The 144,179-nt window shown below is 37.8% G+C and overlaps 1 protein-coding gene and 2 long non-coding RNA genes across 4 annotated transcripts; 1 reads left to right on the top strand and 2 right to left on the bottom strand.

Annotated features, from left to right (window-relative positions):
- Nucleotides 1-40,224: 40,224 nt before the first annotated feature.
- Nucleotides 40,225-101,139, top strand: LOC136264247 (uncharacterized). Of its 2 annotated transcripts, XR_010705019.1 has the most exons (10): nucleotides 40,225-40,637; nucleotides 42,364-42,517; nucleotides 42,564-42,656; nucleotides 71,136-71,431; nucleotides 84,100-84,236; nucleotides 91,112-91,244; nucleotides 99,696-99,859; nucleotides 100,228-100,433; nucleotides 100,557-100,699; nucleotides 100,959-101,139. It is a non-coding gene; the product is annotated as an uncharacterized lncRNA (long non-coding RNA). The 2 variants fall into 2 exon arrangements; XR_010705020.1 differs by lacking the exons at nucleotides 84,100-84,236; nucleotides 91,112-91,244.
- A 9,925-nt stretch (nucleotides 101,140-111,064) lies between these two features.
- LOC136264003 (nucleotide-binding oligomerization domain-containing protein 2-like) lies at nucleotides 111,065-114,194 on the bottom strand. The gene is made up of 4 exons (XM_066058672.1): nucleotides 113,950-114,194; nucleotides 113,646-113,894; nucleotides 113,479-113,523; nucleotides 111,065-113,428 (listed from the first exon to the last, which is right to left on the bottom strand). Exons 1-4 carry the CDS (start codon nucleotides 114,017-114,019, stop codon nucleotides 111,105-111,107), a joined length of 2,688 nt encoding a protein of 895 aa, XP_065914744.1. The 5' UTR covers nucleotides 114,020-114,194; the 3' UTR covers nucleotides 111,065-111,104.
- A 19,104-nt stretch (nucleotides 114,195-133,298) lies between these two features.
- On the bottom strand, nucleotides 133,299-136,081 carry LOC136264040 (uncharacterized). The gene is made up of 3 exons (XR_010704942.1): nucleotides 135,990-136,081; nucleotides 134,001-134,055; nucleotides 133,299-133,531 (listed from the first exon to the last, which is right to left on the bottom strand). It is a non-coding gene; the product is annotated as an uncharacterized lncRNA (long non-coding RNA).
- Between the last annotated feature and the right edge of the window lie 8,098 nt (nucleotides 136,082-144,179).

The raw sequence follows: 144,179 nt of genomic DNA, 5'->3' as shown, positions 1-144,179 counted from the left end.
GCCAGCTGTGCTGTTTTTCGACTATTTGACATTTGTAGAGCCTATTGGGAAAGGTCTTCACTGTGTCCTTATAAACTTGCTTCATCTGTATTTCAAACCGGCATGTATTAGCCGCCTTAAACCATAGCTTAGCTGCCTGGAAGTTTAATACAGGCTCTATATATAGAATTTATTTTTCACATAAATGCTGTTTTTAGTGAACACAGTTTTGCTCACGTGAGTGTGGACAGACAAACATACATGCATACATACATACATACATCAGTGTTGGGAAAGTTACTTTTTAAAAGTAACTAGTTACATATTACATATTACTTGCAACTGAACTATTTAGTTGCAGTTACATATTACCCATAAAATAAAGTAACTGTAATAATATTACATATTATATTACTTTTTTAGTAGCCCAAAAACAATGAAAAGTTCATTAAGTTCATTATTGAGATGACGACGTTCAATGATTTACAAATACCTGTTTGGAAATAAATCACTTACACATCAGAGTTGCATATTCCTAGTCACTGCTAAGTCACTATGACTAGTTACTCAAGTCAATAAAGTCTTTGTTGAATCTCATGAGCAGAAGTCTCTCAAACCGTGCATCCGTTAACCAATTTCGTTTTAGTGTTAATACAAGTGCTCCCATGCTGAAGAGTCGCTCCACTGGAGCACTCGAGTGAAGTATTGTGTTGTATTGTATTTTTAAAAAACTTCCTGTACAATTGGATACTTTCTTAAGCATTCAAGTTTTTCTGCATCAGTAAGGTATCCATTAGCTTCAGTATCTACAGTGTTGGTGGAACTTTCATCGTCACTGTCAGAATCATAAAAGTCTGCTTTCTTTTTCCTTTTTTCTTGGGATTCTGAGCTGACCTCTACCACCTGAATTTCCTCATTTCTAAAAAGACGCATTTCATCAAGCAGCATTTGTTTGTACCGATCCTTTCTCTCCTGGGCTTCTACCCATCTCAGTTTAAACTTTGGTGAAGCTACAGCTACAACGATTGCATCATGGCTGTCAAATAGCGCACTAAAACATTGCCTGATTGCACTATCTATGGAATCAACAAGTCCAACTATTGTTGGTGAAAGCTCAGATTTCTTTGTCTTCATTTTCTTAATTATGGTTTCCAGTGTTGGCAGCAAAGTGTCATAGTAACAGTTATCTTCACCTTGGAGTATATCCAATCCTCGTGACAGTGGCTTCAGTACAGTGCAGTATTCTTTCATAAACATGATCTCTCTCTCATTAAAGTCACGTAAAAGAAGTTTAGTACATAAATCATTCAGATCTGCAAGGGAATTCTCAACCACTTTTTCTATGGCATATAATAAGAGTTCCAACGAGTCAGACAAGGAACTAAAAGCTTTCTTTTCAGATTTTCTTGCAGTTGATCTCAAGCAATAGTTGACCGGCTGGCCTTGTTCCAAAGAGCCATGCATTTACTAAAAGCGCTTCTGTATAAGCTCCTAGATGCTGGAGATGACGAAAGGAATTTGTCTACATCAGTGCTGGCAACTAAGTTGAGAGTGTGTGCTGCACATCTCTGGTAAGGTGGTAATTCATAATCAATTTGTGTTGAATCATCTTGTGCATCTACTTGATCAAGTACCATCAACTCTGCTACATCTACAAAAGTCACTTCTTCTTCAAGCTCAATGTTGTCTTCAGTATCTGATGATTCTGGAACATCTAGAACTGGTAGCGCATAAGTGGTAAAGGCTTTGACAAAATTAGTCCCGTTGTCAGTAACTGTGGAACATACTTTACCAGAAAGCCCGAAGGACTCATGGACACTTTCAATTTTAGCTACAAGAACATCGTATGTGTGACAACCCATGACTCGTGCACAAGCAACAGCAGCTTTGTGGCGTTTTAATGTACGGGGATCTATCCAGTGCACGGTCATCCCTAGGTAACTTCTTCTGTTAGCTGACCACACATCTGCAGTTGTGCATACTCTTCCCACCGTTTCCAATGTACCCTTCACTTTCGCTATCATAGAGTCATAAGTCTTGTCCAAGAACGTAGTGATAGACTTTCTGCTGGGCAATTGCCCATTGTTTGAAGATACACCACACACCAATTTACTAAAAGCTGGAGACTCAATTGTTGATATTGCCAACATATCTTCAATAATATATTCAGCAACCAAACCTTGCAGCCTTGAAGGATCAATCGAAGAGCTCGTAGAGAGTTCAGCTAGAAACAAGTCACCCTGTAGAGGTATCAGCTGCAAACAAATCACCCTGTAGAAAGATCAGCTGGAAACAAGTCATTCAGTAGAGAGTTCAGCTAGAAACAAGTCACCCTGTAGAGATCAGTTAGAAACAAAATTCTCCTGTAGAGAGATCAGCTTGATCAAGTCACCTTGTAGAGAGTACCTATTAATTACATGTGTGTTTGTGTTCACATATTAAAGATATCAAGTTAGTGTGTTTGAGTATGTGAAAGTAAGTTCTTAGAATTAAGGCATTAATTCATTCATACCATGTCAAGGTGGCGCTGAACCAATTAAGTCAAGCTGCACAAAACAAATTTGTTCTAAATGTGCTATTTTAAGGTGCCTCCAAAACTTACAACTTAATCTACGCCTAGACAGCTGTTGTGATAACCTGTGATGCTTTAGTTTAGCATGAAAAGTTTTGTGACTTAATTTCATGCCTATATATCTCAAAACAATTTTTAAACACAGTTTGACCAATGAACATCAACCAACCTGTTACCGGCTTTAATGGAGTATTTTTAAGAATTCCCAGTGTGTTCACTTCACTGTTACTAACAAATCTGTTGTAAATTTTCTGTAGATAGTGTTTGTATGTTTCACTTTCTTCTTGTACCTTATTCTTCCAATAGGGTGGACAGTAGTACTGCCAGCAAAGAGCTCACCAAACTGCTCAAGACCCCGGTAGAGAATTATGAGAACACATTGTGTGTCTTACAACTGGAGTACTTTAACCTGCTGTCACCTCTCATACAAGACCAGTCTGATCAACCCAAGGAACCTGTATGTTATATCATGTGACCTCATGATGTGACCTTTTTCCTTATCAGCTGACTGATCCTGAGGACTTGTGTGAAGAATAATGGTTGATGGTTAAGTTGGTAGACTTGTTGAAGGCTGATGTGGCTGACCAACAATATGTGGTGGGTATTGTTAGTGTATGTGTATACTGTACAGTGGACCCTCACAACTCATGATCAATGGGACCAAGGGGTAGGGTCTGCAATCCAAAAAATTAAATTTTAAAAATCAATCCCTAACCATTGTGGAATGTCCATGGTCATATCCCATTGGTAGATCTAACATGAAACCGGAGGCACGATTGTTGTCTTTACAGAAATATCGATTTTAGTATCTCGTGAGATGCAAAATTTATTTTAAAAATTTGTACTCCACACAAAGGACCAGATAAAGCTTGCCACTTAGCTAGATATTATCTGGAGTTATTGTAGTTAGAATTAGAAAGTACAAACAGTAATCAGTAATAAGCAAATTATTCACTGGGTTCCCGGCACAGGGTTGCCTTCTTTTTAAAATCAGAAAACAAAACACAAATTTTTGAACTCAAGCTACCCTACCAGCCAAGAAAAGAAAAGCCATCTCTTCCTCGTAGTGATGTGATGAGGTTGCATGCATAGTCTATCTATGCTGTTAGTCTGGAAAGGATCTGAAACTTCTCACCATCTAGGTGAAGAGCGTCAAAATTTTTGTGCAACATTTCACAGGATTCTGTCAATGGTGCCAAAGTCCTTTCCAGTACTTCTGATCCCAAACTGGTCACCTAATTTTGATGGTTGGTAGTAGTAGCAGTTGGTGTTTCTGTGATTTCATATGATACAGTATACCAGGAGCTCCACCCAGCTCGAGTTGAAAATGAAAGATTTTGTGTTTTTTGGGTTTGTTTTGGGATATTATAGTGATGTAGGGTAATCCAGTAAAGATTTGAAGCTGCGGAGCATGAGAGGTGAAGTCATATTTGCTGCCTCTCATGGTATGGAGCTTAGAATGCTGCATGGAAGCTGTTAACCAATTAATATTGACAACCGCTGGTACCAACTTTTGCCATAGTACTAGATTACTGTTGTGACTACATGCTGAAGAACCAGAATGGCTAGAAAGGGCAATATAATTCTTTAATGCTGCAGAAAAAAAATTGACATTCGGTGACACTTTTCAAGATTAACAGCATCAGTGTTGGGACAATTACTATTTACAAGTAACTAGTTACATATTACATATTACTTGCAACTGAACTATTTAGTTACAGTTACATATTACCCATAAAATAAAGTAACTATATTAATATTACATATTATATTACTTTGTGTCCACAGCCTTAAGCTGTCATGTGTGAAACTACCGCCTTATCACGTGACATGATTGCGTTGTTGGACAATGTATAAATCTTGGTTATAGGTAAGAAGCTGGCAAATAAACTTCATTCAGTAGACTTCATTACTTCGTTGTGGCTAGGCGTTACTCAGTGGATCGAAATTAGTAACTTCATTACTTGTAGTAATAATATTACGTAATATTAGATTCGTTACAGTAACTATATTACTTAGGTAATGCGTTACATTTGTAAGTAAAGTAACTTGAGTTATATTACCTGTTTTTATAGCATATTTTGTTATATTACTTGGTTACCACAAAAGTAATAATTATTACGTACCGCGTTACCCCAAACACTGAACAACATAGACAGACTATGCATCCAAATGTATTGAAACACTATAAAGAAGAGTTGGCTTTCTTGCCGTGGGTGGAAGGGTAGTTAAAAAAAAGGGATTTTATTTGTATCTTTTTTTTGGGGGGGGGGGGGAACCCAGCAAATCATTTGCTTATTATTGTACATGCTTTTAACTACAACCACTCTGGATATGATCTGGCTAAGCAGCAAGTTTCATCTGGTCCTTTGTTTGGAACAAAAACAAATTTTGCATCTCGTGAAATACTAAGATTGATATTTCTGTGAAGACAACAATCGTACCTCCGGTTTCATGGCAAAACTAGCAATGGAAACATTTCACAATCGATTTGTAGAGATTCCTTTTTTGGATGTGGACCCTACTAAGGGTTGTTAATTGTTTGGATTTGCAAATCAATTTAATTATGTTTAATTAACAAATTAAAGGATGTGCAGACATCAAGTTAGAGTATGTGCAAGTTTGAGTGAAAGTGTTAAGAGAAAGTTGCTTTGCATTACTGAAGTGTTTTTGTATAAATACATAGGTCCATATCATACTTTAACGCTATTAGTGTTGGGTCTGTGTATTTGTCTTGACATTCATACCATGTTAAACACTTGTCCATAAGCCTGGTCACTACTTCATGTGTATGTAGCCACTTGTTGATAAGAGTCATCAACTACCATTTCTTCCGGAAAAGTGGTGACTTGCTCAATAATTTCTATATCAGAAAGATGCATCCTTGGTCCTGAGTCATCAAAATCTTGTTATAACCATTTAGAAATCTCATCGTACAGTGTACAGTCCACACTGCATGGCTAAATTGTAGTTACATGGTTCATACAAGCGTAAGTTGCTACAAATTGCAGTATGTGTAATTAATGCACTATACATGTAATCAGTCATGGGGAACTCCCAGGGCAAGTCCCAGGGTTGGGACAAGGGAAACAAATAGTAGTGAGGACAGCTTGTACCCAACACAACACAACACAGTGATGTTACCAGGGAACTATTACGGGTAAGCTATAGTTCTTGTATAAACTGAGGCAAACGCTTTTGTAATAACAAACAATTCGTGACGTTTAGAAAATATAGACATTTATAGCTAGTTAGCTTTATAGCTAATGTTCTCAGGCTGTAACTGACTTTTATCACACAGTTAACGCCCCAACGTTTTCACTGACCAATCTGAAATGTAAAAGGTTTGCAATACTGTATTAAAACATTGAACACTAACTGTCAACACAGCAGAGGCGTCCTGAGCTGAAGCCATGAGGGTTGCCTCAACAGATATAGAGTCCTATTGCTGTGTCGGTTATGTATACCTGCAGATAGTCAACTTCTCAGTCATTGTACAAGGTAATAAAATGTTATCTCAGTACACAATTATCATACAGTATGATAATACTAAGAGTTAATAATAGCCACTATTATTAACTCTTGCAATTGATAGTGCTGTGTATCGTACTGCATAGTAGGGACCACAATAATTTGGGCATGGCCCATGAAGAACATCACCCAAAAACCAGCCTCACTTTTCCCCCATGACGATGAAGCATTACCGGTTTGGTAAAACTAAGCCCACAAACAAGCCTTCAGATAGACTGGAACTGCTTTCACAAGCTGCTTTGAATTTTAAAAAAAAGTTATTAAACAGAATTTTCTACTGACTGACTGACTGACTGACTGACTGACTGACTGACTGACTGACTGACTGACTGACTGACTGACTGACTGACTGACTGACTGACTGACTGACTGACTGACTGACTGACTGACTGACTGACTGACTGACTGACTGACTGACTGACTGACTGACTGATTGACTGACTGACTGATGCCTTCAGACAAGCATAACGTGATAATGGCTAATGCTAGGGATTGATTTTTTTCACTGTTCAACGTTGCTTCAGCCTTTTGGCATACCGCAGTATGTACAATGCAATCTTCATAGACTACCAGTGTCCTCCTTTGTGTTCCATTCATCTTTGCTGACAGCAAAAGGTGTCGATTTGGCAGTAGCACATGATGACTTCCCTCCATAACAAAAATCGTCCATATTTTTCATAGTGGCTACTTTGATTGCAGGGGTATTTTTCGAACAGTTCTCTATCCGAAACGCTGTGTAATGGGTTGAACATAGGTGACAACAAAGTGTAATGGATATTTCATTTTTCAGATGTGATGATTGCATGCATGGTAGCTGGGGCGCGTGGTGTGATTTCTTTCTTTTAATGCAGTATGCATGTGTTCACCATTCATAATAATTTTATTTTACAAAAAAAGATAACAAACAGGTACACAAAAAATTTAACAGTAGGGACCATAGCACATCGATAAAAAGTACTGAAACAAGCTGGAGTAGTGTATGATATTAAATCACAGTACTGAAACAAGCTGGAGTAGTGCATGATATTAAATCACAGTAAAACAATAAGAAGCACTATACCATAATGGAAATGCACAGTAGGAATTTAACACTTCTTATTGTTTTACTGTGATTTAAGGAGGTGATAAAGCAATAACGTGCAAAGAAGCCATAATAAATGCACATGCCATTTTACTATGCAATTTGTGGTAAATCATGTTAGGCACCACACCATATATGGAGTAACCAAAGGTAAAAGCTTCCACCAGTAGCAGGTGAGTTATTAGCAAAATTAACAAACAGTTGCTGTTACACAAGTTTTTAACTCAACTTGACCAGAGAATTATATTACGTGAAAACAAGCACTACTAATAATTATTATTTGCTTGTGACTAACCTTACAGCCTGTTGTAAGCATGGCCTTTTCTTTATAAATACAGATTGAGCAGCCACAAAACTTTGTAGTAATGGTGAGCAATAGTGTCTGAATAATTCTATCTAATCCAAAACAGCCAAGTTGTAAAAAAAGTGTGCGGCCCTCAAAAAGGCTATGGTGAAAAAAGATGTGATATCTAAGGTGGCGGCCAAGAAATGGCTGTGATGGTAGGTTAATGGTAAAAATTTTAATAATGAAAATTCAGGTGAATTTGGTGCCGCTTGGTCTTGGCACAAAATTCACCTGAATTGCATTATTAAAATTTTTACCATTAACCTACCATCACAGCCATTTCTTGGCTGCCACCTTGGATTTCACATCTTTTTTCACCATAGCCTTTTTGAGGGCCGCACTCTTTTTTTACAGCTTGGCTGTTTTGGATTAGATTTCATTTCTTTTTGTATTTGTATACCCCAAAGCCGGCCATAGGCCGGCTTTTGAGACTTTATAACCTATCTTTTTTTCTTTATCACAGGAAGAAGAAAAGATGAAGAAGATGTACTTTAAATATTTTATCAGTAAATGTACAAATTATATATATAATACATATATTGATTATAGAAATCTCCATGGTGGTTTCTTTGTAACTGAACACTCTATAAGGTGACTTCTTCTAGATGCTCTCTCTACAGGGTGAATTGTTTGTAGCTGAACGATCTACAAGGTAACTTCTTCTAGCTGATCTCTCTACAGGGTGATTTGTTTGTAGCTGAATTCTGTACAGGTGATTTGTTTGTAGCTGAATTCTCTACAGGGCGATTTGTTTGTAGCTAAACTGCTGAACTCTCTACAATGTAACTTCTTCTTGCTGAACTCTCTACATGTGGCTTGTTTCTAGCTGATCTCTCTACAGGGTGACTTGTTTCTAGCTGAACTCTCTACAGGGTGATTTCTTTGTAGCTGACCTCTCTGCAAGGTGATCTTTCTAGCTGATCTCTCTACCGGATGACTTCTTTGTAGCTGAACTCTCTACAGGGTGATTTGTTTGTAGCTGAACTCTCTACAATGTAACTTCTTCTAGCTGAACTCTCTACGGGTGGCTTGTTTCTAGCTGATCTCTCTACAGGGTGCCTTGTTTCTAGCTGAACTCTCTACAGGGTGATTTATTTGTAGCTGAATTCTCTACAAGGTAACTTCTTCTGGCTGATCTTTCTACAGGGTAATTTGTTTGTAGCTGAATTCTCTACAGGGCGATTTGTTTGCAGCTGAACTCTCTACATGGTAGTTTCTTTGTAGCTGAACTCTCTACAATGAAACTTCTTCTAGCTGGACTCTCTACGGGTGGCTTGTTTCTAGCTGATCTCTCTACAGGGTGACTTATTTCTAGCTAAACTCTCTACAAGGTAACTTCTTCTAGCTGATCTTTCTACAGAGTGATTTGTGTGTAGCTAAATTCTCTACAGGGCGATTTGTTTGCAGCTGAACTCTCTTGCCTGCCTGCCTGCCTGTCTGCCTGCCTGCCTGCCTTCCTGCCTGCCTGCCTGCCTTCCTGCCTGCCTTCCTGCCTGCCTGCCTGCCTGCCTGCCTGCCTGCCTGCCTGCCCGCCCGCCCACCTGCCTGCCTGCCTGCCTGCCCGCCTGCCTGCCTGCCTGCCTGCCTGACTGATGCCTTCAGGTAAGCGTAACTCAATAATGGCTAAGGCTATGGGCTTGATTTTTTCACTGTTCGATGTTGCTTCATCCAGAGACGTGCCTTTTGGCATGTACTGCGGTACATACAATGCACACATCTTGGACTTACCTTTGTCCTCCTTTTTGTCCCATTTCTTTTTGCTGATAGTCCAAGGTGTCAATTCGCAGTATCACAATGCATGGCTTCCCTACAGTAGGTTTGTAAACGGGAATCGTCTGTATTTTCCATGGTGACTGGATTGATTGCAGAGGCGATTCTAACACTGTTTTTTGTTTGTAACATTGTGTAACGTACTGAACATAGCTGAAAGCGAAACGTAATGGCCACTGCACTTTCGAAACTGGGGCACATGTTCAGACGAAATCATTAATTCTGGCGCTATCCCTTCTTTTGATGCAGTATGCATGGGTTCACCAGTCATAGTAATATTACAAAAAAAGTAAACAAATAAGTGTAAGGAAAACTTAGGAATGTTTAGTTCAATTAGGAAAAAAAGTAGGGAAACAAGGGAGGTCACCTACACCTGCAAATATACTAGTGAACATTTAATCCATAATTCAGTACTTTTTGCACAGTAGGGATATAATATATAGTTATACAACGGCCACAAGTGCTCTGCCTGATATAAATGCACCCGAAGGCAAGTGCGTTTATACAGGCAGAGCACGAGTGCATGTTGTATAACTGTTATGTACCACTCACCTAATAGGTGGGGAGAGTCTCACAAGACAGCTGTAATACTTATAAAGGCCAGGTTTCTAACATCGATTGTGGGTAACCAAGCCGGACGTTGCGATGACGTTCCCCCTGCAGTACTGCAGCCACCTGAGATATTGAAAGCTTTTACGCTATGGGTTATATCACTAACCTGCATTCACTGTTCGACTCTCATCATGTAGTGCTCAGCATGCCAGCGTGATCACTCAATCGCCATATAGACTAAGTGCCAGACTAATCGCCATATTGATTCTCTCGAGCGAAAAAAAGTAGCTAAATAGACGTTTTAAGTAAACAAAACCTAACTACTAAACGATGCTAGTCTAATTCTTACTATTCACACTGGCTAAACTCGAATCTGGTGGCATGACAAAACTGGTTACCACAATCGAACGTAAAGGTTAGTATTATTTAGAATATATTTGTTTTATTGAGTCATTGTCGAAGTGGACTACAGTTTAATCTGGGCTAAGATGGCACCAGACTAGTAAGGTGTATAAGTATGTTTATATATATGTAGACTAGAGTTGTGGCCACCCGTGTTGGCTTTTTCGATTGTCATTGGCTGCTTGTAAACATTATACATATTGGTGACGTCATGGCCCACAATCGACCTTTACATGTCAGGCTATAAAAGAATTCGAGTGATCTGTGAAGTGTCTTTTCACCTATTAGGTGAGGTGTCGTAGTGGTCTTCGCCACCGGCACTTGTGCTATGCTGCACAAAACTGCAGCCAGTGCAATATCTGTATATTGCACTGCGGTAGGTGCATTATAACTTATAATGCACTTGTTGTGGCCTAAAAAACCGCAACCAGTGCGTTATAAGTTATAATGCACTCGCTGCGGTCTGCAGCAGTACAATATACAAATTATGGCACTGGCGGTGTCTTTGAACTGCCCACACAGAGTGGTACATCACTTCTTATCACTGTGATTTAATATCGTGCACTGCTCCAGCTTACTTTTTATCGATGTGTTACAGTCCCTACTGTAGATGAAAATTCCAATTTTTGTGTACTTGTACTACAATATAAATTAGTATAGCTATAGAGACAAAATGTATTTACATTGTATTACTTTCATAGTTAGGTGTAGAACCAAGCCGTAGTACGAAGCGTATTACTGAGTAGTACGGCTACTTCTGTACTGTAGTAATATCATTAAAATTTTGTACTTTGACCGTAGTACGGCTACCTTTATTTTGACGCGCACTGTACTAGCCACCATAATTCTAACCACATCTTTTAAATTAATGGATTTGACATACAGATTAACTGTCCATCTTTATCTTCTAACATAAATTTTGTAGTAAATATCTTCTGTACCTTCACTTTAGAGCCTCAAGGACACACACCAGAACTTTAATATAGTGATCATCACTTATCAGACTTCCTGCTTCTTGATGAGCTGGAGCATTATCAGGCAACAGTAATGTTTTGATTGGTAAGTTGAAAATGTTTTGACATCTGGAACATGGAACAAAATGGTAAAAGTCAATTTGGCTAAACATTAATTCTGTGGTAGTATAATAAACTGTTATTTTTGTTGATATGTTAATGGTATCTTCCATATTGTCATTGGCTTGGAAAATGGCTGAAGCAGATTTAGACAAGAGGTGGGCCAAAACAAGTTCATATCCATACCATTTAAAAGGGCTTCTCTTTTCTTTACACATTTGTACCTATAACCCCATACTAGGTGACTCACTTATCCATACTAGGTGACTCACTTGATGTTACAAAGGATAATACGACTGGCCTTGAGTCTAACACTGTGTAGTTTAGTGTTTCTATGTGTGTATGTGGCAATAGTGGAATTTGTGACATTAAATTAAAACCCACAATTGATCACTGTAAGTAGTCTTATAAAAGAGAAGACAGAGTTTAACAAAGTATCTTGAGGAGTGGAAGTTAAAAGCTTCATGAATTTTTGTGAAGGTCTTTTGAGAATATCACAAGACTTTGATCATAAAGGTACACACTTCAACTAGTAACGGTTGTAACATGAACAATGCCAGGACACATGTTATACCTCAAGACCACACTAGGTACAATAAGTACACATTGGTGTCCATAATACAATGTTCTATTAGACTTTACTTGACTGATCTATAGTATACCTGACTGTTCCATTAGAATATCTCCATCTTTTAAAAGAAGCTCATGTGCCCTCTGTAATTCCATAAGAGATGACTTTAAGTTTTATACTTACAAAGTGATAAAGTGTACTACATGTTGTTTTTGTGCTGCCACATTAATGATGTGTTAGAGTCCTCGTGTAAGTGGTTTTGGAGTTATAGCAATAGACAACAAGAATAGCAAAATAATCGATTTGTACAGTGCTTATACAGAAAAGCTTTACAGGTGCTTGTTTAATTGTTCATAACTCTCGAGTGCAATTGGCTACAAAGTTGGTGCTTGTGCCATTCTATTTACCATGAACTGGGGCATTTTATCAAGGTATAGTTTTTGGTTTAAAAACTCTCATGCTATCAAGATAGAAGGCTGTTCAAGCTTAAAAACGGTGATGATAAAGTTATGTTTCATTGCAACGTAAACAAACACATGTAACTCACGTTTGCTCCATTGTACAGAAATGAAACAAAGATATTCCACTGTCCATGAAGAGGCAAATCCACTGCTATATTAGACAATTTGATTTGAGTCTTCTTTCACAGCAATTAAATGTTATTTATGTAGCACGTGTTTTTACCCAATGTATTTCAATGGGATTTACTTCAGGTGGTGATCCCAGTGGCGGATCCAGGGGGGTTTCATTGGTTTCCACGGAAACCCCCTTTGAAAAATGATTGCGTAACAATTAAATGTTTTAATTATCGCGGCGTGCGTCTCGATCGAGATACTGTAATTAGAGCAGTCACAGTAGCTACTAAAGTAGTGTGTAGGAAGTTTTTAATATATTTTATGTACTATTACTAGGCTGTGACCTTTTTTTTTTTTTTTTTTTTTTTTTTTTTTTTTTTTTTTGGTCTCACCTTACCAAACCAGACGATGTAGTGCAAACGTTTGCGTATCTCATGTCAATATATATCTCCACCTTCTAAACTGGAAACCCCCTTTATAAATTCCTAGATCCGCCACTGGATCCTTCTTGTTTAAGTACTTTATTGTAATGGTCAAATTTAATCCCTGTGCTTGTGCTGGTATATTGCTTATTATTACTGTATCATATTCCAAATATGTTAGTACCAAACTATTCTTATTACTGTTACTGTTTTTATTGGAGAGTATTTTTAAGAGTTCCCAGTGTGTTCACTTCACTGTTACTAACAAATCTGTTGTAGTAAATTTTCTGTAGATAGTGTGTGTATGTTTCACTTTCTTCCTGTACCTTATTCTTCCAATAGGGTGGACAACAGCAGTACTGCCAGCAAAGAGCTTACCAAATTGCTTGGATCAAGCAAATTAATTAGTTGGACGGTACTGAAGTGTATCTATGCGTCATAGTTTAGTCTTGATGCAACCTAGCTTCTTTGGTGAGTCACACCCACTTATCGGATGACTGCTTGTAATCATACGTGCAACCACGTCCATTTATTGGTGATACTAAAGTCTACAGGTATGCACGGACTCATGCTCATAGTTCTCTGCTGGCTTATGTAGAACCACACCCACTAATCAATTGTTGTACGAGATAGAGTCAAGGCCAGCTTCTTTTGTGAACCACGCCCACTTTATATTGAAATGACTCATGATTTTTAAATATTAATATGTATGTGCAAAACCACACCCACTTGCAGGAAACGTATCTCTCTCCTGCAAACTTACATGGATTCATGCCCACTGACTAACATAGTTAAGTATAGACCCCCTTGTGCTTAACGTGTTAGTCGGCACTCAAAACGTATTTCCTCGTGCACGCCTCACTTTTAATTTATCTAGGTCAAATCCGGGTCTGACCTGGATAGCTATCTGGGTCATCCGGGTCAGCAGTTGTGACCCTTTTTCAATGCTGACATGCTCAATAATTTCTATATCATAGAGATACTGATATCCTGGGTCATCAAAATCTTGATCCAACCATTCAGAAATCTCTTGATCAGATATATCATTGACTAGAGAATACAACATCTCAACATACAACATGATCATTCTCAGAGGTAACATCCACTTCCCCAGACATATTTTGTGTTGTTTGACTCAATCAGTGACTCCTTGATCTTTATCTTGCTCCACAAACTCAACAGTTTATTCCTTGAAAGTGATGTAGGAATATCATCCCATGTACAAGCTACTAGTGTTGCACCGATATGGAATTTTAACTGATAACCGATATATAAGAATGCATTGATGCTGATATCACTAGCCAATCCGATATGATACATAAATAATAAAAGAATACTTTAATAACTTTTGATAAATATTACAAACCCGCAAACAATGTGTTGTTACTGTTACTCAGGTAGAAAAGTATTAGACTGAATCACTGATAGTTTTTTACACAATGTAAACTACAAGGTAAGTTGCTTGTAAGCAGTACCAACTAGAACAAAGTTTTTTTTTTTGTTGTATAGACAACAGCTCCTTTGATAATTCTGGAATGACCGTGTTTTGTTTTATGTCATGTAGGTCTCCTGCAGTGGAGAACAGTCACTCAGACGGCACTGAAGTGGCACTACTTTTTAGTGGGCAAACTCTCTTAGGCCTTGTCTCCATTTCCATTTCAGTGTGACCTTACAAACCAGTGTTAAGCTTGGACACTTCTTCCAGTAAATTTCTTTAATTGTTGCTTTAACAATATTGCTTTAAAAGAATTTGTCCTTAAACCTAGGGTCAAGGAAAGTAGCAAGAGATAACTGCTTGTTTTCTTCAATTCTGGTAAAATGTAGTTTAAGCAAATGAAGCAGTTCACTTTTCATAGTGTGAACACCACTGTCATCAGTGTTTTTCTCAAGTGCTCTGGTAAGTATACATATGTACGGTATGATGATGGAATAGCTGTAAAGTCTGCAGATATAGACCTAATGATCTCTTGTAAAATTTTAATAACTCTTTTCATGATATCCAACTGGTGAGATGAAAGCTGTTGAACACTACTATTTTCAGCAGCACATGCTGCTAATGCCATCTTTTGTTCTTGGGCTGACCTCAACATTTAAAATGTTGAATTCCATCTTGTTTGGACATCCTGCTTCAATTTATGCTGTGGAATATTAAGGCTTTCTTGGATTCTTTTCAAATTGTGAGAAGCAACAGACGAGCAGTGAAAATTCCCAACTATATACTCTTGCATATTGCAATAATATCTTTCACTACTCTCTGACATAGTAAGGTATCATTGATTGCTAACTGAAGAGAATGGGAAAAACACCCAAAATGTTGTAGAGGAGCATCACGCAAGGCCTTAGCCATGTTACTAGTGTTGTCTCAGTGATCACTAAATGCACCCTCTGCAATTCCATCTCCCATTTTTCCAGCATGCTGAGTACCTGAGCAGCAATGTACTCTCCAGTGTGGGCTTCACGGGCATTTAAAACAGCAGAAACTCACTTGAACTGGCTATCAATCCAATGGGCTGTAAGGTTAATCAACGCTGTATCATTCACACTTGAACTCCACGCATCCATCGTAAAGCTCACAGATCTACATTACTAAATTCATCATAGATCTACATACAGTGAAAAAAATCAAGCCCGTAGCCTTAGCCGTTATCGAGTTATGCTTGTCTGAAGGCATCAGTCAGTCAGTTAGTCACTAGAAAATTCTGTTAAATAAAAAATTCCATAGCAACTTGTTGAAAGCATTTCGGGTTATCTGAAAGCTTGTTTGGGCTTAGTTTTACCTAACCAATACTGCCTCATCGTTGTCTGACTCAGGGGAAATTGAGGCTGCTTTTTGGGTGATATTATTTTGTGGGCCACGCCTACTCCTTTGTGTTCCCTACTATACAGTTACTATCGTACTGTATGATAACAATAAGGGATATTGGTATGGCGTCAGCAATGGTGAGTATTGATGCTTCTGTTTAATCACCTTATGATACTTCTATACTATGCCTCCAACTGTATGTGTATTACTACTCGACCACATTCTGATGAGATTCTATACTATAATGTAATTGTAAAGTTTATATTGTTATAGTAATGTTCATACTTATGTTCCCGGTAGCATGTATAATTACGTATGTAGCCACAACTCATGATCTACTTGCCATCCCAACTTCAAACTTACTATCATGAAAAGAGGGTATTAGAAGAATATTTGAACAAACAATGAAAGTAATTGAAATATTCTTTTTTGAAAAAAGTGAGATCAAAGGAAAAAGTCACATTTTTGTGGTTTGACCTTTTCCTTTGAGTAATTGTAATGAATTATATATCACTTGAAAGAGAATTTAATAAGCATTCCAAAAATCTAAACAGAAAGATTTTGTGACAATCACCGACAAAGTTATGGCCATTTTATTAAACTAGTGTAGTATTTAGTAATAAACTTGGAGCGGTCATATCTTATAGGGAGATCAATAGAATGGGCCAAATTTTTGTGTGAGAAAGTTTCTTAGTAGAGTCCATGTCTATGCCAAATTTCATGAAAATCCAAAGGGGTCAGGATTTTTTTTGTTGATTTGGCATGGAATGACTCTTACTGAGAAAAAGATTGATATACTCTAATAGAACAGTCAATAACTCTAATTAGAGCAATCAGGTAGAAGTGACTGTTTCAGTATTAGAATATTTTGTGTTTTTGTAAGCACCATTATGATATTATCTACACTTCTCCAGAAGAATACTAGAATATCCACTAGTTTGCATTTCAGTGACTTCCTTCTTTGTGAATCTTGATTGGCTACTTCATTATAAACGGGAATCATACTGAAAACGTATACAAGAATACCATGAAATGCACTATATAATAAATGTGTGCACTATGAAGTAGCTACTTTAAGGTACTTGGTATCGTTACTTGTACTTGCAGATACTTCCCAGCTGAGTACTTGATATTTGAAATATCAGTAAAGTGGAATCAGTGCAGCCCTAGTAATTTGTATTTTGTAATTAATGTAATTCTGTAATTACATTGCTAAGCACTGCTAAGGAGGCGTACCTCAAACACCACTTTTACCCACTAATAATGCACAGAACTATCTTCTGTAGTTTGTCTATAACATTTTTTTATGCAAGTTCTCCAGGCAAAGCCTCAAAGCTGCTCTTCATTTTTGTTCGCGTATGTAAGGCACGCCCCCTTTTTAACTCAAAGGAATTCGTTATACCCGATAGCCTAGGAGGCCAGCTATGTTGTTTTTTGGCTATTTGACGTCCGTAGAGCCCATTGGGAAAGGCCTTCACTACATCCTTATAAAACTCGCTTCACTCGTATTTCAAACTGGCATGTATTAACCACCTTAAACCATAGCTTACCTGCCCGGAAGTTTAATACAGGCCCTATATAGCATTTATTTCTCACATGAAGGCTGTTTTTAGCAAACACAGATTTGCTCACGTGGTTGCAGAAAGACAAACAAACATGTAAACAAACATACGTACATACAAATACATACAAATACACACACACTTTTGTGAAACAATTTCAGTAAACCAGGTGTGCGCCCACAGCCAGCCTTTGGCCGGCAGTGAGCGTGCACCTGGTTTAACAAGTTACCCTATAGAGAGATCAGCTACAGACAAATCACCCTGTAGGAATATTTGCTGGAAACAAATCACCATGTAGAGGGATCAGCTAGGAACAAGTCACCCAGTAGAGAGTTCAGCTAGAAGCAAGTCACCCAGTAGAGAGTTCAACTAGAAACAAGTCACCCTGTTGAACCCTGTTGAGAGATCAGCTTGATGAAGTCACCCTGTAGAGAGTTCAACTACATTTCAAGTGACCCTGTAGAGATTTTAGTTACAAACAAGTCACCCTATAGAGATTTTAGTCACAAACAAGTCACCCTGTAGAGATTAGCTAGAAACAAAATTCCCCTGTAGAGAGATCAGCTTGATCATGTCACCTTGTAGAGAATGAGAGTTTCAGCTATAGTTCAGTTATTTAAGAAGTCACCTTATTACCTATGTATGTGATAATCATTCATTTTATTTATTTAGTATTAATATACAAATATTTAATCAGACAAAAAGCTATTGCTTCTTTTGTTCAACAATTCCTGCAGTAAGAAAAAAACGAGTTAAAAGGAAGCATCAAAGCTATTTTTATGGCCAACTTTGTGGCTTGCAATACAAAAAGAAGTGAGATCTAAACCAAAACAGCCAAGCTGTAAAAAAGTGCGGCCCCCAAAAAGGCCAGTGTGAAAAAAGATATGAAATCAAAGGTGGCGGCCAAGAAATGGCTGTGATGGTAGGTCAATGGCAAAAATAGGAGGAGGCAATGCAAATTCACCTAAATTGTCATTATTAACATTTTTGCCATTAACCTACTGTAGTGTACTGATGCATGCAATATAATTGTACCCTGCGCATGTGTGTATATGCTCGTTAATAAGAATAATCTGTGAGTACCGCGTGGCGAACTGTTAAGAGCTACCTGGCAAACTCCTGCAACTAAGACACAATAAACTGGCGACGAGGTGTATTTTTCTAATGACAGAGTGAATTGTGAAGTTGAGGACTTATGGCAAGTAACTCAACGCTTGAAACCTTCGACCCAGCGGTGGAGTCCGTGGACGACTACAAGGAAAGGTTCGACTTTTATTGTACCGCAGTGGGAGTGCATCAGGATAGATTAAAGGCATTGTTCTTAGCCAGAGTTGGACGGGAAGTGTTCTCGAAAGTGAAAATATTGGCCAGCCCATGGCCGCTAACTGAATTAGACCTGCCGGAGATCGTGGATTTAATGAAGGAACATTATAAGAAGGATACTATTGAGATCGCGGAGCGTTTTAAATTCTTCAAAAGAGCACAACAAGAGCAGGAGACACTTGCCAACTACCTGGCAGAGTTGAGGAAGCTCACAAAGAATTGCAACTTTGGTAACTATTTAGACACCGCCTTGCGAGACTAATTAGTGTGTGGGTTGAGTGACCGCAAAACCCAACGGGAGCTATTGTGTATCCCCAATTTGACACTTGCTATGGCTTCAGAACGAGCCAGAGCGGCTGAGGCTGCCAGCCGAGAAACCCAGCAGCTGAACCCAGCTGTTGCAACTCACCAACTTTCCCAACATGGAAGTCATTGCCACAGATGTGGGAGACATGGTAACACAGGTGCTACCTGTATACATAAAGACAAACGTTGTCATTATTGTAAGAAGGTGGGGCATCTCAGCTCAGTGTGGGGTAAAAAGAAGAGTGAGACAACCAAGACAACTCCCCCGCGTAAGGACAAGAAGTCTAGTAAACAGCGAAAAACCCACTTGGTGGATGTACAAGTTGACAGTGACAGTTTCAGTGATGAGGCTTTTGATACGAGCCACAATCACGTCCACCACAGTGGCTGTCATGGACGCATGAAGAAGTTAACTACCAAACTGCTGCTGAATGGTACAGAAATTCGAATGGAGATCGATACTGGAGCAGAGTTGTTGACCATACCCTTTTCAGTGTATCAAGACAAGCTGAGTAAAGTGAAGTTAGAACCATCAGCAGTCAGCCTGCGCCAGTATGATGGCACCCCCTTGTCTGTGCGGGGAGAGATAATGCTCAATGTCCAAAAGGGAGAACAGAATCTAGTTGGAAGATTTGTTGTGGTAGACAATGTAAATAACCAACTGCCATTATTAGGAAGGGATTGGCTTGGCAGAGTACGATTGAACTGGACAAAGATTTTCAGTGACATGCAGTTGGGATCAATCAATGCGTTGAACATTGACTCAATTAAAGAGGAATTTCCAGATGTTTTCAAGGAAGAACTAGGAATGTTGAAGGGAATAGAGGCAGAAATAGAGCTCCAACAAGGAGTCTCACCCAAGTTTTGCAAGTCGCGTCCCATTCCATTTAGCCTGCGTAGCCAGGTGGAACAGACACTGCAACAGCAAGTGGCTGACGGTGAACTCGTACCGGTAGACCAAAGTGATTGGGCGACACCCATTGTGGTGGTTACTAAAAAGGATGGGAAGTTACGCATTTGTGCTGATTTCAAGGTAACAATCAATCCACACTTGAAGATACCAACTTACCCACTACCGACTACTGATGAAGTTTTTGCAGCACTGGCTAATGGTGAGTCATTTACGAAATTAGATTTGTCACGTGCGTATAAGCAAATGAAGGTAGCGGCTGAAAGCCAGGGGTACTTGACAATAACCACCCACATGGGTTTGTTTCGATACCAACGATTGCCATTTGGTATTGCATCAGCCCCTGCCATCTGGCAGAAGGCAATGTCCATAATGTTACAGGGCTGTAAGGGGGTTGTCTGCTACCTAGATGACATTCTGGTCACGGCGCCTACTAGGGAAGAACATGTACTGAATTTGCAATCAGTGTTGTCCTGACTTGAGAAATTTGGTTTGAGATTGAATGGAGCAAAGTGTAGGTTTTTCCAAACCTCCGTTGAATATTTGGGACACTTGGTAACTCCTAGTGGAATAAGCCCTACCCAGGAAAGAGTCAAGGGTATTGTAGAAGCCCCATCACCCAAGAACAAATCAGAGCTTAAGTCCTTCCTGGGCATGATCACTTTCAATGCCAGATTTATGCCGTCTTTGTCTACTATGTTGCATCCCCTATACAAGCTTCTGCACGATGACACACCTTGGAAGTGGACTAAAACCTGTCAGCAAGCTTTTAACAAGGCTAAACTGTCTGTTAGCCAAGCCCCAGTCCTGGTTCGTTACGATGTGTCTAAGCCAATTAAGCTATATTGTGATGCCTCGCTTTACGGCGTAGGAGCTTGTATGATGCATGTTATTAATGGCAAAGAACAGCCTGTGCCTTATGCCTCTAGAACCTTAACCCCAGCAGAAAAAAATTATGCCCAAATAGAGCGGGAGGCTCTCGCCATTGTCTTTGGCGTTAAGAAGTTCAATCAGTACCTCTATGGTCGGCAGTTCATTCTGGTGACTGACCATCAACCACTATGTAAACTGTTTGGCCATAAAGAAGGAGTACGCCCACTGGCTGCGGCTCGTATGCAAAGGTGGAGCCTGATTCTAAGCACATACTCTTATAAGATTGAATACATTCCTGGGTCCAGTAACAAATGTGCAGACTGCCTTTCATGACTCCCACACCCCACAACTTCTGCTCACCCTGCAGAGAAGGGTAATGAGGTACATGCCATGTCAATTGACAATCTACCAGTTACAGCTAAGATGATCGCAGCTAAGACCCGCAGGGATCCTGTGTTATCCAAGCTTTTAAGTTATATTCAATATGGTTCATGGCCATCACCAGTACCAGATGACATACTACCATTCCACCGAAGGAAACTTGAATTGTCAATCAGTGATAATTGCATCCTTTGGGGCAAACGTGTCATCGTTCCCGAGCAGTTAAGAGCCAAGTTACTGAAGGAACTGCATGTAGGACATGTTGGAATGTGTCGAATGAAAGCTTTGGCACGTAGTCACGTTTGGTGGCCACACCTTGATGACGACATTGAAGCTCTCTGCACTGACTGTGAGGCTTGTAAAACAACAACAGCTATGCCAGCCCCAGCACCCATTCATCCATGGCAGTATCCCAGTTCACAGTGGGAGAGGATACACATTGAATTCGATGAGTGGAACAAGACTGTTTTCCTGGTCCTTGTTGATTCCTTCAGTAAGTGGCCAGAGGTCAGATTAGTTTTGTCTGCCACTTCACAGAAAACCATAGAAGTTTTGAGTGACATTTTTGCAACACATGGGTTTCCGAGCATCTTAGTCTCAGATAACGGCCCCCAGTTTACATCAACAGAGTTCGCAGAATTTTTACAAGAGAATAATATAACCCATTACAAATCCCCACCTTACCATCCAGCATCTAACGGGTTAGCCGAGAACATGGTTAAGAATGTCAAACAGTTTTTGAAGAAAGAATCACCAGATTCCAGGGCCAAGATTAAGGACACTGTAACCACGTTCCTCAGAACCTATCGTAATATTCCTCATACTACTACCAGCAAGACTCCTGCAGAACTAATTCTAAAGCAAGTACCACATACCAGGCTATCTTTAACATCACCAAACATTAACACTCGAGTTAAATTACAGTTGCAATCTAACATCAAATCACCTCAAGCAGAGCCAAGGAAATTCAGTGTTGATGATCCTGTCCTTGTACGAGACCTTAGACCTGGGCAACATCCCAAGTGGCAGAAGGGGATAGTCACAGCCATTCTAGATATGAAGTTAATGTTGATGGGAAACACACTCGGGAGGCACATGTGGACCACCTATAACCTGGGATTCACAAAGAAGTCCAAGCTGAACTGGTATCAAACCCAGTTGTAGGCCCTGAAGATGAACTAGCTATGCCTCATACCTTATCCCCTAGAAAATCATCTCGCCACATTATACCAACTAAGAGACTGTTGGAAGAAGTATGAAAACTAACTGTAGTACTACCATGATTGTAGTTTTATTTCTGTTTCATTGTTGTAGACACTTATAATTATTGTAGTTTTACATTATTGTAGTTTTCATTTTAGTTTTCTCCTAAGTAGGGAGGAGTGTAGTGTACTGATGCATGCAATATAATTGTACCCTGCGCATGCGTGTATATGCTCGTTAATAAGAATAATCTGTGAGTACCGCGTGGTGAACTGTTAAGAGCTACCTGGCAAACTCCTGCCACTAAGACACAACACCTACAGTACCATCACAGCCATTTCTTGGCCGCCACATAATAGTGTTTGTAACATATGCTTCAAGTTCTTATTCTTCCAATAGGGTGGACAACAGCAGTACTGCCAGCGATGAGCTCACCAAACTGCTCAAGATCCCGGTGGAGAATTATGAAGACACATTGTGTGTCTAACAACTTAATTGGAATACTTCAACCTGCTGTCACCTCTCATACAAGACCAGTCTGATCAACCCAAGGAACCTGTATGTTATATCATGTGACCTCATGATGTGACCTTTTCCCTTACCAGCTGCCTGACCCTGAGGACTTGTGTGAAGAACAATGGTTGATGGTTAAATTGGTAGACTTGTTGAAGGCTGATATGGCTGACCAACAATATGTGGTGGGTATTGTTAGTGTATGTGTGTACTGTACAGTGGACCCTCACAACTCAATGGGACCAAGGACTGTTGCATCAAATTTTAAGTAAAAGGTTATAGTTACACACATCAAATTTGTGTTATAACATAGCTATGTGTGGTTGTTCTATTAGAACACATAGCTTTGACTGCTTTATTGAAGTATCTCAATCTTGCTGCTTATCTTGAGCTAAACAATAGATCACAAGAAGTGTAGTTGCCATGTCTTGTTCTCTACAGCAAAACTGCAGCTGAATTGCTATAAGGGACATGGCCAATGTGATCTAAATGTAGTCACTGCACCATGATCATTTCTACTTTCAGTCAATCACTTTACAAGTACAGCTACACTATCTACTCTCATATAGTAGAACACTTCATGTGAAAATACACTCCTGTAAGAAAAATGTTGATATGGAAATCATTGCCTTTGTATGGTGTTCTTACATGAACCATGTAAGGCCATCATTATTATATTGTTTGTTTCCCGTCACCCAATGGAACAAAAACTGATGCGGGCGGGAGGTGATTATTGATTATTAATTATACACTTGACTCTCGTTATTTCAGTCTCTGACTGCTCTATTAGAGTATTTCGATCTTGAAGGCTGCCAGGAATGTACTACCACACACCCTGCTGAACAAGAGTGTTGTAGGACTTCCATCCTTTATATGCAGAGCTAATGGATTTACCTTACAATTTGGTCACTTAGTGTCTGCTTATATCATGAAATAGTGCATTCACGTGATCCATAATCAAATAATTAAAAAGTGGTGCGGATATCTAAAAATTGATGCGGTCAGTGATGGGAAACAAGGAATTTAATAATGATGGCTTAATTTAAGATAAAAGGAAAGAAATAGAGCAGAAGGCAGACACTCGTTGGAATCAGAAAAGGCATAATGAGTCTGTTTACATTCACCTGATCCCTAATGTTTTGTATGGTCCAGTTGTTTAAACATTTAGTAATATTGTGAAGCCCTTCAAATAGCAGAATTGTTTATCAAAAAAGTGCTTAGATGTGGGCAAGAAAAAGTGATTAAAGATATCCCATATTTAGGATCTATCCAATGCTTATTGTGACCTAATCTGGGAAAACCGCACACTGGTCACTTTTCTGTTTTATAGCTTAAATGAGGTATGGGTGCTTAGCTGTCTTGTGTTAAAATTTCAGCTTAATATCTTTAATCATTCCTGAGATATGGCCAATTTTCTGTCCTGTACATTACAAACTAACTTCAATTGTGGGAATGTATTGATCATGAGTTGTGTGAGTGACAAATGGTGACAAATGGTGACAAATCACTTTGGTTACCAATAATTCTTTTCTTACCACCTAAAATACTTTAAAAGACATTTCTGATAGTTTAATAAAGTATTCTTGGCACTTTTGTGCAATTAAATGCCATGTATCATTGTCTTAGAGTGAGTTTTAGCCATTCCAGCACCTGAACAAATCACCCAATTTGTAAGTTAATTGTTGTCCCATGCATGTGAAATTACTACATGGTCTGATAAAATCATCCACATCTCCTAGGAAAAAGAAGTTATGGGTGTGAAACTTCACAGCAAGAAGGTTTAATAGTTGCTTTATCCAAATGTGCAAAAAAAAAATTTATTAAAAAAAAATTGTTGAAATTTTCATTTGAGTTTCCCCAAGAAGTTTTCTTGTGCCCAATTTTTCAAGATCCGGTCATTTTATTATTATGTAATGCAAGTATCGTTGAATGAAATACTGACACACACATTCAACAAGTGACTTGGTTGAATCATAACAGCTGGTCTGGTTCCTTAGCCACTAGCTTTGTGGTTATGGTACAGACAGGTAAGCAGGCGAACAGGCCGACCAAAATATTTTGTTGGATTTGATGCTAGATGTCTATGACTCCTCTGTTTTAGGTACATTCTATGATTGTTTTTGATGGCAGAATTTTTTTAGGCGCCATATATTGTAAGGGGAATCCTAGTAAACAGTGCATCCTTACTGTTTGATAGAGGCCCTATCCACCTAGTAATACACTTATATTAGGTACATGTATCTATTGTAGGTATTGTGTGTATAGAAGTAGTGGAATTTGTAATGTGAAATTAAAACCCACAATTAATCTCTGTAAGGAGTGGTATAAAAGAAAATGAAATGTTTAATCAGGATGGTTTTAAATTGGATTTCCACTGCTGAAGAATTTTTGTGAAGGTCTTTTGATAATATCGCTAGACCTTGATCATCATACAACATGGCTAAAGTAGGGATTAAATTTACACTTCAGGTGGTGATCCTTCTTGTTTAAGCACTTTTATTGTAACCTGAATGCAAATTTAATTTCCATGATGGTATATTGCTAATTTTACTTTATCATATTCCAAATTCATCTCTATCTTAATACCAAATTAACTATTCTTATTACTGTTATTGATTTCATTGGAGAGTGTTCTTAAGAGTTCCCAGTGTGTTCACTTTAGTGATGGGCGATATTGATATTTTGCTATATGATTATTGTCATGAACAATTATCACGATTATTGTCCACTTAACTCTTGTAACAAAAAACACTTAACACATCATGAATTGTTAATTAAATGGTGGAATTACATTGAAAATTTACAAATATTTCTCTGACTATCACGATTATTGCACAATCTAGTCAATGAAAAATACACATTGTTGATTATTGCCAATAAAATAATCATGATTATCATGATAATTGAATAATTAACAATCCCTAATTCACATCACTGTTACTAACAAATCTGTTGTAATTTTTCTGTAGATAGTGTGTGTATGTTTCATCTTCCTCTTGTACCTTATTCTTCCAATAGGGTGGACAACAGCAGTACTGCCAGCAATGAGCTCACCAAACTGCTCAAGATCCCGGTGGAGAATTATGAGAACACATTGTGTGTCTTACAACTGGAGTACGTCAACCTGCTGTCACCTCTCATACAAGACCAGTCTGATCAACCCAAGGAACCTGTATGTTATATCATGTGACCTCATGATGTGACCTTTTCCCTTACCAGCTGCCTGACCCTGAGGACTTGTGTGAAGAACAATGGTTGATAGTTAAGCTGGTAGACTTGTTAAAGGCTGATGTGGCTGATCAACAATATGTGGTGGGTATTGTTAGTGTATGTGTGTACTGTATAGTGGACCCTCTCAACTCAATGGGACCAAGGACTAAAATATTTGGATTTGTAATATTTCGAAAGTTTAACAACACTATGGACTTAGGATGTTTGTTCCCTAGTACATAGCTCTTAAAAGCATTGGTATAGGAACGATTATGGTTCGCTACAGATTTGTGACTTGGCGGAATTGTCATAGAACAAGTTCAACAATGTTTCAATACACCACCAGGACATTACCAGTACAATTTTCATCTTAGTCTGTTCTGGAACGATTATTACATCATCCTTGGCGCAACGCAATTGACTCGTTATATTGAGCGACATAGAGTTTTGCATTGTGGGACTTGACTTTGTAATGGTTGCTAAGCTGTGTATATTCGCTAAGATGGACTAGTTGGTTGTTAGTAAAGGATAATGAAGGCACAAAAATAATTGTTTGGGCGATCATGGATGCATATTTCTACCCACCGCATGTCAGCCTTTGAACAGACCACAGAACGGAAAAACTACTACTGCTACGCTGAAATAGGTTAGTAACTTACAGTCCTAAGTACTTAACTTAATATAATAACTTATTTACTGTCCCAATAGCGAAGTTAGTTGGTTTAACTTAGTACAAAAATGATAACAATATAAACTCAATCCCACAATTGCAAGTTTTCTAACAGCATGTTGAAGTATAGTAACGTATTAATGATGTTTTAACGTATGGACAACGTTTTGATGGCTATTAGCCCACGCTTTTAAAACCACAATCGATTTTCAGATGCTACTGAATAAAACAAATGGGATGAGTTCTCGTTAGTTCTTTCACCTATTAGGTGAGTGTGCCCCAAGTGATATATATCACTTATACCACGGCTGCTTGGGATTTTGCTGACATATACACCCACAGCCCAGGCTTTGGGTGTATATATCAGCAAAATCCCCTGCAGCCGTGGTATAACTATTAAATGAAATGTTTATTGAGGATGTGAAGAAGAATAAGAATTATGCCATTGTTCAAGAATTTTTGTGAAGGTCTTTTGATAATATCACTAGACCTTGATCATAAATGGATACAAATACATGAAAATAGTAAGAAGAAAATATCCTGACCGCCTGGCAGACTCCTGTAAGCGTTCGAGCGTTAATCGGATGGCTGCAGGTTCGAGGCTGCCCAGGTCCAGTCATGGATTTTTTCTTTCTTTCTACTTTTCAAACATACTTAGTGAAGTTAATATAAACACCTTTAGTGGGACCATGTGTCCCACAGGCCTGTATAAGGCCTTCTGATATACAGGCTCTGCCTTTACCAAGTACTTTAATTACATAACCAAGTTATAATAATAATAAAAAGTGACGTCATAAATAAATGAATAATTAATTAATGTACAGCGAAAGTACTTAACACACACACAAATGCTCACCGGGATTGTGTTAGATGATATTTAAACAGGAAAAATAAAAGGGATTTTTTCTTCCATGCCTTTGTTATTGAATAGAGTTTCCATATAACCCCTTTTCAGTTCCTGACAACCAATAACTCCTTAGTTACCACTCGTAAAACTTGTTTGCGTGCCCAGTAACTAGTAAGGCCGGCCTGTAGCCCATAGCAACCAATTCAAATGTGCTGCGCTGCCTGCTCGTTAAACCAGGCACCTGCTATGAGGGAAAGAACCATTATTGGTGGAAACAACGATGTTTTCTTACTTGGAGGTTAGTTCTATGTAATGTACTCCAACTATTACTGTAATGCAGATAGTATTTAGGGTATTCCATTTGAGCACTAAAATACGTAAAAACATTGGAATACACTTACGAGATTTTAGCCTATAGTCAGTAGAGGAAAAGTCTTATTATTGGGCCAAATTTACAAGTTTGTGCTTCTGTCAAATCACTAATACTACGCTGTGTGGTCTGTTATTTAGTGACTAGTCCATAAGTGGCGACTTACTATTTATGGCTACTGTACAAGCATTGTTTAGCTAAAAGATAGCAAAACAAAATTTTATGGTAAAAGACTCTGTTTACTGTGCTCAGGATTGAGTAAAGGGCACCAAGAAATAGTTTGTTATAGAGCAGTCAATCTTATAAGACTTGTTTGTGTTTCATGTGTATGCAGCTTCTGTAGACATATCAGTACTGTGCATGTTGTACACTAATGATGCAGTCACATGTGTCATAAGATAAATAATATGCTTTGGACATTTGCTTTTACCATACTTTTGCAGCACTGGATGTGCGACTGCTAGTCAAGACAAATTTATTGTAGATAACATGGCTTATAGCTACTATAGCAATCAAACCAAGCACTGTAATACTGTTAACACTAAGTAATGATGACTACAATAGCAGTGCAAATGTAGATGTAATGAGCTATTCAATTTGTGGATGGTAGCAGTGTTAGTGGAGTATGTACTAAGATTCTGTCTTATAACAGTGCTGCCTGTTTACGTCTCAAAACAAACCCGAAGATTCACTCGCAAATAACTATAAACTTGTTGCTAACTACTCACGTAACACTAGTCTATATATTACATACATACATACAGTATGCTATAGGATACTAATATAGTTATGTTCTGGTTAAATATCTGTTGTTACATAGAGCTTGTAATGTATGACTGTGTACAGTACGTATGTATGATAACTTACAATATGTGACCGTCTCAGCAAAAACCCGTCTAATTCACACAAACATGAGTATTGAGAAAATCAAAATTTTAAAATAATTCATAAAATTACGCATGCTACAAGAAAAAATATGCAAGTTTTTATCAGGCCAGTACTCAAAGAAGGAAGATTCAAATCGATTAAACTATACACCATCTTACTCATGGGGAGTTCGAAAATCTTTGTTTCATTTCTGTAGCCCCAATGGTTTGCATATCACATGAGTTTGTTTACGAAACAGTAGACATAATAAACAAAGTTATTGCTGTTTTTTTTTTAAAAACAAAACTGCCTTCATACGCCTATGCACAAGTGAATGCAAGGCTAAAACTATACCTCAGTTGGTCTGCCAACCATGGTGAACATTGTAAGCCAAATTCCAACTTTGTAGACTAATCCAAACGGAAGTTATGGGTGCGAATGCAAGTGCCTGTAGTTTATTTTTAGTATAGTCACTGTACAAATTGATTTCCTTGTTCTTCCTACTTTCTAGCGCTGTAATTCCAAAACTACTCACCACAGACGGCTGAAACTTTGGTGAACCATTCCTTGGACTATGCAGATAATGCTGAGATATAAAAATATATTTGCAGGTTGTGCGAACTAGACAGATTTTCACTGAGATGGTCACATACGTGACCATTGCACGTACATTCAGTGAAATTAAGTAATGGATAACTCTCAATCTTCTTTAATGTTGTTGCTCTGTTTGTGTTGGCTGGTCCATCTGTAATTCTATAATTTTTATAGCATACTGCAGTATTGTTACTAGTTTGTACTGAGAATAAAGCAGATGGGGTTGATAATGGTCCTATTCAGTGTCATACATGGTACTGGGGACATAAGCTTTATATAAGTTGACCATATAATATTATTATGTATGTACACTGAGCACAGGGTTGACGCTTGCTATCTGTATAGTAGTGTTGTGAACCGGTATGGAAAAACTGGTTATTAACTGGTATTGTCTTTTACCCACTCACTTAGTAGACTTAGTGATAACGTCATAGCATAACCTCAAAGCATGTGTAAATGCTGTGTAACAACAAAATGATATTTAGGCAATTTGTAGTTGTTAATTTGGCAAAATACACACTATTTAATGTTTTATTATTAAATTTACCGATAAATTGGCACTACACTGTTGCACATGTTGTAGGCTGACAGAAGGATAAATTTGTATCCTGAACATTTCTTGTGCTGAAATGTCTGCCTTGTAGATTTAGTGCTCAGTCACAGTGAGCTGTCCACTGATCCCTTTCACAGGGTTAGATCATCTGACGTGTAATCAAATATCTGAGTCTGACCTGGATTGGATAATGTGTGCAATGGATCAATTAATTCACGTTGAAGTGTTTTAACCTAGTCCTAGTTTTTTTTTGTGAGCCACATCCACTTATCATGATCATGTACAGGGTGTGTATCTCGAAGTAAAACAGTAGACCTTTGAGATTTCTTTAGGATGTCATATCAAGTTACACATACAGTGTTAAGGAGTGTTGACAATGTCATCAGTGGACTGCTTATTGAAGCCAAACTACAAGGGTTATTGAAACTTAATGCTGAGTAGAGACCTGACCAACCAACACATTGAAAGTGACTATAGGTATTGCATCATCACTTCGAGATATGCATTTGTACGACTATACTGAAGTAGGATACTCTCCTCTCTTTATATATTATGAACTCTTGCTAGTGGCCATGGGCTTGGCTCCATGTAAACTTACAGACAGCATCAAACATAACATTCATGCAGACTGTAATACTCTAATTGATAAATGAATACAAACAGAGTCTTATAATTAGAGCAAATTTGCTAGTTTGTGCGTAAAATCACTGATATGAGCAGTTGTTCTTATAAATAATACTTGTTCGTGTTTCATGTATACAGCTTACTTAGACATATCAGTACTGTCCATTTGGTGCATATAGGCACACATATTAGAGAATAATAGTATAGCTTTGAGCATCGTATTTAAAGATCACTTTCACCATACCTTGCAGCAGTTTGGATGTGTGACTACTGGTTAAGACCAATCTATTGTAGATACACTTTTCTGTAAACTTCGTAGAATAAAATTAATTTTATGTATAAACATGGCTTATAGTTACCATAGCAATTAAACCTATCACTTTACATTTATATTGGAGTACTGATGGCTACAATAGCAGTGCTAATGTAAATGTAATGAGCTAGTCATTTTGGGAGTGGGTAGCCATATTTGTGGTGTGCATACTAAGATTCTATGATATAAACTATTGGCATATAGCTTATAATGTATGTGGACAGTATAGACCCTCGCTAATTCAAACTCCTGTAATCTGAACACTTACTAATCCCAACAGTAAAAATGACTGTTCTATTAGGGTATTTTGAGAACAAGTGTTTGTTCTATTAGAGTATTTGAATAGGGTTCTGTATATAGTTAATAATCTGAACAATTTCACTACTTTTATCAACTTGAGAACAGTGCCGTTCAGATTATTGAGGATCCACTGTTTAATAAACTACTATAATATCCATTTTGTTGTATTATTAGCTTTACAAAGTGTGACTGTTGTGTGGACATACAATGAAATTAAGTGACGGATAACTCCCAATCTTTCTATGATAGTTCTGCTCTGTGTTGGCTGGTCTATCTGTTGCCCTATAATTTTGATAGCATACTTTAACATTGTTACGAAGTTGTACTGAGCTTTCAGTGTCTTTGTATTGGTACTGGTGACATCAACTTTATAATATGACCATGTATTTTGTGTATGTACACTGTGCACATAGCTTGCCTCTTGGTGTCTGTACAGTGGTCCTTCTATTATTTAAATTCATTAAATAATGGAAAGTTAAAACTGATTGATTTATATACAGAATTCCATTCAAATACTCTAATAGAACATACACACTTACACAAAATACTCCACACATGCCCCCGGTCCCTTTAATATTCAGCCATCGATACCTAAATGTTTTGTTATTCAAACAGAAGTGATTGTTCTATTAGCCTATTAGAGTATTTCGTCATTACGTGAACATTCTATTAGAGTAAGTGTATGTTTTATTAGAGTAGTTGAATGTAACTCTATATAAACAAATGGGCTTCATTTATTTGAACAAATCACTTAACTGGATGCTTTTAACATTAAACTGAAACAGATGTTCAGATAATGGAGGTCCTACAATACTTATTATACATCACAGTTTAACAAAGCAAATACAAATTGTTGTATACGTTAACAAATTTACTTGGTTATGTGTGACCCGATCCTAGTCGTAATCATAATAATCATAAAGGTACACACTTTAACTAGTAACCGTTGTAACATGGACAGCACCAGGACACATGTTATACCTGAGGAACAAGGACTAGGTCCCCACCTAACTGAACAAAATGGATAGTCTACACAATAAGCTCTTGTGCTGTTAGTTAATTTCTGTCATACTCTAATGTGAATTATCTTGTGCTTCTAATTCTAGTTAGAAAATGGTATGCATAAAATTCTTTGATCTTTTGGAGATAATGAGTATTTAAAAATCCATAAAAGACTCTGGAGAAGTTCTCTAAAATGAGACCTCCTATCCCCAGAACAATAAAAATAGTGAAACAAGAGATGATGATGGTATTTCAATAGACTAGTTTGTTTTGCTTTTTTGCTATAGCATACAGCTATAGACACATAACTATTCTATTAGAGTGACTGCTGTATTAGAGTGTCTCTAGTCAGGAGTTGTGGCATATTTTCATTATGCTAGCAGCAAGTTATACAACCAAGTACTAAAGATAATACGAAATGCGGTTAAAATTATGTCATAAATGAATAATTAATGTTCTCGAAAACTACGAGGTCTAAAGACATGAACTAACTGGGGATAGATTTGCCTGTGAACAAAGGCACAATTGTGTAATCGTTGTGCCTGTTCGTGCTGATGACATATGTGCAATTCTATATAATGCCCAGTACCACACCCTTGCTTAATTACAGATTGCATGAAGGAGAAGATTAGTGAATGTCGGTGGAGTGACTGCAGGAGAGCCAGAGGCCACTTTACACATAAACAAGAAGAGTATAAGTAAGTTTTTATGTTTGTAGCATCTAAAGTCTCCATGCCAGCTGCCAGTGGATTCATTCGCATAAAATATGTAATTAAACAATACAAGAAAACATTAAAACACATGCCATGCTCTTTACAATACAGTTACATATAAAATACAAATAACCAATCTTGTCTTGTGCAGCTGGCATGGTGAACTTCCTTTGTGTTGGTGTCAGGCAATTCAATACGTGCTTAATCTTTTTTGCCTTCACCTGGCTTAGCTACTATAGGTTCTGGCTGGCTTGACTGTCTTCCTTTATCTGGTTCATCTGGCTTGCATACTCCTACAGTATATTGTAGCTATCTCCTGTAAGTTGTATATGCATAATATAGTGTGTCACCCATCACTGTGCCATTGCTACACGACCACTGATGAACCTTATTTAGCTCTAGTTGATGTTGATACTGTGCTGTATATTGGCTAATAATTTTTTATCTGGTAATGTTGCCTATAATGTATTGCTGCATACAATACTGCAATAATGTATAGTTCTCTGCTGTATGTTTTGTATACATATACTGTGTATGCTGTGTACACATCACTGTGCCATTACCACACCAATGATGTACTGGCACTTAGTAACTATAAGTATATGGAATATAATTGTTTTACTAAGTTTTAAACTATCAGTACAACATCAGTGAATGCGGGTTTACTGAAAAACTACTAAAATAATCAACAATTGACTCTTCCATATACTGGGGATATACCACTCTAGTAAACTAAGAAACTTCAAGCAGTGGTGGTCTCAGGTGGTGTTTGATCATTATAAATCAACTGAGATCACGTTAGTAGACATGGTATCGAACCTATCGTGAAGTTACTGGTATCTTCCGAGCATAAGCGTTTAAATAACTTTGCGGCATGTAAATATGCTGTTCAAGGATAGTGTTGATAGGGAAAATTAATACCTCAATAATAATGGTTTCATTGCATAAAGAAGATTGAGGACAGCCTGATTGAAGATAAAAGAAAAGACAAGACGAAGAGGCCATACACTCATCAGAACCCTAAAAGACATATCCCACTGGTAAGTTTTTATTGTGGTGGAAGATGGTGGCTATGCGCTGCTTTGTTTGGCCTCCACTCTTGTGACAGTGATCAGGCAGGAGGCAGGCAAGCAAGCTGGCAGGCAGGCAGGCAGGCAGATGAAAATTCGAGTTTGGTGATTTTTTAAAATTCCATATCCAGCTGCCTGAAAATGTTTTCTTGTTTTTAATGCTGTATGTGCGTATTAGTTAAAGCATTGCCTTGCTCATGCTATATGAAAAATATAACATGAAAATAGTGGGTGGGAGATAAATATAGCACGAGGTGAAGCACAAGCAAAGCAATGCTTTAACTGAGTTAACTCTAAAACCCTTAACTGTTTTATAAAATGCAAGCACTGAAAATGCACAATCCACTAAACTGGGTCACATACATCCCTTGTAAATTTAGCACAGAGACTGTTACAGATATATCTAAAAATGACAAACACCATCTTACTCACCAATAAATTCTGGTTTAATTGGTCTCATAGTTTGTCGCATTCATTCAACCCAGAGTTTCCTCCTTCACTTTGAAAGAGTAAAAGAACAATCCCCCCATCTTCCTTTTTTCACACAACCATGTACTAATGGCCATAACTCGGCCGTACCTCATCATATTGACATTTTCTTGGTGTCATGTTGCTCCTCACATGATGGTAATTCAGTTGATATATAGATATTACGTGATCAAGTCATTGTTGGACAAGCACAATGATGATATGAAGATGAAAGGATGCAAAATGATTCAGCGTGTCATAGTGGGTGAGTTCCTTGTTGTACATTGAGTTTATACACAGTTACATGACTTTCTCTTTGCCAATTGTGACTGGATCTGCAAGAATCCCATACATTAGCGCAAGCCTAATTTTACAGTAGAATGCAATAAACGCAATTGGTGACGTACTTACAAAATCGAAAAAAATTCTGTAAAGTTTTTGAATGCTCGTTTCATGATGAAGGAAGGTGATAACAGCAAAAACTATAATAGCATTGTGATCCTCAACGCAAGAGGAGATTGCAAATCTTTGTTTCGTGTCAGTACTCCTAAGTGGAGAGAAGATATGAGCATTTTGATTGTAATGGTCATCACCTGAGTTCAAATGTCATTGCTAGTTATACTCTATCACTAAAAGTGTTAATTTAAAATGAAGTAGGGATCCATGCAATAAAAAGTAGTGAAACAAGAGATGAATGATGGTGTTACAGCATAGCTCAGTGGGAAATCTCTACTTTGGCACAGAACAAAATAATAATAGCTAATGTGCCAAAGTAGGGACTTTCCAACTGAACTATGCTGTAACACCATCATTCATCTCTTGTTTCACTAAATTTTATTGTATGGATCCCTACTTCGTTTTTAAATTGACAATTTTTTTAAAATACTGGTTTGTTTAGTAGTTTTTTTTTGTTGTAGCACAGCTAGCTACAATGTAACTTCCACTTGTATTTCCACATCTGTAGGTATGGGAAAGGCAGGTACCATCACTTATAAACATCTTGCCCGTTTGTTCAGTGAGAAGTGGAGTTTCCCATATTCTGTGGTTATTGGCAGGCTTCGCTGTAGTTTGGGGTTCTCCTTGCTGCGCTCTTCAGTAATGTGTATCAGGGGATCGTGTTCCTTGCTGTTGCTGAGGGGCACCTGTCTGCTTTAGAACAATAATATAATATACTAATTTTATATTGTGCTTGTTTCTTTTTCGTATAAAAGTAGCTATGTTTACCAGAACAATGTAACTTGTAACTCTTCTATCATACATGACTGTTGTATTAGAGTGACTGTTGTATTAGAGTGACTGTTGTATTAGAGTGACTGTTGTATTAGAGTATATCTCGAGTCTGCCAAGGGGTGTGCAGCTAGCTAGACCAAGGAGTGAGTTTATCGTTGAGAAGTGGGGTCTCCATACTTGTTTATCGTTAAGAAGTGGGGTCTCCATACTCTTTCGCTATTAGTCCACCTAGATCTTTATTTGGTGGGCATGTTCGCAAACGTATCGCAAACCGGATCCCAATCTTGAAGTTGCAGATATATAGCAAGTGTACCTCTTATATATAGCGCCAGGACTGATGCACTTCTGAAATCCAGCTCTGACATAATTCTGTAACATATAAATATGCTGCTGAAAGAAAGTGTTGATACGGAAAAGAAGACAAGCAGCCTGATTGAAGATAAAAGGCTGAAGAAGAAGGCCCTCGATATGGTTTTGTTGGATGAAGAAGAAGGCCCTCGATATTGTAGGCCCTTGATATGGTTTCATTGGATGATGAAGAAGACAAGCAACCTCATTAAAAACTAAAGAAAAGACAAGGCTCAGAGGGCCTACACTTGTCGGAACCCCAAAAAGCACATCGCACTGGTGAGTTTGTTATTGTGGCATAAAATAGTGACTGTGCGCTGCTTCGTTTGCCTTCTAGCCTTGCAACTGTGGTCAGTGAGGCAAGCAGTGAGGCAAGCAGTGAGGCAGTCAGTAAGACTAAAATTCGAGTTTTGGCGATTTTTTAAAATTTTATATCCAGCCACCTGTAAGTGTTTTATTATATTTAATGCTGTATTATGTATTATATGGACTAGTACTATTTCATAAAGGTGATTTTCGTCGTGTAAAATGTCTCTAGGGTGATTTTTGAAGATAGAATTTTGGGCGGCATGCAAAAATTTCACCACGATCCCTATTTAAACAGCTCTATCGTACCATTTGATATCCCAAATACATTTCTATCTTTAATAGTTTCCAGTGTGTTCACTTCACTGTTATTAATAAATTTGGTATAAATTTTCTGTAGATAGTGTTTGTATGTTTCACCTTCTTCTTGTACCTTATTCTTCCAATAGGGTGGATAAAGGCAGTACTGCCAGCAAAGAGCTCACCAAACTGCTCAAGATTCCGGTGGAGAATTATGAGGACACGTCGTGTGTCTTACAACTGGAGTAGTTAAATCTGCTGTCACTTCTCATACAAAATCAGTCTGATCAACCCAAGGAACCTGCAACGAAGCCTTCCCATAATCATAGAATATGGGAACTCCACTGCTCACTGAGCAAATGGGCAAGATGTGTATAGTGATGGTATCTGCCTTTCCCGTACCTACAGAAGTGAAAAATATAATACAAGTTACATTGTGCCACAACAAAAAAAACTAAACAAACTAGTAATTGTTAATTTAAAATGAAGTAGGGATCTATGCAATAAAAGTAGTGAAATAAGAGATGAATGATGGTGTTACAGCGTAGATCAGTGGGAAGTCCCTACTTTGGCACTGAACAAAATAATAATAGTGCCAATGGTAGGGAATTCCCACTGATCTATGCTGTAACACCATCATTCATCTCTTATTTCACTACTTTTATTTCATAGATCCCTACTTCATTTTTAAATTAACAATTTTTTCAAATACTAGTTCATGCATACTATTGCTAACTATGTCAATTGGTTAATTTGTTTGTAAAGAAGTTATGTTTATAAACTAATTCTCAGTGAAAAAAATGGCAATCTAATGGACTTTTTAACTATGTGGCTGTGTTTCAATTTTCACATGCAATATTGCAATAATTGCATTCAATGGCTCATGCAATAATCGCCTGTCACAAAATCAATATCGTCCAACCCCAGTCCCTATGACACTTGACAAACACAGAGTGCTACACACAAAAGAAAATTCTTACAGAAATACATTTGTGCGCTTGTGTGGAACAGTCATAATGAATTCTAACTTGGTCATCAGTTAAGGTATGTAACTGTACTAATCACATAAAATGATTTACATTTCATAGTCCACAACCTTCCAACTAGACATACTACACTGTTTGATAAAGGCCCTAGCCACCTAGTAATACACTTGTATTAGGTAGATGTATCTATTGTAGGTATGTGTGTGATTTTGTGTGTAGAATTAGTGGAATTTGTAATGTGAAATTAAAACCCACAATTGATCACTGTAAGGAGTGGTATAAAAGAAACTGAATAGTTTAATCAGCATTTAATTACGGAGTCAATATTATATTAGCGCAAGAATTTTTGTGAAGGTCTTTTGATAATATCACTAGACCTTGATCATCATACAGCATGGCTAAAGTAGTGATTAAATTTACAATTCAGGTGGTGATCCTTCTTGTACAAGAGTGAGGAAAAATTAGGAATTTCATGTTCGATTAGGAATCATAGAAAAAAAAGGGTAGGGAAACAAGGGAGGTCGCTTACACCTGCAGATACACTAGTGAACATTTAATCCCTAATTCAGTTTTAAGCTTGTATAGACTGAATTAGGGATTAAATGTTCACTAGCATATCCACAGGTGTAGGCGACCTCCCTTGTTTCCCTACTTTTTTTCTATGATCCCTTTAAATTCTTAATTTTTCCTTACACTTGTTTGTTTACTTTTTTTTGTAACATTATTATGATTGGTGAATTCATGCATAATGCATCAAAAGAAAGGATGGTGCCAGAATTAATATTTTCATCTGAACACATACCCCAGCTATTAATTCCTGTTTCGAAAGTGCAGTAGCCATTACGCTTTGCTTTCAGCTATGTTCAGCCCGTTACACAGCGCTACAAACAAAAAACAGTAAAAGGAGTGCCTCTGCAATCAATCCAGTCACCACGAAAATATTATGACGTTTCGCGCACCCCAGCTATCAATCACTTCCTCAAAAGTGCAGCAGCCATTATGCTTCACTTTCAGCTATGTTCAGTCGGTTATACAGTGTTACAAATGAAGAACAGTGTTAGAATCATCTGCAATCAATCCATTCACCACGGAAAATACAGACGATTCCCATTTTTACAAACACACTATAGGGAAGCCATGCATTGCGTTACTGTGAATTGACACCTTGGGTTGTCAGCAAAAAAATGGGACACAAAGGTAGGTCCATGATTTCTGCATTGTACGTATTGCTGTATCCCAAAAGGCACGTCTCCGGATGAAGTGACATCGAACAGTGAAAACATCAAGCCCATAGCCTTAGCCATTATCAAGTTACGCTTGCCTGAAAGCATCAGGCAGGCAGGCAGTTAGTAGAAAATTCTACTGAATAATTTTTTAAAATTTTTGTAACAATTTATTGGAAGCCTTTAGGATCAATCATACTGAAGGTACCTTTGGGCTTGGTTATACCTAACCAATACTGTCAAGGTGCCAGGATGGTATTGTGAAGCTGGTTTTTGAGTTCACGATATTTTTCGCTAGAAAATCTCACTCCATGATCCCTAATATTACTGTACTGTATGATAAGCACTTTTATTGTAATTGTCATCACCTGAGTGTAAATTTAATTTCCACAAGTACACAAAAAAAATTGGAATTTTCAACTAGAGTAGGGACCATAGCACAATGATAAAAAGTACTGAAACAAGTTGGAGTAGACCATGATATTAAATCACAGTAAAACACTAAGAAGTGTTGTATCCCTACTGAAGGTACCGTAATGGAAATGCACAGTAGGGATATAACACTTCTTATTGTTTTACTGTGATTTAATATCATGGACTACTCCAACTTGTTTCAGTACTTTTTATTGATGTGTAATGGTCCCTAATCTAGTTGAAAATTCCAATTTTTGTGTACTTGTTTGTTGACTTTTTTATAAATAATTATTATGACTGGTGAACCCACGCATACCGCATCTGAAATAATGCCGCATGCCCCAGCTATATCGAGTATCATTTGAAAAGTGAACTATCTGTTACACTTCATTGTCAGCTATGTTCAACCCGTTACACAGTATTTTGAATAAGAAACTGTTCGAAAAGCACCTCTGCAATCCCTGCATATTGAAAGAAAGAAATGGTACCATGCGCCCCAGTTATATCAATTATCTTCTGAAAAATGAAGTATCCATTACGCTTCGTTGTTGACTATGTTCAACCTATTACACAGCAGTACAAATCAAGAACTGTTTGAAAAGCACCTCTGCTAACAAAATATCCACTATAAAATATATGAACGATTTCTGTTATGAAAGGAAGCCATCACGTGCTACCACCAAATCGACACTTCGCTGTCAGCAAAGTTGAATGGGACACAAAGGAGGACACTGGTAAGTCCATGAAGAATGCATTGTACGTACTGCAGTATGCCAAAAGGCACCTCTCGGGCCGAAGCATCATCAAATAGTGAAAAAATCAAGCCCGTAGCTTTAGCCGTTATTGAGTTACACTTGTCTGAAGGCATCATCAGTCAGTTACTTACTCAGTCAGTAGAAAATTCTGTTAAATAAATATATATTTTTTAATTCCATAGCAACTTGTTGAAAGCATTTTGGATCAATCTGAAAACTTGTTTGGGCTTAGTTTTACCTAACCAATACTGCCTCCTCCTCGTCAGGAAAAATTATTTTTTACATGATGTTATTTTGTGGGCCACCTGGGCCATCCCCACTCCTTTGTGGTCCCTACTATATAGTAACTATCATACTGTATGATGCTGGTATATACTCTATCGTATTCCAAATCCATTGCTATCTTGGTACCAAACTATTTTGTCCTTTAATTCTGTTACTGCTTTTATTGGTGAGTGTTTTTAATAGTTCCCAGTGTGTTCACTTCACTGTTACTAACAAATCTGTTGTAATTTTTCTGTAGATAGTGTTTGAATGTTTCACCTTCTTCTTGTACCTTATTCTTCCAATAGGGTGGACAACAGCAGTACTGCCAGCAAAGAGCTAACCAAACTGCTCAAGATCCCGGTGGAGGATTATGAGGACACATTGTGTGTCTTACAACTGGAGTACATCAACCTGCTGTCACCTCTCTTACAAGACCAGTCTGATCAACCCAAGGAACCTGTATGTTATATCATGTGACCTTTTCCCTTACCAGCTGCCTGACCCTGCGTGAAGAACAATGGTCGATGGTTAAGTTGGTAGACTTGTAAAAATTTTAATAACGACAATTCAGGTGAATTTTGTGCCAAGACCAAGTGGCACCAAAATTCACCTGAATTGTTGTTATTAAAATTTTTACCATTAACCTACCATCACAGCCATTTCTTGGCTGCCACCTTGGATTTCACATCTTTTTTCACCATAGCCTTTTTGAGGGCCGCACTCTTTTTTTACAGCTTAGCTGTTTTGGATTAGATATTATTTACACCCATGTATCTTGTTGCTGAGCTTCTCTTATTTCTGGGCACACAAAGCTGAATGGCACTGCCAAATGAAAATTTGCACTTGTATACTTCTTTGAGATGTTACTTAATACTTTCATAAGTTGCTTTCTGTTTGAGACTTGTATTTCCATCAGAAGTAAGCACACCAGTGGGTTTCCAAATGCCAGCACCTACATTTCTCTTCTGAACAAATGTCTCAATAGTTTCTCCTATAGTTGGACAGTTTTTCAAAATTTTACTAAATCTCTGATATTTTGCAATTGTGTGAAAGAAACACCTTTCAGCTATTGCCTTATTTTTATGTTTACTAACTTTTCTTCTTATAGCAGCACATTTCTTTGCAATTAGGAGCTTTGTCACTCAGAGGGTTGCTTATCGCAACGTCGCATTCTGGATTGTCTGACTCAGAATCACTGACGATTTCTCCATTCAATGACCGAGCTGTGCGATCTTGCTCATAACTATATACTTGTATCATTGTGCACACATTTATATGCCATATGAGAGTAACACAACCCAGGGGCCCCTTTTAGCTTCCCCTTTCCCAACCTGTGGCTGGCCCTGTTAATACAGTACTATTGTACTGTATGGTACAGCTCATAATAGTAATTCCTTTGAGTATATATAAAGTCTGATGTGATGACACTGTATTTAACTGAATAGCTACTGTCCTTAAAATGCAATGAGTGTGTTATTGGAAAAATTATTATTTCACGGGTGGACCCTGGACATTTACATAATTGGAGGGTCAATTTGGAGAACTTTTTAGTTGTAAACTGAAACCCACAATTACTAGTGATGAGCACTACTATAAATTGAGAAATTATGAAATTTAGCAAGCCTTTTAAGTAACATATTGTCATGAGATAGTTAACAATTTTTGTGAAGGTCTTGATAATAATAATTATCACAAGACCTTGTTCAATGGTTACACTAGAAGTTTTTTAGTTGTTTTGATATGATGACCAACTATATTTGGTATGATATTGATGTGTTTCAATACTGATATTGATCACTTGTGATTGGCAGTGAGTCAGTTAGTGAACTGGTGGGTTGGTGACTTGTCGTGTAGTAATCACTGTACTAACATTCCACTATTATATATGAATGTAGCCAAAACAGATACAAGTTGAGCAGTTCACTTTTTGGCAAAATATCGCCAAAAATTGAACTTTTTGATTCTTTGTAAATAGCACTGGATACCAAAGTATTGAATCAGTATCAATATTTAATCACTTGTATCATTCACCCCAGTTGTAACATGAACAACACCAGGACACATGTTATACCTGAAGACTAAGAACTAGGTCCTAACCTAAGTGAACAAGGTGGATAGTCTACACATGTCTGTAAAATAGTATTAGTATGTTTCACCTTCTTCTTGTACCTTATTCTTCCAATAGGGTGGACAACAGCAGTACTGCCAGCGATGAGCTCACCAAACTGCTCAAGATCTCGGTGGAGAATTATGAGGACACTTTGAAAGTCTTATAACTGGAGTACTTAAACCTGCTGTCACCTCTCATACAATACCAATCTGATCAATCCAAGGAACCTGTATGTTATATCATGTGACCTCATGATGTGACCTTTCCCTTACCAGCTGCCTGACCCTAAGGACTTGTGTGAAGAACAATGGTTGATGGTTAAGTTGGTAGACTTGTTGAAGGCTGATGTGGTTGACCAACAATATGTGGTGGGTATTGTTAGTGTATGTGTGTACTGTACAGTGGACCCTCGCAACTCAATGGACTAAGGGCTGAAATATTTAGATTTGTAAATCACATTAATTATTTAGTTCACAAATTAAAGATTGTGCAGACATCAAATTTGTGTGTTAGAACATGTGAAAGTAAGTTTCTGGGATTAAGTTTAGTGAAAGTTTCAAGGGAAAGTTGCTTTGCATTACTGAAGTGTTTTTGTACAGCTACGTAAGTCCCTAACATACTTCAACACTATTAGTGTTGGAGTTGTGTGTTTGTCTTGACATTCATACCATGTTAAACATTTGTCTATAAGTTTGGTCACTTTTTCACATGTGGCAACTTGTTGAAAAGAGTCATCAATTACCATTTCTTCTGGAGTGGTGGTGACTTACTCAACAATTTCTATATCAGAAAGATACTGATATCCTGGGTCATCAAAATCTTGATCCAACCATTCAGAAATCTCTTGATCAGATATATCATTGACAGTCTCGCGTGCCAGACAGTTTGTGGGGGAGCAGCAAATAAACCGTCTGGTCACTGTTGCACGCATTTTGTGACCACTGCCAGAATTTTGGTAGAACCAATCAGATTGCTTCGCGGACTCTGTGACGAAACAAACGCCAATTATTCAAATTCTTAGTGTTATAAAGAACTGAATCTAGAATGCAGATTGCTTTTTCGAAAGTTTAACAATGCCATGGACTTATATATTTGTTCCCAAATCAGAACTCTTAAAAGTGTTGGTATAGGAACGATTATGGTTCTCTACGGATTTGTGACTTGGCAGAATTGTCAAGGAACAAGTTCAACAATGTTTCAAATATGTCACCAGGACATTACCAGTACAATTTTCATCTTAGTCTGTTCTCAGAGGTGATCGGAACGATTATTACATCATCCTTGGTGCAAAACAATACCGTGATGTAATTTAATTGCATTCCAGTGAGTTCATGGAAAGTGTGCAACAGTGACCAGATGGTTTATTACCACCCCACATAAACCGTCTTGTACACGAGACTATACCATTGAGTAGAGAATACAACATCTTTCAACATGCAACATGATCATTCTCAGAAGTAACATCCACTTCCCCAGACATGTTTTGTGTTGTTGATGTTGTATCAGTGACCCCTTGATCTTTATCTTGCTCCACAAACTTCAACAGTTTATTCCACAATTTTTTGAAAGTTGATGTAGGAATATCATCCCATGTTCTAGCCACCATATAAACCACATCTTTCAGGTTGATGGATTTGACATTAACTGTCCATATTTATCTTCTAACAGTAAGTTGTGTAGTAAACATCTTCTGTACCTTCTCTTTAGAGCCTCACTACACCTTGGTACATCAGTGCTTATGGCCATTGAATTCTGGAGGTGGAATATGTTTCATTCACTTCTCTTGTGTTTACAGTTACCAGGGGTCTGGCTCATGAAGCCACCATTTCTATTAATGTTTAGCTTCCCTTTTGTTCATGGGACAGTTGTCCGTTATTGTGGACTGGCATTATTGTTATTGGTCAGTGTTCTGCTCTGTCATTGTTCTGCTCTGCCATTGCCTGCACTCGTAGTGTTTAGTCATCATCAGGTCACTTTGACAGAGTTCCATCTTGGATGGATCTGATAAGGGTGGGATCTCGTTTGACAGATTAATATATTTTTAATTATTGGTATATGTAATACAGAAAAATGAATGAATATATTGTTAAGCAGTTTATATCCTCATTGTGAGGAGTATTATGGCTTAACTGCAGCGTAGAACAAATTACACATTTGGTCTAAAACTTCTTGGTGACTAGTATTCAATAACCATTACTGAGTTGTGTTTAAGATATTTCTTGTGCCCAGGATAAAGGGAGTATAATATTTTCGCTCATTTTCAGATACTACTTGTGGCTGATCACATGGCATAACATCATCCCATAAATTTACACATCAGATTCCTCTATATTCATCGTAGTGTGAAGTAGATTAACTATTCATTCTTTCTGTCAAAACACTCATATTATGACTACATTTTTTGGGGTAGTATATAGGCTTGCATCAATTATGCCAGCATAATTTTTGGTATAATAGGGGATGAAAAACATAAAGTATAATGCTGGCATAATGGAGCATAATTAAGAGCATGACGGGAAATTTCCTACACACTAATTATAACAGTCACAAAGTCAATGGCTGGCCTGTTTTGGATGGTGAAATGATCCTTGACAACGATGCACTACAGTCTTAGCTAATACAAGTTTACACTCTACTGATTAATGCTTTTCATTGTGGGTTTGAGTTTTATAGGACACACGTAGTCATGTGCCAACTAGTACCAAGGCATGGCAAAGCAGTTTAGGTGAGCTTCAATCATTGTACTTGGTATTTCATAAAGCGTCTCATCGTCCGATTTTGATTAAAATGTGATATGATCATTGGAAGCTCGATTGGAAGACATTGCATAGCTATAATAGAAGCTCTGATGATAGTAAAGTAAGTGGTGAGTCAGTATGGCTAGTGAATGTCTGGATATTGAAAATAGTGAAGTCTCTGCAGGTCTGCAGTGAGACTGGACTATCAAACCATCGAGATTCTCTAATAGAACAGTCAGTTAAACACTCTAATAGAACAGTCATTGCATGCAACAGAGAGAATGAGAACCATTTAAGTGTGTTTGTTCCGAGGAGACTAATATGTTATTGAAATGAATGCAAGTCACATATACTGAGAAGTTGCTGTCCTTTGAATACCAATTACTACATCTCAGATCTCAGATCAATCAGAAGCCATGCATAGTATTTTATACATAATTATTTGCATACAAAGCTACAAAGATATTAGACAATAAAATTCTTATAGCTTTTAAGGGACTATAGATATGCACTGTTGCTCTAATATGCCTAGTAAACTCTGTAGCGCATCCAAATTTCAAGTTATTTCTATTATTTGTATGTTGCAGTTGAATTGACACTTATCCATTTACATTATATCATACATATGAAGAATTTCTCTGCACACACACACACACAAAATAAAAGCATAATTCATTTCTGAAAAGCACAAAAACAAACATAATAGGCAAAAAAAAATTGGGGAAATGCCAAAAAGCATAGTAGGCAAATTTTGGAGCATAATAGACTCAAGCCTAGTAGTATATAGTCTACCAGTTTGACCATGCAATGTTAGTCACTTATATACCAGCTGGCTATGGAATATTGTCTGTGCTAACTTGGTAAAGAAAGTACAAACATCAGTAAATGTAACCCGTAGAGTGAAAACCTGACTAGTTTGAATAATTCAGATAAATTGCATTGAAACACATTAGGTAAAAAAGTGCTACAAAATCATTATCATTAAAGAACACTTTTACGCTCATTTTAATCACTGCAGTAAACAGTAAAGCAAAACTCTGATATGCTATCAGATTTAGCTCTAGATTAACAGTATTTTTGTGTTGTTTCTGTACCATGAACAAACACAAGTTATCTGTTTTTGCTTATGTTGCAGTAAAATATAACATTACCGTCACCCCATACATGTGACTTTTGATCTGGAACAGCAGTGAGCATGCTGGTGCTATTTCCAAGACCTACAAGTTTAATAAGTTGAATCTTTTAAATGTTTGAGGTTTTAAAAGAGTAGTTAACTTTCAGCATTGATGACTTAGCTAGTCTACATTTAATAGTTATACCATGGCCATGAGGGATTTGCCTGATATTTTATAGTTATAACACACTTACAAGGGATATGACAAAAATATACGTACTTGCACCTGCGGCACTCGTGTGTATGTTTTTGTCATATCCCGAGTAATTGTGTTATAACTGTTATATTCTACACCCCAGTAGATGAAATGATTATAGATAGCAAGGTATAGTGAAACAGCACCTGTTGAGTAGGCATCCTTGATGGATCAGATGTTTCAGATTCTTTCGTGGTGCCACACCCACCTACTCACGATTAGTGAAGGAGACAAGAGTTATAAAGAGATAAGAGTTCGTCGAAATCCTCCTTGCTCAGGTAAATGATTCTAGGCTCTTGTCAGTATTAGAGACTTGAAATCCTTGATGGATCAGGTGTTTTAGACTCTATAGTGGTGCCACGCCCATCTTCTCGTGATTATTGAAGTTAGTGAAGGAGACAAGAGTTAGTGAAGGAGACAAGAGTTCATCGAAAATTGCTCAGGTGAATAATTGTTGGTTGATTTAGGCGTTTGTTATTAGAGACTTGTTTACCGTTTAGATAAGGATTTCATGGAATGTGTGAAGTTACACCATATATGGTAAGCGTAGCCACAAAGCGTGGTATATCAGTTATATACCACAGTGTGGCGCTTTTGATCTCAACCACAGGTGTGGTGCTATTATTATTACAAGTAAATAAAAAAATTGGAATTTTCAACTAGAGTAGGGACCATAGCACATCAATAAAAAGTACTGAAACAAGTTGGAGTAGTCCATGATATTAAATCACAGTAAAGCAATAAGAAGTGTTATATCCCTACTGTGCTCAAGATACCACAACGGAAATGCACAGTAGGGATATGACACTTCTAATTGTTTTACTGTGATTTAATATCACGGACTACTCCAACTTGTTTCAGTATTTTTTATCGATGTGCTATGGTCCCTACTCTAGTTGAAAATTCCAAATTTTTTTTGTACTTGTTTGTTAACTTTTTTTGTAAATAATTTGATTGGCCAGACCGTGGGCTCTAGCCCTGACCCATTGTACAGCATTTCAAATCAAGAGCTGTTTGTAAAGCACCTCTGCAAACCACACATACCAATAGAAAGAGATTGTGCCGCATGCCCCAATTACAGTGGAACCTGTCTATAATGGTCACCTTGGGACCAGATATATCTGGCCTTTATATACAGGTGGCTGTTATAGAGAAAACCTGTATAAGGTGGTCAGCAGCATTTTAGTGGCTATGGCCGTTATAAATGAGTGATTATTATTAAGAGGCTCGCGCCAACCGCAATGCAGTAATATTTTAGTACAGAAAGGACAAGATGAGCTTGTTATGAATGTTGGTTATAGCAATTGAATACGTTTAAGCAATGAAGCCTGATAGATTATATAGTATTCATTGAAAGGAAGGAAGTGTGATAATTGTGCATTAATTGAAACGGTGCTGTAGTGCCAGACAGTTGGCTTAACAAGCCACCATAAAAGGTAGCGACCGCTATATGAAAGAGAAAGTTATGTATACAGTGATTCATAGGCGAATTCTTGGTTGGCCGTTATACGCGTTAGACAGGTGACCGCTTAATGCAGACAACAATGCATACATTTGTATGGGAAAATATTTGGGACCTCGTGTCCATGGCCGTTATGCAGAGGTGACCGCTTAATCCAGGTGACCGTAACACAGGTTCCACTGTATATTAATTATTGTCTGAAAAGTGAAGTATCCGGGTGGGGTCTATTCTACGGAACGGAACGGAACAGAATGATGGACTAAACTACGGAACGGAATGCTTTTTCAAATTGAAGCTTGCAGCTTACCATTGCTGTACAAGTTATCGGTGGCACTTCCAGCAAGTAATCAAACGCACCCTAAGAAAGTTAGAACGAATTTAAGGATCGATTGTGGGTTCTTGTTGGTTGTCATTAGTAATGAAGTACTAATTATGGGAATGGCTGACTCAGTGTGTTCATCTTCGGATGTATCAAGTAGGGAACTTAATGTATGTGTATTTTATGTCGGTTGAGCTTGCGAATTAGACGGAAAATAACCTCTTTCCGGAATACGTAATGAGGGTGCACGTGCATGAGGTGGAGTGTGTATATACTGAGTATGTGTGAACACATGTTTAATTCTATGCTGTCGTTTTAAGTGTAGGCTACCTCCCATCCACCCACCCCCATGGTGATTTTCCTAAGCTGATTGGCAGATCCTGGAGAAAGGAGAGTTTTGAACTGAACTGTTATGCACACATTTTTTTTTTCTTTCCATGCAGTTTTCATTGGGGGGTGGACGCACATGGTTTTTTCCGGACAGGCAAAAAAAAAAGAGCAAATTAGCCTGTTCAGTTTTTTCCCTCGGTCTCTCTCGGGCACAGTGATTCCTAAATTAATTGCACTGTGCAGGCCCCCACCCTCCTAGGTCACGTACTAGTTGGATTTGTTTTTGTCACTGTGGTTTGTAAGCTTTGGTATCTAGTGTGTTACATGATATGAGCTGGTAGCCACACTTGGCAGCTACACATCTCCAGTTGTTGTGTGGGTATGGTGGTTTTATGACATGTATGAGGAAAGAGCACTTGTTTTTACTAGTATGTGAGTTGTTTTTGCTTACTTTGACTTTAGAATGTATAGTCTGGGGCCCAGCCTTTCTAATCAGCATACATCAATAGTATAGCTATAGCTACACTACAAAGAAAACAAGTATGGTGACAAGCTGAATCAACTCAGTCTAAGCACAGGAATTTTGTGCATTGTTTGAGAAGCAAAGGAATTTTGTGCAGTGTGTGAGGAGCGAACATTCAGATACCTCAAGGAGGCTCTATTGTATGAAGAATGGTTCATTAACCGAGTAGTGGACTAATGCCAGATATCTCAGCCTGAGAAGTAAGTTGAATCCAGGATGGGGTCTATTTTACAGAATGGAATGCTTTCTGAATCAAAACTTGCAGCTTGGCTAGCTGCTATCATTGCTGAAATTGCTTTTTATCAGTGGAACCTCTAGGAAAATGGAATAGGATAATAATAAAATATTAATAGCTGTCTCATGCAGTGATTGTTCTACTACCTGATATATCAAGCAGGTCTCTTCAATTCATTTATTGCATGACCAAGGCAAGTTTTATTACTACAATACAGTAGCTGATTGGATGTCAGTTGTTTCTGTTGATCTTGACAAGATAAATAGTTCAGAAGACCACTCAATTTCTTCAGTTTCAGAGCATAATATCCATAGAGAAATTAACTAGAAAGGTACTGGTGACAAGAAAAGGCTAGGTGATCATGACTTTATTCAGTCTAATAAACAGATCAAATAGTATATATGGTCGATTGAGTGAGGTATCACTTTCATAATGTTCAGACGACCAGTGATGAGATGCATGGATTCATCAAATTTTTGTTGTGGTTGGAGACATTAAATATCCAAAAGCAAACTGACTGTATAACATTAATTCACTTTTTTTATATTTTGAGCCTGTATACAAATAATTAAAATTTTCTTAGTCAATAGAAATCCTAGAATAAGATGGGAGAGAAAACACATCTTTGTTTATCTATACTGTAAAACTTCAAAGGAAAATGAAGAAAACATACAAACAAATCAATTAAATTAGTACAACTACAATAAGGTGAATTACAGATTTAAATACTTAATATGAATTAGAGCCTTTAGACAATTATTGTTCCAAAGCAAAATTTTAGATGGAAAAAACAAAGACTGGTGAGATCTTGGTTAATTAACAACAGTGGTTGGAGTTTAAAAGGGTGGTAACTTCTTGTTCTTGGATGTGTTGCAAAGTGGAGGTACAAATCAAAATGGGATATCAATTTCATTATGAAAAACTTGTATACATAAATAATCTAGCAATACTGTATCCAGTTGTCCTCCACTTGAATATGCTACAACATTGTCGGTACATTAGCAGTCTACCTTGAAATCTCAACTCTAGAGTAGATCCAACACAGAGCAGCCCGCACTGTAACAAATACATGTGATCCCACTGTAATTTTATGGACCAGCTGGATTGGGTATCACTTGAAAATAGACGAACAAATTTAACCTGTTGTGTTTAAAGTGAAGCATGTGAAGAAATCCTAGGATTCTTAGGTGGTATGTAATTAATGTGAGTGTTCCATTTCAGGTCTGACTAGATACATTGAAATTACACACGCATCTTGGTCCAAATCAAGTATGCCTCGTGGCTATGGCATGGTTTCACATGAGAAGGCTTATAATTGAGATCTGGTTGATCTTGGAGTTTTGGCATTTAGCCTGATTCAAGGCTAGCAGTCAGACACATCCTTGAATTTGTGCAAAAGAAAAAATCAGTTCATTATTGAATACAGCGCTAGTCCACTGCACCGGCTCTTAATAACTCCATGCATACACTTCAGTGATGTTTGCAGAATATAGCCTCCTTGTGGTCTGCCAAAATATTTGCTCCTCACATACTGCACAAAATTCTTCAAGTTTTAATTCAGCTGGCTCTTTCCTGTTACCAGTATCTTCCTGCTTGCTTTATTTGTACACTGACTTATGACTTGAAAAGCTGGCCCAGACTGTTTTCTAAAGTCAAAATAAACAAAACAGCTCACATAAAATGCCCTTCTTGATATATCCGTAGATGAACCATGGATGAACATCACTGATACAGCTCATCCCACAATTAATACTTCATTACTAATGACAACCAACAAGAACCCACAATCGATCGTTTAATTCTTTTTATCTTATGTTTAATCACCCACTGGAGGTGCCACTGATAACTTGTAAGGGCAGTTTCAGCAATGGTAAGCTGCAAGCTTCAATTTGAGAAAGCGTTCCATTCCGTGGATTCCGTTCCATGGATTCCGTTCCGTAGAATAGACCCCACCAAGTATCCATTATGCTTCACTGTTGGCTATGTTCAACCCATTACACAGCAGTACGAATCAAGAACTGTTTGAAAAGCACATCTACTTTTAAAATAGCCACTATGAAAAATATGGACGATTTCCATTACGAAGGGAAGTCATCATGTGCTATCACCAAATCGACACTTTTCGCTGTCAGCAAAGATGAATGGGACACAAAGGAGGACACTGGTAAGTCCATGAAGAATGCATTGTATGTACTGCGGTATGCCAAAAGGCACCTGTCAGGCTGAAGCAATTCGAACAGTGAAAAAATCAAGCCTGTAGCCTTAGCTGTTATTGAGTTATGCTTGTCTGAAGGCATCAGTCAGTTACTCAGTCAGTCAGTAGAAAATTCCGTTGAATAAAAAAAATTTTAAATTCCGTAGCAACTTGTTGAAGGTGTTTTGGGTTGATCTGAAAGCTTTTTTGGTTAGTTTACCTAACCAATACTGCTTCATCGTCGTCTGGGAAAATTGAGGTTGGTTTTCGGGTGATATTATTTTGTGGGCCACGTCTACTCCTTTGTGGTCCCTACTATACAGTACTATAGTACTGTGTGATTATTATTATTATACAGTGGCCTGCACTAAAGGTGTATATCATACAGTACAATAGTACTGTATAGTAGGGACGATGAAGGTGTGGGCGTGGTCCACAAAGAAAAATCTATCGAAAATTATCTCCAGAAATCCTTCATGGCCACTTCACAGTATTGGTCAGGTATAAACAAGCCCAAAATAATGTGTCTTCAGAACGACCTGAAATGTTTCTGATTAGGTGCTACGAAATTAAAAAAAAAATTTATTTTAGTGAATTTTCTACTGCCTCACTGCCTGCCTGATGCGTTCAGTAAGGCGTAGTGGAAAACTGGCTACAGCTTCAGCCTTGCTTCTTTGGCAACTTTGAATTTTGTGGCAAAAAAACCTTTCACAATATTAAATACCTACAATGTATGCACTACTGTCTGACTGTTTTATCTTTGATCCTTCTTTATTGTGGCCATCGCTCATTGGTATGGCTTCCATCAAAGCACACACACCACAGTGCCCCAACATATTGGAATAAACGTGTAGCATAAATGTAGCGAGCATGTGATTTTAATGTTGGGATACACCTTGGGATATGCTGTTGCCTGTTCAACATTGCCGGTTGAGAAACTACACGCATGAGGGATAGGGTGTTTGCTTTGGCTCGAAGGTGGTTTCTTTTCAGAGTTTAAAAATCGGGTGTATATAGCGCCTCTCTACAGACTTTATGGGTAGCTTTCCCAGAGCACTTTTCAGGTGTACTACAACTGAAAAACACTGTAGTAAGCTTCATAGGTTTGAGTATCTCGTCGTCTAGAAAGTGGGCGTGACCCGTACTTACGCAAACTAAAAGTAAGAGCAGCCCTGAGGCTTTGTTGAGAGAATTAGTGGAAAATAATACTGTAACACACTATCTAATCCAAAACAGCCAAGCTGTAAAAAAAGTGTGCGGCCCTCAGAAAGGCTATGGTGAAAAAAGATGTGAAATCCAAGGTGGCGGCCAAGAAATGGCTGTGATGGTAGGTTAATGGTAAAAATTTTAATAATGACAATTTAGGTAAATTTTGTGAAGCGGCACAAAAATTCACCTGAATTGTCGTTATTAAAATTTTTACCATTAACCTACCATCACAGCCATTTCTTGGCCGCCACCTTGGATTTCACATCTTTTTTCACCATAGCCTTTCTGAGGGCCGCACACTTTTTTTACAGCTTGGCTGTTTTGGATTAGATTTCATTTCTTTTTGTATTTGTATACCCCAAAGCCGGCCTATGGCCAGCTTTGGGACTTCTTTAACCTATGTTTTTTTTCTTTACTACAGGAAGAAGAAAAATGTACTTTAAATATTTTATCAGTAAATGTACAAATTATATATATATAATACATATGTGACCGGATTTGCGAAAAGGGGCCTTCCACACATATCCAATTTGCCAACTTTGACAATTGATAACTTCAGATTGGAAAGAGCTATTGCCTTGAAATTTGGGCAGTGGTGATTTCTTTGCAGCTGAACTCTCCACATGATGGTTTCTTTGTAGCTGAACTCTCTACAAGGTAATTTCTTCTAGCTGATCTCTCTACAGGGAGATTTGTTTGTAGCTGAACTATCTACAAGGTAACTTCTTCTAGCTGATCTCTCTACAGGGTGATTTGTTCATAGCTGAATTCTGTACAGGTGATTTGTTTGCAGCTGAGCTCTTTACAAAATGGTTTCTTTGTAGCTGAACTCTCTACAAAGTAACTTCTTCTAACTGATCTTTCTACAGGGTGATTTGTTTGTAGCTGAACTATCTACAAGGTAATTTCTTCTAGCTGATCTCTCTACAGGGTGATTTGTTTGTAGCTGAATTCTGTACTGGTGATTTGTTTGCAGCTGAGCTCTCTACAGAATGGTTTCTTTGTAGCTGAACTCTCTAAAAGGTAACTTCTTCTAACTGATCTTTCTACAGGGTGATTTGTTTGTAGCTGAACTATCTACAAGGTAATATCTTCTAGCTGATCTCTCTACAGGGTGATTTGTTTGTAGCTGAATTCTGTACAGGTGATTTGTTTGCAGCTGAGCTCTTTACAGAATGGTTTCTTTGTAGCTGAACTCTCTACAAGGTAACTTCTTCTAACTGATCTTTCTACAGGGTGATTTGTTTGTAGCTGAACTATCTACAAGGTAATTTCTTCTAGCTGATCTCTCTACAGGGTGATTTGTTTGTAGCTGAATTCTGTACAGGTGATTTGTTTGCAGCTGAGCTCTTTACAGAATGGTTTCTTTGTAGCTGAACTCTCTACAAGGTAACTTTTCTAGCTGATGTCTCTACAAGGTGGCTAGTTTGTAGCTGATCTCTCTACATGGTGGTTTCTTTGTAACTGAACTTTCTACAAGGTGACTTCTTCTAGCTGATCTTTCAATAGGGTGATTTGTTTGTAGCTTCACTCTCTACAAGGTAACTTCTTCTAGCTGATCTCTCTACAGGGAGATTTGTTTATAGCTGAACTCTCTACAGATGATTTGTTTGAAGCTGAACTTTCTAAATGATGGTTTCTTTGTAGCTGAACTCTCTACAAGTTAACTTCTTCTAGCTGATCTCTCTACAGGGTGATTTGTTTGTAGCTGAATTCTGTACAGGTGATTTGTTTGCAGCTGAGCTCTTTACAGAATGGTTTCTTTGTAGCTGAACTCTCTAAAAGGTAAATTCTTCTAACTGATCTTTCTACAGGGCAATTTGTTTCTGGCAGAATTTTATACAGGGTGATTTCTTTGCAGCTGAACTCTCTACATGGTGGTTTCTTTGTAGCTGAACTCTCTACAAGGTAATTTCTTCTAGCTGATCTCTCTACAGGGAGATTTGTTTGTAGTCAAACTATCTACAAGGTAACTTCTTCTAGCTGATCTCTACAGGGTGATTTTTTCGTAGCTGAATTCTGTACAGGTGATTTGTTTGCAGCTGAGCTCTTTACAAAATGGTTTCTTTGTAGCTGAACTCTCTACAAGGTAACTTCTTCTAACTGATCTTTCTACAGGGCAATTTGTTTGTGGCAGAATTTTATACAGGGTGATTTCTTTGCAGCTGAACTCTCTACATGGTGGTTTCTTTGTAGCTGAACTCTCTACAAGGTAACTTCTTCTAGCTGATCTCTCTACAGGGTGATTTGTTTGTAGCTGAACGATCTACAAGGTAACTTCTTCTAGCTGATCTCTCTACAGGGTAGTTTCTTTGTTGCTGAACTCTCTAAAAGGTAACTTCTTCTAACTGATCTTTCTACAGGGCAATTTGTTTGTGGCTGTATTTTCTACAGGGTGATTTCTTTGCAGCTGAACTCTCTACATGGTGGTTTCTTTGTAGCCGAACTCTCTACGAAGTAATTTCTTCTAGCTGATCTCTCTACAGGGTGATTTGTTTGTAGCTGAATTCTGTACAGGTGATTTGTTTGCAGCTGAGCTCTTTACAGAATGGTTTCTTTGTAGCTGAACTCTCTACAAGGTAACTTCTTCTAACTGATCTTTCTACAGGGTGATTTGTTTGTAGCTGAACTATCTACAAGGTAATTTCTTCTAGCTGATCTCTCTACAGGGTGATTTGTTTGTAGCTGAATTCTGTACAGGTGATTTGTTTGCAGCTGAGCTCTTTACAGAATGGTTTCTTTGTAGCTGAACTCTCTACAAGGTAACTTTTCTAGCTGATGTCTCTACAAGGTGGCTAGTTTGTAGCTGATCTCTCTACATGGTGGTTTCTTTGTAACTGAACTTTCTACAAGGTGACTTCTTCTAGCTGATCTTTCAATAGGGTGATTTGTTTGTAGCTTCACTCTCTACAAGGTAACTTCTTCTAGCTGATCTCTCTACAGGGAGATTTGTTTATAGCTGAACTCTCTACAGATGATTTGTTTGAAGCTGAACTTTCTAAATGATGGTTTCTTTGTAGCTGAACTCTCTACAAGTTAACTTCTTCTAGCTGATCTCTCTACAGGGTGATTTGTTTGTAGCTGAATTCTGTACAGGTGATTTGTTTGCAGCTGAGCTCTTTACAGAATGGTTTCTTTGTAGCTGAACTCTCTAAAAGGTAAATTCTTCTAACTGATCTTTCTACAGGGCAATTTGTTTCTGGCAGAATTTTATACAGGGTGATTTCTTTGCAGCTGAACTCTCTACATGGTGGTTTCTTTGTAGCTGAACTCTCTACAAGGTAATTTCTTCTAGCTGATCTCTCTACAGGGAGATTTGTTTGTAGTCAAACTATCTACAAGGTAACTTCTTCTAGCTGATCTCTACAGGGTGATTTTTTCGTAGCTGAATTCTGTACAGGTGATTTGTTTGCAGCTGAGCTCTTTACAAAATGGTTTTTTTGTAGCTGAACTCTCTACAAGGTAACTTCTTCTAACTGATCTTTCTACAGGGCAATTTGTTTGTGGCAGAATTTTATACAGGGTGATTTCTTTGCAGCTGAACTCTCTACATGGTGGTTTCTTTGTAGCTGAACTCTCTACAAGGTAACTTCTTCTAGCTGATCTCTCTACAGGGTGATTTGTTTGTAGCTGAACGATCTACAAGGTAACTTCTTCTAGCTGATCTCTCTACAGGGTAGTTTCTTTGTTGCTGAACTCTCTAAAAGGTAACTTCTTCTAACTGATCTTTCTACAGGGCAATTTGTTTGTGGCTGTATTTTCTACAGGGTGATTTCTTTGCAGCTGAACTCTCTACATGGTGGTTTCTTTGTAGCCGAACTCTCTACGAAGTAATTTCTTCTAGCTGATCTCTCTACAGGGTGATTTGTTTGTAGCTGAATTCTGTACAGGTGATTTGTTCGCAGCTGAGCTCTTTACAGAATGGTTTCTTTGTAGCTGAACTCTCTACAAGGTAACTTCTTCTAACTGATCTTTCTACAGGACAATTTGTTCGTGGCAGAATTTTATACAGGGTGATTTCTTTGCAGCTGAACTCTCTACATGGTGGTTTCTTTGTAGCCGAACTCTCTACAAAGTAACTTCTTCTAGCTGATCTCTCTACAGGGTGATTTGTTTGTAGCTGAACGATCTACAAGGTAACTTCTTCTAGCTGATCTCTCTACAGGGAGATTTGTTTGTAGCAGAACTCTCTACAGGTGATTTGTTTGAAGCTGAACTCTCTAAATGATGGTTTCTTTGTAGCTGAACTCTCTACAAGTTAACTTCTTCTAGCTGATCTCTCTACATGGTGATTTGTTTGTAGCTGAATTCTGTATAGGTGATTTGTTTGCAGCTGAGCTCTTTAAATAATGGTTTCTTTGTAGCTGAACTCTCTCAAGGTAACTTCTTCTAGCTGATGTCTTTACAGGGTCACTAGTTTGTAGCTGAATTCTCTACATGGTGGTTTCTTTGTAACTGAACTCTCTACAAAGTAACTTTTTCTAGCTCATCTTTCTACAGGGTGATTTATTTGTAGCTGAATTCTATACAGGTGATTTGTTTGCAGCTGAGCTCTTTAAAGAATGGTTTCTTTGTAGCTGAACTCTCTACAAGGTAACTTCTTCTAGCTGATGTCTCTACAAGGTCAATAGTTTGTAGCTGAGCTCTCTACATGGTGCTTTTTTTGTAACTGAACTCTCTACAAGGTGACCTCTTCTAGCTGATCTATCTAAAGGGTGATCTGTTTGAAGCTGAACTCTCTACAAGGTAACTTCTTCTAGCTAATCTCTCTAAAGGGAGATTTGTTTGTAGCTGAACTCTCTACATGATGGTTTCTTTGTAGCTGAACTCTCTGCAAGGTAACTTCTTCTATTGATCTCTCCACAGGGCGATTTGTTTGTAGCTGAACTCTCTACATGGTGGTTTCTTTGTAGCTGAACTCTACAAGGTGATTTTTTCTAGCTGAACTATCTCTTTCCATAGTTGCATGAATTCCCTACAAGGTAACTTCTTCTAGCTGATCTCTCTACAGGGTGACTTGTGTGTAGCTGATCTCTATACAGGTTTCTTATTTCTAGCTGATCTTTTAAATTCTCTTCAGGGTGACTGCTCTATTAGGATGACTGCTCTATTAGAGTATCTCGATCTCGCACTTGCCGCACCAAGTTGGATTTCGTGTTATAACTCCGTGGCTTTAAGTCTGATTCTTCTACACCATTGATGAGCCTTTCTAAGATGATTACTCCATCTGTACAACGATTTTCAAAGCGTTACCCCAAGCGGTTTATCTGGTAGGCGTGGCAAGCAGTCGTTTTTTTATTAGCTGATCTCGATTGCGTAATTGTTACACACTGTTGGTTTTTTCGTTGTATCTTCCTGGTTTTTAGCTCGATTTCTTTCAAACCACAAAAGGTTTGAGGTTCAATAGTTAACCTATTCACCCACCGATTTTCAGCTTCTTCCCATACGCGGTTTATCCTGTAGGCGTGACAACATATTGGTGTTATTTTTCGTGAATAATCGCTCATAACTCTTTGCCTGTTTATCGTATTCCAGCCAAAGTTGGTACCGAGATGCGCCTTTATATCCCCCTTCTGTGTGCCAAATTTCAAGGCAATCGGATATGGCGTTCGAGTTTTATAGCAGTTTTTGTAAGTGTGCGACAAGAAAAAGAAAAATAAGAAGAATAAGAAGAAAAAAAAAACGAAGAAACTGAGCCAATTTTTGAAGTCGCATATCTCGGGAACGCGCGAAGCAATTTCGCTCACATTTGGAATGTGGAGTGCTGCAGTTGGAGGGCATGTCCACAGCAAAAATCGTCTTGTTTCATCAAGGAAGCACAGAGCTACGGAGGTGCGAAAATTGCGTTTTCTTTCTTCCTGTCAATATACTCACGGGTGTTACGCGCCGGCTTCTTGGGCCGCACGACACACTACCGTGTGTCTTGATAAAACAGTTGAAAAGATACTTCTGTGGGTAATGTGTTGTTTAAAGCGGTTTGTTAAAAATACGCATCCTTAGGAACATTTAGCTACGTATTTCGGGAATTGCAGGTTATTCATGAATTACTAAATACAGTTATTCAACAATAAAGTTTACAAAAAAAGTACACAAACAAGTGTAAGAAAAATTAGGAATTTTCCTTATGAGTAGGGACTGCAGCAATAAAAAGCACTGAAACAAGCCGCTGAGACAAAACACAACTGAATGATTGAATTTTAATCCCTACTTTAGCCTGCTATGTATGGTTAAAGTAGGGATTAAAATGCAATCATTCAGTTATGTTTTGTCTCAGCAGCTTGTTTCAGTGCTTTTTATTGCTGCAGTCCCTATTCATATGGAAAATTCCTGATTTTTACTTAAACTTGTATGTATATATCAGGCAAATCCCGAGTGGCCATGGTATAAGTAATATATACTACTCTGGCATGCTCACCTAATAGGTGAAGGAAGACAAACCTGTATTCACCACATTACTTTTATACAGAGGTTTGCAAACATTGATTGTGGGTTTAAATTGTGGACACAAAAAAGAAATGATTGTGGGCTTCACTGATTGTAGTGATACCATTTTAACAAATAACCACTTTGTGGATGAATAAAGTAACCTAAGGTGCTAAAATAAACACTTGGATATTAGGTTGGGAATGTTTGAGGCATCTTTTCATGCAGTTGAAATTTACTCTGTAGAAAAACAATCCCCACACTGCAAAAATGATCATTTAGTGATGCTTAGTAACTAACTTATGCAATGATGACTCACTCAATTCTTTTTGCTTCACAACAATGCCCATAACTAAACCAACATGTTTAACTCAAACCCACAATGCTAAACTTTAAGCAGCTCTAATTCAAACTCACAAGGAAAACTTTAAGCATCTCTATAAATAATTAAAGGGAACTGATGCTTTGTACTGCCTCAGCATCAAAGGTAGTTGTGGTCAGGGTAATATGTGATATATAACTCTTTGGTTTCCTTTGATCTGAGGTGTCAAAGTAGTATACATCTAGATAATCTACGCCATCTAGATAATCTACGCCAGCTATATAGTCCATCAATTCACAGGCTTTCAATTTAGGACCCTTTATTAGGTACACGTATGATCTATTGTACAGGGCTTTTAGCACTTGTAATTTCATACAAAAGATGTAGTGTGAATGTGTATAAGCATGCATGTTTATATAAGCTATTTGTTACTGTGGTAGGATACTCATATCATGTCTCAAGACTGCTGTACGCGCAACAAATTTCTTTAACAGAGGTGGTTACATAGCCTTTGAGAATAATCGAATATAGCAGCAAACACGCATGTAGCCACACTACACATTTGCGCAAAATTGTAAGAAGTGCTGAAGCTCTGTAGGTATGTGTGTTATTGTGTGTGATTGTGTGTAGAATTAATGGAATTTGTAATGTGAAATTAAAACCACAATTAATCTCTGTAAGGAGTGGTATAAAAGAAAATAGAATTTTTAATCAGTAATTTAATCCCCTGTACAATTCTGTCAAGAATTTTTGTGAAGGTCTTTCGATAACATCACTAGACCTTGATAATCATACAGAATGGCTAATGTAGGGATTAAATGTGACTTGATTTTGGAAAATCTGATGTATTGTCACAATTGAAATACAGAGAAATCTCTCCTTATATGCTCACCACTAAAGTGCTTATGCACGTAGTAAGACATTTCACAGAATTTCTGGTGATTCAGGGTACTGACTACTGATCTAATTTCCGTAAAGCTGAGAAATACCTTCTTTTAATCATAAATATTCCAGTTGTAAAATGTGACTGATTTTCCAAAATTTGGTCACAAATTTACACTTTGTTTAAGCACTTTTATTGTAATAGTCATCACCTGAGTGCCCATGCTGGTATATTGCTAATTATACTGTATCATATTTCAAATATGTCTTTATGGTACCATTCAAACGCAATGTTGCTGAGTTAAAAATCTAGCAAATTAAAGGGCATGGCACTTGTTTCATTCATGAGTCTACAGCGGTATGATGTATCAATGAAGACTCGTGAACAAAATGGGTGCCACGCCCTTTGATTACCAAGATTTTTAATAACTCACACCCGTGCATAGTGATGTTGCATTTGAGTGGTACAATATCTCAAGACACATGGTAGTGTGTCATGCCATAGGCGGTGGAGATGGGGGGCCATGGCACCCCACTTTTATGGGACACTGTTTGTAAGAAAAGATCGAGATACTCTAATAGAGCAGTCAGGATCTGGATACTCTAATAGAGCAGTCACAGTATTCCGAGAAGCAGTGTAGCAAGTTACTTAGCTACGTATGTGTAGTTATAATTAAGAAGAATAATTGGTGGAGAGCAGCTATTGTCAGCAGGCTGTGACTTTTTTTTTGGTCTTCAACTTACAGCTGGCCTGGCCCCCTCACTCTTTGGCCTGCTCCACCGCCCTTGTGTCATGCGGCCCAAGAAACCAGCATGCAACACCATGAGTATATGACAGGAAGAAAGAAAACGCGATTTTCACACATTCATAGCTCCGTGCTGCCTTTACGAAACAAGATGATTTTTTGCTGTGGACATACCCGCCAATGTCATACTAGTAGAGCGGTTAAGTGAAAAAATTGTTCACTTTTTGATAAAAGCACCAAACTTGGTACAATATTCATACTATTTCATAGTAGATACGGTGTCATTAAAGTTACTAATCATATCACGCTCAAAGAACTTGAAAAGTAAAATCAATAAAAGTATTTTGGTGAAGCCACAAAAGTGTACTGGGCTAGCTCAATAGTGAATATACTGAAGCTTTGCATCAGGTAGACAAGCAAACAATGGTAATATCTAAAAGCTGATCAAGCAAGGTGTCCATCCAGGTCATTAGCTTGCCATGTTAAGAAGCACTGAGGGTAATGGTATATAAAGCCATAGATGCAATGCATTATTTATATTGGATCATACCTGTACTTTTAACAGTGAAATATTTGCTTTATTAGAAGTGTTTAAACACAGGTTATTTTATCACATTTTGAAAGATTTTCTGAAAATTTGAGATACATTCATGCTATTTAAGCAAAACACACCAAATTTTTTTTAATGCACTTGTATGGTTTCCCAACCAGCTAGAAATGGGCTTATAACCTAGTTTAAAGTTTCAAAACATGCCCTAACGCTATGATTCTGACGTGGCACCATATCTCAAATATAGTATACCTTTCTCAACTTCCACAGAAAATCAGGCGCTTTTATCACAAAGTGAACAATTTCATCATAATTTGTTGATTAGCCACTCTTCTATACCAAATTTCAGCAAAATTGCTTTAGCATTCCCGAGATATGAGACTTCACAAATTAACTTAGTTTCTTTCGTTTTTTTCTTTATCTTCGTATTTTTCACACTTACAAAAATTGCCATAAAACACGAATGCAATATCTGATTGCTTTGAAATTTGGCACACAGAAGGGGGATATAGGTAAAGGCGCATCTTGGTACCACGTTTGGTTGGAATACGATGCAATCAGCAATTATTCACAGAAAATAACACCAATATGTTGTCACACCTACAGGGTAAACTGCTTATGGGAAGAAACTGAAAATTGGTACATGGATAGGTTACCTATTGAACCTCAAACCTTTTGTAGTTTGAAAGAAATCGAGCTAAAGACCATGAAGATATAGCAAAGCAACCAACAGTGTGTAACAATTACGCAATTGAGATTAGGTAATAAAAAAAAACTAATACTTGCCACACCTACCAGACAAACTGCTCAGTAGAATGATTTAAAAATCAGTGTATGGATGGATTAATCACCTTAGAAAAGCTCTTCAATAGTTTTTGGTTTGTTGCTACACACAAAATTGAATCATCACAGTAATTTAGTAATTTTTATTTTGTAACTAATGAAATATTTTGTAATTACACTGCTAAGGAGGTGTACCTCGAACAAACCACTTTAACTTACTAATAATGCACAGAACTAGTGTTTTATAGTTTGTCTATAGTATTTTCTTACGCAAATTCTCCTGGCAAAGCCTCAAAGCTGCTCTTCATTTTTGTTCACGTATGTATGGGTACGCCCTCTTTTCAACTCGAAGAAATTGTTATATCCAATAGCGTAGGGGGCCAGCTGTGTTGTTTTTCAGCTATTTGATGTCCGTAGAGCCTAGCCTTCACTGTGTCCTTATAAACTCGCTTCATCCGTATTTCAAACCGGCACGTATTACCTGGCTCAAACCATAGCTTAGCTGCCTGGAAGATTAATACAGGTTCTATGTATATATAGAATTTATTTCTCACATAAGGGCTGTTTTTAGCGAATACAGTTTTGCTGACTGGGTGTGGAAAGACAAACATACATACGTACATACAACAGAATAGGGCCAAAGAAAGGGGAAAAATCCCTCCAACCCCAGGATTTGAACTGCAGGCCACCCAATGTCTAGTCGAGTGCCACACTCAGTCTCCTCCAGGAGGAATGGATTTTCTTTCTTTAAACCTAAGTATTTATTATTATTAGTACTTTACAGTGACCAGCACTGAAGGTCGACACATACATCATACATACATACATACAAACACACACACACTTTTTGGAAAACAATTTCAGTAAACCAGGTGTGCGCCTAGTTTAACAAAGTTACCCTATAGAATCATCAGCTACGGACATATCACCCTGTAAGAATATTTGCTGGAAATAAATCACCCAGTAGAGAGTTCAGCTAGAAACAAGTCACCCTGTAGAGATCAGTTAGAAACAAAATTCTCCTGTAGAGAGATCAGCTTGATCAAGTCACCTTGTAGAGAGTGCCTATTAATTACATGTGTGTTTGTGTTCACATATTAAAGATATCAAGTTAGTGTGTTTGAGTATGTGAAAGTAAGTTCTTATAATTAAGGCATTAATTCAATCATACCATGTTAAGGTGGCGCTGAACCAATTAAGTCGAGCTGCACAAAACAAATTTGTTCTTAATGAGCTATTTTAAGGTGCCCCCAAAACTTTGCTAGTATACAACTTAAACTACACCTAGACAGCTGTTGTGATAACCTGTGGTGCTTTAGTTCAGCATGAAAAGTTTTGTGACTTAATTTCATGCCTATATAACTCAAAACAATTTTTAAAAATATTTTGATTAATAAACATTAACCAGAGTTGGGGGTAACGTGTAACACGTTACCCCCAACGTGTCAACGAGATACACCTTATTCAAAGGTGTATTACAGGCACTACTATGGGTTGTATCAGCAAAGCTACAATCAACAGCCTTGTGTGGAATAATGATTTCATCATGCTTACTGACAATACTAGTAAGTAACACATCTTTCAAAGGATATGGTCTGGTTGTCTCCATTGTACACTGCCCTGAGGTGTCCCATCTGTAAACAATTAAAGCAAGGGCCTGGCATATGGGGTGGGGGTCCTCTTGGCCCAAATGCTCTGGCAGGCATTAACAGCTGGGGAGGTAGTAGGGGACAAACATTGGTGGTGTGGGTGGTGGCATTGGCCATGTGTGTTGGGAGTCTCTGTCATCATAGTCTCTATCATCCACGGTCCTCTTTCGACGCACTTTGACCTCCATTGACTTTTCTGCATCCGCAAATTTCTTGGACTCCTTTTCATCTTTTGTTATATCCTCCTGTAAATACTCCTCTACCACCCCCCAACCGTATTGTGAGCGGTCCGCGAAGCAGATTAGTTTCTGTCTCTCCATTATAGCCTTCATACTTTCCTCCAGCTGCTCTTTAGCTGTCTTCAGGATGGCCGCAGCTTGTGGCTGCTCAGGCTTAAGCTTGTCCAGTAGCCCGACTGCTGTTTGGACAGAGTCGTTTAGCTGGGCATTGAAGGTGAACTGCCTTTCATTCCCTTTTTGCTTAAACTGCAGCTGTGCTGACTCCCTTTTTATCCGTTTTACTACAAGTTGCGCTGTCTCCTCCTGTCCAGCTGTGACATCTCTCTCCAGGTGGTCTAGCTTTGTGGACATCTTGTGGCGGCTCTGATCATGGGTGCCCTTGAGTGCATCCAAGTTTCTCAGGATGGCCTCCATTTGCTGTTTCATCTCATCCATTCTGACTGGCGTGGTAAACTAATATAATGGGGAAGTCAGTAAGTTAACGGCATGCTGCAACAACGAGATAGTAGTAATAGTATCCTAGTTAACTAAGCGAAAAAGTAGTCTAGTAGTAGCTTTCACACTGTTGCACCTAGCAACCTAGAATGATATGTATATATTCACACCTTAGGTCTTATATATACATACACACTCACATGACCCACCACAACACATACGCAATGTACTATGGTGGGAGATTATTTTCTGTCTAATTCACAAGTTCAAACAACATAAAGTACATTTCCTGCAAGGAAAGAAACAACATGCATGGATTAGCATAAGATCTACAGTTGCATACGAGCCTTAGTATGGTGTAAGCTATTAAAAATTTGTTAATAAAAGGGTGTGACACCTGTTTTGCTCACGAATATTCATCCCTAACGAACACTCTTGAGCAAAATGGGTGCCACGCCCTTAAATTAGATAGTTTTTATTGCTTAAATTCGCTTGAGGCGACATTGCATTGAAGCAGTATGGTATAATATTATGCAGTGTACGTGTAATAGCTTGTGACATGATTCGTAATTAATAGCAATTTGACTTCCGTAGTATAATACGATAGTAATACGGTCCAAAACATAAAGTTTTTTATGAAGCCTACTGTATGTGTGCACTGTACAGTGGACCCTCACAACTCAATGGGACCAAGGGCTATTCAGATTGTTGTAATAGGGATTTGTAAATCAAATATTGCACAAATTAAAGACATCAAGTTAGCTGTTGAGTATGTGAAAGTAAGTTCATAGAGTGAAAGCATTAAGGGAAAGTTACTCTGTACGTATTACTGAAGTATGCTACGTAGGTCCTTAACATCTTCAACAGTATTAGTGTTGGAGCTGTGTATTTGTCTTGACATTCATACCATGTTAAGGTGGTGCTGAACCGATTAAGTTGAGATGCACAAAACAAATTTGTTACAACCCATATACTTAATGAGCTATTTTAAAACTTTGCTAGTGTGCTAACTCTGTGGTGCTTTAGTATGAAAAGTTTTGTGACTTAATTTCACACCTACATAACTCTAAACAATTGACCAAGAGCATCAACATAGCGCTAAGTCGCTTCAATTCCACTTTGTAGAACAATACTATGCTTTCCTTTTTACTGATAACAATAGTAACACACCTGTTGACTACAACATTGGCTAAATCATGAAAATTCAATTTGACACATACATACTAATGCTTACCCAATGCCTATACCAAATTTTGATGGTCTGTCGACTATGGTGCATAATTTTAAAATTATTTAATGACAAAGGAGATTGTATGGCTAGTCAGGGTGTGCTCCATATAACAGTAATTACACGATGGCTGTTACAGTGAATTAACCAGAATTGTGACAGGCTAATGCTTTCATAGCGTGAATAACACTGATCAAGGCCAAAAAAGTCAGCTCACCACACCGTGCGTATATTTACAGGAAGGAAGAAAACAGCCTTTTCATGTATGCATAGCTCTATGGCCCCTTCTCTAAAGCGTACCATTTTTGCATTATAGCTGTCCGCCAGGTGAGGTACACCACACAGCAAATTTGATTAAATTCACAATAGCCATTTTCGAGATATGGGTGTTCAAAGTTTCATTATTTATTTCTTCATTTTCTTCTTATGCCATACGGGGGCTTTGATTTCTTTTCACACACTTTACAAAAATTACTATAAAATTCAAATGTGTGACTCGATTGCTTTAATCTTTAGCACAAATGAAGAGCATGTAATGGTGGATTCATGTGTCAAGTTTGCTGTGAATTGTAGGAATATCCAAGGAGTTATGAGCATTTATTCATGTAAAAAATCAAACTTCTGTCATGGCTACAGGGTAAACTGAGTATAGGAATAACTTGAAAATTGGTGTGTAGATAGGCTGATCATTGTAACAGTGCCTTTTTATAGTTTGAATAGCAATAGAGTTTCAGTAACAAAGTTATAAAGCCAAAACCAAACAAATGTAAAATTACAGGATTGAGATACTCTAATAGAGCACTCACTACGGGGTAAAAAAGGTGTACCAAATGTGTCAAAAAAAGCCTTACCAGAGTTCAAACCAGGGACCTCCATACCTAACACCTGCATCTTTAACCACTGAACCACTGCTACCTTGGCTGATCACCTCACTTAATAAATGCAATTTCTAGTTGAAATCTGCCTGTAATCAAATGTTTGTAATTTCATAGGTCTACCAAAAGAAGTACCGGATTGTTCTAGAACATTTTATGTATGCTCTATTAAAGTTCGGCGGTATTGGAAAAATTATACCCGGTTTCGATAGTACTAATGTATCACGATATACCGGTATATCACGATATACCGGTATATCACATAAACTGTATAATTCTACACACATACATGATATGCCTGTAATCTGCACACCCACAGGCCTGCATGGTATCACAAGTAACACTGTATAGTGATTAGTGATATAAAAGTTGTAAAAATTATAGTATAATTTAATGACAGTTGTAAAGGTTATAAGTAAATGACAGTTGTAAAAGTTATAAGTTGATCATGACAGTTGTAAAAAAGTTGTGATGAGTTCTTATAGTAGTTCATGTAGATGATAGGTAGGTATAGTCAACATCTAGTGAAGGTTTCTGTTCAAAAAAACCAACATGTTTACCTTCTCTGGTTTCAAAAGAGTTCGCTTTTTAGAAACTATGTTGCCGGAACAACTAAAGATTCTCTCTGAAGGTGAGCTGCTAGCACACACACTGAGGTACTTCTGTGCCAGTTTAGCCATGGTGGGAAGTACTACCATGTGAACCATCCACCATTGCAGAGGATCCATTTCAGCATCTAACATTGGTAACTTTAGATAATCTTCGATTTCCTTTTTTATTTTCTGATCTGGAGTTTGAGGAGTACTGGATGATGATTGTAGTTCAACTGTCTCCTTGAGCCAACTTGAGAGTTTACGTTTCTTGATACTAGGGTTAGATACCACAGATGATGACTGGGAACTAGAAGTTGGTTCAGAAACCCCCTCTTGATCTTGAATAATTTCTGTGCCTTCTCTAGCCAAACGATCCTTTACTAAAGCAGGATCAACTTCATTTTCAATGTACACTCCCTTGAATCTTGGATCAAGGTAAGTGCAGACATTCAACAGCTCGTCAACATCATTATCATCATACTTGTTCAGTAGGTAATCCAAAACCCTTTGTTTAAGTGAGTTGGTTAAATTAGCATCACCTTCACAGACTTTAAGCACTTTAGATTTCAAAACGTGTAATACAGGTTTGATCGAAGACACTGTAACTTTTTGTTCACCTGACAACATGTCTGTGAAATCATCTAATTGCCCTAGTGCAGCCTTCATCGACTCCAATACTTCTAGATCCTGCCAAGTTGGAATAAGGTGAGCATTCTTACGATCAACTACTGAAACTTGTCGAATGCAAGCTTCTTGCTCAAGAATACGGTCAATCATTTTGATCAAACTTCCCCAACGAGTAGGACAGTCTGTTACCAAAGAATGCTGGGGCACACCAAGATCATTTTGGGCTTTTGTCAAGTCTCGCTTTTTTTTTCCAACTGTGGGAAAATGCAGACACTAGCTTTCTACATAGTCCCAAGCAAAGTTGAACTCTGGACTCATCTTTTATAGAATTAACAACAGCCAGGTGTAGATTGTGGCCAAAGCACGATAATTGTGTCCACATAAGCCTTACAGTTGTGGCACATAGTATATTGCTGCCATTGTCTGTTGTTATACAAACTTGTCAGCCTACTTCTAACTTCCACTGAGCTGGTGTTTCTGTTAGGACTTCACTGAGATTATCAGCATTGTGGTCTTTAGGAACAAACAGTGTTTGAAGGCATCGACTCTGTAGCGTCCAATCATTCGTTATGAAATGCACGGTATAGCTCAAATATGGTTCTCTGTGGTGGAAGAAAAGTAATAGGCACTTTGAACTTCCACAGCTACTGTTTCCCTTGTTTTTTCGTACAGTGCTGGAATTGCTACACTGGAAAAATATTTAGCTGAAGGTATTTCATACTTTGAATCCAGGGTATAAGTGAGACGACGAAACCCTTCTTTCTCGACTGTATAAATCGGAAGCATGTCCTTACTGATGCAGTAAGTTATTGAATCTGTTATTTCTCGCCATCGCCTTGTAGTCCTTTCATACTTTTGTGTTTTGGTAAATAACTCAGGGAGCGTAGCTTGGCTGGCATTGGTAGATGACGAAGATGCAGTGGACGATTCTTTCGCTTTCTCCCTTTGGGCTTGTAACACTAGAGTGTACTTCGATGGGTGGTGAGTCCTTAAGTGTGAAAGCAAATTTGATGTATTTCCTCCACTTGCTCGCACGTTGCCGTTACACTGGCGGCACACCGCCACACCATCGTCAATAATCTTCCCTTCACTATCTGCACGGAGGCCGAAATAATCCCAAACGGGTGACACAACTTTCTTCTTTGGTACGATTATACACGACGAGTCGGCCATGTTTGTTCAATAAAAACTGCTGACAATAACTCACGTGATATTATTAAACGCATGCGCGATATTTCGATATTCTAGTAAACACTACCGGTGTGCAACTGATATCGAAATCAAATAAATATACCGGTATACCGTTGAAGCCTATGCTCTATTAGAAGTCCTAAAATTGTGCATTTATGTATATGTTAAAGCATTGCCGCCAGTGCTATGTGAAAAATAAAGTACAAGGTGCATGGACGAGATGCTTCGCTTCGTACTTTGTTAACATCAAGGCCAAATGCTGAGTGCTTTATTTTCATATAGCAAGAGCAAGGTAATGCTTTAAATGATTTATGGAACTTTTTAGTTGTGTAGTTTCACCATATACACTAGGACTCGTATTTAACATGCGTTGCATGAACTATTAGCAGTCTGAATGCACACAAACTAGTTTAACAAAGTAACTCATGTGTAGTTCATCATATTTTGGCATAGTAGACGTTCATCATGTATTTTGGCAGGTTATAGTCAAAACCCACAATCGATTCTACTGTGACACATGGTGAAGTATTTACGGGATATCTCCAGGACTTGTCCGTTTACATTAACAAACGTAACAGCAACGTGACCTTCGCCCACCCATCATCAAAGCATTTAGGTATGTCTATAAAAGCAATCCAGTGGTAGAACTCGTATTGGCTGGGGTGATTGATCACTCAGCATGGCGAGGCTATCGGCCTTCACCAGTTTGGGTGATTAGTTGTACTGGCGTGAGCGCCGCAAGCTATAAGGCACGTAGGCAACTGTGCTTTATTGCCCACAAAGACTGCTTCATTGTACGAATAAATCACTCTTTGCCAGAGTTAAGTTTACTTTATAAGTACATTTTCCCTTTGATCTCGCCCATACAAAGTTCCATAGTTGAGTATTACAATAATATTATCAAATATTGAATTAAATCATGCAATGAAATGCATTTATAAGTCTGTCTTCAATAATCATCATTGTATCTGCATTGAAAAGAAGAAATGTGAGTAAAACCTAACCTCAAAGTCATCCATAGGTGGGTTTTGGGGCCTTATAAAGTACAAAAAGGAGTGAAATCCACACAAAATGTGAAAAAATGTTGCAGTCTTAAAAAGCCTAGGTGAAAAAGGTAGGTGGCGGCCAAGAAATGGCTGCAATGATGTTAATGCTAAAAAATTTAATAATGGTTATGTGCATTGTTAAATTTTATTAGGCGTAACATCATTGCAGCCATTTCTTGGCTGCCATCTTTGATTTTACAACTTTATTCACCCAGGCTTTTTAAGGCCACACCACTTTTTCACAGCTTGGCTGTTTTTTGTGTGGACTATATTAACACGATTAGCTGGGTGGTCTGACAAAGCTTGTACTGTTGTTCCCTGAGATGCTTTGCTATGGTCTATGTATTTCAGCATTTGTTGGTGTATGACCACAAACATTTGTCCAATTAATGTGGTACAGCTACCCTTATTCTCTTAATACCATCTTAAACACTTGTCGTGTGTAGAATTAGTGGAATTTGTTATGTGAAATTAAAACCCACAATTAATATCTGTAAGGAGTGGTATAAAAGAAAATGAAACGTTTAATCAACATGTTTCTTCTACACACATATTCTTCTAAAAAATTTTTGTGAAGGTCTTTTGATAATATCACTAGACCTTGATCATGATTAAATTTACACTTCAGGTGGTGACCCTTCTTGTTTAAGCACTTTTATTGTAATGGTCATCACCTACGTGCAAATTTAATTCCCATCATGGTATATTGCTAATCATACTACCAAACTATTTGTCCTTATTACTGTTATTGTTTTTATTGGAGAGTGTTTTTAAAAGTTTCCAGTTTGCTTCATTCACTGTTACTAACAAATCTGTTGTAAATTTTCTGTAGATAGTGTTTGTATGTTTCACCTTCTTCTTGTACCTTATTCTTCCAGTAGGGTGGACAACAGCAGTACTGTCAGCAATGAGCTCATCAATATGCTGAAGATCCTGGGGGAGAATTATGAGGACATATTGTGTGTCTTACAACTGGAGTACTTCGACCTGCTGTCACCTCTCATACAAGACCAGTCTGATCAACCCAAGGAACCTGTATGTTATGTCATGTGACCTCATGATGTGACTTTTTCCTTACCAACTGCCTGACCCTGAGGACTTGTGTGAAGAACAATGGTTGATGGTTAAATTGGTAGACTTGTTGAAGGTTGATGTGGCTGACCAACAATATGTGGTGGGTATATTGTTAGTGTATGTGTGTGTACTGTACAGTGGACCCTCACAACTCAATGGGACCAAGGGCTGTTCAGATTGCTGTTGTACAGATTTGTAAAATCAAATTAATTACATTTAATTCACAAATTAAAGACATTAAGTTAGTGTGTTTGAGTGTGTGAAAGTATTAGAATCAAGTTGAGTGAAAGCATCAAGGAAAACTGCATTGTAGAGTACTGAAGTTTATTTTTGTCTAGCTACATAGGTCCTTAGCATCTTTAATTTGTCTTAACATTCATACCATGTTAAGGTGGTGCTGAACTGATTAAGTTGAGTTGCACATAACAAATTTGTTACAACCCATGTACGTAATGAGCTATTTTAAGGTGGCCCATAACTTTGTAAGTGTACAACTTAATCTACACCTAGACAGCTGTTGTGATAACCCGTGATACTTTAGTTTACATAGTATGCAAAGTTTCACGATAATATATAACTAGAAATATATTGCCAACGAGCAACCCCGTGTTAAGCCACTTTGGTTCCAGCCATTTCTCACCTTGTAGAACAATTCTACACTTTCATTGTTACTGGAAGTAAGACACCTATTGACTACAACATTGGCTAACATGTGAAGATTCAGTTCCATTTGTACTAACGCTTACATAATGTCTATACTAAATTTTGATGGTCTGTGGACTGTGGTGTGCATAATTTTAAAGTTATTTAGTGACAAAAAAGATGGTGTGGTTAGTCAGAGTGTGCCCCATATAACAGTAATTGTACAATGGCTGTGCCAGTGACTTAACCAGAGTTGTGACTAGCTAATGATTTATACGTAGCATGAGTAAAAATTGATTTTATCAACAACAGTAGCTGGGTGATGTGACAAAGCTTGTTTTGTTTGTCTAATAAGATGCTTCACTGTGGTCTATGTATTTCAGCATTTGTTTGTGCATGACCTCAAACGTTTCATCTGTACAGCTACCCTTATTCACTCATCACTATCTTAAACAGTTGTCTATAAGCCTGGACACTTCTTCACATGTGGCCACTTGTTGAGAAGAGCCATCATCTACCATTTCTTCTGGAGTGGTGATGACTTGCTCAACAATTTCTATACCAGAAAGACTCACTAGTACTTAGTTGCTCAGGAAGGTCATGATCAGCATCTTGAACAATAATGGCTAAACATTGCTCCACTAGTTGCTCCAGCATGTAAAAAAGATGAATCCCAATGAGTAGGCTAATCTCAAAAATGTCTTCACACCCACTGCAAACCCTTCCAAAAAGTTTGTATGAAAACTTTAAAATAGTCTATTTTCTGCTGACTGACTGACTAAGTGATGCCCCCAGCCAAGCATAACTCGACAATGGATAGGGCTACGGCCTTATTTCTTCACTGTTCAATATTGTTTCATCACAAGATGTGCCTTTTTGTATGTGTGTGTGTGTGTGCGTGCGTACGTGCGTGCGTGTGCATGTGTGTGTGCGTGCGTGCGGGTGTGTGTTTTGTGTGCGGATGTGTGTGTGTGTGTGTGTGTGTGCAAATGTGTGCGTGCGTGTGTGTGCATATATGCATGCATGTGCATGTGTGCGTGCGTGCGTGCGTTTGCGTGCGTACGTGTATGCATGTGTATGTGTGTGTGTGTGCGTGTGTGTGTGTGTGTGTGTGTGTGTGTGTGTGTGTGTGTGTGTGTGTGTGTGTGTGTGTGCATGTGTGAGTGTGTGCGTGTTTGTGTGTGTGAGTTTGTGTGTGTTTGTGTTTGTGTGTGTGTGTGTGTGTGTATTTGTGTGTGTTTGTGTGTGTGTTTGTGTGTTTGTATGTGTGTGTTTGTGTTTGTGTGTGTATGTTTGTGTTTGTGTGTGTATGTTTGTGTTTGTGTGTGTTTGTGTGTGTGTGTTCGTGTGTGTGTGTGTTTGTGTGTGTTTGTGTGTGTATGTTTGTGTTTGTGTGTGTATGTTTGTGTTTGTGTGTGTATGTTTGTGTTTGTGTGTGTTTGTGTTTGTGTGTGTGTGTTTGTGTGTGTATGTTTGTGTTTGTGTGTGTATGTTTGTGTGTGTATGTTTGTGTTTGTGTGTGTATGTTTGTGTTTGTGTGTGTATGTTTGTGTTTGTGTGTGTTTGTGTGTGTGTGTTTGTGTGTGTGTGTTTGTGTGTGTGTGTTTGTGTGTGTGTGTTTGTTTGTGTGTGTTTGTGTTTGTGTGTGTGTTTGTGTGTGAAATTAAAACCCACAATTAATCTCTGTAAAGTGTGGTATAAAAGAAAATGAAATGTTTAATGAGGGCAATGCCCAAAAATGCAATTTGAATTCAATTGTCCAAAAATTTTTGTGAAGGTCTTTTGATAATATCACTAGACCTTGATTATATAGCATGGAGTTAAATTTACAGTTCAGGTAGTGATCCTTCTTGTTTAAACACTTTTACTATAATGGTCATCACTTGAGTGCAAAACTGTGGGCACAAGTGGTGTTTGGTCAGCTGTGGGTGCACACTAGGTTTCCACCACTTTATTAAAATTGCTTTACAATCCATTATGGTTACTTTTTATTTAGAGCTGATTTTGTCTGTTCATTGTTTGCTTAAAGTTTCTCTGTGGTAAAGTGTCAGTAGAGGGGACAGACTGAAGGGAGTTCTCACAAGTAAGTACTACACCAGCTAGGGGGTGCTTACTCAAAGTACTCGAGATAGCCAAATATTGGATTTTAAAATTGTGGAAAAAGTTGAGATCTGAGACAATGATGTAACATCACATCACTGCTATGATTGGCAGTTGTTCAGCATTGGCATATACAATATCAAGACACACGGTAGTGTGTCGTGCGGCCAAAGAAGCTGGTGCGCCACACTGTGAGTATATTTACAGGAAGAAAGTAAATGCGATTTTCACACCTTTGTAGCTCCATGATTCCTTATCCAATTGAAACCAAAGTTGTTACAGACGTGCTGGCTAGGTAGGGAAGTCCACATTCCAAATTTGAAGAAGATTACTCCAGCCATTTCCGAGATACGAGCGGCCACAGTTTGGGTTTTTTTTCTTCGGTTTTTTCTTCTTCTACTTCTTTTCACATACTTTGCAAAATCCGCCATAAAACACAAATGCATGCTCCAATCGGGCTGAAATTTGGCACACTTAAAGGGCTCATTAAGGCGAATCTTAGTACCAAGGTTGGTAGTAATTCGATGAAAATTCACGGAGTTATTACCGATTATTTGCTTAAAATAAGGTCGAAGGTCTGTCACGCCCACAGGGTAAACCTCTTGAAGGAATGAGCTGAAAGTTGCTATGTAGATGGAGTAACTATCGTAGGAATGCCTTTTTGTGGTTTGATAGAAATCCAGTTAAAGGCCATCAAGATATGACACAAAACCCAACCTGTGTCACAATAACGCGATTGATTTCAGGGGCGGATCCAGAGTCTGGAAAGAGGGGGGCACCTTGCTGAAAAAAAGTTGAAGAGCAAAAAAAAAAAAAAAAAAGGTCACAACAATAATAGCTAGTTATCCTTTACCAAATATATTATATCACCTATGTTATGTAAAATAAAATCCTATCCTAAGTAAGCTACACTTCCCCATGAACACTGTGACTGCTTTATTAGAGTGATTGGTGATTGACTACTCTATTAGAGTATCTCGATCTTATATACATTTTTTTAAGGGAGGGGGGGGCACGTGCCCCCTGTGCCCCCCCCTGGATCCGCCCCTGGATTTTTACGAATGAAAAAACTATAAGTTTTCACGCCTACCAGGCAAACCACTTAGAGCAGTGAGCTGAAAATCGGTGTGTAGCTTGAATAATTATCATAGAAAGTCCTTGCAGTAGTACAGAAGAATCGGAGTACAAACCACTGAGTTATGATTCCAAAGCGAACTATGTGTAGCATATGCGAGATCGAGATACTCTAATAGAACAGTCACCCTAATAGAGCATTCAGCTACGTTTATAATTTATTCCATTATAGAATTATATTACATTGCAAGTTATTCTGTAGGGAGTTCAGCTACAAACAAGCCATCCTGTAGTCAGATCAGCTAGAAGAAGGTACCTAATAGAAAGTTCAGCTACAAAGAAACCATCATGTAGAGAATTCAGCTGCAAACAAATCACCCTGTAGAGAATTCAGCTACAAACAAATTGCCCTGTAGAGAGATCAGCTAGAAGAAGTTACCTTGTAGAGAGTTCAGTTACAAAGAAACCATCGTGTAGAGAGCTCAGCTGCAAACAAATCCCCCAGTAGAAAGTTCCACTATGAACAGATCACCCTGTAGAGAGTTCAGTTAGAACAAGTCATCCTGTAGAGAAATCAGCTAGAAGAAGTCACCTTGTAGAGAGTTCAGCTACAAAGAAACCACCATGTAAGAGAGTTCAGCTGCAAACAAATCACCTGTAAAGAGTTCAGCTAGAAAGAAGTCACCCTGTAGAGAGATCAGCTAGAAACAAGTCACCCTGTAGACAGTTCAGCTAGAAGAATTACATTGTAGAGAGTTCAGCTACAAAGAAACTACCATGTAGAGAGTTCAGCTACAAACAAATCGCCCTGTAGAGAATTCAGCTACAAACAAATCACCCTGTAGAAAGATCAGCTAGAAGAAGTTACCTTGTAGAGAGTTCAGCTACAAATAAGTTATCCGGTAGAGAGATCAGCTAGAAGGATCACCTTGTAGACAGTTCAGCTACAAAGAAATCACCTTGCTTCATCTTTTCTTCTTCCTGTGGTAAAGAAAAACATGATAGGTTAAAAAGCCCTAAAGCCGGCCATAGGCCGGCTTTGGGGTATACAAATACAAAAAGAAGTGAAATCTATCCAAAACAGCCAAGCTGTAAAAAAAAGAGTGCGACCCTCAGAAAGGCTACGGTGAAAAAAGATGTGAATTCCAAGGTGGCGGCCAAGAAATGGCTGTGATGGTAGGTTAGTAGTAAAAATTTTAATAACAGCAATTCAGGTGAATTTGGTGCCGCTTGGTCTTGGCACAAAATTCACCTGAATTGTCGTTATTAAAATTTTTACCATTAACCTACCATCACAACCATTTCTTGGCCGCCACCTTGGATTTCACATCTTTTTTCACCATAGCCTTTCTGAGGGCCGCACTCTTTTTTTACAGCTTGGCTGTTTTGGATTAGATATAAATTTGCATTTCACGTGTTTCGGTAAGTATGCTTTAGAAATTCACCATTAAAGAGTATCAAGTGTGAAAGGACCTTTAGTCTCATGATTGGAACCTATAGTAACATGTTTCTTACTCCCTGTTACACAGGATTTCAGTAGCCTCCTTGTGGGTCCCTAGCAGGATAGCAACTAATAAAACAACCCTAATGACACATGAGAAGTCAACATCATTTAAGTACTGGTTGATTGCAGATGAAATCGTGGATCCCAGTCTGGTAAATATGCTTTATAAATTCATCATTAAAGAGCATCAAGTGTGAAGGGCCTTTAGTCGCATGATTCAAACCTACACAGTAGTTTAACTCTTATGAGTTCCATCATGACAAATTAGTAGCATCAGTTAGGCCAAGCCCAAGAATGTCTTCAGACCCACCCCAAAAAGTGTGTATAAAATTTTTTAAATGGTCTATTTTATGCTGACTGACTGACTAACTAACTGATGCCTCCAGCCAAGCATAGGTCAACAATGGATAGGACTACACCCTTATTTCTTCACTGTTCAATGTCTGAGATGTTCATTTTTGCCAACCACAGTATGTACAATGCACACATCATGAACTTGCCTTTGTCCTTCTTTGGGTTCTAGATCTTTTTGCTGACAACACAAGGTGTTGATTTGCAGTAACACAATACAGCTTCCCTGTGACTGTAACGCTTCTCATACTATTCTTTGTTTGTTATGCTGTGTGTAATGGGTGGAGCATGTTTGATCATCAGGATGTGCGTTATGATAAAAATTACTTTTGTGTCATTCCTGTGCTTTTTATGTGGTATACACTGGTTGATTTGTCATAATTATATTATAAAGTAAACAAACAAGAAGATAAAATTAAGAATTTTATGGGATCAATGAAAGAGAAAGTAGGAATAGCTAAAAATTAGTGAAACAAGGAAGGTGACCTATAGCTGGATGCATACTAGTGGACATTTCATCCCCAATTCAATGGTTATAGACTGGAGTTTAGGGATCAAGACACACGGTAGTGTGTCGTGCGGCCCAAGAAGTCGGCGCGCCACACCGTGAGTATATTAACAGGAAGAAAGAAAACACAATTTTCACACCTATGTAGCTCTGTGATCCCTAATCCGATTGGAACCAAATTTGCTAGAGACGTGCCGGCCAGTTAAGGGAGTCTACATACCAAATTTGAAGAACATCGTTACAGCCATTTCCGAGATATGAGCGAACAAAGTTTCATTTTAATTTCTTCGTTTTTTTTTTCTTCTTCATCATTTCACACACTTCGCAAAATTCGCCATAAAACATGAATGCGTGCTCGGATTGAGCTGAAATTTGGCACACTTAAAGGGCTCATTAAGGCGGATCTCCGTACCAACGTTGGTAGGAATCCGATGAACATTCACGGAGTTATGACCGATTAATTGCATAAAATAAGGTCGAAGGTCTGTCACGCCTACAGGGTAAACCCCTTTGAGGAATCAGTTGCAAATTGATAGATAGATGGAGCAACCATCGTAGGAGTGTCTTTTTGTGGTTTGAAAGGAATCGGGATAAAGACCATGGAGATATGACACAAAACCCAATCAGTGTCAAAATTATGCAATCGATTTTATAAATAAAAAAACTTAGTTTTCGTGTCTACCAGGCAAACCGCTTAGAGCAATGAGCTGAAAATCAGTATGTAGCTGGAATAATCATAATAGAAGGTCCTTGCAGTAGTACAGAAGAATCGGATTACAAACCACTGAGTTATGATTCGAAAGGCAACCACGTGTAGCAAATGCGAGATCGAGATACTCTAATAGAACAGTCACCCTAATAAAGCATTGAGCTGCGTTTATAATTTACTTGATTATATTACATTGCAAGTTATTCTGTAGGGAATTCAGCTACAAACAAGTCACCCTGTAGTCAGATCAGCTAGAAGAAGGTACCTAATAGAGAGTTCAGCTACAAAGAAACCATCATGTAGAGAGTTCAGCTGCAAACAAATTGCCCTATAGAGAGATCAGCTAGAAGAAGTTACCTTGTAGAGAGTTCAGTTACAAAGAAACCATCACGTAGAGAGTTCAGCTGCAAACAAATCACCCAGTAGAAAGTTCCGCTATGAACAGATCACCCTGTAGAGAGTTCAGTTAGAAACAAGTCATCCTGTAGAGAGATCAGCTAGAAGAAGTCACCTTGTAGAGAGTTCAGCTACAAACAAACCACCATGTAAGAGAGTTCAGCTGCAAACAAACCACCTGTAGAGAGTTCAGCTAGAAAGAAGTCACCCTGTAGAGAGATCAGCTAGAAACAAGTCACCCTGTAGAGGGTTCAGCTAGAAAAGGTTACATTGTAGAGAGTTCAGCTACAAAGAAACGACCATGTAGAGTTCAGTTGCAAACAAATCGCCCTGTAGAGAATTCAGCTACAAACAAATCACCCTGTAGAAAGATCAGCTAGAAGGAGTTACCTTGTAGAGAGTTCAGCTACAAACAAATCACCCTGTAGAGAGTTCAGCTACAAACAAGTCATCCAGTAGAGAGATCATCACCTTGTAGAGAGTTCAGCTACAAAGAAATCACCCTGCTTCATCTTTTCTTCTTCCTGTGGTAAAGAAAAAAATGATAGGTTAAAAAGCCCTAAAGCCGGCCATAGGCCGGCTTTGGGGTATACAAATACAAAAAGAAGTGAAATCTAATCCAAAACAGTCAAGCTGTAAAAAAAGAGTGCGGCCCTCAGAAAGGCTATGGTGAAAAAAGATGTGAAATCCAAGGTGGCGGCCAAGAAATGGCTGTGATGGTAGGTTAATGGTAAAAATTTTAATAACAACAATTCAGGTGAATTTGGTGCCACTTGGTCTTGGCACAAAATTCACCTGAATTGTTGTTATTAAAATTTTTACCATTAACCTACTATCACAGCCATTTCTTGGCCGCCACCTTGGATTTCACATCTTTTTTCACCATAGCCTTTCTGAGGGCCACACTCTTTTTTTACAGCTTGGCTGTTTTGGATTAGATTTAATCTCCACTAGTATATCTGCAGGTATAGGCAACCTTCCATGTTTCACTTTTAGCTATTTCTCTGTTTCATTACTTTTTCTTTGTTTGATGCCTAATCCAACCTTAAATTTCTATTTTTATCTTCTACTAAAGGAGGTGGCCATTAAGATAGGGCATGAGTAATTAACTGTTATGTTAGGAAAAGTTTAAAAACCTTCTAATTTTGTGTATATATACCTACCTGTCTGTACACACTCAACTTTAACACATTTTCTGGCATGCCGATCAGTTTACACTGATTTAAAAAAGCAGAATATTCTTGTAAAATAGCTTCTTGGCTTTCCTTCGTAATGGAAATAGTCCGTATTTTACATAGTGGCTATTTTGATTGCAGAGGTGCTTTTCAAACAGTTCTTGATTTGTACTACTGTGCAACAGGTTGAACATAGTAGACAATGAAGCGTAATGGATACTTCACTTTTCAGATGATAATTGATATAGCTGGGGCATGCAGCATCATTCAGATGCGGTATGCGTGGGTTCACCAGTCATAATAATTATTTACAAAAAAAAGTTTACAAACAAGTACACAGGAAATTTGGAATTTTCAACTGGAGTAGGGACCATAGCACTTCTTTAAAAAGTATCGAAACAAGTTGGAGTAGTGCATAATGCTAAATCACTGTAAAACAATAAGAAGTGTTATATCCCTACTGTGCATTTCCATTATGATATCTTGAGCACAGTAGGGATATAACACTTCTTATTGTTTTACTGTGATTTAATATCGTGCGCTACTCCAACTTGTTTCAGTACTTTTTATCAATGTGCTATGGTCCCTACCTACTCTAGTTGAAAATTCCAAATTTTTCTGTGTACTTGTACCACTAGACCTTGATCATCATACAACATGGCTAAAGTAGTGATTAAATTTTCACTTTAGGTGGTGATCCTTCTTGTTTAAGGGTGCTCTGTACAGTTCCACATATGGCTTCTGAGGTTAGCAAGCTGGGGTTTACTAATGGATTCCCATGGTCACCAGTAATTATTTAATTAGTCTGTGTCTTGTTTAACATGTGGCATGCCCAATGAGAACATTTTCTTTATCATGAACCACGATAGTGGTTCATAATAGGGATCATAGCAACATTTTCAAAGCTCTCTAATAGAACGCACGCCAAAAGTAGCCTTCCAGGCTTTGAATGTGTTTCAAAAACCTTCCTCTGGTGTTGTAAAGACTGACCTGGAAGTATAAAACACAAGGGAAGTGGTTATGGGAGTTTTTAAAAATTTCCAAAATCGTCCCAAATCTCCATCTTCATCTTCTTGTTTTGCGCATTTACAGCTCACAGGAAGTAGATATCAACACTAAAAGCATATGGCATATTTTGAAATCATTCCTATCCAGGTCTGTGTGGTATTAAAATCTTTGCTTTCTAAGGTGATTGCGAGATATAGAGCAAGAGTCATGGCTTTGAAATGCCATTCACTCACGAAGCCATAAAAGCAAAAGTACAGAGGTTTAAAAAATGCCATTTGAAGCAACACATTGGACTAAAACTCATCAAGATGTATTAAACTAAACATTAAACATAAATGCTGCTCACTGAAATTTGTTTCTAAACGTTTTAGAGTTCTTCAACTTGTGTCAGTGAAGGGTGTGTGGCCATAGCCCATCACTGAAACCACATCCCGGGCACTTTCCTAAAGGCTGCTGCAGACATTTATCAGTCAAGAATCGACTCGTAAGCTATCAGAAATAGTGTAATCCTTCGAACCGAAAAGGGTGTGTGTCCCCTTTGTATGCGATCAAAAATTAAGGGCAGGTCCGAGGCTTTGGGGAAAAGAATTTACATAAGAAAACAGTATAGCCTTCCATTATATGTAAATGATTATATACATCTTTTAACATTTAATTTGTTAAGACTGGTGAGTGTGAATTTATCAAATTTTATTTACACCTGGTGTATGGTAAATTTGATTTGCTGTTTTACATCATTAAATCCATGCAGCAGTACTATATAATGGTAAAAACAAAGCAGCGCACAGTCACCATTTTACGCCATAACAACAAACTCACTGGTGGGATGTGCCTTTTGGGGTTCCAACTAGTGTACACCCTGTGTGCCTTGTCTTTCCTTTTATCTTCAATCAGGTTGGTTGTCTTCTTCTTCAAGCATCGAAACCATACCAAGGCGTTAATTTTCCGTATCAACACTTTTCTGTAGGCACCACAAAATTATTTCATGGAGTGCTTATGCTGCTGAAAGAGTGGGGTGCTTACAATTTCAAGTGTTGCACATGAAACATTAAGGCTGCTGAGTTGTCACTTCGACTTTTGCCAACGCCTGGACTGCAATTGACAAAGAGATTTGAGACAGACTGATACTCAACGGCTTGTTCCTCTGAACACACTGACTCAGCCACTCAGTGCCGGACGGCGAGATCAGCGAGTGATTCATGTGATTGGATAGAACTTGAGTGGAAATTGTATTACTTCATCCTGTTAGTCGAGACTAAGCTCTAGACAACTGAAGGGGCCTGTTCGTTCGAACAGCTTCTGGCCAGTGCCGGACGGCGAGATCAGCGAGTGATTCATGTGATTGGATAGAACTTGAGTGGAAATTGTATGACTTCATCCTGTTAGTCGAGACTAAGCTCTAGACAACTGAAACGGCCTGTTTGTTCGAACAACTTCTGGCCAGGGTGAATAGAACGCAGACCATCGTACTGAGACAGATCATAGATCTGAGCAACACTGCTACTACAATCAACGGTAAGCTATGCACGCTACTACGGGCTTATGTGCTTTCAATTTTGGTACATTATGTGCTTTAATAAGCTGTAAGTAGCTAGCTATGCTAAAACAAAAAACTAAAGCTAGTATTTTATAAAAATTGTTAATTTAAAGTGGTCTATGCAATAAAAAGTAGTGAAACAAGAGATGAATGATGGTATTACAGCATAGCTTGATGGGAAAGTCCCTCCTTTGGAACATTAGCTATAATTTTGTTCAATGCCAAAGTAGGGACTTTCCCACCGAGCTATGCTGTAATACCATCATTCATCTCTTGTTTCACTACTTTTTATTGCATAGATCCCTACTTCATGTTTAAGTTAACAATTTTTAAAAAATTACTAGTAATTACTGGCATACCTCTATTAGGATTATCCTTTTATTGCATGATTTACTCGTTACAGGAATTAAATGCTGTTTATGTCTACCCATGTCCGACTTTTCTAGTTACCTGAATTAGTGAAGTTTGTAATGTGAAATTAAAACCCACAATTAATCTCTGTAAGGAGTGTTATAAAAGGAAAGAGAAAGTTTATTTTACCAGTAGTTCACACGCATGTTTATTTCTACCCATAAGAATTTTTGTGAAGGTCTTTTGATAATATCACAAGACCTTGATCATAAAGGTGCACACTTCAACTAGTAGTAGTTTTAACACGAACAACACCAGGACACATGTTATACTTGAAGAACAAGGACAAGGTTCTCACCTTACTGAACAAGGTGGATAGTGCCACAAATAAACATTCAGTATTAAGTGGTCATTGTCCTAACATTCTGCACTCTTTATACATTGTGTATGCTAGTTTTTCAGTAGCTGATGCGTTCCAGAGTAAGAGGAGGGGTACTAGGAGTAATCCTTCATTTGCACATTATATATAGTTACAATTATTTACTAGGTTAAATGTCACAGTTTTTCTACGCCTGTATGTAAAATTTGCAATGCTTATGTGAGGTTGTGTGTATTTGTTGTGACATTCATATCATGTTGAACACTTGTCCATAACCCTGGTCACTTTATCACATGTGGCCAGTTGTTGAGAAGAGTCATTACTTCAGTAGTGGTGTCAACAATTTCTATATCACAAAGATAATGATATTCTGGGTCATCACAATCTTTATCCAGCCATTCAGAAATCTATTGATCAGTTATATCATTAACTAGAGAATGCAACATCTCTCAACATACAACATGATCATTCTCAGAGATAACATTTACTTCCCCAGACATGTTTAGTGTTGTTGATGTTGTATCAATGAATCCTTGATCTTTATCTTGCTTTCAACAGTTTATTCCACAATTTCTTGAAAGTTGATGTAGAGTGTCATCCCATGTACTAGCCACTGTAATAAACCACATCTTTCAGGTTGATGGATTTGACATACTCAGTCATTAATTGTCCACTTTACTTTATTAACAGTAGTTGTGTAGAAAACATCATCTGTACATTATCTTTAAAACCTCAAGTACGCTGGTTGAATCGGTGTTGTTGTATTGGGTGGTAGAAATATAACTTTAATAATTATAGTGATCATCACTTATCAGATTTCCTGCTTCCTGATGAGCTGTAGTATTATCAAGCAACAGTAATGCTTTGATTGGTAGGTTGAAAATGTTTTGACATGTGGAACAAGGAACAAAATGGTAATAAACCAAAAAAGTCAGTTTACCCAAGCATTCCTTTTGTTGTAGTATAAAAAAACTGGTAAGGCCTTTAAGTTATGTTGAAGTATTTGTGTTGTCTTTCGTATTATCATTGGCTAGGGAAATGACAGAGGCGGATCCAGAAGCTGGCACGGGAAGGACCAATAAACAAGTTCAGATCCACACCGGAAACCCAGCTAGTAACTACAGTCTATTGTAGTTGGTGCATATACACAGCAGCATATAGTTACCTCTCAGTAAGTGTCTAACTGTTGAATTTACCATTTAGGCCATTGCAGAAGGTAGTAAAGTTTTACAATTTTACAAAAGCCATGCAGTATTGACTTAAAAAAACCTGCCATGTGATAATTATTTTAGAGGCACTTAATATATACTAAGATGCTGGATAACAGTTTGTGTTTGATTTGAGGCAAATTTGCAGGTTGTCTGCCTTTAAATATTTGATATGTCAGCAGTATTACTTGAGTACTAAACTGATTTTGCTTTTACAGACATCATACAAGATAACTCTTCCTGTCCTTTAATGAAGCAGCTTAGTAAAAATAGCTTTACCTGATCTAGTTATATATGTGGAAGGCCCACTAAATTTGTTAGAGCTACGCTACTTGCTAATCTCGTTTGCCCATAAAAGTGACAGAGACTAAATCAAAACTTCAATAATAGCTGATACAATACAATCATGCATGCATGAATACAACACGGTTAGACCTATTACAAAACCCACAAAAATTTCAGTGCGTAACTACAGGGTTAAAAATTGGTTATAACTTTAATGCGAACTTCAATCATAACTATAAGCTCAATTTTCACATTGGCTGCATTTCCATGTCACACAAGTGACTCGAAAAACTACCTCTGGAATGGTCTCACAAGATTTGTGAAACCACTCCAAACTATTTTTTTACACTTTGCTATACCATTCTTATCCTCTGTGAGCCGACAACTGCAGTATAGTGGAACAGACATTGCTAGAATGATAAGCCCGTGATGGAAAAGGTGTCAACTTTTGTAATTGTAATAGAAACATTTGACAAGATGCTCACTTAGTTTGTGCTGATAATACCACGGTGTGCTAGGGTCATTTCCATAACTAACATACACTGCATAGGCTATAGCAAACAAAGTGCAATCATTTCCCCTATGTCTTTGTGTACTCCGGACTTGCACAGTAATTAATTTGCTTTCACTGCATAAAAGTGATGTAGTTTGTGACTGAATTTCACTAGAGCCTGAATAATTCAAGGTGTTGTATGACTTCACAAGATATGAAGAACTCCTTCTATGGTAAGCCAATGATTCCCTGCATGCAATATCTGTACGAAAGGTATTTCTGTAGCTGGAAAAGACAAATCTTCACCTAGCTTAGGATCATGTAAACCATGGGAACTGAATTTTCAAAAGGTCTGATGCAGCTTTAATATGCAAATCACTTAGCCACTCTCCACTGAGAATTTCCGCAATAGGAGGCACTTTAAATTTTACTGTTGTGTTCTTTGTTTTCCTTGTCTCAAGTTTTCTTGCTCGTGTCACAGCTCTGGAAGTTTTTGTAGGAAATAAAACTGCTGCAGTAGAACAGCCATCTCTGGATTTATCACTGCATGGTATTTTAGACCCTAAAAAGTATTGTATGTGTAAACTACACAAAACTAATAGCTTCTGTACATTCATTATCTAATGTCTTTGAAGTTTTGGTGAGTTTGGTCTCAGTATTACAAGTTTTACTCTGAACATTTGCTGCCATCGTTTCATGGCCGGCATTGCACTGAGCTGTAATATACACATATGTACACTGTAAAAATTTAGTAGTGAATTGTTCTGCCACAATACTCACTACTTTTAGTAGTGACGTTCACCACTTTTTGTAGTGAACGTCACTACTTTTTACAGTGAATGTCACTACTTGGTGGTCAATGTAGTGACGTTCACTACAAAATTTGTAGCGAACGTCACTACACAAAAATAGTGAGTATTGTGGCAGACAGTAGTAGTGACGTTCACTAGTTTGTTTTTACTGTGTATTATGAAACAAGTTGATCTTGTACTGCATCTAAAATTCAGGATTAAAAATGCAAAAATAAATGCAATCTCTACTACTAACTTAATACCGTACATAATGACACATACATAACTTTGCTTTTACAGTGGAATCTGTCTATAACGGTCACCTTCAGGACAATTTTCTGGCTTTACTATATAGGCAGGTGGCTATATTTGACAGGTATATCAGTTGGGAATTTACAGTAGGCTGGTATAGAGAGGTGACCTTTATATACAGGTGGCTGCTAAGACAGGTTTCACAACATTAACTACAATACTAGTATAAAGGGTCAACATACTTGACTTCTCTAGCAATTTCTTTTGCTGTTCAAGTTTCTTTTTGCTACAGCAACCTTCATATTTACCTTTTCCTTGAGTATTGTAAGGCTTTTACACTTGTCAAAACCTAACTAAAGCCCTTTTCCTTATTGTAGGAAGCTTGGGAGGAGGTGATGGTATTGTAAACAGTTTTTCAAATGAATTATTTGGCTTGTGAACTGTACAGCATCTGATTTGGATTTGTCATGCAAAGGAGTGTGAAAATTAGAGCTGTCTAAGGCCATAGTGCCTGAAGAGTGGTAGGGTGATACATCCTCAACCACAGCTTGTAACTATCATCATTTCCATCATATTTTTTTGTGGTACCATTCAATGAAAGGCTTAACCTCAGCATCTGAAAAGTCTGGATCAAGGACAGCAACACCAGCACTCCACTTGGGAGAAGGGATTGGTGTCAACAAAGATAAATATGTGAGACCAAAATATAGCTGGATGGTATTGCAGTGGCAATAGTAGACTGAACAGTGGCCAACACCTTTTATCAATCTACAGGAAAAGTCGAGTGGTACGAAATGTTGCCATCATGTTTTTAATTGTCATGCTATTGGTCCTACCTTTGAAAATTGAGCGGAAAATTGACATAGAGTCAAAATATTTTCAACAGTAAACTTATGACAAACTTTCCTCCGCTCAATCTTTAGTGGGCCAAAAATTCCTTTATCAAGAAGTTGCAGTAAATGTGTTGTGTTAGGTGAAAGAGTAAGTATAGCCACTTTTTGTTCAGCTGCTTGATGAATAGCACTTGAGATGAATGGCCATCCATTAAGAGAAGCAAAGGTCGAGCAGGAGGGGCATATTTTAGAAAGTGGGTATAAGCCAATGCCCAAATAAATCTTGATTCATCTATCCATTACTGGAAAAGCTGCGAGTGGTACCTGATACGTATTTCACCTTGTATCATTTCCCTACTTAAAAGGCTAGACTTTCTGCTATAAACAATCATGGGAGGTATGCTGTATCCTGCAGTACTGACACATCCCACAACAGTTACTTGGCTTTTGTTTCCACTTTCTATGCAAGAAGGAGTTTTGGATCCAGTTTGGCAAATCATTGTTAAAGGTTTGGGACTAAGTGGGAAGAGCTGGCAAGGTTTGTCATTTAATTTGTAATTTTGTATTCATCCAAAGTAGCCTGATATGTATTAAAATATTTTTAATGACAGATATATCTGTAGCTCTAGCTCTAGCCTGTGTTAAGGGAGCGGTCACTCTTGAGTGTTATTTCAGCATAACAATGACAAAATGATTCCCACCAACCATGAGTTATAACTCGATCCACACCACGCTCATTGCATACATACCAATGACCTCTTGGCGTCCACGTGGGTATCCAACTGATGCACAATCCAACAAAAACTGTACCAGTTCATCTTCTTCCTCATTGTTAAGGTATTTTGCTGGTCCACTTTTTGTATCAGGAATAACACATCCGCTAGTTCTATCGCCAAGTGTGGAGCGAGGTACACCATATTCTATAGCTGCACATCATACAGTACTAGACCCCTCAATATAAGCATCCATTGCTGAATCCATTTGGTCTTCAGTCCAATATTTGTATGTACCTCTAGAAGTCTTGCATGCAGCCCATTGAGACTTTTGTACACTCCACATAGCACCTTGAAAGCAACCATTGGAGTAGGCGATGCTATACTCATGCCTCCAGACTAATTAACTAGTTGCCAATACCACACAATATTAGCGCTAATATTACCATACAACATTTCTAATATCTACTGTACGTATACAGACTCACATCACAGTTAAAAACTATGCTAATTTACCAAACTGTATATGAGGATGGTGCTTTATGAATTCCGTCTCAGCCAAGTACCTAATTCGGAGGTAGGTAGGTAGCTAACCAACTATAGTAGCTGCCAAAGGACAGTACAAACTGCAATAGTAATTTGGCACTAATTCTATACTCTAACTGCTTCACTCACAAACTAAATAACTGAGTCTTGTGAACAATAAGTCAATAAGAAAAAGCCGACACAGCGATAGCACACTCAAACTCACCTTAAAAGCCCATTTGCTGATCACGTGATTTACTAAATCAGTGAGATTAAGGTGGCATTGAAGAAGCCTTGTAAGATTGATTGTACAGGATGTTGGTGGTCATGCCTGGAAAACTGAAACTGTTTCAAATCTGACTGTAGTGCTGGAAACAACTAACCCATCAGACTTCTGAGCTACTACTGTTGATATAAAGTAATGATATTCATGTCTAGAAGGCTTCAGTTTGTCAAAACTTTGGTTAAATCACTGGCGAACGAAGCATGCTAATGTCTCGTGATACCTTGCCAGCCAACTAGTCTCACTATCCAGTTAATGTCTTCAAAATTATGTGCCATAGGCCATCAAAAGTTGGTACAGGCATTGAGAAAACATGTCTCTAAAGGCTGCAGAGAGATTTTTTGAGATATTTGTTTTCAGGGCATTTTACCCTATGCGGAAGCTGCAAAAATGTATTTTCTTAAACTGTTAAACTTTTATCATACAGTATGATAGTAATTGTATGGTAGGAACCACAAAGGAGTAGGCATGGCCCACAAAATAACATCACCCAAAACCAGCCTCAATTTTCCCCGATGACGATGAGGCAGTATTGGTTAGGTGAAACTAAGCCCAAACAAGCTTTCAGATCGACCCGAAACACTTTCAACAAGTTGCTACGGAATTTCTAAAAAAATTTATTCAACAAAATTTTCTACTAACTGACTGAGTAAGTAACTGACTGATGCCTTCAGACAAGTCTAACTCGATAACAGCAAAGGCTACGGGCTTGATTTTTTCACTGTTCGACGTCGCTTCAGTCCGACAGGCGCCTTTTGGCATGCCACAGTACGTACAATGCATTCTTCATGGACTTACCAGTGTCCTCCTTTGTGTCCCATTCACCTTTGCTGACAGGGAAAGGTGTTAATTTAGCGGTAGCACGTGATGGCTTCCCTTCGAAATGGAAATTGTCCGTATTTTTCATAGTGGCTGTTTTGATTGCAAACAGTTCCTGATTCATATTGCTGTGTAATGGGTTGAACATAGCTGACAGTGAAGCGTAATGGATACTTCACTTTTCAGATAATAATTAATAAAATTGGGGCATGCAGTACCATTTCTTTTGGTATGCATAGATTGTAGAGGTGCTTTCCGAACAGTTCTTGATTAAAAATGCTGTATGATGGGTTGAACATAGCTGACAGCAAAGCGTAGTGGATGCTTCACTTTTCAGATGGTAATTGATATCGCTGTGTACGTGGCGCCATTTCAGATTCGGTATGCGTGGGTTCACCAGTCATAATAAAATTGTTTACAAAAAAAGTTAACAAACAAGTACACAAAAAAAATTGAAATTGTCAACTAGAGTAGGGACCATAGCACATTGATAAAAAGTACTGAAACAAGTCGGAGTAGTCCATGATATTAAATCACAGTAAAACAATAAGAAGAGTTATATCCCTACTGTGCATGGTATCTTGAGCACAGTAGGGATATAACACTTCTTATTGTTTTACTGTGATTCAATATCATGGACTACTCCAACTTGTTTCGGTACTTTTTATCATTGTGCTATGCCCCTTCTCTGGTTGAAAATTTCAAATTTTTTCGTGTACTTGTACATAATAAGGACTCTGTCACATTGTTCTACAAAGTAAGAAATATTTGTAAGTCAAACAGCTAGGTGCTGCATTGCGCCATTATAGAGAAATAAGATGGAGAAGGCTGTAATTTATGAGGTATGTATTCTTGTAAAGAAATCAATATATCTCGCAGAATTTTATCTGTTATTGTCTTAGGTTGTTTAGATACAAATTCCTGTAGAATTCGCACTACTACAACAAAGTTATATTTTTCAGTTAAGTGCATGGATGAAAATAAGCGCTTGCTTAATGGGAATTGTATGGCTTCACACAATTACTTCAATGCTACCTTAAGTGAACAAAGTGTGCTTATCCACTATCAAATATCACACACTTTCATTCACTTGAGGTAAAGTTGTTACGTATTACTAATAGTATATATTGACAATGGTATAGATGTCGAATGATAGATCAGGCGATGCCATCTTTACTAAGCTACTCCATTAAAGGACAGGAGGGATTAAAAGACATCCAACTATAGCTGCAAGGATTATAAGAGTTATCCTTCACATGGAATGGATAAAGTCCTAGAAATTAAAGTTTTGAGGAATATGAGTAGTAGCGCCTGTCCGATAATAAACACTTTTATCCACTGATTGATTGTTATCGAACATGGTGGTTTTGGGCTGTCACAGCCACGCAAAGTAAACTACGAGTCCGATACACTGCATACAGGGCCATCTAGCCTAGACCTCTGTTAAGGCATACTAGGTGTTTGGATAATCTTTGTGTAGTCTGAGAAATATCGCGTACGAATCAATGGTGGCCGAAAATTCATGGTTTACTCTAATACAATTTCCGAAACCTATAAGTTTAATGGTTGAGGGTTTAAAGGAGTAGTTAACCCTTTCATAGCTGTAACTGGATTTTTTCTGCACGACACATGCTGAGTGCAATGTCAACACGCTAGCACTTCTATTGTGCATTTCATAGTACAATGTGCCAACCCTGAAGCAGGCATACCCGCAGGGTCCAGTTCGCGCACTATTTCAGGTTTATTATATAACCTGGTAAAACTTTTCTCTTGAAAAAAGGGCTATTTCATTTATATTTGAGTTGATAGTAACGTTTTGAACAAAGATACATTGTTATTGATAGGCTAAAACAACCAGCAAGAAGCTGTGGATGGTTTTTCAGGCGTGTGGTGTGATTCAATCGTGTGTGTGTATGCATGCGTGACACTGGATTTGTGATAAAACTCAAAGAAACCAGCCATGAAGACGATGATTCAGTAAGGAAACAATATGAAGTAGTTTCTTACACTGTAACACTTGTTTGTAGGTATATAGTTTATTAGTTGCCACCTGTTTCTCAAGGCTGCTTTTAACATATTTTGTAGTTTTGTTGTCTTTTAATTACTTTGTGGTTTTATTTAAAACAACCCAGTTGTGATTGTTAGTCCACAACGTTTACATAGAGGTATAGTAACCAAGTAGTCTACTGTACAGTGAGGCTTATACAGCATGATTTGGCATGACTTGTGAAGTGTGCCGGGAAATTCAGCCGTGAAAAGGTTTTTAATAAATTTTAGTGTTGATGACTTAGCTAGTCTATATGCCTAATCTATGCCAGTTATATTCCATCAATTCACAGGCTTTCAGTTGTATCTATTGTACAGGGTTTTCAGCACTTGTAATTTTGTATGAAATATGTAGTGTGAATGCATATATGCATGTGTGTTGTTATAGCAATTTGGTACCACAATGGTGGTGGATATCCATACCATTTCTCAAAGACTGCTGTACATGCGACAAATGTCTTTTACAGGAATGGTAACATAGGTTATTTCACTTTGAGTATACATAGCAAACACGCATGTAACCACACTACACATTTTGCACAAAATTGCAAGAAGTGCTTAAGCTCTGCAGGTATGTGTGTGAATGTGTGACAGTCATAATGAATTCTAACTTGGTCATCAGTTAAGGTTTGTAACTGTAATCACATAAAATTCTTTACATTTCATAGTCCACCACCTTCCAACTAGACATACTACACTGTTTGATAGAGGCCCTAGACACCTAGTAATACACTTGTATTAGGTAGATGTATCTATTGTAGGTATGTGTGTGATTGTGTGTGTAGAATTAGTGGAATTTGTAATGTGAAATTAAAACCCACAATTAATATCTGTAAGGAGTGGTATAAAAGGAAAAGGTATGTTTAATCAGCATAGCACCAATTAACATTGACACCCATCTTTTCAAGAATTTTTGTGAAGGTCTTTTGATAATATCACTAGACCTTGATCATCATACAACATGGCTAAAGTAGTGATTAGAATTTGTGCTTCAGGTGGTGACCCTTCTTGTTTAAGTACTTTTATTTTAATGGTCATCACCTGAGTGCAAGTTTAATTAACATGTAATAGTAATAGAAGTAATACTTGTACATGTAGTAGTTGTAACATGGGCATGAGAGCGTTGCCTGATATGTATGCCCCACTGCCCAAGGGCAGAGGGCATACATATCAGAAGGCATACATATCAGGCAAAGCCTGAATGCCCCGTGTTAAGCTAATATGTAACACTTATTAGGCTGATAGCCTGTACAGAGCGATCAATCACCCAAGCCAATACGAGTGCAGCAACTGGATGTATTATATATGCATACCTAAAGTTTTTGAATATGGGTCAGCAGCTAGTACATTCTGGTTACGTTCGGCTATGATGAACAGACGTATCCTAAGGATATTACGGAAAATTTCGATTACGCGATTTTAATCTTTTAATCAGTACTATTGAATCATTTATGAAAAAGTATGGAGTTTACTAAAGGCCTAGATAGGTAAGCTTGCAGGTAGAGTGGTTACTCCGTGCAGAGTGGTAGCTTCATTATGGGGGTGTGTCAGTATTCGAAAACGTGTGGAAACGATTGGTGAATAAGCTATAATGCTAGTTCTCACCTTAGCCCAACGTTTTTCAACTCATAGGATGGTGAGGATAACAAAATGCTCTCCACCTGAGTGGTTTTCATGGCAAAATCCAAGTTGTGCATCCTAATCATGTGAGAATTAATCGATCCCCACAATCAATTTCAGCGTCGACATCTATATAATCACTGCTAGGTTGTAACCCGGTCTACATTTCATATGTAGCCCGGCTAGCTGGGCTACATACGAACTGTAGCCCGGGTGGCTCCTTTGATCTGAGGTGTGAAAGTATTACATGTAATAGTTGTATCATGGGTGTGAGGGATTTTGCTGATTCATACACCCGAAGCCTGAGGGCCGCAGGCCTGAGGGGTGAGGGTATATATTTCAGCAAAATCCTTACTTAGAAAATGGTATGCATAATATGCTTTAATCTTTGGAGGATAATGAGGTCTTTAAAATCCACTAAGAGACCTGCTAGCAGGTTCTTAAAATGGTTAGAAACCTGCTACCAGAAAAGACCTCAAGCATCACAAATCTCACTTACGATCATTGATTTGCAATGCTCCCCCAAGCATAATCAGGCTGATAACTTGCAGTGGGTGACCAGTCACCCAGGCCAACATGTGGTTAATCATTCTATTCATTTTATAAGCATACCATATAGCTGGTAATTTTCGAAAGGTTTTTATTTTCGGATATTTCAAAGAGGCCCTTCTTTTTGAAAATAAATTCCCACATCCAGTTGTTCTTCGAAAATAATTTCCCACAAGTGAAAGCAACAATCCAAATTTTGGCCAAGGGGTCCGAAACTGGAAATATTCCTGTGTGAGATTTCAAATCTTCAACTTTTTTCAAGATTTCAAAGATTTTTGAGCAAGATTTCAGATTTCACAGCAAAACAAAATCGTATAATCCGGCATATATTGATCACGTGATTATTGGTATCCGGAGAAGTACAGAAAATGCTCACGCAAAAAGATTCATCTCTAGAAACCATACTAAAGTTACAGATCCTTAATGGTGTACCACTTATGATCATATATACGGCAGTATACAGGAAATATATGTAATTTTACAGCAATTTTTCAATATTTTTCAGATTTTAAAATGAGCTGAGATTTCAGATTTCAACAAGATTTCAAAGAGGCTGTACGAGATTTCAAGGGAGTTTTGGACCCCTCACTTTTGGCGATTTGTTTGTGTATTCCTTGAGTTTTAGCTCAGTATTACTGATGATAATGGGTAAACTGTGTCATTATTGTGCCAAAACCAGAAAAACAGGTGATCCAGAATTGGGAATTGATGCCAAAGTCTATGGTAAATAGCTAGCTATGATCGAGCGTGATCGAGCCAGGCCAGTAAATTTACTCCACTCAAGACTCCCTCAGTCTTCTCTTCAGTGCACAGAGATGGGGATTCTTCCATCAGTAAGTCAGTTTTTGGTAAACATTCACACATCTTCATATTTTGTGACACGAATTTCTGTTTATTTGAAATCCATCCGGACTTTGAAATATGCACTCTTCAAAATTAAAATCCTTCGAAATTCAGATTTTGCTTGCTGTGCAAAATTTTCTGTTTCGAAAATAACCCGCTATACGGTACCTAAAAGAATTCGATAATGAGAGGTACAATCTAACATTGTACATACGTTTGTCACGTGAACGGGGAAGCCCAAAAATATCACGGAAAATTCTGTTTAGCGCCCATCTGTTTCTAGGGTGATTTATGGCTGTTTTTGTCATCTATTAAACTATGTATGGACTTTACCAAGACCTAACTAGGTAAGCTTCCTTGTAGAATTTTAGTTTTCGCTATGTGTAGTGTGGGTGTAAACCGTGCCTGTTCTTCATGCTGCTGTGGCGCCACTGAGGGCACAACTTGTGACAACTCGTTCCCATCGTATAAATCCACACAAGCTGCTTCTTCGACACATGTGTTCTTTACACTGCTGTGATGCCATAGACACTGGCTACCGCTAACCCAGCTCGACATTATCGATTCTCAGCTGTGCCACATCCAATAAGTCTAACTTGCGAAAGGAAAAAGTCCGAACTTCGCTTTTTATTTCAACAAAAACATGTTCAGTTTTCCGTGATTATTTTAACATTGCATGACAATTTCTGTACGAAATATAACCCAATCCCACAATGACTTCACCTGTATGCCCATATATATATATATAATGCATACATTTTCTAAGTTGGTTGGAGACCACGCCCTCGGATCTTCGTGCTAGGTCTCTAACCTACACACAGTTGTGGTATAAGCGATATATATATCACTCAGGGCACACTCACCTGATAGGTACAAGAACTAGATTACACTAGCATCAGATAATCGATTGGGGTTTCAATTGCTGGGCAAAAATCTGTCAGAACATTATTCCTACATCACTATGTTTCAGTGCACACTAGGAACTTTCAATTGTGGGATTGATTTTTGCGGCATAAAGTTTTTAATACTACATTAAACCTTTGCTATTGTGGCAGTAAGTTAATACATTAAGTACTTAGGACTATAAGCTACATACCTAGTTGTTATATTCTTCTTGTTTTGTGGTCATGGCTGACACGCCCCTCTTACAGTGGGTAGAAATATGCATTCATGCATTGCCCTAGTGATCATTTTATAGTGTAGTTTAGCTACTGTCAATTTAACTTAGCAACTGTACTGAGCCTTACCTAATGTGTAAACTAAAACCCACAATGAAACACTTTGTGTCGCTCAATAAAACGAGTCAAAGTGTTTCATACCTTTGAACTAGTTTGGCATTAAAGCAAACTGTGTTCCCATGATATTGCCTGGATAATATCTAGGTGAATATATGAGATAAACCCTGAGTAGTACCTTTGAATTCCCACACTAAAGTGTGTTAATTATACTCTATCATATTTCTCTATCTTAGTACCAAACTATTCTTATTACTGTTACTATTTTTATTGGAGAGTATTTTTAAGAGTTACCAGTGTGTTCACATCACTGTTGCTAAAAAATCTGTTGTGGTAAATTTTCTATAGATAGTGTTTGCATGTTTCCCTTTTCTTGTATCTTGTTTTGTGATGTTGATGTTGTATCAGTGACTCCTTGATCTTTATCTTGCGCTACAAACTTCGTCCACAATTTCTTGACCATGAACTGTCCATCATTACCTTATAACAGCAAGTTTTGTAATAAACATCTTTTGTATCTTCTCTTTAGAGCTTCGGTACACTTTGGTCCATTAGTGTTGAACCTGGGTCAGATCAACTGGGCCACATTTCTCTTGGTCTGACCCTTCATAAATTGTCTGGATATAACTTAATGTGTTTAATGAAGTTTGACAATGTGTCGATGATAGTTGCCAGGGGTGTCAAATTGTCACGAACAATACATAGCAAAGTTTTTAGTGTCTGGGAAAGCTATAAAAATGCTATGAAACAACTAGGAACTGTTCTATTGACTGAACTGTTCTGAACTGTTCTGAACTAGGAACTGAACTGTTCTATTGTTTGTAGACGTGTTCTTTAATTTCTGATGGTGCATTGTGAAGATTTCTTTTTAAGAATCCAAGGAGTCGATTTGCCTTGTTACAGATGTAATTGATGTGAGGATCCCATGATAATTTGTGGTGGAGACGGATTCCAAGGTAATTGTGTTCTAATACTGTAGCCAGTGGAATGTCGGACATTTTGTATGTGAAAGTACTCTTGTTATGGTGTGTTGTTATCTGTAAAATTTTACATTTGGAGATGTTGAATTCCATCATCCAGTCAGTTGCCCATCTAGTCAGTGAGTTTAAATCATCTTGAAGTATTCTATGGTCTTGTGGTGTTTTAATGGTTTTGTAAATAAGGATATCATCTGCAAAAAGACGGATCTCACTTTGGATGTTGGCAATGATGTCATTGATATAAATCAAGAATAGAACTGGTCCAAGAACAGACCCTTGGGGAACACCAGATGTTACATCACAAGTGGATGATTTAGAACCTTCTACTATAACTTGCTGTGTGCGACCATGAAGAAAGGATTCAAGCCAGTGTAATATATTCCCTCTTATTCCATAGTGCCTTAGTTTGTAGAGGAGTCTTGAGTGAGATACTTTATCAAAAGCTTTAGAAAAATCTAGTATTGCAGCATCAACTTGTAAATTTGTGTCTATTTGTTTGGCAATATCGTTGATGGTGATAAATAATTGTGACTCACAAGAGTGCTTAGACCTAAATCCGAACTGTCTGTCAGAAAGAATATTTTGATCTTCCAGATGCTTCATTATTTGACTTACTATAATGTGTTCCATTGATTTGCATATTACTGATGTTAATGAGATGGGGCGATAGTTTTTTGGGTCAGATTTTTGGCCTTTCTTGAATATTGGACTGACATAGGCATGTTTCCATTGGGATGGTACAGTTCCAGTTTCTAGCGATTGTTTAAATATGTGAGTAAGCATAGGAGAAATCTCAGCTGCTGTTGTCTTTAGTACAAGTGGATGTATGGAGTCTGGACCAGGAGATTTTGATGGATCACAGTTGGTTAGAATGTTGTAAACTCCTTGTTCAGTGATTTCAAATGCTGGTAGAGATGGATGTAATGAAGGACCTTTGTCAGGAATGGTACTGCTGTAGTCATCAGTTGTGAATACAGATTTGAAATGATCATTTAAAACAGTTGCCTTTTCAATTGGGTGTATTAAAACATTGCCATTTTCGGGATGTATCAATGTACCAATGCCATTGTTATCTTGCTTACTGGTTTTCAGGTAGTGCTTGTCAGACAGCTATCAACTTCGTGTACTACCAGCTTCAATTACCTTCTAGTGTCTCAAGTGTAACTCTCCAAGGCATAAATAGTTCATCTTTTAATGAACGGGTTGGTTTCTTGGAGCCGTTTTGTTTATGACGAATTGTAATGCAAACGCGACGAATTCTATTGCAAAACCGACTAACTCAACTGCAAAACCAACGAATTCAACTGCAAAACCGTCGAATTCAATTGCAAACAGGACGAATTCAATTGCAATACAGACGAATTCAATTGCAAACAGGATGAATTCAATTGCAAAGGCGACTAATTCAATTGCAAAAACCTGTAATAGTGCCGAATGTTCTAATAGGGTGAAAGTACTATTAGAGTATCTCAATCGTGCACTTTCTACAAATAGTTGTATAACTCATTAGTTTTTAATCAGATTCTTTTATACTACTGACAGGTCATTCTATGATGATCAATCTATCTACCACCAGTTTTCATGTCATTTATTTAAGTAGTTTGTTAGTATTTATAAAAACTTCTTTTTATTTATGAAGCTCAATTATGCAATATTATTGTTACACACCTTTGGTTTTACTTTATTATCTTCATGGTCTTTTTCTCGATTTCTTTTAAGCCACCAAAAAGGCACTCCTAGTATAGTTAATCTATTTTTATACTATTGTTACACACCTTTGGTTTTACTTTATTATCTCCATGGTCTTTTTCTCGATTTCTTTTAAACCACCACAAAGGTGCTCCTAGTATAGTTAATCTATGTTCAATTCAATTTTCAGTTCGTTCCATGAAATGGTTTGCCCTGTAGGTATGACAACAAAAAAATCATTCTGTTTATATGCAAATAATCGGACATAACTCCTTAAAGTTTTACCAGAGTTGCACACTAGAATTTGCTATTGGGCCCCCACCAAATTCATTGTGATTGTATAAAGTGTTAGTGTTTTATAACAGCTTTTTCAAAGTGTGCAAAAAGATGAAGAAGAAAGAAAAAGAAATAACCAAAAGTTTGGTTGCTTATGTATTGAGAATGGCTAGGAGTTTAAATGTGGTATGTGAGCTCCACTACCAGGCAAGCATCTGTATTGTAAATTTCGTTACAATCAAATAAGAGATTATGGAGCTACATATGTGTGAAAGTAGTGTTTGCTTTCATCCTATCAATATACTCACAGTGTGGCATGCCAGGTTCATGGGTTGCACGATGCACTATTATTTGTCTTGATCTGATGCTAGATGTGTATGACTCCTTCATTTATGTACTTTTATGATGGCAGAATTTTGGTGGGTGCCTTGTATTGTAAGGGGAACCCTACTAAACAGTACTACCATATTGTTTGATATTACACTGTTTGATAGAGGCCCTAGCCACCTAGTAATACACTTGTATTAGGTACATGTATCTATCGTAGGTATGTGTGTGATTGTGTGTGTAAAATTAGTGGAATTTGTAATGTGAAATCTGCTCTATAAGGAGTGTTATAAAAGAAAATGGTTTAATCAGGTGTGCAGCTGCTGGCGTTATCCTTTCTATCTGTTAAGAATTTTTGTGAAGGTCTTTTGATAATATCATAAGACCTTTATCATAAAGGTACACACTTCAACTAGTAACAGTTGTAACATGGACAACACCCCTGAAGACCAAGGACTAGATCCCCACCTATCTGAACAAGGTGGATAACTTACACAATGAAGTCTCTATGCTTTGGTGTTGTTGTTAGTTAATTCCTATTATACTCTATTGTATAGTGGTGTGAGATATATGGAATTATTATCAATATCTTGTGCTTCTAATTCTGGATACACAGTGACTTCTCTTGTAAGATAACTGTTGACCAAAAGATTCTTCAGTGTAATGTAAAGCTTGTCATCATTCAAAAGTATACAGTCATAAGTCCTATTAGTACCAAACTCTTTTGTCCTTATTACAGATGTGTTTTATTTTTAAGAGTTCCCAGTGTGTTCACTTCACTGTTACTAACAAATCTGTTTTAAATTTTCTGTAGATAGTGTTTGTATGTTTCACCTTCTTCTTGTACCTTATTCTTCCAATAGAGTGAACAACAGCAGTACTGAGCTCACCAAACTGCTGAAGATCCCAGCGGAGAGTTACTAGGACACATTGTGTGTCTTTAACTGGAGTACTACCCGAAGGTGTTACAACTGTTTGACTATTGCGTTTGACATTGCACAGTAGATCATATTAACTTGCATCCAAAGTAGGTTGTAAATATATTGGTGAGAGTAATGAACTGAAATTATTCATCTGTCTGATCGTGAGCATATTGCTGAAAATTTTCAAGTTTAACAATGAAACTGAGTTTGTGCTATACCATGTAAATAGCATGATCGGTGGGTATTATATTTGGTGAATAAGTAAATAAAGTATAGTGACAGAGTGTTAATTTGGTGATGATTGCATCTAGGTCATTCAAAACCTTAGTCAATTTGTATTGACGAAATCTATTTTGGTAACACAGTAAATTCTCCATTAGAATCCTCACTAATGAAGTTATGTATATGGTAAATGTTTGCTTTACGTTATTGTTGCACAACTTGACATCATAAAACATTACATATCTTACAGGTGCTTTCATTGTGTGAAGGTGATATTTCAGACAGCAAGGCACAACTCATGTTGGGTGTGGCTGTTGTAGAACAACTGGAAGAAGAGAACCAAGACACTGAGGACCAACTCTATCATGGCTGCTCATGAAGAAAGCATATCACTTCAGTGGTGAGAAGTGCTTGCTAGTCTGGCAAAATGAGATCCTCTAAAGTCACCACTAGATTGTAGGTTTATACAACTAGTCAGTAAGCATACAGTAATTTCACGTTGTTCAGAATATTTTTTCACTGTATTTATGTGAATGAATATTTTGCAGGTAGCTACAGTTATGATTTTGGTGTGTGTAGTATTTATGTAGTGGCAAAATGGTTGGGGAGTATCTCAAGAAACTGCTAACCATACAATGTATGGATGCTTCAGTACAGGCACAACTGCTGGTGGAACTACTCAACAACTAATACATGCTACATATGAAAATAATATTGAAGAGGTGTGTTTGTGTGTGTGTGTGTGTGTGTGTGTGTGTGTGTGTGTGTGTGTGTGTGTGTGTGTGTGTGTGTGTGTGTGTGTGTGTGTGTGTGTGTGTGTGTGTGTGTGTGTGTGTGTGTGTGTGTGTGTGTGTGTGTGTGTGTGTGTGTGTGTGTGTGTGTGTGTGTGTGTGTGTGTGTGTGTGTGTGTGTGTGTGTGTGTGTGTGTGTGTGTGTGTGTGTGTGTGTGTGTGTAGCAATTTTATCTATTCACTGTCATAGATGTCACCTAAAGTATTGAAGCAGCTGTTTGAGAAGACAATAACTTGTTTATGCAACAATGAAGACACATTGTTTTACTAACGCAATATCACACATACACGTTACGATATTGGTGACTCTTATTATTTCAGTTGCCAGCACATAGTTTGTGTTTGCTGTATTGTATTTTGGTGTTATAATTTACTAAACGTCTACTTTTTGGTTACAATTGTATGGTTATATGTGATATTAGTGTGGGCCACCAACCAAGGGTATACAGTATGTCTCTGAGAGGTAAACTACACATCATTACTGGCTGAACTTGACCATAAGAAACATGCTAATTATGTTTGATAGCTCATCAATTCATCCTGTGTCTTGCTAAGAAATGCAATCGCAAGGGACTACTACACTTAGTGCAATTGTTTCTATAGCTGAGTTCTTACCTGTAATGAAGCATGGTCTGGTTGCTCAGTAACTACCAGCTAGGCTCTGGTGATTGATCATGACTAATGAACTACATGCAGTCCTTAATGTTATGTGTTGGTTTAAGAGTTTACATTAAAACAGCTGCTCTTTTTCCTGTCTTTTAAAGTAGTCTTTGTATTCTAATGCCTAATGGAGTGTTCATTCTCACAATCAAAAGCAGTTTTGAGGATCTGATTTCTGTACACAGGAACAAAGAGGTTGGAGAATCAGATTCAGAGATTGAGAAAGAAAAAGCTTAGCTGGTTTAAATTGATAATGTTAACATTGATATAAGGTAAGCACTCAGAATACCGTACAACAATTTTGATGTTCAAACTCCTAATAAACAGTTAAACTGTAAACTTTTCCATTCCTGTAGAGTTCTTGTGGGGCCGAGGTTGAGCAAAGATGCATGGCTGAGACTATATAGTTTGTGTTCTCTTGTACGTTATCCTGCACACATTCAAGTGAAAGGAATGAGATATAGATCTGGTGATCTTGTGTTATGACTGGTGCTTTTTTGTATAGAATGTAATACTGGTGGTAACACATAATAACACAATGTTCCCACAATTTGGAGACAAACTAGCTGGACTTAAGGACAATGTCAATGAGCTAGGCCCTCACAGTGACAGGTAATGATCAGTCAAGCAGATTTAAATAGTACATAGAGGAATCTCAACTATCCAAGCACTCATATGCCAATCACATCATTAATAGATTTTTTTTCTGATAAATGAGGTTCATCAATATAAAAGAACTTCATTTTACATTTATTCAATAAACTACTCTAATAGAACATTCACCCACTGACAAACATTAATGTGAAATGATTGAAGATTGCTAATCATTGGCCTACTTTTAATGTAGTGTGACTATATTATTATCTAATCCAAAACAGCCAAGCTGTAAAAAAAGTGTGCGGCCCTCAAAAAGGCTATGGTGAAAAAAGATGTGAAATCCAAGGTGGCGGCAAGAAATGGCTGTGATGGTAGGTTAATGGTAAAAACTTTAATAACGACAATTCAAGTGAATTTTTGTGCCACTTGGTCTTGGCAAAAAAAATTCACCTAAATTGCCGTTATTAAAATTTTTACCATTAACCTACCATCACAGCCATTTCTTGGCCGCCACCTTGGATTTCACATCTTTTTTCACCATAGCCTTTTTGAGGGCCGCACACTTTTTTTACAGCTTGGCTGTTTTGGATTAGATTTCATTTCTTTTTGTATTTGTATACCCCAAAGCCGGCCTATGGCCAGCTTTGGGACTTTTTTAACCTGTCTTTTTTTCTTTACTACACAAAGAAGAAAATGTGAAGCAGATGTACTTTAAATATTTCTGATTTTATCAGTAAATGTACAAATTATATATATAATATATATATTTATCATAGAACTCTCCATGGTGGTTTCTTTGTAACTGAACACTCTACAAGGTGACTTCTTCTTGCTACTCTCTCTGCAGGGTGAATGTTTGTAGCTGAACAATCTACTAGGTAACTTCTTCTAGCTGATCTATCTACAGAGTGATTTATTTGTAGCTGAACTATCTACAAGGTAACTTCTTTTAGCTGATCTCTCTACAGGGTGATTTGTTTGTAGCTGAATTCTGTGCAGGAGATTTGTTTGCAGCTGAGTTCTTTACAGAATGGTTTCTTTGTATCTGAACTCTCTCAAGGTAACTTCTTATAACTGATCTTTCTACAGGGCAATTTGTTTGTGGCTGAATTTTCTACAGGGTGATTTCTTTGCAGCTGAACTCTCTATATGGTGGTTTCTTTGTAACTGAACTCTCTACAAGGTAATTTCTTCTAGCTTATCTCTCTACAGGGAGATTTGTTTGTAGCTGAACTCTCTACAGGTAATTTGTTTGCAGCTGAACTCTCTACATGATGGTTTCTTTATAGCTGAACTCTCCACAAGGTAACTTCTTCTAGCTGAACTTTCTAAAGGGTGATTTGTTTGTAGCTGAACTCTCTACAAGGAAACTTATTCTGGCTGATCTCTCTACAGGGAGATTTGTTTGTAGCTGAACTCTCTACAGGTGATTTGTTTGCAGCTGAACTCTCTACATGATGCTTTCTTTGTAGCTGAACTCTCTACAAGGTGACTTCTTCTAGCTGATCTTTCTACAGGGAGATTTGTTTGTAGCTGAACTCTCTACATGATGTTTTCTTTGTAACTGAACTCTCTACAAGGTAATTTCTTCTAGCTGATCTCTCTACAAGGAGATTTGTTTGTAGCTGAACTCTCTACAGGTGATTTGTTTACAGCTGAACTCTCTACATGATGGTTTCTTTGTAGCTGAACTCTCCACAAGGTAACTTCTTCTAGCTGATCTTTCTACAGGGTGATTTGTTTGAGCTGAACTCTATACAAGGAAACTTCTTCTAGCTGATCTCTCTACAGGGAGATTTATTTGTAGCTGAACTCTCTACAGGTGATTTCTTTGCAGCTGAACTCTCTACATGATGGTTCTTTGTAGCTGAACTCTCTACAAGGTAACTGATGTCTCTACAAGGTCACTAGTTTGTAGCTGAACTCTCTACGTGGTGGTTCCTTTGTAACTGAACTCTCTACAAGGTGACTTCTTCTAGCTGATCTTTCAAGAGGGTGATTTGTATGTAGCTGAACTCTCTACAAGGAAACTTCTTCTAGCTGATCTCTCTATAGGGAGATTTATTTGTAGCTGAACTCTCTACAGGTGATTTCTTTGCAGCTGAACTCTCTACATGATAATTCTTTGTAGCAGAACTCTCTACAAGGTAACTTCTTCTAACTGAACTCTCTACAGGGAGATTTGTTTGCAGCTGAACTTTCTTCATGATGGTTTCTTTGTAGCTGAACTCTCTACAAGGTAACTTCTTCTAGCTGATCTTTCTACAGGGTGATTTGTTTGTAGCTGATTTTTCTACAGGGTGATTTGTTTGCAGCTGAACTCTCTATATGGTGGTTTCTTTGTAGCTGAACTCTCTACAAGGTGACTTCTTCTAGCTGATCTCTCTACAGGGAGATTTATTTGTAGCTGAACTCTCTACAGGTGATTTCTTTGCAGCTGAACTCTCTACATGATGGTTCTTTGTAGCTGAACTCTCTACAAGGTGACTTCTTCTAGCTGATCTTTCTACAGGGTGATTTGTTTGTAGCTGATCTCTCTACAGGGAGATTTGTTTGCAGCTGAACTCTCTACATGATGGTTTCTTTGTAACTGAACTCTCTACAAGGTAATTTCTTCTAGCTGATCTGTCTACAGGGAGATTTGTTTGTAGCTGAACTCTTTACAGGTAATTTGTTTGCAGCTGAACTCTCTACATGATGGTTTCTTTATAGCTGAACTCTCCACAAGGTAACTTCTTCTAGCTGATCTTTCTAAAGGGTGATTTGTTTGTAGCTGAACTCTCTACAAGGACACTTATTCTGGCTGATCTCTCTACAGGGAGATTTGTTTGTAGCTGAACTCTCTACAGGTGATTTGTTTGCAGCTGAACTCTCTACATGATGGTTTCTTTGTAACTGAACTCTCTACAAGGTGACTTCTTCTAGCTGATCTTTCAAGAGGGTGATTTGTTTGTAGCTGAACTCTCTACAAGGAAATTTCTTCTAGCTGATCTCTCTATAGGGAGATTTGTTTGTAGCTGAACTCTCTACAGGTGGTTTCTTTGCAGCTGAACTCTCTACATGATGCTTTCTTTGTAGCTGAACTCTCTACAAGGTGACTTCTTCTAGCTGATCTTTCTACAGGGAGATTTGTTTGTAGCTGAACTCTCTACAGGTGATTTGTTTGCAGCTGAACTCTCTACATGATGGTTTCTTTGTAGCTGAACTCTCTACAAGGTAACTTCTTCTAGCTGATCTTTCTACAGGGTGATTTGTTTGTAGCTGAACTCTATACAAGGAAACTTCTTCTAGCTGATCTCTCTACAGGGAGATTTGTTTGTAGCTGAACTCTCTACAGGTGATTTCTTTGCAGCTGAACTCTCTACATGATGGTTCTTTGTAGCTGAACTCTGTACAAGGTGACTTCTTCTAGCTGATCTTTCTACAGGGTGATTTGTTTGTAGCTGATCTCTCTACAGGGAGATTTGTTTGCAGCTGAACTCTCTACATGATGGTTTCTTTGTAACTGAACTCTCTACAAGGTAATTTCTTCTAGCTGATCTCTCTACAGGGAGATTTGTTTGTAGCTGAACTCTCTACAGGTGATTTGTTTGCAGCTGAACTCTCTACATGATGGTTTCTTTGTAGCTGAACTCTCTACAAGGTAACTTCTTCTAGCTGATCTTTCTACAGGGTGATTTGTTTGTAGCTGAACTATCTACAAGGAAACTTCTTCTAGCTGATCTCTCTACAGGTGATTTGTTTGCAGCTGAACTCTTTACATGATGGTTTCTTTGTAGCTGAACTCTCTACAAGGTAACTTCTTCTAGCTGATCTTTCTACAGGGTGATTTGTTTGTAGCTGAACTATCTACAAGGAAACTTCTTCTAGCTGATCTCTCTACAGGGAGATTTGTTTGTAGCTGAACTCTCTACAGGTGATTTGTTTGCAGCTGATCTCTCCACATGATGGTTCTTTGTAGCTGAACTCTCTACAAGGTGACTTCTTCTAGCTGATCTTTCTACAGGGTGATTTGTTTGTAGCTGAACTCTCTACAGGTGATTTGTTTGCAGCTGAACTCTCTACATGATGGTTTCTTTGTAGCTGAACTCTCTACAAGGTAACTGACGTCTCTACAAGGTCACTAGTTTGTAGCTGAACTCTCTACGTGGTGGTTCCTTTGTAACTGAACTCTCTACAAAGTGACTTCTTCTAGCTGATCTTTCAAGAGGGTGATTTGTTTGTAGCTGAACTCTCTACAAGGAAACTTCTTCTAGCTGATCTCTCTACAGAGAGATTTGTTTGTAGCTGAACTCTCTACAGGTGATTTCTTTGCAGCTGAACTCTCTACATGATGGTTCTTTGTAGCTGAACTCTCTACAAGGTGACTTCTTCTAGCTGATCTTTCTACAGGGTGATTTGTTTGTAGCTGATCTCTCTACAAGATAATTTCTTCTAGCTGATCTCTCTACAGGGAGATTTGTTTGTAATTGAACTCTCTACAGGTGATTTTTTTGTAGCTGATTTCTCTACATGATGGTTTCTTTGTAGCTGAACTATCTACAAGGAATCATTTTGTTAACAATTTTGACAGTAATAACCTATGTACTTTTTATTTCCGTTGCCCCTGTTCCAAATGTTTAAACATTCCAGCTCCTACAAATTATTTTATTCTTTAACTTGTACTCTTTATAGCTACCCCTTGTAATTATTATTTGTAGTTATATAGCTTATTGTAATTTGTAAGTAATTAATTATGGCAACCAGTGCAAGACACTGGTAGACCTTTAGTTCTGTAATTTAATTGTTATAAGCTCTTAAACATTGTTTAATTTTGTTTATTGATCTGTACAGTTCTGTAAAGTATTAATAATAATAATAATAAATAATAACAAGGTAGCTTCTTCTATTGATCTCTCTACAGGGCGATTTGTTTGTAGTTGAACTCTCTACATGGTAGTTTCTTTGCAGCTGAACTCTACGAGGTGATTTTTTCTAGTTGAACTATCTCTTTCCATAGTTGCATGAACTCCCTACAAGGTAACTTCTTCTAGCTGATCTCTCTACAGGGTGAATTGTTTGTAGCTGATCACTCTACAGGGTGAATTGTTTGTAGCTGATCTCTATACAGGTTACCTGTTTCTAGCTGATCTCTTGAATTCTCTTCAGGGTGACTGCTCTATTAGGATGACTGCTCTATTAGAGTATCTCGATCTCGCACTTGCTGCACCAAGTTGGATTTCGTGTTATAACTCCGTGGCTTTAAGTCTGATTCTTCTACACCATTGAAGAGCCTTTCTAAGATGATTACTCCATCTATACAGCGATTTTCAAAGCATTATCCCAAGCGGTTTATCTGGTAGGCATGGCAAGTAATAGTTTTTTATTAGCTAATCTCGATTACGTAATTGTTACACACTGTTGGTTTTTTCGTTGTATCTTCCTGGTTTTTAGCTCGATTGCTTTCAAACCACAAAAGGTTTGAGGTTCAATAGTTAACCTATTCACCCACCGATTTTCAGCTTCTTCCCATACGCGGTTTACCCTGTAGGCGTGACAACATATTGGTGTTATTTTTCGTGAATAATCGCTCATAACTCTTTGCCTGTGTATCGTATTCCAACCAAAGTTGGTACAGAGATGCGCCTTTATACCCCCCTTCTGTGTGCCACATTTCAAGGCGATCGGATATGGCGTTCGCGTTTTATAGCAGTTTTTGTAAGTGTGCGAAAAGAGGAAGAAAATAAGAAGAAAAAAAAAAGCGAAGAAACTAAGCCAATTTTTGAAGTCGCATATCTCGGGAACGCTTGAAGCGATTTCGCTCAAATTTGGAATGTGGAGTGCTGAAGGTGGAGGGAATGTCCACAGCAAAAATCGTCTTGTTTCATCAAGGCAGCACAGAGCTACGGAGGTGCGAAAATTGCGTTTTCTTCCTTCCTGTCAATATACTCACAGGTGTTGCGCGCCGGCTTCTTGGGCCGCACGACACACTACCGTGTGTCTTGATACAAGTACATGAAAAATTAAGAATTTTAAGTTTGATTAGTAAAACAAGGGAGGTTGCCTATACCTGCAGGACATTTAATCCCTAAAGATTTCATTAGCAATTAAATGTCCACTGGTATATGTGCAAGTGTATATAAGTGATCTCCCTTGTTTCCCTACTTTTTCTATGATCTCTAATCACACTTAAAATTCTTAATTTTTCCTTTATTTGCTTGCTTTTTGTAACATTGTTATGACAGGTGAACCCACACATACCGCATCAAAAGTAAGAATGTGTTTTTGAGTGAACGTGCATCCATTACTGACGCAAAAATGAAGTGGCCACTATGCTTCACTTTCAGCTGTATTCAGCCATTTCACAGTGCTAACAATGAAGAACAGTAGGAGAAGTGCCTCTGCAATCAATCCAGGTATCACAGAAAATATGGACATTTCCTGTAGGGAAGCCATCATGCTGCCGTGAATAGATGCCTTTGGCTGTCAGCAAAAAGAAATGGGACACAAAGAGGACAAAGGTAATTCCATGATGAGATATAACCAAAAGTGTCCTCAGTACAACCTTAAAATAATTTTTTTTTTTAATCGTTCAATGGAATTTTCTGCTGACTGACTAACGGCCTGTCCTGGCTAGCTGCTTGCCTAGCTGCCTGATAATGTTAGACAAGACTTTTCACTGTTTGATGTTGCTTGATCCTGAGATGTGCCTTTTGGCATACTGCAACATGTATACAAATACACAAACCAATACTGCCAAGGCACCAGGATGGTATTGGAAGCTGGTTTTAGGATATTTTTGGACAGAAAAACCCACAATCCTTAATATACAGTACTGTCATACTGTATGATAACTATATCATAATCTGTTTTTATCAGTGAACTACAGTACCATTGAGGCAACTGAGGCAGCCACATGTGAAGGTGAATTTGAAAAAGTAGAGTGCATTCCTTGGTTTCCCAAATATTACATCTTTAACCGTACAATTACACCTCTTGTCATGTTTGTATTATCTTCTAGCTAGTAAACTATTGTATACTATATATACATTCACTGCAATACTTGTTATACCATCCAGACACCATTATTATCTCAAGATCAGAATACCCAGAAAGAGTTGAGACTACCTCAAAAACACCCTTACATCAAATGTGTTTGTACCATAATATTATTATTGGTGATACCATGATCATTTTGGTCATTATCAACACAAACCATTAAAGCTAGTAGCTCAGCTAGTGGTGCAGGGGTGAATCCACGGTTTGCTAAGGGGTGCACCTAAACTAGGGTAGCAAGTAGCAACATAAGCAGGGGGTCTAAGAGGCCAGTATTTTAATGTTTTAGGACTGATGTAGAATTTTTATACACAAATATTTAAATCATTATTATTATACTTTCTAAGTGGTCTATATTGACCAAGAACTACATGTATTGGAGTGACGAGTTCAGCTGCGAGGCTAAAGTAAATTGTCATATATAAAATAAGAGTGCATACAAAGTGAATTTAATTAGCAAAGAAAAAATTCCTAGAGGCTGCATACCTAAGTGATGCAAGTTTTCATACTCAGTGAAGGATTCTTAATAGACCTAGAGCTGCATACAGTGCCAGTGGCTGTTCTATTAGAGTATTTGACTGATGCTCTATTACATTGTGTATAGAATTTATTGTTGTATGTGTGCGGGGGGAGGGGAGTTCCCCTGTACCCTTATGTGGTTTCACTATTGTGGTGGACTGGTGAATCCTGATATTGTGGCTGGTAAAATCTTTGAACTATCAACTTCAACCTATAACAACCTTGATATATATTGAGATTACATGCACTGTCTGGGGGTGGCAGAGAAGAGGGGGGGAGGGGGGGGGGGGGGGGGGGGCAGGGCTGTAGCCCATTCAAAAAAGAGGCTTAGCCTTCTTAAAATTATCTATATCTGTTGTTGAGAGCCTAGTTCAATAGCATCAATAATTCGAGATACCCATATAAAACAGTCACAGTATTTTTCAGAGGAGCAGTGTAGCAAGCTACGTATGTAGTTATAAATAAGGAGATATAGTTGGTGGAGGGCAGCTGTTGTCAACAGGTAGTTACTTTTTTTGTTTTTGACTTAAAACTACTTAGGCCATGGCATCACCAAACTAGATCCCCCCTCCCTCTAAATAAAGGTGTCTCTGCTGCCACTGGCACTGTCACCTTTTGTTATGCAATTCTGCATGTTCAGACTTTTAGTATGTTATATTGATAGAAGCAGTTTCAATTCATGATCTTTATATTTTCAGAGTAAATCTTATGGCTATATTCATTGCACTAAGAATTTCAGACATATCATACAAATTCTTAGCAATATGTACTAAATAAGGAAGCTGCACATTTATTGTATTGATCTCTGCTAGCTGGTAAATTTCTAACACTTGTTATGATATCATAATCGTGGTTTCAAATAGGGCAAGTTTAACAGGGGGAAAACTTTGGGATTGAAATTAAAGTTATACAGTGGAGTTGTCACTGCTTGAAGGTTGTTAGTTTACTATTTGTTAAGCTGCTTTACTGTAGTTGTACCCAGTTATACTGATAGTAAAATGTCAGTAACTTTAGTATATGGAACATAATTGTTTTACTAAGTTTTAAACTCTCAGTAAAACATCAGTGAATGCAGGTTTACTGAAAAACTACTAAAATACCAAATAATTAACTGTTCCATATACTGGGGATATACCACTCTAGTAAACTAAGAAACTTCAAGCAGTGTGTATTGATAAAATAAACGTAGATGCAACTCTGATTGGGTCTGTGGGAATGTTCAGGGAGGAAAAATCAGATATAGAAAGTGTGAGATTAATTATTGACCATCTGTACTGTTTCACTGATATAAATAAGGTTAAGTAGCTACTGCTGTTGTAAAGAAACATGACTGTTCTATTTGGGTAATTGACTGCTGTATTTGAGTATCTCATTGATCAACTACAAGTATCCCCTCCTTTTCCACCACCTACGCTATTATATAACAGGATCAAATTTTGCTGTAGTTTACAGTTACTACAGTAACTCTATACAAAAAATGGCAGCAGTATTATACCATGGATCAAGTCAATGGCCAATTACGGAACTATTTTATAAATTTAACACGGAGTTTTACTTGACATCCTCTGCTCTTTCTCTGCTTGTTAACTTCATCTTGTAGAAGTGTAATCTTTTCCTTGACATCTTCAGGGTATGTTGAGGATAAGTAAAGTACTTGTACTGAGTTGTTAAGATGGAGAGCTTTAACAGTCCGTTGAGCATCTTCTGCACTGACATCACAAGTGGCCATCCACAGACAAGCAAGTGAAGCATTCTTCTTCATTGTGGCAGTAATGACATCACAACTTTCATCTGTGAGATTGTTAATGTTAATCAAGAGTGTCTGCAGTTTGTTACTCTTTGCCAATTCAGTGAACAGGGAAATAGTAGCACTAGATGATAACCCGGTGTCATTAACTAATAATAGATGTGTTAGTCTAGAGGAGGGATGGGATAAAATGTTAAAGAGAGTGTGATCCTCTCCAATAGTGTGGCTACCATCAACCAACAAATATTCTACTCCACAGTGGATGGTGAGGTCTTTTATGGGGGAGGAAGACGATTGGGTCAAGTTATTGTCATTTAACCACAGTTGCTTAATAGTACAGTTACTAGTAATTAGTCCACGATGTAACACATGAAGACCATGATCTTGAATATGACAACTAGTCAAATTAACTGAGTTCCACACTTTTGAGGGTGAACAGACAAGGAATAGAGTTAAACACTCCACATCATAAACTGTCAAGTTCCTTCTCCAGAGTCCAATGTCTTTGGTGTTAAACATTTCTGAATTTAGTATGGATTGACAAGTTTCCACATCACCAGCCTCATGAAAGCACCGAAAAAGGTGAAAACATTTTAAAATATCGTCAAGGAATTTTGGAGAAATACCAATATTGTTATCTCTCCGACTGGAAAAGAATTTTGTAAAACGTTGTATAAAAGAAGGTTGCTGAAGAAATTGTTTAAATGATGGTCGGTGTGCCTTGGTAAGTGAAGCGTACATGGAGAACATGTTAGAATGATGGCTACTCCAGAACTTCTCTTGGAGCACTCTTAACTCTTCACGTGGTGGAAGGTGAGCAATGTGGTAAGCTGCTAGAAATTCTTGAATGGAGAAATGAATGAAATTAAATGTCATTGTTTTTCCAGTAAGGCTAAAGTGCTGTATTGCCTGTAGTAACCCAAAACCATCAATCGATTCTGTGATTCCTGGACAAGCCACTTTCACCTCATCTAAAGTAAAAACTAGTTGGTTGTTATTAAGTGCTTTGAGGGATAACTTTGAAAGCTGGTCAATTATTGTCTTACAAGGTTCTGGTAATTTGGTTAGATCAGTGGTGGTGTTATCAAGGTTGTGACTAGATTTAGCAAGATGTCGACAGATTGTAAGACAGATGAAATACTGATACAAATCAACAGAACTTTTAGGAAGAGAAATTCCCTGCTCATAAAGAAACACTAATACCACCATATTGAATGGCACAAAACATAGACCATTTATTGTGAGGTGTTTGTCAAGATAGTTGGTCAGCTCTGTGATTTTGTGTGGTTGTCCCTTCAGTGTTTGTTCAATGTATTGTCTCCGTTCCTTTTCATCAAATCCCAGGATATCTACCTTGACAGATGCTTTCTGTCGGAGGTCCACTGTGGCATGTGGACGAGATGACACTACCAAGCCACAGTTTGGTAACACTTGACGTTGAAGTATATCAGCAATTAAGCTATTTTTCTGTAGCATTTCTGGAAATTCATCATAGCCATCAAATAGAAAAACAAGATCTTTGCCCCCATTCTTAAAGAAGTACTCACTGCATGAAATGGCAATTTCTACACCCTTCATGTCTCTTTTGCAGAACAACTGGAGAAGATCACTGAGAAATGATACTTGTTGTACAGCAGGATTACGAAGCTGCACCAGAAGAAGTAACCTGAATGTTTGTAGCAGTTGTTTTTCACTCCATTGGTATGCTATTTCTTGTAACAGTAATGACTTTCCAATACCAGGTAACCCCTCAATTAAAACAAACCCTGGATTATCATTGTCTTCTAGTGGAGCTAAAATATCTTGCAACTCTTTAGTTGTCCTACTAGTATCAGAACTCAACACTTCATGTATTTCTAATTGATGATATTTGTCTGGTGAATGGAGATCACCAATGCCACCAAGAACATTCATTTGAACAAAATTAAGCAGTAGCTGTGCAGATAAGTGCTTTAAAATGTGATGGCCTTGATGGTGCATTAACAGAAGGGGTGTAAATTTTTTTAGCTTAGTTGGAGGCCAAGCAGTCTCATCACTTGTAAACCTTGCTTGTAGACTTTGCTGTCTTACTCTTTCTGACAATAGAAGGACTACATCTAATCCTAAAGAATTGTGTGTGTAATTTGAAATGAATATACTAATGCAACGACACCTTCACAAGTGATATTTGGCTTCTCTTTATCAGGTTTGGAGGTCACTACAAGACAATACTACAATAAGTATAGAGACCCAGTACACTCACAAACAAACACACACACACACAAACATGCACTACCAGTATAGCATACTGTAATGAGATTAGTCTACAAAAGAATTCACCTCTGTCAGGAGCTGAGACTGCAGGTGACTCAATCACTTTAAACAACTTCTCCCAACTAGCAGAGGTGTCTATTTCAAGCCACTTTTTAAACATGGCATTACAACAGGGAACAGCTTTGTTGTAGTCATATTCTATGATGTCAAGTGTTCCATTGGGTAGACCCAGTTGTGTTCCTATCATTTTCCAGTTTGCAGCATATCGTGGAGTGACATGTTTATAGAGATCCTTCAGTAGTGGAGTACTGGTAGCTACATGTGTTCATTGTGTGTTAACTGGCAATACTTTGCATAAATCATTACCCACCTTGTTCAGCTGTTTTAAATTGTTCTAGCTCTTTGTGATCACTTTGTTCATGCATGTAGCTAAGTATCATACGTGAACCTTGAAGTTTGATATAACACGTATTGCCGATCCTGCCGATACTCCAGTGCTACTGTCAAGATGATGAGTAAGTGATTATGACAGATAAGTGATGACTGCTCTACATATTATAAGGGGCGAGATCAACAAGATTCTCTAACTTGAGTGCGAGCCAAAGAGAAGCAATCAGTCACACCCATCTAGCGGATTGCTTCTGTACGCATGCGTGTATATTGCACGTGTACCGGGATTTTCAAGTCCGTTGTCCTATGTATTTTGGCGCATGCGCTTAGCATTGCGAAAGAAATGGCAGATTCAAGTGAGATCAGGTAACTGTGTGTGCCCTATTAAGTATTATGATGGATGATTGTAAATGTGATAAAACTATTACTCACTGTGTTGTTGTTGTGACTCCTTTATCACCAGTGAATGGCCCTTCGGTTAGTAGGATTTTAGCGCATGCGCAATTATAATAGGACAACGGACTTGAAACCCCCGGTACCTATGTAAACCCCTGCACGTGTCTCATACTGATTCGTTAGGTTGTTCATTCCGGCTGCCAACCAGTGCTCGACCAGTGATTTAACGCGCTACTAGTGTGAACCTATCGTCAAGTGTATAAGGTAGTTTCGTTTCTTTTCGTGTTGGTAAATTTATTGTTCAAAGAAGACGAGATGGTGGACATCGCCAGGAGTTTCGCAGTCATTAAGGTTTTTACTGATCAGTCATCATATAGTACATTTTGATCAAGTCGTCAAGGACGTCAGCGTGTGTTTTTTTGAACACATGACACAATTACTTTGCGGCCACTGATGTACAAGGCGGTGAGAATGGTTATGTACATGTATTAGCTAAATGTAAGTTTTGTTGTAATTGTATGGTGGGGTATAATCGATGGAACGGGACAAAGTGGAACGGAATCAGAGGCTAAATTACGGAACGGAGCACTACACGATAGTGGGTTCATAATAGCAGGAGTCCATAATAAGTATGGACTCTTGATAATAGGGATCGCCCATGTTTTTTGCGAAAACTCTAATAGAACGCATGCCTAAAAACCACCTTGGAAAGCATCCTCCAACTCAAATAACCCTCTGGTGGTTATTTGCAATGAGTATTGGTCTACTAGTAAGTATCAAGTGAAAAGAAAACAGTATGTGTATTTGAGACAAAACTGAAATTTGCTGTTTTGTTCATTTTACTATTATTTTGTTTCACTCATGTACAGCAAAAGTTATCCACTTTTTCATGCTAAAAACTATATAGCCATGCTTACTGAGTTGTTCCGCTTGTCCATGACCTATTAATAAGCTTGTATTCCACAGATTACCAACCACCCTCAAGGGCGGATTTAGGGGGGATGCTTGGGGTGCTGAAGCACCCCCCCCCTCCAAAATATTACCATGTGCAAGCTAGGAAGCTTCTAGAAGTTGCAATTGCATCTTATATGTATGCATGGGCAATGAAAAGATGGAAAGAGAAGGGAGAATGGCTAATCTTTTCTTAGAATTACTAAGAGGGGTTCAAATCAAGACTCACGGTGAGTCGCAAGGCCAAGAAGCACAAAGCGCGCGCCCACAAAACAATAAACACGCGACCACTACTGTGAGTCATTTACATGAGGGATTGATTATGCAATCTTTTAAAATCCGCATGGTGAAATCTCAGCCTTACTAAAAGATTCTGCCTTGAAACCAAGGGCATGTAACCTTTGTATAATGAGTAACTACTACACGAAAAGTTAGGCGAATTGTTGGAGTAGTTTGTTCCATTGCCCACCCATTTACAATGCATTAATTAAATTATTTATTCAAATGTGCATCGTTCTTTTTATTATTTTCTTCGTCATCGCATCCCATTGGAGCGATTTTCTTTCAACCATGAAGTCATATTGTAAAAAGGCTACGGCTATCAGGGGCTTTTTACACAATGTATCTGTACATTTAATTTCGCTAAGAGTTGTTCGTTGGTTTATGAGATCGTCTTTGTGCTCTTTGAAGATTCAAACTTGCCGCCATGACGTTGAGATGTGAGGCGCCCGCCTCAATTCCCAAACCCAAACAGTGTGGAAGTAGTTAGCCATAGCGAGCTGGCTGATTTCATTTTGCTGTCAACTCTTGGTTTAATTGTGAGTCCAGTCACTGATTTGTTTTAAATTCGCCACGGTATGCCTCCACTGACTCGTTATAGCGTGACTCCGGCCCATGCAGGGCAGTACATAGCTATACTGTTTCATACCCGCTGTAGTGATATAGTTGGAAGTAACTTACTGCTACATTACCCGTGCACGTCTTTAATCCCGCCCCAGCCCTTCAGTGCCTGTGAAACTTCAGTGTTCACTTAAAAAGCCAGCATCAGCGCATCACCTTTCAGTAACCCACAATTATAGACCGAAACTCCTTAATGATAGCATGAATATACTGTAATAGTATACAATTACATTATGATGATCCCATAAAATTTAAAAAATGACTACAATAGCACAAGAAGCCAGATACACTAGCGTTTGGCTATGAAGTACCACCAAGAGTTCATAATATAGTAGTGGGGTCTTGGTAGCTACCACATATTAATTTTTCTTTACCATTTGCGTGATTTGTCCATTGACCATAAACTCACCCGCCAACAGTCACAACATCAGTATCCACCCTGCATATACAGAAAGGGATACAGTATGGTAAGGCACAGCAACTAAAACCATGTAATCATATAGTCAGACTAACATGTTAACAAACACTTAATTCCACTATTATGATTATTGTGAAAGTGAGCATCCCACATAGCCATTCTCAAGATGTATTCAGCATACTGCAGCAGTTGATGACCAATTTTGGAATAAATTACTTGACTTGTTTTGTGGCTCTCACCTACATTGTTGACATAACAATTTTTGTTGCTAGGAGACATATAAACTAGGAGGGACTAATGGTTATAGCATAATGGTAAACAAGTTACACAACAGCAAAGGAAATTTTAATAAACTAGCAGTGATTGGATAGTTGATAGATAAAAGTAGAAGACAATTTGTAGTATTTCCAGTCCTGATTGTTTGAGAATAAGCACATTAGCTGCTATAAGCATGAAAAAAGCAAGACAGACTAAATTTTAACATGTAAACTCATTATATACCTACCAATGTGTTCCCCCCTTGGATGTAATGCCTGCAAGTGGGGCTTTACAAGGTGAATTGACATGAAACTGCTGCTTCACTATGGGGCATTTGACAATCATTCGTTAAACACCCAAGTGTTTTTTTCTACACTATGTCAAATCCCCACATTGCAACTGGAGCCAATGGTGGGGATTTGACACAATAGGTTTGTCCTACCATGGGGCATTTAACATTCGGTTGTGCCCACTATAGCCCTATATATGCCCGAGGGGGAGGGGGTTAGTAGGGAATTACATTGATATGTGCATTATATATAATATGGTGCATCTACTGGGGTAAGTAGATTAAGCCTGTACCTTGTGGGCCTAAGCATGTTCCTCTCCTGCTTTAAAAAATAATCTTTTATTGCCTACCCCTAACTGGAGTTTGCCTGATACCTTCAACATCACAAAAAGCTGTCTAAAATGGTTAATTTAGCTTTGACTATTGGCAAACTACAACAATCAACAATTATATCAGAGTATACATAACTCTATATATCTGCCCAGTTACTATATAGTAGGGTCCATGGTTGTCTCAGATCTGCTTATATTATTCTCACATCAATCAATTGATGCATAGTAATTACGGCCTACTGTATGTACGCATTGAGCTGAGTCCTCAAAAATATTAACTCATTTGTAGTATTGACTTACCCGCTAATCATTCAAATGCCTGACACATTATTTATAGCCAAAGTTTTCACCATACATTATAGGATATAGCCTATTAACCTTTCCTGAACTGTTGGTGGAAGCACTTGTCTGCTCTTGACATCTTTGTTGTCATCACCAACCATCTTGGTTGGTTAAAATGTTGAGAAAATATCCTCTTTCATTTTCAGCTGTTTTCTCAGGGTTCAGCTCAACTTGTTCGCGGTCTGACCCATGCAGCTAGAACAAGCCAGCTACGAGGCTCTGGCAAGGGGGTGTCACGTCGGCTCACGCTGTAGGTAGATCTGCGACCGCGGTCAAAGTCTTGACCAATTTTCACCTTGACCTTTGACTTGCAGCATTTATCATCGTAACTTGAGCATTTCTTGTTGAACTTTTGACCTCCGCTTATTTCTCTATTTTCCTATACACACCTGCACTTGTAACCTAGTATGATACTTTCTTAGTGCGTGCTACCAGCAGCTGGGAGAGAAAAATCATTATAATTACGGCAAAATGCCTGTTGGACCAATAAAACATCTTCCTGGAGATCCTTACTTCTTGTGAGTTACGTATAATTCCGTAAACTTGATAGTAGCTACGTATAGTTTTCGATTGTGGGTTTCAAATCTTCCGTATCGTCTTGACCCTTGACCCACTGTAAGAGCTATTTTTTGTGGCCTTGATCGTTGACTTAGAGTTTGACCGCGGTCGCAGATCGACCTACAGCAAGAGCCTGAGTGACACCCCCTTGCTCTGGCCTACATGCACAAGCATAGTATATAATCCCAGGAAGCTATTATGGCATAGGAGATTCCTGTCTAAAAATATGACGGTAGTTATATAGCCGTTTACAATGACTTAACTATACACGAACTTACCCGGGAAATTTGCTGGGAGAATAGTGTGATGCATTCAGTGCCGTCAGGTTTCATGTCCATTCCGAGGCATACATTCAGCAACAACTCGCAGCTGATTCGGCTCCACTTGCCACGTACAGATTTCGACTACACTAATTATATCACCAACCCACTGCTTCAGCAAGAACAGTTAAGACTGTAGCCTCGACTTTGCCGGTTCTTATCTTACGTGAAACATCACGCGAGATATCACGTGAGTCCTTGTAGGAATTTGAACATTATTTTCAGTTTGAATGAATTTTCTCTGAGCAAGTCACTTTTAGTAGTGCTTCTAAACACTGAACTTGGATGCTTTTGCTACTAATTTAGCTAGCTAATCTGTTGCTGAAGCTGTTATTATGCATGCATGCATGCAGTGTCTCCTATAGCACTAAGCGACCACAGGAGTCATACCAACAGTGTGACCTTCACACTTCTGGATTTACAGTGTATGTAATATAATACCTAGTTGTATGTTCTCTAGTCAACAAAAGGTAGTGATATCCTGTGCCAAAAACAGCCCAGCTGTTAAAAAAGGCGAGGCCAAGAATGCACAAGCACATGTTCATGGAGTAACCAAAAGACATGATATCAAAATCTGGCCAAGAAAACATTTATAGTATAGGCACTTTTGTGCATTCATTTTCTATATGCTTCACATTAGCACATCCAGCTAGCTGTACATGTGTGCTTGCAATATAAACAATACTACTGAGATGATAAAAGATATTACACTGCATTGTTACCAAAATTAATTTAACTAAAAATTTACAATTGGTTTCTACTTGGCCATCTTTTTGCACTGTATATTAAAATAAAAAGATGGCCAAGTAGAAACCAATTGTAAATTTTTAGTTAAATTAATTTTGGTAACAATGCAGTGTAATATCTTTTATCATCTCAGTAGTATTGTTTATATTGCAAGCACACATGTACAGCTAGCTGGATGTGCTAATGTGAAGCATAATTATAGAAAATGAATGCACAAAAGTGCCTATACTATAAATGTTTTCTTAGCCAGATTTTGATATCATGTCTTTTGGTTACTCCATGAACATGTGCTTGTGCATTCTTGGCCTCGCCTTTTTTAACAGCTGGGCTGTTTTTGGCGCAGAATTATACTTTTGGTGTGAGACTTAACCTAAAAGCTACTGAAAATCAAAATACTCTAATGGAACAGTCAACTACTCTAATAGAATATCCACAATAATATTTTTTTCTTCTTCAAGAAGTTGCCAGTGCGTTTTCTTTGACTTGTGCACTGCTATCTTATATACTAATCACTTTCTGAGAACAACATCTGTTAACTGTTTTAATATTATAGTAGGTATTTTTAGTTGTTGCTACAAACTTGATGCTTGGGTTGACATGCTTAAGTAAAACAGTTAATTTCTTAGCATGTATACAGTTAACAAGGCTGTAACATATGGGAACTGTTTGTTTTTGCTTTATCAGCTCCAAAGTTCTATGCTGCAGTTATCTGAATCTAGCATCAATTGAAGCTAATTAAATTTAATGTCATACAGGGTTTACACTCCCAAACCCCTTGAAGCTCAACTTTATAAGCTCAGATGATACTGCAGCATTTACGCTGTCGTGTTATGGTTAGTTGTGGCCAAAAACTAGTTGTATATGTAAGTGACTTTGGACTGGTGATGGGGCCATAGTTGTAAAAAGTCAGATTGAAATAGCAACAAAACAGTCTGTGGCTGTGCTACAGTACAAAGTTGAAGTTATTTTTGTGTGCATTTTAAACCTCTACAATAACCTTAAGATCCAATCGACCTGTGTATTGTCTTTGACAATCTTCTATTATGTATTGCCTTATAATCCAATAGCATTTAAAAAGTGTAGCTAGCTTGTTCTGTTGTTTTTTTTTTAATTGCTTACAGCTGCACTCATCCATCTTGTACCCACAATCTTTCAGTACAATAGAGTATTTGGTTAAAATAGCTTCCAGATTCAATCTTGTGATAGCCATGTTCTAAAAATTTCCAGAGGAAGCATCACTCCAGACCCTGGCCCCCTAGCTGAAAAATTCTACATATGTGTACTCTACACACTGAATACTTGCCTTCTCAAGCCCTCTCTTCATTATTACTGTTTGGACGTTATAGTTTGAGCCATGAGACTGTAAAGTACACTAGCAGCTATACCTTAAGCCAAGCAATACACTAAATTTAGCGATTTTGTATATTGATGAATTTACAATATATATTTTATTAATTCGTGAATCGATGTAATAAATTAGCAAGAAACCAAAATGCTTAAATTGCTAAATGCCAAATTAAGGTATTTCAAACAATGGATCATGTATAGCTGATATTCGTATCCTTTCCCTTTCTGTTCTTTATGTAAAGAATAGATTTTTAGTTACTGGCTGTGCCCTTATATGGCAGCTAGTATTACAACTGTTTTGGAATAATGGTGTCATTTCATCATTATTACACTTAGGTGAGCTTTACAAGCATTGTGAATCACTTAATCAAAGTGACATCATTTTTCAGTCAAAAATATTACCCGAGATATTATCAAATTCAATACTGAATAGGCTAAATTTGCAAAAACATTTCTGTGGGGGTATGCCCCCAGACCCCCTTAGATAGAGCATGCTCCACATGTTGAGTCTATTTGTATTAATCAGTTGTCTAGCCAACCAACCATTCATATGTTAGCACCCCCCCTTCTGAAATCCTAGATCCACCCCTGACCCTAAACCTCGAAAATTTTGTAAGTTCTCTTCGCCATTACACTATTGACAACAGCTCCGTATACTAAAAAAGCCATATAGCAATAAAATTACAGGATTCCGTTGTGTGAGCTCCTTTGGGTTTTGTTGCAGCATTAATCAAGTACTCAACAGCACTTCTTAGACTTAGAAGATTACGCATAACGTCTCTGTGTGGTGAGTATAGTCTACTTCTTCCTGTAAGCACATGATCGTGATTTGCTACGAGCGACCATACAAGCGCTCTCTCAGAGACATAATGAAGTGATAGTGCTGATACCAGACACCATTCATTGTTATGAATATAGTTTCTATAAACCATATTTCCTTTCCACGCAAAGCCTAAAGTTCAGTATTAGTGTTAATTAAAACTATTCGTGAGTGCCATAATTGTCTGACCACATTGTGTAAACAACATGGCTTCATGCTGTTGACAACCCATGGTTTACAATAGACATTGCAGCATTGACATTGCAGCATTGACATTGCAACATTGACATTGCAGCTACACAGTAACTGACTCTGTTGTTGTGAATGATGTGTGTATGCAGATTAGCTACTCTACAGGCTAACTGTATATGTATATGAGTGAAACAATTTATTTGTGGATGCCACATATTGGTTTGTGGGAAACCATATGCATTCATACACATGTCCACAACATAGATTTCTTCACTGTGGTATACCCAATGGATACAATACTCACATGAACAACAAACTCTAGCTGCACAAACTATATTGTACGTAGCATTATATTGTCATTTATACTACTATGCACCAGTGAGCCAATGTTGTAGTCCATGCACCCATGGAAAATCTGCATGTGATTCTTCTTATTGTGTACGGTCTTGGCTGAAATAATAAATGCACAACATATTTTTTAACTTATAACTATATGCTTGTCAGAGTCCCATGTCTTCAATTGAGCTAGCTCAGTATCATACCATTTGGTGTGTGTATGTTCATGAACACTACATTAGGATGCTAATGTGATGACTGACTAAGAGACTAGAGTCCTGACACATTTAGTAAGACAAGTTAGACAACAGCTGCTCAATATTGTATGCAATGTATCATGCTTCTACACTGGGATGTCTGTGCACCACTCAAACACTCAAGCCTTATACAGGTAAATTCTCCTGGAGAGGCAGCAGAGCCTGAAGTTCCACATCATCTCCAACACCGCTAAGCAAGACAAGGGCAGTTGGGAATTTGCTTCCTCAGTTAACACCAGTTACCCATTGGTGTTACAGTTGAGTTGATACCAGGCCACCAGGTACCCATTGTAGACTGGAGATTTTTAAAGTAAATTGTCTTGCTCAAGGAAATAACAACAGTAGTTGGGCATAACCAATCATCAAACCTTGATTACCAGGCCTGGCCCAGTTTGGCTATGCTATCTCACATGATTACAGTAGGGTACCCTTTAGACATTTACAACTACCATATAGCCTAAATAATTTGAGGCACAAATTTTTCGAGGTTGAACAATGTTGCTAAAAATAATTCTTTTTACAAATTTGCAAACACTCCCAAAATGTATTAGAGGTCTAATACATGGAGGTCTAAATATGGAGGTCTAAATATTTCAAGGATAAAATTTTTGCTGGCAACCCCCAAAACCGCAAAATCAGTGAAAGTTTCCTCCTTGAAATCTTTACGGTATTGTGATAGAACTAGCCAATATTTCACTGATCTTTCTGCACTCATCAGAGTTATATAGCCAAGATTCTGACTTAACCTTCTCACAGGCCCCTAGTGGGATAGTTATCCCGTTTACACATGAAGCTTACATGGATCAGCATACGTAGACCAGCTGTATTACAACAGTCTGTATTGTCTCGGGTGAATTTATCATCTAGCATTGTTCATGTAGTGTAGGTATACCTTAAAAAGAGACAATTTTCTGATTTCTTATTTCCCTGAGCACAAAGCAATTCAAACAGTATTTGGTAACATTGATTGAATACACTAGAATAGTTGCATGATTGATTGACTTGATATACATGTTTAATATTTCATAACACAAAACACCACTGGCATCATTGTTTTGTAATCAATATCATGTTAATAACTCACTTGAAGTTACTGAATAGCCTAAATATTTCGAGGGAGAATATTTTCGAGGTTGAGCAATGTTGTGATAAAGTTTTTGCAGATTTGTAAATAATCCCAAATGTAACATTATAGAGATCTAAATATTTCAAGGATAAAATTTTCACTGTTTGGCCCAAAAACCTCAAAACACATAATTTCTGCCTCGGGCTATACAGTAATTGTAGCAGCCAGCACATGTTGCACAGTACCAGAAGACAACTTTGGTTGTTGACAGGCATTATCCCACTATAAAACTTCTTTATGACAATCAACATTCACAACCCAGGTGTCAGATTTGTCTAAATAAATTGAAATGAAAATGTTTAACTCTTATAGTATCACATGATGATTTATAGTTTTGAGCAATGTACCTATCAACGTCATTCCCTAGATACATATATTATAAGGAATGGTGGGGATTCATAAAATGTTACATGTAAGTTCCCAACCCCCAGGGACAACTTTGTGTTACAAACTAAAAATCCCATACAATTTACATACATAGCTAAGTACGCACATGCTTATTCTTGTTGCAAAATGCCCCTACCCTGTGGACAAATTCTACCTGACCTGGTAGTTGTGGTGTGTAACATTCATAGGTACATATGTACTTGTAGTCCATTAACAATGAATGCCAACAGATGGACTTTCTTGAGCAACCACATACATATCACTTCCCCACATACAAGCCTATACATCTTGGACTACTGGGACTTAAAGCTAAGCATGGGGTATGAAAGTACAGTTAGTGGGTGTCAGCTTCAGTGGAGGGAATTGTGTGAACTACATATCTAGGTTTGGTCTTGTAAAGGGAGTTATTAGAACAATTCTATTTCTTCTTATGGAGAACAATTACAACAAAAATAACAAGATACTATATATAGCACAATAACAACATACTATATATAGCACAATAACAACACAGTGGTATGCAAGATGCTGTAGCATTATTATTATTATTTATCAAAACACAGTTACATACAACTATAAAACAAAATATGAATATAACTGGAGTATTTAAGGCATGATCAGCTCAAGTTGCTACCAGTGCTTGAGAGCTGAAGAACCCTCCTTAAAATTGTAACAGTTCCCAGAATAGCTGTTTTCTGCAACGCATATTGATTTACACTGTGTAAGTCAAGCTGTTTAATAAAGCCATGAAAATGATTAGACATTGCACCAAGTGCTCCAATGACAACAGGAATTATTCTTGTCTTCTTGTTCCATAGGTGTTCCAATTCTATCCTTAAGTCCTGATACTTTGTAATTTTTCTTGTTCCTTCTCAAGAATTCTTTTGTCAGCAGGTATTGCAACATCAACCAGTGTGACCAGATTTTTGTTTTCTCTACAATAGTGAAGTCAGGCCAATGGGCACTGATAAATCTTTCACAATAGATATTGAAATCCCACAATATCTTCACCTGGTGGTTTTCTACAACCTAGGCAGTTCATGACACCACCACTTTGGACAACACTTCACAGAATACTTCTTGCACAACAACCAGTGAAGATAAATAAGGACACGATCATGTCAATACTTGTAAGATTGACTAGCAAGCTTAGGACAACCAGAGATCAGATGTTCAACTGTTTCAGGGTGTTCACCACATAAACAACACAAAGCAGAGGGACAAGTCCCATGTATTTGAGTCATTGCTCTGGTTGGCAAAGACTGCTCCTGAGCAGCCATTAGGAAACCTTCAGATTCAATTGATAGATCACCTTTGTTCAACCAGTAAAAGGTAGAGGCTTGGTTTATCACATCACCACAAACTCTCTCATAGTACCCATGTAGGGACCTATGTTTGTATCTCTCCAATCTTTCATGTAATTTCTCAGATCTAAATTTATTAACAGTTTCACACTCACAAAGCAATCCAGATTTCTTCAATTCAATGGTTAATTCATCACTGCTTTGCTGAACAAAGTAAAACAAGCTGCAGTGTTCTTCATGCACAATATCTTCACAAGAAAGAAGCCCACGACCACCCAATTTGTGTGGCAAATACCTACGGTTAACATCAGATTTAGGGTGTAATCCCTGAAACAGAGTAAGCAGTTTTCTAGTTTGTCTGTCCAGGGCTTTAAGAGTATGAACTGGCCACTGTACAATTGCAGCTGAATATCTAAGAACAGGAAAGGCAAAGGAATTAATTGCTTTGAATTTGTAGTTACCACAAAGCTGTGAAGATAGAATCAGCTTTAAACTATGCTTATATTCAGATGCTACTTTCTCTTGAACCAACCCATGATCAATATTGCAGTTTTCCATGACGGCTAAATACTGTTTCACCATTTCCATTTCACCATATGTAAGGTTTCTTATAATATCCCCAGAAGGAAGTTCCACTCCATCTGACTCATACACATTACCCCAATGTGTGCACATTTGCCTATTCCAAATGACATTCCTATGTCTGCACTAAATATATCCACAGTATCTAACAGTGACTTAATCTCTTCCTCAGTTTTAGAATATAATTTTAAGTCATCCATATATAGCAGATGGTTTATAGCATAGCCACTGGAAAACTTGTATCCTAATGTACTCCTACAAAGTAACAAACTAAGTGGGATTAATGAAACAATAAAGATGAGAAGCTGTCACCCTGGAAAATCCCACAGTTGATATCAATAGTTCCAAAATAAGTGCGTCAATTCTGTCTTCCAGTATGTCATTGCTTGCTGTGAAAAAAGACAGAGATGGGTGTGCCTTCAAAAGTCCTAAACATTCAAGAATCCAACTGTGAGGGACAGAATCATAAGCCTTTCTATAGTCAAGCCACAACATCTGTAGCGATTTTTATGCCTCTGTTTAGCTTCTTTCATAATCATCTTGTCCATTAACAGCTGTCTTTTGGCACCTTGAGATCCTCTGCTAATGCCTTTTTGCTCAGTAGGTAAGAGTCCTTGACAATGTAGTGATTATAAAGACTATCAGACAAAATACCTGACAATTTCCATATGGTTGGCAAATAAGTAATAGGCAACAGTGAATTTACTCTGATCACCAAGAGCAATTTTATGCACCAGATAGACATGCGTTAAAATCGATACACAATCTTTGAAAATTATAGGATCCACTGTTACCCAACTGTTAATCCAATGAAAACTTGCTTTCCAGTGACAGAATGATTGCATATCACACATATTTAATAATCCAAATAGTGCCATTGTCGATGGAGTGATTCTTATCCAGAAGATGACAAAATTAAACAAGGACATTTGGCACAGTAATAAAATATCTAGCCAACATGTTTTTAATGACAGGCTTACAAGTAACTGCTCCATGCTAAAATGCTAGTACCATTGCAACAATTTATCTTGCATAGTCGTGTGGTACAGATGAAGATGTAAACATACAAGTAGAAGGAAAAGTGAAAATTTTAAGTTGGATTAGAGATCAAAAGGTAGGGAATTGCTTGTGAAAGAAGACAGGTTGCCTATACATCTGCATATATACTAGTGGACATTTAATCCCTATACTTCATTCAGTCTATAACCACGACTGAATTAGGGATTAAATGTCCACTGCAGCATATATGCAATCTCTCTTTTTTCACTACTGTATTAGACTGAAGTATAGGGATTAAATGTAGGACTGTTTTTGTAACATAATTGTGACTACATGGTGAACCCGCACATATTCTGCATCAAAAGGAAGAAGGGAATCTGACAAAATATATGTCTGATCGCATGCCCCAACTATCAATTATGAAGCAAAAATGGAGGTAGCCATTACACTTCATGTTCAGCTATGCTTTTTCCTTTACACAGCGTTGCAAACAAAGAACAGCATGAGAAGTATCTCAACTATCAATCATATTGATATGGAAAATACGGCAGCAATGAGCTTACACAGCCACAGTTAAGCTGTAGATATTAATGCATATACGTATATGTAAGTAGATACATATATAAATAAAATAGCTATGATGTTTTTATACGTAGCTATACCCTACATCTCAATGTTAATAATCCACTTTGTTTCATGCAATAACTATCTGCCAAATTAAGTATCTTAGCACTTTAGAGGCTATCAATGGATTCTATATGGGTGTGAGAACATAGTGTTTGTTGCAAATAAAAGGCTGGCATATGGAGAAATTTGCACCATATGGACTGATATTTTCAAACTGCTAATTGACTAACATGTATACCGTAGGTATCTGTATAAATGTTAGCATTAATCTTCATTGATCTCCATTGTCTCAGCTTTCTGATAATAATAATAATAATGTATAGGCCCATACATTTGGAGCAAAGTTATCTTTGACATAATTAAATGTGTCAACGCATGCCACCATCTGGTGCAAAAGTGCTCTTGGATCTAGTCAGGGTGAAATCATAGTGGCCAATTGCTAATTTTCAAAGTTACCTTTTAAAGGAGAATGTTTTATGCAAATTACAATTTTTCTTTCAAACCTAGTAGTAACTAATCTCCTGAAATTTATGCCTAACATAAGTACACTAGCTAGGATTTTTACAAAAGTGACTGCTACATTAGCAATATGGACTCAAAGTTGACTGCTTTATTGGAATATGTGACTGCTCTATTAGAGTAACTCAATCTTTTGTGCTGCTTTTAGGCTTGAACTGTTTCAATGGAATCCAAACTTATACCTTGCACCAGTTATACATAGATCTCATCCATTTAATCTGGAATATTCCTCAATTCTTTTTGCTAAAAATTATTCCTGAGTTATTGCAGCATGATGGATGCCCTTCTATTCTGTTTGTAAAAATTTTTAATTATTCATGATTAACAATCACCTCTAATGAATAGGGATGTGAAAATGTCACCAGAGAATCCGTTGAGTTCATTAATGAACTTTAATGTTAAATTAAAATTGATATACCAGGAATTTTTACTTTATAAGGTACCATTTTGAAATTTAAAAATGCTGACCTTGCAGAAATCTGTGCAAATGTAAACATTGATTTTCAGATTCCTCATGCTCTAAGCTTTCCAAAAAATGTATAGGTTTGCTAATCCCCATAAAATTTGAACAAAAGTACATAGTGAACCTGACTAAAACATGTAGCAACATGACTGAACTGGTACAAAAAAGTTCTGCTCCAACTCGAGGTGTTACCCACACCCTGAGAGTTGAAGAATCTTGCGCAAAGTGGTTGCTGTTTCTAGTAAAGTAGTCTTTTGTAAAAGGTAGACATTATTAGCTATTATCATTATTTTGTTATCATCTATGGAGACATGATACACTGTGGTATGCATACACCGAAACAAACTGTTACAGGAAAAATGACTTCGCCTTCAACTGTCTGTAGTCACGGATAAGGGACTTTCTTTTCTGTTGAATGGCTATCAGTGTGCATAACTAAACTGAAATTATACTGAGATTTTAGAGGTGCATAACTTAAGCATAAGTCACGTGACCTCATGGGATTGGGTGAAAAGATCACTTCCCCAACAAGAACACGTAGTTCAAGTGAAACAGTTTTTCTGACCTTTAGTGGTACCGTTAGAAGAGCTTTGCCACGGTACAAAAGCATTTACGTCTGAGGTTGTTTATGGTCTTCAGTGACTGACAGTAGCGTACAGACTTTGCACAGGCACGTGAGCCAACTCACGTGACTTTATGGGGATTGGGGACTTAATTTGTCATCCCAAGGTGCGCTTAGCAGAAATCATGACGTCTTACTCCTCAATCTGGTTCCTTATAATTATCATCAGTAAGTTGCTATTAAATATAATTTAGTGCTTCGTATACACTGATTCATATTGGTCGATTTTGCTCCCTACTGTACATCATAATCTGCACCCATCAATGTCATGCACCCACCCTCAGATTGTATGACATAAATTAGACAATATCTAGTGTCAAATTCCTCAGAATTGGGGTGGAGAAGCTTGCCAAACCCCTACTATGTCTAAGAAGTATTTCTATAGGACTTGGAAAAGTCATTGTACCACTGAGGAGTGGAGCAGGGGATGTAGATGTCAAAATTCCCAATCAGTATTATTGTATTAATGGAGTTGTTGGGGCTGGTGATAAGTGCATTACACAGCTGTGATCGGGGGACTCGAACCCCAGATCAAAATTAATGTGCATTTTACATTAAGTGTGCTAGTGCAGTAACTGAATTCACTGACTCAATATCTCTTCCCACCTGGACGTAGGTGGCCCTATTGGGAAGGTAGTTTAATGCATGTGAGAAGATCAGTACTCAAGTTTGCTGTGGTAGTGCTGTCTTGGTGCACCTGTATACTGACCACCTTAGATAAAATGTAGCTTCTCTATAACAGGAACTTTGACAGAACAAAATCATATATAGTTCTGGACACCCAGGTGATGATTGTGTTTATGCTTATTCCATTTCATCAAGTCACCATCTTTTCTTCTGTCAAATTTCTTACTTATCTACTACGACTTAACGTAAAGGTAACTGCTATAGGCAGGTTCTGCTGAAAGTGGAGTTTGAGCGAAGCGTGACCGCTTGTCCATGAAACTATCTGTTATTTATTCAAGTACTTGGTTGTCATTTCTAAACTTCCCTAAGTGTAAGCATATGAGTATTGGCTCCAAATCTACATCCAGGCAGTATTACTTTTACATAAACAATGATGCACACCCTATTAGTACTGTTCAAGAGGAGAAAGATTTGGGTGTCACATTTGATGAAAACTTACATTTCAAGACACACATTAATCAAATAATACACAAAGCCAACAATGTGTTAGGCACCATTAAACGAAACTTTAATTCGAGAGATCTTGTTGTAATACGATTACTTTACACCACACTTGTAAGACCAATTCTAGACTATGCCTCTACCATATGGAATCCTCATCATTTGGGAAACATCCGTGAGCTGGAAAATATTCAAAGAGCCACAAAGTTGATACCTACCCTTCAAAACTTACCCTATTCTGACAGACTACAAAGCCTCAATTTACCTAGTTTATCTTACCGTCAAAATCGTATGGACTTAATTATGACATATAAAATTTTGAATGGAGCAGTATTAGTAGATAAAGAATATTTTTTTACAATGAACACCAGTTACAGTACTAGATCTAATGGATTTAAGATTTATAAGAAATTTAATAAGACTTCAACACGACGCTTTGCCTTTTCACAGAGAATAATCACTAACTGGAATTCCTTACCCTATGAAATTGCTACTTCTCCCAATGTACTAAGTTTTAAGACTAATTTAGATCATTTTTTGTATAATCAACGTTTTTCATTTGTATGATTTAATTGAGATTGGTTTTATAAGACTCTGTCTTCTTTTTGACCAATTGTACATAATAATAATAATAAAAAGTAATACATTTGATAGGACTCTACATGTATAGAATTTATGACTGAATTTTGGAACATTACCTATATGGTTGTGCATGAAACAATTAGAATTTTTATGTTCGTTGTGGTGTTGTTCAAAGTAGGAAATATTTTAAAACTATTTCAAAGTTTTTTCCGATAATTCAAGGTATATATTATGTGGTTGATTCTCCTAAAAATAGGTACATTCAACCTTATTTTGGAACTAAATATTTGCTGTGTCAAATGCTCCCAAATACACATCTTACTTGGACTGCTGCTGCTGCTACCGACGCCGCTTGGATATGTAGCATCCCTTCATTTCACTATCAGGAGAAAGTATTAAGGATGAAACACACACACAGATTTTGTACTGAAAAATATCTTAGCTTGCAATTTACTGTAGCTTGCCGTAGCAGATTTTTTAAAACCATTATGTGAACCCAATGGCACTAACCGAAATATGTACATGGCTTCATTATTATGGAAAAGGGCCTAGCAGCAAAATGAATCTGAATTCCCGTAATTACACTCCTCAGTGTTCATACATACATGTGCAATACTTGGATGTATGGTACTGACAATGGTACCACACTGGAGCATGGTACCACGAAAAATCACACATATCATATAGAATGTATGTATGTAGATATTTTTGCGTATTCACATGTGTGCATGTGTACATACAGTATGTATGTATGTGTAGTGTGTGTGTGTGTGTGGTTTGAGGCAGTGGTGAGAGTACCAGCCTGTAATCAAAAAGTTCCTGGTTCAATACATGACTACACCTAGTTGTAGCTGTTGTTGTTGTTGTTCCTTGAGCAAGAAACTGTACTCATGTGCACATTGCTCCAGTGTACCCAGCTGTTAAAATGGTAGTATTAACTGAGAAGCAGCCCATCCAGCTGTCTCATTAATGGGTACTTGCAGGTGCACATGCCAGCTGTATAGCGGGTCAAGGGATTTTGGATACACACACCTTCACCATGGTACAGCCTCCTGTAGATTATTAGTCCTGGATTTACCTCCATTGATGCATGAGTAGTGTGCAGGTTGCCCAGTCAACTAGGTAGATGTGACTATTTTTATGGCTTTGCTTTTACTTTGTGTGTGTGGATATTAAGTTGCTCTGATTTTATAAACTGCACGTACTGATGGGCACCTGCTGACACAATGACCTGGTAGTAACTGGGGAAGCAGATGCCTAATTGTAACTGTTTTGCATAGCAGATGTTTTGTAGTCTTCCTGTAGAACTACATGTACAGGTCACTAGTCCTGCACCCAAGGGTTTACCTCCACTGATTCTAATTTTATGAGTAGTGCACTGGTATACCAGTGCTGGTTCAATGGGTTGTTATAAGCTGTATTTCATGGCAGTGTAGGCTCTGTGTGTGTGTGTGTGTGTGTGTGTGTGTGTGTGTGTGTGTGTGTGTGTGTGTGTGTGTGTGTGTGTGTGTGTGTGTGTGTGTGTGTGTGTGTGTGTGTGTGTGTGTGTGTGTGTGTGTGTGTGTGCACGTATGTATGTGTGTATGTAGTGAATACATATAAATGTCAGTGATTCCATATAGGGTCAATCTTGAGACTGCAGCATGTACAGTTCTTACCATAATGCCAGTAAGATGATATTGTACTGTATGATGATGAATTAAAGTGTTTTGTATAGGAGTTGTGAACATGTGGCACTAGTACTGTTGTAACAATCACAGGCAAAGTTTGTATTTGAGTGTTGTCATCAGGTATTACATATATGGTTACATTTTAAAAATAAATGATAATTTAATTAACCTTTTTGAAGTTAATAATGATTCTGTACATAAGTATGAAGGAAAAGGCTACCATAATAATATGTACATTGTTTAATTCAGCTGGAATGGATTGAGTACATGCATGTATGCAAGTGCAGACATTCAAAAAATCAATACATGCCATGATTGCTTAGTGTGTGCGTGGTCATGATACTTCATCTCCAATATGTACGTAGTGAGGCTGCAACGAATGTCAAACTTAGTATCCGGATATTTGGATGTCTTAACAAACGAATACCAAACTATTTGGTAACATTTATATTAATGCAAAATGCTATATACAAATTATTGGTAGCTGTCTTTATTATCAGTTTACATAGCTGAATAGGCCATCTTGTAGAAATATACCTGGTAACTAATTCCATTTTCACTGTACATACTTGTAATTTACTATTAAACGAATATCCAAATGGTAAATTTAGTATCTAGATCCTATAATTCTAGGAATTATTTGAATGAATTGAATATTTAGTTGCAGCCCTAGTACGTAGTGAGTAAATATACATATATATGTTTCCAGCTATGTAATTACGGTCATTGTACGTACATGTGCCATCCCATTAGTGCTAAAAATGATTATAAATTCAATTTACGTATACACAATTTAAATATCACACACAGTTACTGATTGCTGCACAATATAGTGTGACCAGTCTTGGTCACATCTGTTCTATATAAACTACTTTAATTCATTGTACGCATATATAATATGTAGAGTACGTATGTACATGCTCATGTGCAAACCATGTTGCATACACACATACAATGGTAACATTTCAGTAGAATTATTCTTTTTCTCTTGTCTTTTCACCACAAAGGTTTCAGCCTTCCATCCTGACATTAGCTGCTGGCTCACCGCAAAAGGTCAACACCTTCTCCTCTTTGCCTTGTACACTCACTCCTTGGGATAAAATTTCAAAGGATAATTTTTTTGCTATTGGCATGCAGTTGAGAAAAATATGCTTTATGTATCAACTTTGTTAGGTTCTGGGATTTCGTATGTAACTTGTACCTATATGGCAATACATTCCCCTTTCTGACTTCATATATAATTGCGAGGTCCAGAAGCCACATAGAACGTGAGCCTCTGTCTACGTGAAAAGGTTTGATGGCCCAGCCTATGGAAGTATGGAAGTGTGGCATGTAGCATTGAGCAATGGCATTCCTTACTTGTTCTCATTTATCCCGTTTTTATAAGAAGACTCTGTTTGTCTGACACCTAGGCAGTTGTGTTGATTGTATTAACATAGCTCTCTAAAAGCTGACAATAACAAGTTGGGCCCTCCCTCACAAATAGTAGTTTTGTACATATGTACTTACATATGCACATGTACACACACACAAACATATAAATATTACGCGCAACTTGCTTAAACTGCTGTTGCTGCTGCTACCAGCACTGATGTCACTGGTCATACATCAACACTGTCAGGAGGAAGGAACAAGGAGGATGACATACATACACACACAGATTTTGTAATGGCAAAGTATCTACATACATATGTGTGTAATACTAGGATGTATAGTACTGACAATAGTGCCGCACAGGAAACAATTCACAGTAATTGTAACTCTAGACAGGGAATCTACTTAGTAACTAAATACTGATTTTCAGTGGAGCAGAACAAGTACACACACACACACACACACACACACACACACACACACACACACACACACACACACACACACACACACACACACACACACACACCTAAAAAACAAATGAAATAATTGATATACATGCACACACTCAAAGGATAACAAAGTAGTAGTCTTCAATGTACCATAGCTAGACACTAGTGATGTGCAATACATGATATATATCGATATAATTATCATGATAAAATTTTTCTATATCGTGATATGATATAGAATCTTTATATCGTGATATATGCCTAGGTATAGATTTTAGCTACAATTAGAGAAAAATGTGCCCAAGATGTAATTGTACACGGTACTTTTTTGATAAAGAGCTTGCAAAGTTGTATGCTAGTCATGTACCATGTTGCATTGTACTTCTACAGTAGTACATCAGTGTTACAAGTATCATTCTGTAACTACACAGCTAAGTGATGAGTTGTATATCGTGATATATATCGTATCGTGATATGTTGTATGTAATAATCGTGATAGGAAACTATCCTATATCGCACACCACTGCTAGACACGTACGGTCCTAAAAACAGATAGTTAAATTTCATGGACAAACGGTCACACTTCACTCAAACTCCACTTTCAGTGGCAATCACCAAGTCATAGTAGATAGGTAATATACGACAGGAAATTTGACAGAAGAAAAGATGGTGACTTGAAATTATCACCTGGGTGTCCAGATCTATATGTGACTGAATTTGACAAAACAAGGCTTCCACACACATGACTTTGAAGCACCATAACTGAATGTAGGAGTATGCCATTAGTTTCAAATTTTTATCTGGTATTTTACAATGCTATGAACTAATTGTGTGAAAATTTTAGGTCAATAGCGTACTGAGTAGTCGAGTTACAGTTGGTTAAAGTCAGAAAATTGGATGTGTGTGGAAGCCTTGTTTTGTCAAATTCAGTCACATATATTATATGATTTTGTTCTGTCATATACAGAAGCTACATTAGACTAGTGACCAGTACTGAAGGTCTGACAGCAACTTGTGCTGCAGCCTTAACCTAATTACAAGGACTAAGATTTAAAATTAATGACTTGTACCTAATAAGGTGTATCTAATTTTATAAGGTGGTCAGTATACAGGTGCACCAAGACAGCACTACCATGACTAAGGGTCACCTGTTCACATCAGCAAACTTGAGTACTGATCTTCTCACATGCATTAAACTACCTTCCTAATAGGGCCACCTAAGCTATGTCCAGGTGGGAAGAGATATTGAGTCAGCAAATTCAGTTACTGCACTAGCACACTTAATGTAAAATGCACATTAATTTTGATCTGGGGTTCGAGTCCCCCGATCACAACCGTGTAATGCACTTATCACCAGCCTCAACAACTCCATTAATACAATAATACTGACTGAGGATTTGACATCTACATCCCCTGCTCCACTCCTCAGTGGTACAATGACTTTTCCAAGTCCTATAGAAATACTTCTTAGACATAGTAGGGGTTTGGCAAGCTTCTTCACCCCAATTCTGAGGAATTTGACACTAGATATTGTCTCGAGGGTGGGGGGATGATTTATTTATTTAACATCACCTTTACCAGTTAGGCACTGGAGGGCGAACAAATGTCATTGATGGGTGCAGGATTATGGCATGATTATGGTGAGTACAGTAGGGAGAAAAATCGACCAACACGAGTCAGTGTATACGAAACACTAAATTATAGTATATATTAGTAACTCACTGATGATAGGCAACCAGCTTGAGGTATAAGACGTCATGATTCCTGTCGAGCGCACCTTGTAAAGTCCCCACAGTCACGTGAGTCGGCTCACGTGCCTGTGCAAAGGTCTGTACATAACGAGATTCCTCTTGAATGAAACGGCGTGACAAGGAAGCACCACCGCAATGCAATTAGGCGTGAAAAAAACTAATTCGTGTCTACTGCTATTACTAGCTTTAGTATGGACTCTAGCATGCATTCGTGCCTACCGGTGTTATCACCATTCAACTTGAGCCGAGATTCAAACGGCACCGAAGAGTCGGCACGGACGACCGGTAATTTCAGCTACAGAACTAGACTATACCCGGCCGGCCTAGACTCGGGCAACGATCTACTGCCATGCTTTTCTTTGTCATGGCAGTTATACGTGTAGCCTCGGCTGTGGCATACTTAAAGGTACCGTCAGTGATCTTCATAACAGTGATCCTCACTAAGGAACTGGTGTTGGCTACTGAACGGTGTACTAAGTATGAGTTTAAATCACCTTTCTACCCTAGTGAGTCTTGTGAGGACATCTATAACGTAAATCCTGAAAGTCGTGACAGGCCTGGATATTATTGGATACTAGATGGCCCTAGGAAAGTGTACTGTGGAATGACTTATACTGGAACATCTTGTGAGGAAATCTACAGCAATAATCCTGAAACTGGTGACAAGACTGGATATTATCGTATCAATGACACTCAATGGGTGTATTGTACCCCCACATGTGCTGGTATGGGAGGAGGATGGAAAAGAATTGTCAACATCGATATCAGCGCAGGAGATGACTGCCCCAGTGGATGGCGTAAAGACACTTACTCTGGTGTTGGCTTTTGTCGTGTGGTCAGTGATGCTCACCCTTTACAGTCATGTTCCTCTACAAGCTTCTCCACTAATGGTACAAGTTATCAGAGAGTGTGTGGTAGGGCAAGAGGATACCAGAAAGGAGAGTCTGTTTCATTTTGGGCACATTATGGAAGACTGGCAACATTAAATGACTGGTATGTTGATGGACTATCAATTACACATGGAAACCCACGACAGCACATTTGGACATATTCTAATGGATTCCTTGATAATCAAACAAATCAGTTTAACTGTCCATGTGCTCCTGGTTCTTCATTTGATGCTCCTGCCTTTATAGGAACTGACTATTACTGTGAATCAGGAGCTAATGATACATCAGATCAGAATGAGTATTACTTCAATGACCCGTTGTGGGACGGATCTGGTTGCATTACTAGCAACTGCTGTGATAACTCTACCCAACCATGGTTCTATCAAGAGTTAAGTGGGATCACTACAGATTATATAGAAGCTCGAATATGCAGAGAATGGGGATTTAGCAGAGGCTCTACACTGATTGATCAGCTTGAACTTTATATTCAATAATGTAACTATGCATGCATGATGCATTTTTTTGATCTAGCATAAGGCCACAAAAAGTTAATTATATGTTGTTAAAGCAGTTTGTTTAACAAGCGCTTCCTTAGCAGCGCATAGCAACGTAATTGAAGAATTATGAAAAGTTCATGAATTACAAAATACGAGAATCACAATAAGTTAATTATGTATTGCACAACCAAAAACCTATTGGTTAAAATAGTAATTTATAGTTGGTTAATTCCAGATGAGCTAGCTAGCTGCATGGGCACCTGGTTTTTAGCAGTAGCACAACATCAACTTACTTTACCCTATTGTACCATGTACTGCTATGTCAAATGTATAGTGTACCATGTCAAAATATTCCAAAAACAAAAAACAAGCCTGGTCACTTAATCAATTTTGGGGAATTGGTAGGACCAGGAACATATAATTAACTTTGCACGGCATAATTTTCCGTATACGAACAAATTTTTGAGCTATGTATAATTTAGCATTTTTAATTTGATGATCACTTGTTTTTCAGATAAAAAGCACAACTGATTTTAAACTTCGCAAAACCAAGTGATGACCCCACTTTCTTGTTAGATATATGCAATCATAGATAGTAGAGGCGTGTAACTCTACTATCTATGATGTAATGAGTATCTATGATGTAATGAGTATCCATTTGTGAAATAATCAGAGGCAGATCTAGGCCATCATTATTAAATTCCTTGCTTCCTATCACCACCCGCCACGCCACCCGCATAACTCATTTGGATATAGATCGCATGAATGCACTGCTTCATAATAGGAGGCACAAAGTGACCACCTTTTAAATTAAGGAAGTGGTTACTGAAATGAAAGGTTTTTATTTTCATGTCTAGCAGTTATCCTGAACATTCAACTTTAGGGGACGCATCTAGTAGTGCCTTGAGCATTCGGCTTTAGAGGCTGCGAAAGTAGGGTTAGGGTCGGATTCGGTTTTACTGTCGGTTCAATAGCCAGTACGGCCTATTGAAACAACTTTCGGTTCAGTATCCACTACCTGAAAATTAAATGCATCTGCTGTTCATATAAGCATAGCAAAAGGGTGAAAGTCCCTCCACTTTTGTTCAACAGGGTGCTTGGATGTACAGTCCTGGCAGCCTTCAAAAACGAGATACTCTAATAGAGCAGTCAGAGACTAAAATAACAAGAGTCAAGTGTATGAAATAATCACCTCCCACCTTCATCAGTTTTTGTTCCATTGGGTGATGGGAGACAAGCAATATAGTAATGATGGCTTAAAAGGGGGTTTCCAGTGGTAGCAGACTCAGGTGCATGGGTCTGGGGTGTAGCCCTGATGCTGGCAAGCTAGGTTTTAATTCTATAATGCTTGAAATTTAATAAAATTTCAGTGATGTTTAAAACTATTATACACGTTAGTTTTGATCTACTGATTATTATCTAATACCATCACTTTCTGAACTGGCACTTTTTTGACCTTCTGCAATGCCCAAATACAATGGTGTCTTGACTAGCTTATCAATTTTACCAGAAGCTAAGAAAGTACACAATACTTACAGTAGATACATTCTATCATGTGTGGTAGTAGTAGTAGTATGCAATATATTCACACTCGTTTGGTAATAAAAGATCAATGCTTTCCATATTCTTGTAGGAAACTTAGGCCATGAAATTATGTTCAGGTTGTGACCAAGAAAATCAAATGCCTAAAAACAATCCATACTTGAAAGTATCTATAACCAATGGAAGTTGTTAATACAGCTAACTGTAGTCTGACAAGTTCATATTCATAAATGTGATGATTTGTGTATTTGGATTTTATCACCATATCAATTTTTCACACCACTGCATAGCAAAAAGTAATGGTGCTCACTCTTTGAATATGCCACTTATTCTGCCAGGTTTGCACAGTTGATGTTTGTAGAAACTACACAAACATGTACAATCATGAGATTTTGAACACTATACACTGAATGATAAGAGTATTTCTCTATATCAAAAGTACTTGCATTGTATCAAAGTGCATAACCTTGAAAATCATATACTATCTGAGGGCCCTAGGTGTATTCAGTAATGGAAAAGTAAAGTTTTCTATACATAACTCTGTTAAAATACTCTAAAAGCACATACACTTTAGAAAAAATACTCTAATAGAACAATCACTTCCACAATTAGGATAACAGCATGTTCAAATAATCGATGGCTGGATGATGGAAAGACCACTGTATGTCATTTATCTTAACCTTAACCCTGTACTCCTGATGTTTAACCTATGAAGCAGCTAATCAAATTTGAAGTACATAAAGTAGGCCTGGTTAATTAAATTATGACTTATTTAAGCATTTCATCATTAAGTTACTTATGTTATCAGCATGCAGGAGGTGCTTTCAAAATGAGGTGCACTCTATAACATGAGGTATGTAAGCTATATTATAATCAGGGCCGCCCAGAGAAATTAAGGGGCCCAGGGCAAAGAGTTAAAGTGGGGCCCTTGACCCAAGTTGTAAGGTGAAGACCAAAAAAAAAAAAAAAAAAAAAAAAAGGTCACAACCTGCTGGCAATGACAATAACTACCCATCACCAACCATATCTCCTTATCTATAAGCTTGCTACACTGCTCCTCTGAAGAATACTGTGACTGCTCTATTAGAGTATTTAGATCTGACTGCTCTATTAGAGTATATCGATCTTTTAAACAGGTATTCAGGGGGCCCTTCATGGGGCCTCTTTCAGGCTGGGGCCCGGGGCAAAATGCCCCAGTTGCCCCCCCTGTGGGCGGCCCTGATTATAATGCTCAACTTTTAATTGACATGAGTTTTAAACATGATGTTTCTTTTAACATTTATATCACTTTGACACCTCAGATCAAAAGAAACCACAGGGTTATAGTTCACATATTGCCCTGACCACTGCCTTTGATGCTGAGGCAACTACAAAGTATCAATTCCCTTTGATTCTTTATATTGAGTTGTTTAAAGTTTGCATTGTGGGTTTGAGTTTAGCATATAGGATTAGCTGGCCAAGCATTCTCTTCAAGGAAAAATAATTGAATGAGCCATCATCAGCTACTACGTACTACTAAATAATTGTTTGCACAGTGTTGGGGATGGTTTTCTATACAACACATTTCAACCACATGACAAGTTGGTTTAGACATTTTCAAGGTCAGTCATCCATACTCTTCAGCACTTACTTTAGCACGTTAGACTATTTTAGACATCCTTAACTGGGTTACTTGGCTAGAAATGGTACCACTAAACCCAGCAAAACCCACGATCATTTCTTTTTCGTGAATACCACAGCCCAAAATTTAAACCCACAATTGATATTTAGATAAAAGTAACATGGTGAATGTAGGTTTGTCTCTTCACCTATTAGGTGAGCATACCCAAGTGGTATATATTACTTATACTATGGCCACTTGGGATTTGTCTGATATATATGCCCGCGCCCTTTGGCCTGCAGCCCTCAGGCTTGAGTGCATATATCAGGCAAATCCCTCGTGGCCATGGTATAACTATTAAAAAGAAACCACAGTTCAAACATGCAATACAACAAAAATCTTAAGCACCTATAACAAAATTATGAAGTAGCCATTGTTTTAGCATGAGGTACAGTACCATAATTTATCATCATGAGATTGCTATATAACGTGACAAGGTATCTTTAATATGAAGTACCTTTCAACTAGAGTCCATTCAACGTGAGGTACCCTGTCAACAATTGATGATACCTTGCAGCATTCTGCGTTGAATTTCCATATAAGCTTCCAACTAGGGACGCATCTCTTCAACATAGTAATGGTGATATATTTTTACATCATGGAATGATGTACATGCACTTTTAACATAAGGCATATGCTGTACCACATGTTTGTAAGGATCAGAATACTAACCAACAACAGAAATTAATCATGTTTTAAAAAATAATTAAATTGAAGTGCCATGTTGTCTCATTAGTCATCAGTCAAAATAGAGGTCTCTCAACATTTTGAATTCCACAAGTCAGAATCAACTCTTACCTATTTATACTAATACTGTTTTCCTTCTTGCCATCCATGATTATGTTATGTAACAATTTAGCAGAAGAATTTTATTGTAGTCACTTTGATTAGCTATCTTTTTAACATGTAATGCTCTTTGATTGAGCTCTTCACTGATAACAAGAGAACAATACTACAGCCTTAAAGTAAATTGTCATAATTTTGATACAGAAGAAAAACATAAAGTAATAAAATAATGAATAAAATATGTAAGTTTACGTTTTTAACAGAATGATGATTGAGGAGCAAAACTGAAGAATGATTTTTATAAGCTTAATACATATACTGTACATGACTCTAGTCACTAAAATTGTGCAGTGATACATATTAAACTTGACACCATTCCATGATAGCTATACGTATAGTTGTGTGGGAATAGTAATATAGTACCTTATGCAGATGTACATATGCATATAGCGTTCATGAGTGTGTAGTTACTTATACGACACTGGTAGCTAAGTATAGACATGGCACTTAAATTATAGCTACATGCTCATAATGTCATTACATGCAACTATACTATAGTATGTAGCTACTATATAGTGTAGTGACTAGTGACATTGCCACCAATATATTAGAATATGTGAACATTGTATGAGATATATACACCAACCTAATTGATAATATTGAAATGATATAACATCAAGCAGCAGCCAGATGGGTCAAACAAGATGATAGGCTAACAAGTAGTGTATCTGATATGATGACTGATCTGCAATGATCCACTCTATGTGAACGTAGAAAGTACAGATTTTTTTTTTTGCATCAATAGACAATACTCACCATAATCCTATTCCAGAACACTATTTACCAAACACCATGTCTCGTTGTACACGCCTATCTCACTATCTGTGATTAATAGCGCCATTACATCCAATTACTACCAGAAATGCTCACCATTACTGATTTACTGAATGACATAATTGTTTGTACTACCCTGGATGAGTTCTATCACCTGAAATTTTTGTGATTGCTGTATGTACGTATAACTATGAACATTTTAAGAGAATTTATTAATAATTTAAATCTGCACGTATGTTTGTAATTACCTGGGGTTGTGAGGTTGCACCCCCTTGAATTGTATCAGCCACATATGACTGTCTTCTCAGTAAAAAATCCAAATCCCATGCAGGTTAGTATATCTATGATGTAACAAAACTGGTTTACTTTAAAACTGAAGCCCTTTGAGAAGATCAAGTCATTTCTACTAGTTTTTAGCAGCAGTCTCAAGCAGCAGCAAAGTAGCATTATAGGTGCATCAGTGGAGGTAGATTAATCTACTGGTACTTTTTTTCAGTAGTTTTGTGTGCATACAAGTCTTTTGTTCACTGAAGTGTACATCCTCCTGTATCTGCAGTTTAGGGCAAGGAAACACAACCCCAAATACAGCTGCCATGTAGAGATTAGAAAAAGAAGCAGATAAAGAGTTCTAAAAATAGCAAAAGACTGCTTCAATGATGAAAATATTCTCATGTGCATACAGTGAATCAAGCAGTGAAGAGGATTTCAGCCACAACACTGTCCAATCAGATGCCATACAACAACTTCCGGGGGGGGGGGGGTTCCAAGGGGTTCAGGAACCCTGTAAAATTTAGACTTCTGCAAGCAGGACCCTAACACACAATTTAGTGCGGCAGGACATAATGAGTGAGTAATAATTATAGTGTAATGGCACAGCACAACAATTGATAAAGCTTGCATTCATCTCTCAGGGAAGGATTAACATGAGCCCTCTTCAAAACTTGTTAAAAAGATCGATATACTCTAATAGAGCAGTCAGGTATACTCTAATAGTACATACATGTAAATATTCATATGAAGTTTTTCAGACATTCTAACATTAAATGCAAAGCTGAGTATGACCTTATACTGCTGTATAACTTTGGTGTGTAGCGTTTAAAAGATATAGAGCCCCAATAATTTATCACTTGTGTTATGCAAAATGAATTCATGCTATGCATATTTGTATAGTTATAATATTTTTATAGTTATAATATTTTGATTGTAAGTCATGACATTTGTACCATATCAGTGGATTTATGGTTCCTATACCAGTGAGATAACTATCACTTACGGATTACTATATGTGTCTCTGTGTTATGCTGTCTGTTTCATCCCAGGGGGTACTTATATGCAATGTACTTTTTGCATAAAATATAGCAATTTGCTGAGTTTTGGTTTATTAAAATAATGAAGTTTCTCAGCGGCTAAGGGCTGTGTCCCCAGACCCCTGCTTCTGATAACTCAATACTGCTGGTGGTATCCCCCTTCAAAAATCTTGGCTACACTCCTGACTTCTACGCTATATGGAAACTGATAATAATTATGTAGACAAAGTTTATATATCACATAGCTGGATTAATTATTGGCCTATGCATCAGTAGCTAATCCATTTTGTTTCTTGTCTTTCAAAAAAAATTAGGCTGTAACTTTTGAAGCTCATCAATCACTGTTCATCCTACTTGAAGTACTACCAGCCATACCATTTGAGCCATGCATTGTTAACCACCAGATAGTTACTGTGCATGTCATTAGGCTATTAACATGGTGTTGGAAATCTGACAAGGTAGTGTGTCTATTTATACCTATTTATTTACTTTGCTATAGTGCTGTTGTAGATCTGAGGTAATACCGTCTATTTGGAACCAAGCATTAAATCTTTGGTATGTAGCAATCTGTCACCTATATAAATTGTGTATTCCAATCATACAACTGTACTATGCAATTTTAAAAAAGCAATTTTAAAAACCTTT

This window comes from Dysidea avara, chromosome 8, assembly GCF_963678975.1.
Source record: "Dysidea avara chromosome 8, odDysAvar1.4, whole genome shotgun sequence".
In the NCBI taxonomy this organism is placed as follows: domain Eukaryota; kingdom Metazoa; phylum Porifera; class Demospongiae; order Dictyoceratida; family Dysideidae; genus Dysidea; species Dysidea avara.
The sequence above is the reverse complement of the archived record's forward strand: the minus strand, read 5'-3'. Positions and strand labels throughout refer to the sequence as shown.

Excerpts from the sequence above, each read along its gene's own strand:
- LOC136264003 (XM_066058672.1), bottom strand. The coding sequence starts at position 114,019 with ATGATACTTAGCTACATGCATGAACAAAGTGATCACAAAGAGCTAGAA. Across the intron at positions 113,524-113,645 it reads AGTCTCAGCTCCTGACAGAG|TGACCTCCAAACCTGATAAA; the intron begins GTGAATTCTTTT and ends ATTGTCTTGTAG. Across the intron at positions 113,429-113,478 it reads GCCAAATATCACTTGTGAAG|GATTAGATGTAGTCCTTCTA; the intron begins GTGTCGTTGCAT and ends ACAATTCTTTAG.